We start from the raw sequence: 144179 nt of genomic DNA on the forward strand, positions 1-144179 counted from the left end.
TCACTCGCATCGCCCTCCAAGGTGTGATAGTCATATCATCTGGAAGTTGCTTCATTTCAGGAGCTAATTTATTTTTGCTACATATCAATGGCTTAGATTTTTTGACCCTCTGGTTTTTAATGCCAATGTCTTCCCACATGCTAAAAATCTAATCAATCAACTTCCAAACATTTCCAGTTCTAAATGCGAATTGGAAAATGTTATCAGCACCTCTGAATAAATCACTATTTTTGTTGCTTTTTCCACCTTTTGAATTGATTTTCTCTTCAATTTGATAGCCTATTTCCATACAACATTCCTTTCAGAAATCTTCAGTAACATTTATCCTATCCCCACCACATTTTTCTTGAAATTCACTGTGAATAAATCTAACCCTTTGGATGAAAGTCATAGACATCCTATATTCATTATCTGAATTATGATCCCAAGCCACTAACTTTTCTTCTGTTTCTAATAAACCAGCATAAATGATACATTTCATTGTTTCAAAACATGGGTTATTAGGATATTCCTCCATCAATTGCCTTTGAGCTTCTATAGAATGGTCCCCCCCAAGCACATAATAATTGTATTCAAAACATTTTGACTTATCAAATGCTTCTTTGTTGGGAACTTGAAGTGGATCAACAAGAAGCACATAACTAACCACATGAGCATATGGATTGTACCTCATCAATGTCTTCAAGTTGTGAACATGCAGATGATGTGGCTTTTTGACTTGATATTGACATTGTCCTTCACTTGCCTTATAAGTTTGTCTGACAATAAGCTGAAATGTACGACCACCATCAATTAAGTTTCTCTTTGTCAAATTCTATCGAATGGCATTTTGTTTTGTTTTGATAATGCCATCATCTAAATCAGCTCCTGGTGTAATGATTTCTCTGCTTTCTTTTGAAGTTTCACTAGGTTCTTGACTGCTGGTAATGACTACTTCAAAATCTTCAACTTTACTTTTCTTCGTCATAACATTCTCAACAGATTTATTCTTGGGCATTGTTACTTTTGGTTTTTTACGGCTCTTCTCAGTTCCAATGTCATCTTCAGTAATGGCAACATATGCTTCACTGTCAGTTTCAACTTCATTGTCCTCAAAAGTAACTTGTTTACCCTTGCTATATTTATCCACCAGAGGCCTTTTTTTCTATTCTTTGGATGTAGTTTTGTAGCATCATCAATTACTACATTTTTCTTGTTTTCCATATCTTCTTCTGACACTGAGTAAAGACTGCTGACAACTTTCATGATATCATGCTCTATGAAATGAATGCCTCCAAACCTAATTGAAGAACTTTCAACAAAATTCTTCCAAGCAAAATATCATATGTCAATAAAAACAAAGTTAAACAAATATAGCGAGACACTTTCAAGAACGCAAAATACAAATATAAATAACAATACTTACAATGTTTTGTGTCATCTCATTCACAATTTGTTTACACAACTTTGTAGATACCTCTCGTGTCATACAATGAATATGATAATCAATATTTAATCCTTTCATGTGACTTGGGAGATTTTGTAAGTATGTAAACAACTTCAGTGTCCGGTACTGAACACATATCTATGACTCTTCCCATCACCTCAAAAATTCTATTATCATTCGGTATATCAATATATAGATATATATTCACATTTGTTCTTTCTCTTTCTTTCACATACTAGATTCTTCATGCAAATTTCACCTCTTTTGAATTCTTCCAGTCTGAAATCATCTTCTTATCACTTGATGCACTTGAAAGATTTGTAGCCATGAGCTCAGCTGGAGTTCATTCACCAATGTTTCTTGAAGATGCACCTTAAAGAGTCTTTGGTCCAGAAAGATTCACAGAAATTTTCTTTGATGCCATTTTCTTGAAAAATAGAAACACATAAATCAGTAAATAACAAAAACATATTAACTTAAATTAACAACAAAAATATATCAGAAATTTTTTATTTTTATAATCAAAATTGCCCAGCCACCGCTAACGGGCGGGCGGGCGGGTCGGTGGGCGGGCGGGAGGTCGGGTGAGGGACGGCGGGGTGGGTGTGGGCAGCCGGGCGGGTGAGGGCGGCTGGGAGGGGTGGGTCGGCCCCCAACCTCCCCATCCTCACCCGCACCCAGCTCCCTTGACCCACCAACCTCCCGATCGCCACCTGCACCCAGCCCCTTTCCACCCCCACGTGCCCACACCGACCCTCTTCCTCACACTCACCTGCCTTTCCCCAACCCCTCTCACCCCCCTCACACACTCCCTCGCCCCCTCACAGCTACCCACCTCTCCCCCACCCCTCTCGCCCCCCCACCTACTCAACCCCTCCCACACCCCCTCACACCTCCCACCCCCTCACACACTAGGCACTCCCGCACACCCCTGCCCACTCGACATCCCCACACAGCCCCACCCACGGCCTCCCTCTCCCTGCCCACCCTTGCACCCGCCCTCGCCCTCCCCTTCTTTGCCCGCCCCCTCACCCGCATGCCCTCCTCGCCCACGCCCGCCAACGCCAACCCCCTCAACCACACACCCTCCGCTCACCCTTCTGCCCACCCATGCCCTCCCCCTCAGCCGCACGCCACCCCCCCTCAACCTCTGCCCCCTCATCCACCCTCCTCCACCCACGTCCGCCCCGCCCACCCCAACCCCACACTCACCCGCTCACACACCCACACGCGCCTCCTCACTCGCCCTTCCCAACCCATGCCCACGCCTGCCCCCTCTCCCACACACCCTCTGCACCCCTCACCCACCCTCCTTGCCCACTCCTGCCCCCCCCCCGCCATGCTCGCCCTCCCCGGGCACCCCCACCCGCCCCCCTTCGACCACCCTGCATGCCACGCCCTCCCCACCCGTCCTCGCCCACACCCACGCCCACCCCGCATGTTGTGCCCTCCCCACCCATCCTCGCTCATGCCCACGCCCACTCCCATGACCATCCCACCCCCTCACCCACACCCACGCCCGCTCCACCCCCTCACCCGACCCCTCACTCGCCCACCCGCCCTCACCCACACCTGCCCACCCGCCTTGCCCACGCCCACCCCACCCCCTCACCTAGCCCCTCACCCAGCCACCCGACCTCACCCATGCCCACACCCGCCCCACTCGCTCACTCAGCCCCTCACCCGCCTTCCCGGCCGGTGCGACCCTGGCGGCTCGCTCCCCCGCCCGACCAATGGCCAGGTGATTCCCGAAATCGCCCTCGGTCAGGCGGGGAGGCTGACTGCTAGGCTGGTGTAGCCGCGCCACCCTGGCGGCCTGCCCCCCTGGCCCGACTGGTGGCTGAGCGATTCCCGGAATCGCCTAGCCACTGGTCGAGGGGGGGGGGGGCGGGCCTGGACGAGGGCGGGCCACAGGTAGGGAGGGAGGGTGGGCGGGGGAGGCCGTGGGTGGGAGGGAGGGTGGGAAGGGGAGGTCGTGGGCGGGGGTGGGGATGGGGAGAGCGTGGGTGAGGGGAAGGGTGCGGGGGGGAGGGTGGAGGGAGGGTGGGTGAGGGTGAGGGCGGGCGTGAGGGGGTGGGGAAGGTGGGCGAGGGGGAGGGCGTGTGAGGAGGAGGGAATGAGGGGGTGGGGAGGGTGGGTTAGGGGGAGGGCGTGTGGGTGGGAAGGGTGTGCGAAGGGCATGCGGAGGGGGAGAGTGAGGGGAGAGGGCATGCGGAGGGCGGGTGAGGGGGAGGGTGTGCAAGTCAGGTTGTGGGGAGAGCGTGGGTGGGGAGGGTCGATGAGTGGGAGGGCATACCGATGAGGGGGTGTGGGTGGGGGGTCGATGTGGGGTGTGGGGGGATGAGGGTGAGGGGGTAGGTGAGTGGGTGTGGGTTAGGGGATAGGGGCGGCATGGGCGCATGGAGGTGGAAGGGGGGTAGGTGTGGGTGGGGATGGGAGGGTTGGCGAGTCATGTGGGGATGTGGGGGTGAGGGGTCTGGGGGGTTGGTGGTAGGGGATGAGGGTGGCGTTGAGGGAGCGGAATGTGGAGGGGGGGGTAAGGGGGCAGGGGCACGGAGTGTGGGTGAAGGGGGTGAGGGTGTTGGGAGGGGGGGTGGATGGTAGGGGGCGATTTGAGCTACGGCACCCACCCCGGCAGCTCGCCCACCTGCCGCTGGGGTTGGGCGATTCTCAGAATCGTCCAACCCCCGTGATAGGTGGGCGAGCAACTGGGCCGCTCCCACAGCCCCTACTGCCCCCCCGCGCCCTCACACCCTGCCCGCTCTCCCGACCTCCCCACTCACCCCGTGACACCACGGCAGCCCACCCACGGCTATTGGGTGATGAGATTGATTGGGCCCACCATGCTCATGATGGACGTAATTGTTATTTTGGCTCAGAAAAATTATTAATTTAAAAAGAAAATTCTTTTTCATTAAACTAATTTAATATGAAAATTTTCAAGGAAAAAAAATTAACTTACCTTTTAATTGCGAGAGTTCTTCATTGAATATGTTGTTGGCAGCAATGTAGCTGCTCCACAAATTCATGAATCTTTCAAAGAACTTCAAAAAACCTAGATGTGATGTGAGCAATAGTGATAATGAAATTTAATATATAAGTGAAATTACAGAGATGTTTTACTGTACAGTTAATGTGGTATAATTTGTTTTAAAATATTTAAAGCGAATATTGTAGAATTGTTTTACAATGGGTTGAATGTGGGATTAATTTGTTTTAGAATATATTATAAAAAAAAAAAAATTCAATTGTTTAGTAAATATTATATACTTTAACTATTAAAATAATTAATGTAGAAGTTGTAGTTTACACTTTTAATTTTAATGATTTATTTCATAAAAAAAAAATTAGTTTACATTTTTCAATAAGTTGTAGAATAAAATAATGAAGGTAAATAAATCTAACAAACTTTTTGGAGGGAAATATTTTCGCGAAAATTTTTGGAGGGAAATATTTTCACGAAAATTTTTGGAGGGAAATATTTTCGCGAAACGTTTTGGAGGGAAAATTTCGTTCTTTAAGCTATATAATATCTTTAGGAGACTCTCCATTTGTATCATTCAATATCTTCTATTTGAAAGGGATGGATTGTTCTGATAGTGAAGTTTCGATTTATACACCATCAACATCTTCGTCATGTAACAACTCTATTCATATTGATGAATATAGCAGGAATTCTTCCACTATGAATAGAAAGTCAATTCTTCCACTTAGTCCTAATTCTAATGACTATGAGAGTAGCACAGATGAAAGAGGGGATGGAGAATTTCAAATAAATAAAGAATCACAGATTCCACTTAGTCCTACTTCTAAGGACTATGAAAGCAGCAGTGATGAAGAGCATGATGGTGAAGTTAAAAAGAATGGAGTGTCACGATGTCCACTTAGTCCTAATTCTGAGGACTATGAGAGCAGTAGTTTTGAAGAGCATGATGGTGAAGTTCAAAAGAATGGAGTGTCACGGTATCCACTTAGTCTTAATTCCGAGGACTATGAGAGCAGAGGTTTTGAAGAGCATGATGGCGAATTTCAAAATAATGGAGTGTCACGGTGTCCACTTAGTCCTAATTCTAACGACTATGAGAGCAGCAGTGATGAAGAGCATGATAACGAATTTCAAAAGAATGGAGTGTCAAAGTGTCCACTTAGTCCTAATTCTAAGGACTATGAGAGCAGTAGTGATGAAGAGCACGATGATGAATTTCAAAAGTATGGAGTGTCACAGTGTCCAGTTAGTCCTAATTCTAAGGACTATGAGAGCAGCAGTGATGAAAAGCGGGATGATGAATTTCAAAAGATTGGAGTGTCACGGTGTCCACTTAGTCCTAATTCTAAGGACTATGAGAGCAACAGTTATGAAGAGCGTGATGATGAATTTCAAAAGAATGGAGTGTCACAGTGTCCTCTTAGTCCTAATTCTAAGGACTATGAGAGTAGCAGTGATGAAGGACAGGATGATGCACTTAGTCCTAATTCTAATGAGTATAAAGGTAGCGGTGACAAAGGACAAGATGTAGCATCTTCAATAAGTAAACAGTCACATTTTCGACGTAGTCCTAATTCTATGGACCATGAGAGTAGCACTGACAATGCACATGAGGAAGAATATCCATGAAACATTGAGTCAAATTTTCCATTTAGTCTGAATTCTAAGGATTATGATAGTAGCACTGAAGAAGGGGAAGATGAAGAATATCCTCCAAGTCAATATTTGAAAAGCAGAGATGATCATAGTGTGGATAACATTCCTCTTAATGATGATGAAAATCCTTATACAAATGATGATCCAATGATGGAGATGTTGCCAAGAAATATTGTATCGAGGAGTAGAAGCAACCTTTTCATATCAATGCAAGCTATTCTAGTTATACAAGGGGTAGAGCAGAATATCTGACGAGAAGAAGTTCTATCAGCACTCTCATTTCAAGTGAATGTTGCCAAAAAAATTGCTTGAAACATATGGATTTCACATTTGCATTAGAAAGCAAGAAGAGATATTTGTCAATGAATAAAAGCATGCAAAATTCATATTTAGTTGGTTCCATGCAATCTACATTCTCATTTTATGATTATCATATTAGGACTTTATTTATGTGTAGAAAAGCTTTCAAAATTTTTCATTCGATTGAGAATTTTCGTCTCTCGAGAATTCAAGAAAATTTGGAAAAGGATCCCACATTTTATTCAGAAGTACATCATAAAAGACAGTTTGGGCCATTATCAAACACTGCAATGTCATGGATAAAAGATTTCTTTTCAAAGCATGGAGAGTGTATGCCAAATAGAGAGACAACACATATTCCAAATAATTTTTCAAGATGAGAAATATACAATTTATACAAAGAATATGCAGAAGGCGCTGAGGGACATGGCCGGTTTATTACATATCAATATTTTGTGAAGGTATGGAAGAAAGAATTCAACAATGTCCGTATTCCTAAGAAGACAAAGATGGGGATTTGCAGTACATGTGCTTCTCTTAATAAAAAGGAACAAATGTGAAGGGTCAAGAATAGGTAAGCATTCATAACTTTAACTTTTAAAATTGTATAGTCATCAACTATGAAAACATATTTCTTAATGAATTTCTTTTATGTTGTGTAGATTTAATTGTCAAAAAATTTCAGGAGAATCGCGAGCAACAAAAAAACAGAAGGAAGAAGTTGTACAAACATCAAAAGAAGTGTTATGATAATCTGAATGAATATTTGGGTTTGATAATTGATGGTATGGACAAGAAGAAAACACTTTTACCACATTTTGTTCGCGCACCCAAAAATTTATAGGAGGAAAATTTTATTCAGTTTCACTTGGTCAGTTGTATGGTCTTCAATGGGAAAATGTTGCCAAGGGTGTACTTCACAGCTCCAAATATTCATAATGATGCAAATCTGACCATAACCATAATTCATGATGTGATTTCTCATTGGTCTAGTAATCTTCCTGAAGTTTTGTATCTACAATTCGACAACACTTGCCGTGAAAACAAAAATCAGGTTGTTTTTGGATATCTAAACATGCTTGTTGAATTGAGAATTTTTCAAAAGTTTAAGGTTGGTTTCCTTCTTGTTGGGCACACTCATGACCATATTGATCAGATGTTCAGTCGTTTTTCAGTCACATTGAGGAGGAAGGAAGTTGGGAGCTTGCCATCACTAATTGAATGTATTAAGAAATCATACATGCCAAAGCCTACATGTGTTGGAAGAAACTGTTGACATGTGAAGGTTTATTCTGGGATCATATGGTGAGGGGAAATGCATTGAACAAATTAATGACATTAGCTTCCAACATCAATTTCGTATCAAAAAAATTGATGGGAAAACACTAATATGGGGCAATAAGTATTCAACTACTGTAGAATGGGCACCATCATCAGGTTTGCAATTTTTGAAGTTCATTCTAGACCATCCAATATTTGCATCAAAAATATTGTTATTACAATCAGTTGGTGAAGTTCAGAATGCAGGCAGACAGAATAGAGATATAAATTATTCTGATTGCCTAGAAGAAATTAAAAAATGTATTAGATATACATATGAGTACTTTGACATTGCTGATTTAGTTTGGTGGGAGTCATTTTTGAATAATCAAAGTGATATCATTTCAACAACAAAAAATGAAGATTTACCTTTGAAAAATCCATTTATTTGGCCACAAAATGTGTCGAATGAACATGAGGAAATAAACATTGTTGAACAGCAATAATCTCAAGGTATTATTAATTCTTCACAGGTAGTGGAAAGAGAGATGTATATTGGTTCCAGAAGATCTCGTGCACAACATGAAGCCATGGAAGACCTTTACAGGGGTTCAGTACAAGATATTAAGGAGGGTTGCATGATTGCAGTGCTAGCAGATGGAGATCCCAATGGCTATCCATTCTAGGTTGCTAAAGTTATAAAGGTATTTATAGAAAATGAGGATGTTACAAGTGTTGAAGTACATTGGTATTCCACAAATACACACCCATTCAATGGTGTGTATAAGCCAGAGACGGTAGTTGACAAAAAAAATGGCGGAAAGAGAAAAAGAAAGGGTACAAATATAAATCGCTGCCGCACAGACATATTAAAATTGGAGGATGTTGACATACTTTTTTATGACTTCAATTTAACAAAGAGAGGAACTCTTCGCTTCAAGATGATAGAGATTCTGAAAAGGTTGTTACCAGAAGGAACAGTGTTGAGATGGGAGTCTGCTGAAACCAGTCGTAGATCTAGAAGAATTTTGAAACCGGAAATGTTGGGCATGCATGTGGACTCATATGGGGCACTAGTTGATGAAAGAAAAGAATATGGAACATCTTCATCAACATCCAGTTACTCATCTGAAGATGTGAATTCTGATGGTGTGCAAGAAAATATGAGTGATTTTGAATAATTATTTAAGACAGTTTATATAACTGATGTATGCATCGTATCTTCAAATAAAATTAATGATTTCCATATGGTGTTAAATGAGAAGTTATGAGGCATTCTTATGTTGTTGGATTATATGTCTTAATTATGATAAATTTTATTGTTTAAAATATCTATAATGCAATATTAAATTAGAGATATAATATATGTTTTATTCAATATACAAATAATGACTTTTGAATTCATTTAGTGATGTAATTTGTTCATAATGTCATGGTTTTTTATTTTTATGGTTGAGAAAATTTCAATTTCTTTTGTATCTAGCATGTTATGGTTGAAAACATGTTGAATTTATACTTAGGAAAGAAAAATGATATTCTACCAAAAACATTAATGTGTTTTTTTCTCATAAACAACTTTGTTTGGCACATAAAAATTTGGTTTTACTAGCATTTTTTTAAAATTTTTGAAAATTGTTCCTAAAAAAAAAATCATTGTTCCAGTATCATCACTTTTGTTTTGAAGCTCTATTTTGCACAAAAATTTCATAGTAAATTTCGTAGTCACTTCCATTTTTAAAACATGTTCAAAATTGATGCCTAAAAAATAAAAACATCGTTCCAATCTACACACTTTTTGTTTTTAGCACAATTTTTGAGTTTTTTCAGGGTTTTTTGGACATAGTTCTCGTTTTGAGTTTATAGTTCCCGTTTCAAAGTTTACATTGTTGTAGCTCCATGTGATAGTGATTACGTAATTCTTAGTGATAGTGTAAGGGAATTCTCTACAGATAGTGATTGTGCACTTCTTGTTGAGAGTGTACTTCTTCAAGTCAGTGCTACCACACCTCATAGTGGCAGCCAATTCACTCTTGGCTCCTAGTTTCCCGAAATGCGATGAGAAAACTCACAAACTTTAACCCTAATTGCATGTATACTCTCCCTATATAAAGCATCCAATCCATAGCTCAATTTCATATTCATTAATTTATTTGGAGCTTTGTGTGTTGTCAGAGCATAAGGAGCATTCTTGGTTCCAAATGTGCCATTTCCGGGTGAGTTTCTCAATTGTTGCTTTTTCTTTTGCAAGTGTTGATTTTTCTTTATTTTTCTCTTGCATGCGTTGTTTTAACTCACTCCATATTTTCCAAGTATTTATTTTTCTTTCTTTCATTCTTGCATGTGTTTCTTGTGTTTTCTTTCGTTTTTTCATGTGCCACTTTCACTCTCGCATGTGTTACTTTCGCTTTCTTTCAAATATTCTAAGTGCACCTTAGTACACCTTCTAGAGGAAACTCTGGCACACTCTCTTGCACTAGTTGATTTTATTTATCATTAGAACATGTGATGGTCACATTCCCATCGCATAGTGCACCTTTTGGTTATGATCGACACTTGTCTCGTAAAGATATGCACCCTAAATGTCATACTTGGAGATAAGAGTCGCTTTATTGTCATTTCACTGTATGCATGTTGTTTTTGGGTACTATGCATATTATTTTCATATTTGTGATTATGTATGTGTGTGATATAATGTTTAGGACCTATTATGCATTCTCTTGCTCTCCTCTTTGTTACACTAATCTCACACTTATTCAATTTTGGGATTATTCCTTGTCCTCACATCGTGCACAAGTTAAGGACAACTTTAAATTGCACCGAAGTGATGAGTGCATTGTGCACTTCGAAGCCTTAGTCATGAGCGTATTTTTTCTCCTGTCACATTATGTATTGTGCATCCCTAGAGCATAGTCACTAAACCCTTGCCGCTTCCACTTGCTCACTATGAAAAGCCTTGATCATCCCTACCTTGTATTGTGCATTGAGCACTCCAAATTAATAGTGAGGTCTCCTTTATCTCCTTGCAATGGAAACTTGCACAATACCAATCCCTCTCTCCCTTCATTGTGCACTGAGCATTCCTAGGAAATAGTGACTCAACTTCTTGTTGCTTGCACTTTCCCTCTATGTAATGACTTAATCATCTTTGCCTCCATTCCCCATTGCACACTCCTAGTAGATATTAGGGCCATCGCTTGACCCCTATAGTGGAAACCTATGCAATGCCTAAAGTCCCCTCCTCAATCATTGTACATTGCGTAGTCATAGTGCCCCAGCTTGTCACCCTTGTCTCCTAGACTTAACATCTGCCCCCAAGTCTCTTCTCTTCCTCTTTACATTACACAATGTGCATTTCTATTGCCTTGACCTTCACTTCTTTCCTCCTAAATCTATAATTTGTGCCAAATAAGGCCTCTCCCTCTGTCCTTGCACACCATCCCATCATAGCCAACATCTTACATGAACAAACAAGATAGAATAGGTGATTTTGGGATTAATATTGTATTTTCATCAGTGAACTTCATTTTCAGATGTTATCATCCTAACATTGCAAGATGATGTTCAAGGAAGTAATTAATAAGAGGTTTCAAGAAGACACGTGTGGATATGAAAGAAAAAAGGTGCTATAATGCAAGAATAAAGGAATCTTGGACTATGATAGAGAGATGGAAATGCATGTTGGCTTAGAAGGCTATAACACTACATCCAAATCCTGTATAGGGTGAAGATGAATCACAAATGAGATCTATCATGAAGCTTTGAAGACATAGCATAAAGAGATAACTTAGCATTAATACATTACAATGACGTCTCATGTAACAATCACCAAATTGTAGCTCTTCAAAGTCTCAACACAAGAATTTTTTTTTTCCCATGTATTTTTGCCAAATTATTGGTGAAATGAAATTATGTAATTTCGAAAATTAGAAAATGTAAAATGTGTGGAAGCTCAAGGGTCACACATGGAATGTGAAGAGTCACTAGGAAGTCCAAGAGTCATGTAGGAGCTCAAAAGTAATATGGGATCCCAAGAGTCATGAGGGAGGTCAAGAGTCACATGGCAGGTGAATGGTAAGCTCATTTGTTATAAATAAACCCTCATGACTCAAGAAAAGTAATTTGACCTTGTCTTCTCAAGCTTAGCACAAGAGATATCATTCTTTGGAGGAGAAAGTAGCAGCTCAATGTTCCACAATTGGGGCTAGTGATCCATCATTGTAATTATATATCTTGTAACTTTCACTTAATATTTGAAGCTCTCAGAACCTGCGCACTTTCATGCATGTATCGTGGATGTTGTAAGACTATTATTTTAATGTTTATTGTATATGTTTGTGTTCATACACATTAAATAAAATGAACTATTTCATTGGATTTGGTATATATTTTTTCGAATGTGCATTGTTACTTGCATTCACGATCATTGTTACTTTATGAACTATTTTGTAGATTAACTACTTATTCTTTCTATCCTCTTGTTTGTCTTTACTAGAATGGTACTATTACCTTTCTCTTAAAGACTTTCTACTCTGCCTATGGAAGAACCTCATATACATTGAAATTGTATGTTTCACATGGTATACTTGCTTATCTCAAAGTATATGTATGCCCTATTATGTGTTAACTACAGCCAAGGAAAATATCTTAAGTGTAAACAATGGTTGAGCCTTTATTTTGGATGGGGCTCTTATCCCATACAGTGTGAGGTCTAATTTGAATTTCATACTGGGGAGACCCCTATGTTGGTGGACTTCTAGCACCATAAATAGGATCAAAGGAATTTTATTTCCATACATGTTAATTTTCTATGGATAAGGTATGATTGGATTCTCTTTGGACACATAAGAGTCACTGGGTGATGAACATGATCATATTAATAGTGTTGGAAGAACACGATGTGTTAGGAGGAGTCAGGGAAAAAGGTTCCCATCAATGAACAATATTGCAACATCCCTGCTTTGATTGTTTCAATAGTATAAGGGGAGTCTCCTATAAATAGGATTGACTGACTATCTTGGAAATTCAAGTTAGGTTTGCAAAAGTTCAACTGGTCGATAATGACTATTTACCATGATGGGGGGACATCACAACATGGAAGATACATGAGACAACAATGGTCATGGAATAGAACTATATTTTCCCAAGAATGATTCATATTGGATCATTATATTTTTTTCATCAATCTAGTTTCTTTTAGAATGGAAAAGTGGAGGAATTAGCTCAAAGGACCATTTTTACCAGCAAGACCCAGTTTTGCAAATCGGGGTCTAAAACCTTCCATGAGCATTATGATGCATCAAATGACATTTTTGGGGGAAAAAATTTCCACTTTATTGTAGCCCATTATATTTCCTATTCTACAAACAAAGGGATTTCCAACAACACAAGAATCACCTCAATAGGAGTCTGTATGCAAAAGTTATGCCACTCATATGTTGACATTCCTATTTTCACCACCATAATTCGAGAGGATGACACATAAACCCCCATTATTCATTGGAAAGAGATTTTCCACGTGATTATGATGAAGAACACTAGAATATTCAATATTGTAACTCTATTTAAGCATTGAGGAAGTCAAACTTAACCACTAGTAGGTTATCGGGCTATGTTATAACTAGGCCACCAGGAGGAATAGGGGTTCCATTCTTTTGAGTGCATTTGTTCCGTAGATGAGAAAATATAACCAAGAGGATAGAAGATAGAGCACATAGAGAGGATTTTTTTCACTATAGCATCTCATGGGCCATAGACCATACTTCTTTGTACTTGCAACCATTTTGCTATTCAGAGAAAGAGAGCAGAGTGACCTCACCTTCTAGCTGGGTTTTATCCTAAAAGGGTTTCCCAGGTCGTATCTTGTGTCAAATCGTGGTTTCTAATCTTTTATCTCATTATTCTCTATTTTATTGATAATTTTTAATTGCATGAATAAAAAATCAACAATAATCTAGAAATCTAGAAATTTAAAGAGAAATAAATCCCTAATAGTGTGATTTCAATTTTTCAAATTATAGCTTTTATCATATATGTTGTGATGAGCTGCATGATGGAATATCCACAGTAGTCTATGGACCATATCAGTATTAGAGTTAGGTTTCTTTGGATATATTATGGATATTTATAGGTGATCTAAATCAGATAGGCCAAAAGTCGTAAATCCCTAATTATGGTTGATGAATATGTGAATGACCCTCATGATCCTGCAGAGGAGAGGTTTTCTCGGATGCAAGCACAAGTTGCAAATATAAGGCATAATATGAATATCCTCATGTAGGCCATAAGCGATAAGCTTGTGATATTTAGAGAAGATGGGGGTTCTAATGCGAAAGACAACTTAGAGGTAGATCGGGAGATCAGGAGGAAACATAGAATCAACTGAAGAAAGGACCCAAAAATGATCAACCTAGTTTGAGTGTCATGAATCATTCATATTCCCTATTCAAAATGGAAGTGAATGTTGATATCAAGCCATACCAAGGTGATATTGATGCTCTGAAGTTAAATCATTGGTTTCATCAATTAGAAGTGTAATCAATGCCCATCATATTGAGGAAGAACAAAATATTTCATTTCCATAACTGGAATTAGAGGTACATGCCCTGGCTTGGTGGGAAAACCATATAGAGACCTTTAGGTTGGAGGGAGATCCTCTATTCATGAAGTGGGAGGACTCAAAACCCTCATAAATATATAATTTTACCCTATTGGGTATGTATAGGACTAGTGGACCTAGTGGCACTACTTCATGAAAAATCAGGGGCAGTATATAGGAGTACACCACAAAATACAAAAAGATGGACATAATGTTGGGTATATCCCAAAAGAACCTATATGTACAGTTCAAGTATCTAGGGGTCTACACATCCATCTAGGAAAGAAAGTGATGTTGTTCAATCCCAAATCGGTGGACTAGCCTTGTGTACATGGAAGGTACCTAGAGAACATAGGCCTAAATAAAGGGAAATCAGTTGGATACAAGTAGAAGGAAAAACATGATGCTTCTAAGGAGGGGAAGAAGAAGTCAAAACGGGGAAAGGTAAAAGGACAATAGCCACATCACACTAGTGCAAAGATCCCAGTAAACACTGCAACCACTGTAACATTCAAGGCCATAAAAAGGAGAAGTTCTAGAAGTTGCATCTAGAGCTTAACCCGACGAAAAAAATAAATACAATAAGAAGAAGAATCTCGTGGCCACTAATTTGAGTAACCAAATTGAAAGAAACTTGGACATGAATAAGAATATCGTATGTATGTCAGTGTAGAAGGAGGTGAATTTGAGTAGTCTTCAACAACAAGAAGAGAATTAAATGACTAAAATCTTCCACCTAAAGGTACAAGTCAAGAAGACAAAGATTAATGTTTTGTTTAACTCAGGATTGAAGGAGAATCTCACTGGAGTATAGATGGTAAAAAAAATTGATTGGAAGTTTGTGATCATCTGAGCCCATATCCATTAGGATGGGTAAATAAGGATGCATAGTTGAAGGTAACAAAATAGTGCAAAATTATATTTTCCATCTGTGTTGATTTTATTGATGAAGTAGAATTAGATGTAGTTATCCATGATCTAGTGGAGTCATTTTTGGAAGTCCCTACATGTAAATGTCAGTTACAATATTCATGTGGAGATCCAACCAGTACTGGCTCATCAAGGATGTATAAATTGTTCACCACCAATGCACACAAAGACAAGTCAAAAATTTTGCTAGTAAGTTCCAACCAAGCCAAGAAATTGATCGATTCTAGCAAGAAGTATGTTTTACTATTTTTAATAGAAAATCAGTTTGTAGAAGAGTTTGTAAGAAGAAAGGCATCCCTAGAGGAATGTATTAAGAAACAAAAACAACAACTAGAAGAGTTGTTACATGCATATAGGGATGTGTTTTAGTAGCCTAAAGTGTTACCACCCAATAGGGAAGTGGAGTACGAGATCAAACTATTTTCAGAATTCCCATTACCAAATATTGGGTTGTATAAGTAGTCTATTATAGAAGCGAGGTGAAGAAACGATTGCAACGACTACTATAACTGGGTGTCATTTGATTGAGTACATCGCCATGTGGGTTGCCCATCATCATTATGCCAAAGAACAATGGGACTTCGTGGATGTGTATTGATTACAAGGCATTGAACAAAATCATGCTCAATAATAGGTACCCCCTATCCAGGATAGACGATCTACTAGATTAGTCACAACAAACCAAGTACTTCACCAATCTGGACTTAAATTCTAGATATGACTAGGTTCATGTCAAAGAAGAAGATACCTGGAAATTTTCCTTCAAAACTAAGAAAGGTTTGTATGAGTGGTTAGTCGTATCATTCGACCTATATAATAAATCAACTACATTTATGAGGTTAATCAATGATATATTGTACTCTTCTATATATTCATTTGTTATTTTATATTTGGATTATATATTGGTAAAAGTTTCTACCCACAAGGAGCTCATTTCACATTTGATGCAGGTCTTGGAGACATTAAATAAACACCAACTGCTAGAAAATCTCAAGAAATGTGAGTTTTCATAGTAGTCTTTGGTGTATCTGGGGTATGTGGTAGGTGGAGGATAGCTAAAGGTACATCCTACCAAGATGGAGACCATCATGAAATGGCTTGTGCCTACTAATGTTTCTAATGTTAGAAGTTTCTTTAGGATAACACACTACCTAAGGAAAGTCATAGCCTCATTTTCAATGGTAGCAGTGTCACTCCATGCCATAATAGCATGTGCAAAGAGTTTCTTGTGGGGAAAGGTTTAGTAGAGGGACTTTGAGGAGTTAAAGAAGAAGATTAGTCAAGCATTAATTATGGAATTACCAAACATGTAGAAACCCTTTGAAGTGGAGACATATACGAGTTGCTATGTTATGGGAGCAATCTTGATGTAGGGAGGAAGTACTATATTCTACCATTCTAAAATATTTCATGGGATAATTCTTAACTATCCTACTTACAACAAAGAGTTATATGCACTCGTGAAAGTTTTGAAGAAGTGGAATCACTATCTAATGGGAAATGATATAGTAATCCACAAAGAATACCAACCACTATAGTACATATAGGCCTAGACTAAACTACTATAGACTATGCATTACAAGTGGATTGGGTTTCTACAATAGTTTCATTTAGTAATCAAGTACATGAAGGGAAACACAAACAATTTGGATGACATTCTTTTAAGGCCAAACACATCAAAGATCATATATTTCGGAACTTTTATGCACATGGAGCCATTCACCCATGATGCATATAGAGAGGCATATTCAGAGGATGGGGACTTCAAGGAGGTGTTTCAATAGTTTTAGAGTCAAAATCATGTGCATGAAGTGACAAAACCATTTACTACCATCTCTAGGATGGGTTACTCTATAGGTTGGATAAGTTATGTGTTCTTAAAGGTTAGCGGTTGCAGCTAATTATAGAGGTTCACACCTCCAATTTTGTAGGTCACTTTGGTGTAGGGAAGACAATGACCAACTTACAAAGGTATGTGTATTACCTAAGATGCAAGAATAGGTAGCTAGGTTCATAAGAGGGTGCATGCTTTATGTTGAAAACTTGACTAAATTGAGGAGTGGGGTGATTCAGTTTAGTGCATTCATGGACATCAAATTTTCTATTTAATTTTACCTTAAACATTTGTATAAACCATTAAATGAGAATCATAACACCCTATGAATAGCATATTTAAAATCAAAATAACATAACATGTAAACCACAATATAAAAATCAACACATGTGGGCACCAAATATAAGTGGAAACCCATAAAGGGAGAAAACCAAAAATTAACTTTTGTTATGATTCAAAGGCAACCTCCTATTTCCTCTATTACATTAGCTTTTTGGCAGCTCCAACCTCTCTACTATTTTTCAAGCTACAACTTACTGAGAAGCTTCTATTCCCACTCACATAAATTTTCCTTAGGCTACAACCCACAGGAGGTTCCTATCTCAACAAACTCCAATCTATTATTTTTCATGCTACATGTAACTCAACATGTTCTCCAATATTTTAATCTTATCGTATAAGATTCGATTAAGTAGGTTATTCACCTTTAGAGGATATGCTTAGTCGACAAGTTTAATCCCTTTGACTTTATTGAATGGTTATAGTTTTATGTTCTTTTCATTTTATTTGTCATATTTCTTTAATTTCCTTATATTGTAATTAATACAAAGTATCTAATTTTATTTATTATATTTAATAATTAACAATAATTAATATAATAGTATGCTAAAGTTCTTATTTGGTTAATATAATTCATAATATTATAATTAATTTCTATTTTGTATACCACTTTGTATTTACTTTTATTATAGATAATATGTTAATGGTAGTTTTCATAGTAAGTAACCCATCTTAATATATATACATTATATTCCACTGAGTTTGGTATTTACTCAATGTCTCAATAAATCATTTATTGGACTTTTCATAATTAATTAATACGTATACTAGTGTAGTGGATAAAGATTTTACGGTATGTACTAATGCATCCAAGCAAGGATTAGGTGTAGTATTAATGTAGGATAGAAGAGTAATAGTGTATGCCTCAAGCAAGTCAAAGCCTCATGAAGAACTCTATGCCACACAATATTTAGAGTCAGTCATTGTAGTGCTAGCTTTAAAGATATGGAGACACTATCTAATAGGAAGAAGATTTATGCCCAAAAGCGACCATCAAAGTCTACAATATTTGTTTACTCAAAGAGTCTTGAATGTTAGGTAAAGATGATGGAGTGAATTCCTAAGTGAGTATGAATTTGGAATTTCATACATTAAAGGAAAAGAGAACCTAGTGGCAGATGCTTTAAGCATAAGACCGCAGATACTCTCCCTCATACTTATCAAGGTAGAATTAAGGTAGCGAGCACTAGAAAATCTCGTGTGAGATAGTTGGTATTTAAAAGGGAGATCTAGCCTTGATAGTGAAAATTCAAAAGAACCTAAGTTTCATGGATATGAACTAGAAGATGATGGAATTTTGTGATTCCATGGAAGGATGTACATCCCTGATAATGGATATCTCTGAGACACCATCCTCAAGGAAGCCCATAGAGCATTTTATTGTGCACATCTTGGTGTAAAGAAAATGTATGTTGATACAAAGGAACTCTTCTTTTGGGTAGGCATGAAACGCAATATCATCCAATTCATTGAAAAATGTCTTGAATGTCAACAAGTGAAAGTTGATCATTATCACCCAACAGTTCTCCTGCAACCTCATGACATCCCTATGACCAAATTGGAGATAATTTCTATGCATTTTATTGTCAAACTACCTCTTACTCCACAAAAGCATAATGTCATTCTGGTTATGGTGGATAAATTAGAAAAAGGTGCCCATTTCATTCCTGTAAGAGATACTTATGAAGTTGCTGGTGTAGCTCGAGTATTCATAAATGAAATTATTAGATTTCATGGAGTACCAAAGAAGATTATATCAGATAGAGATTCACTATTCACTTCAAGATTTTGGACTTGTATGCAATCAACCTTAGGAACTCAACTAAATTTAAGTATAGCTTATCATCTTGAAACTAATGGGCAAACAAAAAGGGTAAACCAAGTACTAGAAGATATGTTGAGGATGTACGTTATGGATCAACAATCACACTGGGAAAAGTACTTACTCTTAGTTGAATTTGCATATAATAACAGTTACCACAACTCTATCAGAATGCCTCCATTTGAAGCATTGTACAACAAACCTTGCTGTTAAGTTGGGACGGGTTAGAATATCGAGTGATAGTAGGGCCAAAATTAATTCAAGAAATGGAGGAACATGTCAAACAAATTATACATTGGTTAAAGGAGGCACAGGATAAACAAAAGAGTTATGTCAGTGCTGACAGGACAAATAGGAATTATGAAGTAGGGGATCAGGTTTTCTTCTACATCAGACCAAATAAAAATACTATTCGATTCAAAAAAGGGATAAAGTTGTCACCCCAATTTATTGGGCCATTCAAAGTTCTAGAAAACGTTGGACCTGTCGCCTGTCATCTTGAACTACCATCCCACTTGCGTAAAGTTCATAATATATTTCATGTATTTGTATTAACACATTACATAGCTAACAAATCTCATAACCTTCAATGCAAGGAACTGTAGGTATCAGAAGAGGGAACCATTTCGGTCAACCACTATGTATACTAGAACGTAGGGTTCAACAGCTCAGGAATCATCTAGTAGGCCAAGTTAAGGTCCAGTGGGACAAGTATAGCCCTGGTTTGACTACTTGGGAAGATACAAAGATCATATGTCAAATATACCCCAACTTGTGTTAATTTTGAAAAACATAAAGTTGTATTTGTATATATTTACTTTACTTTAAATCAGGTACTTAAAACTATTTTGAGATGATCACATGTAAATATGAAGATTTTATGTTACCATAATAGGGTATATGTTAGTTACTTAATTCTACTAGTACATGGATACCAATCTGAAATATGTTATTTAAATTAATATTTCTGAATTATGAATGCCAATATAAAGTTTAGTATTTGATTAACCTTGCGATTAAAGTTAAATTATTAATTATGTTATGGATGAGAGAGCTATAATTTTATTTCAATTCTGCATACCGATATGATTGATGAGGTAGAAATACAAGAATGAGTACATTTTAAATATGAAAACTAATAGCATGTAACCAAATACGTTATACTAGAGATAGTAACATATATGAATTATACAGAAACTATTATTTAATACAAATTGTTTTGAAAATATTGATGCATATGTTATAATGTATGGAAAAGTGTTTCCATTGCATATAGCATCATTACCAAATGACCACGTGATGACAAAAGCTTCAAGAATAATTGAAAATCAATAAGATTCCATGATAGGTTGTTAACCTTGGTTGCACTAGGAGGGGTGGAGGTATTACCCACCATTTATCCTCAAAAAAATAAAAAATAAAAATTGGAGTCATGGGAGGACTATGCGAGTCACGCTCCCTAGACGTGTGATGATGATTTCCAGATACCTACTGGGAAATCAGGTCAATATAGTCGACGCTAACACCCTTAAGAGCCTATGAATGGTTAGATTAGTATAGTTGATGCCATCGCATACACCAGTAGAGAATGGATAGGATGGGATCAGAAGAGATTAGGAAGGATAGGATGGTCTGAGAATAACTTCGAAACTTGGTTGGGGCAGGGCATGACTACTATAGTTGTAAAATTATAAATATTCAGAACATAAATTTTAAGTGCCCTCACAATAAAACACAATTATTACGTAATTACATTAATCACTAGATAATTATTGATATACTATATAAATCATAACTTCGGGACGAAGTTTTCTAAAGGGGGGTGTATGTAATGACCCACCTATAATGTGAATATTAGCATGCATACGAGGCATGCATATGATAGCTACATATGCATGCATCGTATGCACTGCACCAATATACATATTAATTAACTATGAACAATCCAAGAAATGCATTACTGAGACACTGAGTGAATACCAAACTTGACAGAATATAATGTATATATATTAATATGGCTTACTTACTATGAAAACTACCATTAACATATTATCCAGAATAAAAAAAAATACAAAGTGTTATACAAAATAGAAAGTAATTATAATATTATGAATTATATTAACCAAATAAGAACTTTAACATAATATTATATTAATTATTTTTAATTATTAAATATAATAAATAAAATTATATACTTTGTATTAATTGCAATATAAGGAAATTAAAGAAATACGATAAATAAAATTAAAATATCATAAAACTGTAACCATTCAATAAAGTCATAGGGATTAAACCTGTCGACTAAGCATATCCTCTAAAGGTGAATAACCTAATTAATTGAATCTTATAAGATAAGAATAAAAGATTGGAGAACATGTTGAGTTACACATAACATAACACTAAAACTATGAAAAGGGAGTAAGACGATGATTTAGAGATATAAGGAGGAGGAGTGCAGATTAGATAGGTGGTTGGTCTTGGTAGGGAGTACAAGGAGGAATTTATGGGAAGAGGAATATGGGAAGGAGAACACGAGATTTGAATTAGAGCAGGGGATTTGATTATTCTTGAGGCTTTTGGGTATGAGGGACTGAAATACTCCAATTGGGAAGTATTTTGGAGCTGAGTAGCAAGGCTATGCTCAACATGGTTGGGAGGTTTGGTCTTTTGGTAACAAGAGGTGGAGAAAATTAGGAACGTCTTCAAGCTAATTTCCAGGTATTCCTCTGTACTTAATTATTCAAATTATATATCTGTTAATGATAAATTCAAGGTAAATTAAGGATTTGGCATAATTATTAGGATAGATGTATCTATATTATGTACATAAATGAGGACCTTGAATCCGCTAATACATAAAAGTATAATTTTTTAGTCTACCTAGACAATAATTTTGCATACCTCCATCTTTGTCTCTGCCTCTTCTCATCCTCAAATCTGGCTCACATATGTTTCACATGTGTCAAGTAACTCACGAACAACTCAACTCATTCACATACACTCTCTAACCTCTCTAACCATTCAAATTTCCAAAAACATTTATTTTTATAAAGACATATTTTTAGCTGTTAGATTCCACACAAGAATATAAAGTGAATGATATTGCAACTTTGCTTTCCACCAATTGTTTCACACCTTTTCATATTGAATATTAAAACAAAAATAAATGCTCAAATTAATATTATTTTCATTCACCTATAATGATTAAATACACCAACATAATTTTGTAACTTTATAGGGAGAACATAAGACCATGTAACTGAACATTCATACTCCACCCACCAAGCATCAAAAATATTTTCCATCACCATTTTCACAACTTCTTCATGCACCTAGCATCACAACAATAGCAATCAACATCTCCATCCATAAGAAATATATATGTTATGATTCAACCTCAACAACCTCTGCAACATAACATCACAATCACACCATATGAAAGCAGCCTCTAACAAGCAACATATACTCAACAACACAAGCATCACAAGCATGCCATCAATACAAACATATCAAGCAGACACAATAAGCATATCATCAACTAAAATTGTGGGTTTCATACATCAACTGACACCCTTTTCCATCAATGAAAACTATTCCAACAATATCCCCCTTTGACATTGATGGCAACAAGTGTGAACCTCCTCCTTTTGTCTTGAGAAGAATTTCTCCTTACCTCTACTTACCTCCCCCTTTAACATTAATGGAAAGGGGGTCTGGTCTACAATGAAAACCAACAAGAAGGGGTGTAGCTTGACATTCATTGTTTCTACAAGTTTCAAATACAAACATGTTTCTCCAAGACAAACTTGATGTGTCTTTAGGAAAATTAACCTGGTCAACATTCCTTGAGGACTAATAGCGCTCCTAAGTCTCTCAACCAAAAAAAAATCACATCAATTTTTTGACTCATTCTATTTCATCGAGCATTGCCAAGGCAAATTCTACTTCTTTGATACTAACTTCTCTTGTTGGGTGCTTACTTTATATTCTTCTCTTTTTGTAATCACTGTCAAATAACACTTTCATTCTTTGTGATGATGTGTATTGTCACACGGAATGAGTCGATCTTGCAGACAAGATAGACCTTCCTAGAATCTAACGATATCTAGTGACATGCAAGCCAATCAAAAACTATCTTTCTCTAAATATGCATTTATAAACAAAGGCAAACAAGTGTTTTAGGCCTACCTTAGGTCCAATGCAATTTCGTGGAAGCCTCACTCCTTTGATCCAAATGAGCTCCTTTGTTGCGAATCTGCAAACAAAAACAAGCAAACAAATTAAATAGCACCTGAAAAGCCAATATCATAAAGCATACTTAACATGATGATCAAGGAATTCATGAAACAAATGACATAAGACAATTTGTTGAGAAAAATGAATCTGATTGTATTAATTCAAATCAAAGAAGAACTTTACAACCTGTGCCTTGATGCTGTACAAGCTCCTCCCAGGGTCCAACAAGAAGTCTCCTCTACTTTGACAAGTTTCACTCTCTTCCCAATGAAGCCAAAACGGTATGTGATCTCTCCTCTCAAGCTTAACTAGGAAGTCTCAATTCCACCAGCATTTACCCTCAAAAATGTTCAGCTTCTAACCTCCCTAGCAACCAGCCCAATGCCTTAATTTATAGTGCAATGGAGGGAAGTTACTAGGTCCTCCTTCAAAGGGATAAAGCCCTCCTTCAAAGGGATAGCTCCTCTCATCAAGGGATTAGCTCCTTCTCTTTTGAGATGCATGAACCACCTAAGAGCGACCAATCCACGTCAAAATTCCTTCTAGAATCATCTAGAATTAACCCAAAGTGAGTTTTTTAGAATAAACTTGCGCCTTTTTTACTTTCACAGGGGTCCGCACCCACTCCTTTAGGGACAGAGCGGGCAGGTCCGTAGTTTTTGTGAACAGGGGGTGCGGGACCGCAGGCAACAGTGAGAGAAAGTGCGGAACCAGAGCTTTGTTGATTTTCAATGTCTTTCTCTCATTTTCAAAGCTTGACTTGAAGAGCTGAGGTCTGAGACTTGCTTAGGAGGTCAGTACAAGTGATGATAGACCCATACTGACTGCAAATAATCATGGTGACGATATTTTTGTGTAATAGATTTCCCCCTAAAGTGCGAAGTCTGTAGTAGATGAGGATTTCATTTATCATTTAGGAAGAGTGAAGTACTTTATCATTTCGAGGATCATCTTGTGGAGAGCCCGGTCGAAACCTGTAAAAACATTCAATGCAAGATATATATATGAGATCATATCATCGCTGGGGTAGGCATTCCCATACTTAGATCAAAACTGACTTAGAAACTAACTACTGCTCTGATATAGGAATGATCTTGTAATACATCACAAGTATAGACACTTGTAGACACAGTATGGACGCAGCCATCTGTTTATGAATAGTCCATCATATAATGAATACAAAATTCCTCACAGCCTGGATTGCGGAAACTAGATCCAGGGTCTTCATTTCTACTTCCCGACACAGTACGATTCTATCCATGTGAATGAATGTGTTGAAGTCGAACATGGTAGAAACCACTTGATTACCAGTCAATGATGTAAACTGTTAACAAGTGTGAGAGAAACCACCAGTGATGTCAATGGTTCTCAAAGTACCCAGTACAATCCATGAGATGTGAATAGATGTGTTGATGTCGAACATGTCACGGAATCCTTTGATCGAAGGTCAATGATGCAACCTGTCGTCAAAGGCGAGAAACTTGCCATTGAGGCATGCAGATCCCAAGGTATTGACGATTTCTAGATCATCTTTCTAGATAATGAGCTGAAGTCGATAGAAAGCGATCCGTCGTAGGCAAGCCCACAACACGAAATCATAGATCAAGTTGAAGAAATTTAGTTGCAAGGACTGACTCAGGGATGGTCAAGATGGATGACAGATATTTTGCAGATGAATGGCTTATTGGCACTGACCTCTTGAACACATAACGACACAACAGATGGTTTGGTGACAATTGACCCAAAGTTAATACCCAGAAACCGGCTGAAGACTTTCAAATGTGGTTTGATCAACTGTTAGGCAAAGGATTTCCCAACCCAGGTGAATAAAAGTGTCGTGTTCAAGAGTGGTTACAAAGTATGACAAACAGGCTCATTTTTCTCTCTTTTCCCCCACCATTTCTGGCAAGTACCTCTTTATTTTTGACAAGCTTGAGGAGGATAACATTTGCTTGATTATAAGCTCATCCTTCGGATGAGTCCAACTTAGTTTAAATTCAAACCCTAAGAAGGAGTGGTTCGTTCCTGTTTGTAATTGAACAGGTCCTTTACTGTGAAATTTTAACGAGTCCAGTATAGGAGAAACTCGGCATTTTTCAATTTTAGAGAGTCTGAAAAAACTTAAGAAGACTCCAGGGTTGAACTTTTCGTAAATTTGTGTCTCCCAAGCCCGAAAAAGTATAAAATAATACTTGAGAGAATCGCTTGATCTTTACGACCAAGGAGTACTTTTCGTAATTAGTGCCCCTGATCCAAAAAAGTAAAAAAGCGATCAACGACACGTCGTTTTATAACCAATATCGAATTTGAAACGACAAAAATCCGGCAATCTTTTCATGTTTTTACGGTCAGAAAAGAGCTGTAAGTGGACCGTCTTTTTAGTTCTGTTTTAACGAGTTTAAAAAGAAAAATTCGGCGATCTTTTCATGTTTTAGGAGTCAGAAAAGAGCTTAAAGGTGACTCTAAATGTTTTTTCATCGAAAATGATAGATTTCGCCTGAATAATCCGTTATCCTGAACAAAAATTGCAAACATTACTCATACCTATTTGAAATGGATAAAAATGCTGCAAAAATTACCTTTCTAGAGTGAAACATAAACAAATTTGCAATTCATTTATTCAAAAAACTTATAAAAAGGGCTTTCGTCAATTCATTTTTACCGTTTGAGATTTGGGTGAGAAAATAGTGCTTTTGTTCAGAAACTTCCCGTGAAGATTGCGGAAAATCCAACCGTACGTCTTCTCCAGGTAATCCACATCATCCTACTCTTCAATTTCAATCGTTCGCTTTAATTTTTTAGAGCGCGCGTCCCGCAGGCATAACACTGGCTCCAGGTCAGACCTTCCATGAAGGCATCCCACGCACTGTCTCTACTGCGGTTTTTTAACAAAATTCTCAAAATTGACCCAAACAATTAATTTCTTGCGTTGGATGTAGAGTGTACATCATGCAGATTGAGAACGAGAGCATGAGGATCTTGCCGTTTGAATCACCAACCTTCGATTGATGCATTGAAGGCATGCGGCTTGTACAAATTCTGGGCCATACCTGGCATGAGGGCCCAGGTGGATTTCTTACAGTGGCTGGTAGACAGGTGGAGCATACAGGACCAGTGCTTCTTCATTGGTGGCCACCAGCTCGAAATCGAGCCGGCAGACATATACTTTTTGACCGGTTTGCCTAAGAGAGGCGAAGACTTGACTCTATTCGGGACTAGGCCAGGTGGCCAGTCTGTCGATAGCCTCCGGCTAGAGTTCTGCAACAACCAGGCTAGAGACAAAGGGATAGACATTAAAACCATATCCCGTCCTGAACTCATGGTGATCGCGTTTACTGTCACCAGACTTTGCGGGAGTGCCACACTACATATTGCCACCAGATCCCAGATGCGGATGGCAGTTGACTGCTTTCGAGGCACCATCTTCAACTGGTGCGATGGTGTGTTGGCCAATGTAAAAGGCCAACTGACCAGAGCCAAGAATGGACAACTGAAGACCTTTGGTTATGGGGCTTTGGTTGTGAGCTTTGGTTTGGAGAGGGTCCCAATGTTGGTCCCGCAGCACCTTACTGTTGGAGGTGGGCTTCCTCGAGAGCCCAAACTGATGCGATGGGTTGCAGTTATGGCCCGTCATCCGGACGAGGGGACAGAGGTTGTTCGATTCAAACATGAGTATTTCCAATGGTTGGAAAACCAGGTTTTTTCTATTCAGGACTTCCTTTACATTGGGGTAGATTTTCGTGGTGACAGACATGGCTCTTCCACCAGGAGAGCAATGGGATAACTCAGGTAAAATCATTTCAACATTTTCCTATTTTAATATTTTTTGTTTTGTTTTTTATATCGTCCCAAAACTGATAGTAAAAGTTTCAATGAAGATGTGGGTCCACAATGACCAGCCGCTCTCTGGCCTTACGAGAGGAAACAACCAGCTGCAGCCGTGCCAGCCCCACAGGACGAATCAGCAGAGACCTTGGCCGAGTTGGAGAGTCATCTAGAGCGCTTGACAGGAGACATTCCGGAGACCAGCATAGATGACATTCCTCGTCGACTTCAGCGCTATGTGATTGGGGTCCCAGGACCTTTTAGGAGGTTCCTTTGTAAAGTGGCCCGTGCAGTGGTTTCTTATCGAGATCATCACCAGTGATAGGATGATCGCCTATTGTAGGCACATATGACATTTTTGCTTTTTGTACTTATCATTTTTGCCGATCATAAGGTGTTTTTCAACCTATGATCGAGGACGATGTATTTTTTGACACACTCCTATATATATATCACTATTACCGGCTTATCTTGTAAATCATGTTATGGAATGCTTTTAAATTTACATGTATGATTATTGAAAATGTCTACTTAACATTCGAGAAGCAATTGCATCTGCTAATGTATTTAAAGATCTTGGAATATGCTGATATTCAATATAATCAAATTCACGTTCCAAGAGACGCACTCTCAAAAATAATCTCAATAACACTGGATTTCTAATGGTATACACTCTATTAAGCTGTAATACAACGAGTTTAGAATCTAACCTCACTATCAAACTCCGAATCCCAAATGAAATAGATTCAGATAATAACTCAATCACTGCACTATACTCGACAATGTTGTTTGTTGTTTGACCGAGGCTTACCCCATGCATAGATACCAACTCGTCAGAGGGCGAATAGATAACCCAAGCTGCGGAAGAAATGTTCCGTGTATTACGACAAGCACCATCAGCAAAACCAATGTATGTTTGGAGAGGCATCGACATCTGCAATATCAAGAGTAAAACCAAGATAAGCAGGAATAATGACGAAAAACACTCTCTAAGCTAAGCACACTTTTTAAACTAAAACACACCAGCTAGAAAGAAAACTATCCTAACTAAAAATCTCCATACCCATTCTTTAAGCATAATACCTCTTCAGGTAAAGACCATTTCTGGGTTTACCTAAAGAGTCCCCGTCAAAGTCTACCAATTCATAGGCCCCTTTTGCTAGCTTTCGCTTGACAACATAGGGACCATGCCACATAGGAACGAATTTTCCAGCGCCTAATTTATCATTAGCTTGATCGTACAATAAGACTAGATCTCCTTCCGAAAAATTTCGAGGGGTCACATTTCGATCATACTGAGCTTTCATACGTTTTGCGTGAGTTTCGATTGCCAATGCAGCATCACGTTGATTCTCATCTAATTGAGCCAAGTATAATAAACGTTTTTCCTCTTCGGAAGTGGCTGGAAGTAACTCGATGGCCATTTGCAATGACGGGATTTCGCATTCAATGGGTAACACAGCTTCCAGACCATAAACTAGTTGGAAAGGAGTGAACCCTATTGACGTTTTTACTGAGGTTCGATACGCCCAAAGCGCTGAAAATAGCATGTTATGCCAATTCGACCGATGAATCCCAATGATTCGTCGGATCATGATGACTAAAACTTTGTTGATGGATTCAACCAGACCATTAGCTTGTGGATAATAAGGAGTTGAACTATCGTGATGCAAGCCAAGCTGGCCTGTAAGTTCAGTCATCATAACGTTTCGAAAATGACGCCCATGATCAGTGATGATCGCTTGTGGAACACCAAACCTAGCAATTATATGATTGAACACAAAAATTGCAGCTGTTTTGCCGTCTGCCTCAAATGTAGGCATCGCCTCGGCCCACTTGGTAAAATAATCTACCGCAAGGATGATATACGCATGCCCCCCAACCGAGTGAGGGTTACATGTAATAAAATCGATACCCCATTTGGCAAAAGGACCAACGGCAATTATAGGGTGGAGAGGAGCAGGTGGAGCGCGCATCTTTCGATAAAAAATTTGGCGGTTGTGGCATTTTCGGACCGCGTTAATACAATCTTTAAACAAAGACGGCTAGAAGTAGCCTGCGCGCAATATCTTTTGGGCTGTGGCATACCCAGACATATGACCGCCACACACTCCAGAGTGACAGTCATTTAGAACCCTTTCAGCTTCCTCGTGAGTTAAACAACGTCGAAAAATAGAGTCCGCCCCACGGCGATAAAGAGTATCTCCAATAATCCTGAATTGTTGGGACTGGAATCATATTTTCCGACGTTCTGACCTTGAAATTTCTGGCCGAAAGGATTGGGTCTGGAGATAAACGATGATATCCCCATACCACGGATCTAAAGTGCTGATTAGAAGCAAGCATTCGTCCGCAATGGGCTCCTCCGCCACAGTTTCCGTGTCAGCACGCGGGAAGTCACACATTAACTCCGCAAAAACTAAAGATTTCTTAGACTTAGATTTTTCAAATTCCAAGTCAAACTCCTGCAGGATGACAATCCATTTAGAGTACTTGCCCCCTAGCAATTGCTTGGTCAAAATTTAGATCATAGGGTTGCAATCAGAAATTACTGTAGTTTTACGTAGTAAAATGTAGTGACGAAAACGTTGGACAACTTGAATAGCTGCCAATGCCAATTTCTCCACATGTGAGTATTTTAGCTCAGTTGGATTTAAAGTTCGACTAAGGTAATATATCACATGTTCAGTACCAAATTCATCTTCCTGAACTAAGACCATTCCAATGGTGGAATGAGAGGCAGTGAGATACAAGAAGTAGTCCTGGTTGTAGTTGGGAGGATGCAATAATGGTGCATGGGTCAACGCGTGTTTTAGTGCATCAAAAGATTTCTGAGCTATCTCATCCCAATAGAATGGAGTATTCTGTTTCAACAACCGGGTAAAACCCTTTGTAACCTCGGCGTAGTTAGGAATGAATCGTCGTAAAAAGTTTGCTTTCCCTTGCAAACTTTGGAGTTGGCGAAGACTCGAAGGAGGAGGCAATTTGACAATAGCTTCAACCTTTGAGGGATCGACGCGAATGCCGGCTTTCGAAACAACAAACCCCAGCAATCGACCTGTTTCTATACAGAAAACACACTTGTGTGGATTCAACCTAATCCGATAATGCCTACACCTCATAAAGATTGCTCGTAAATGGATGAGATGATCAGCTCGATGTAATGAATGAGCAGGCAAATCATCGAGATAGGGTTGCACAATGTGCTTGATGTCATGAAACGCATAAGACATGGCCCTTTGAAAAGTTGCCCCGAATTCTTGAGCCCAAAAGGTAATTTGCAATAATCAAATGTCCCCCATGGACAAATGAAAGTCGTTTTTGGTTGATCGGCAGGTAGAATATTGATTTGATTGTATCCGGAAAAACCATCCATGAAGGAGAATATTTCGCTGCCGACACAATCATCAATGATTTGATCGATATAGGGAGTTGGGTAATTGTCCTTTGGACAGGCTCGATTAATGTCCCTATAATCGATACATATTCTTATTATCCCTTGCTTTTTGTTAACCGGAACAATATTCGATACCCAATCCGTTAACGGGATCGAATAAATGAAACCTGCTTTGAGTAATTTTTCAACTTCTGCTTTAATAGCAGCAGCTTTTCTTGGGTGAATCTGACGCAAACGTTGCCAGACGGGTTTAGCGTCCGGGTAAGTCTTGATTTCATGAACAACAATTGCGGGGTCAATTCCTGGCATTTCCTCATAGGACCAGGCAAACACGTCGCGGAATTCTTGAAATAGGGCCTTATATATTTGAATTTCATCGTCTGTACACGAGGCACCTATATGAATGTTTTCAACAATTCCAGGCTTAACCGAAATGTCAATAGGAATAGTTCGAGAAATGTTTCCCAAATTTAACTCTGAATCAGGATTTTTCATTGGATTCTGAGGTTCCTTGACATATTCAGTCGTAAAAATTGATGAAAAATCATTTTCAAAATGATCATTCTCGGGTAAGAACGAAGATCTGTGATGGAGATCTTCCCATGGTAAATCATCTACACATAGGATTTCACGAATTTTCTCATCAGAGTGAACAAGTTCGGAAAACGTTGTTGAATCCGAGTTTGATGTGAAAAGTGATTCCTCATGGACCACATTCATTAAGTCAATTTTGGTTGAAGATGGGTCGGTAAACGATTGCACAACCTCATATGCAATTTCATATGGACTCAAAGGCATAACATCACCAAATGAGTCTATCTCAGATTCAGAAGGTACGATCCAAGGATCATCATAAACAATGGTGTCTGACGAAATCATATGAATGGTTGCAAAAGAAGACGATGCGTTGATCGGAGGAAAAGGAAAAGTTCCCAGTAAACTGGCATCTTTAACTAGTCCTACTCCAACATCCTTATACGGGATAGTCGTTTTACCGACATGCTGAATACTTTCAGAAGAGGCTGGGTCGGATGAAAAGTAAGCCAGCTGGTCTATTGTTACGATCTTTCCATTATGAGGAAACTTTATAACCCGAAAGACCGATGAAACGACAGCTGTCATAGCGTAAGACCAACTACGACCCAAGAGAAGGTTGTAATCTAGAGGGGCATCAACCACCTCCACGTCTAGATTAACAGTTTTTCCTTCAACCCCTATAGGTAGATCCTGTAGAATGCCAAAAGGATGAAACCCATGACCATCAAAGGCCTTAAGAATCATCGGGGATTGATTTAGTGAAGGAGAACCAAGCGATCTCCAACACTGTATCGACATAATACACGTTGAGGCTCCCTCATCAATCACAGTCCTATGAATAGGCCTGTTTTTTACTATCACTAGGATCTGGAAAGCCATTTGATGAGGTAAGCGCGGTGTACTATTTTCTAGATCGAAAATTATTAGGTTCGAGTCCTGAACGTCAACAGCTCCTATAGCCAACAAAAGTAATTTACGTTGTGCTGGACATGATTGCAGCACTTCCAAAGCCGACATTGCTGAAGGTGAAACAGCTAAATCCTCAACAATGTTATAGTTCTGAGCCGCTCTCGCATGTGGATTGAAAGCTGACTTTCGAAGTATACCCTTGGCGGGCGGTTTGATTACTAAGTCTGGATTAGGTTTCTCGATCTGTAGTGGATCGGAACCGGGAGCTGAGGTTGATGGGTTAGAATGAGAAGATTCTGCTTCTTTACCATCAACAGGACTTTTACTACCATAATCATGCGATCGAGTCGCAATCCTAACATGGGACATCATCAGTATGGGTTCTTCATTGGCATTTGAGGAAGAACCTATCATCTTACTGTCTTGACTTGGAAAAGGATCCTTCAAAACAGCAGGCGTTTGGGAACCTTTGACAATCTTCGCAACCTCTGCACGATGAGGGCAGTCTCTTATAAAATGCTCTTCATCACAAATGAGACAAGGATAACGAGGTTTGCGTTTTTCATCATTGGATTCTGCTTTTTCAGGTTTCTCTTTTGAATTTTTATCCATTTTATTTTTCTTCTTCCCTTTCTTCTTACCACCGGATTTTGATTTGGCTGTAGATGACTCTACAACGTGAATATCGGCGGAAATCTCCATGGAAGAATCTCCTGTCGGGGAATCTGGCAAGGTTATGATAGGAGAAGAATTCTTGGAAGACTTCTTCTTACTTTTGGTGTTAACCGTACCAATCATACCATCAGCGGCATGAGACCCTGAAGGAGCTGTAGCGATTTGATTTTCTTAGGAAGATCGGGGATTTTCTCGTGTAACGTACCTGACTGAGTATAAACCAAGTCAAGGTACTGTGCTTGAGCAATTACTTGCTCCTCAGTAACAACTCCGGCCTTAGCTACATCCTCAGTGATCTTTGGCAACAAAGATTTTACAAACCATTCAGCTAAGATCTGATCCGGAATAAAAACCTTCACTAAACGCCGTCGACATCTCCATTCATGAATGTGATCTGAAATGTAAGTGGACGTCGACTTCTTTAATGAAGTTAGTAATTCCGTGCCATTGTCATATCTGACTGGCAAATGAAAATGAGTTAAAAACGAGGTAGCTAACTGACTAAAGTTATAAAAAGTGCCTCGCGGTAACTCAATGTACCACTTGGCCGCGAGACCAATTAGAGTGCGCTGGAAAAGCCTTAGATGGATTGAATCATCTGAAATGGAGTTAGACGCACACCAAAGGTGATAAGTCATCACATGGTTCGACGGGTCCTCTCCTGATTTGCCTTCAAACTTAGGAATATCACTAGGCAACTTATTCAGCATTGGCGGCCAAAACGGAAGATAATTAATGGGATCGTTCGTTAGGTGTGACAAGTCAGGCAAGTCCAAAGTTGCGATAAATGGTAACTGACGATTAGGGTCCCTAAAACTCTGGGTCATGAGACGAGCCCCAGGAGGAGGATATCCAGGATAACTAGGAATAGGAATTGCATTTGGGATATTGTATCCTCCCAGAAAACCAGGATTAACCGAACTACTGGGGTTGTTGAGGTTGTTGATATGTGTACCCAGGGTACGGTTGATACTGATAGACTGGCTGCTGTACAGCAGGACTGAATTGGTACTGTCCCTGGTACGGTTGATAAGTAAATTGTGGTTGACTTGTGACAACCGTACTTGAACCAGGTTGTCCTACAGGCATCTGAACCGAAGTTTGAATTGTGGATCCAGACTGAGGTAAAGATGTCTGAGGAGTAGATACAGGAACAGTAGAAACCGGAGCTGTCGATACTCCAGAAGTAGGTGGGGTAGATTGAACAGATGTTGCAGCAGTTGCAGCAGTCGTTTGGGGCGGAGTACGAGGTGTACTAGGCCCAGGCTGAGAAACTACCGAAGGTACATAAGTTTGAATAGTAGACTGGACAGGTTGCTGGGGTGAACCAGAAACTAAGGGTTGTCCAGTTTGAGATGACAACTGTACATTTGGTTGCAAGACCTGTTGAGTTTGCGATGGATCCCACACTAAATTCATTCTGGGGTACGGACCCATAACAGGTTGAGGATATTGAGGACCATAACCGGGTTGAGGGTAGGGTTGATAATTCAAAGGTACATTTCCTGTTCCTTGAACATATGATTGACCGGAGGGTGGTTGGAAACCTTGGTTCGAGTACTGACCTTGGGGTTGATACACTTGAGGCACGTACTGATACTGGGGTTGACCTTGAGGTACATATTGATACTGGGGTTGACCTTGAGGTACATATTGAGTCTGGGGTTGACCTTGAGGAACGTACCATCCCGTAGGTATGTACTGTCCTTGAGGTTGTCCCCCAAGCGCAAATTGGGTACCTTGAGGTTGCCCCCAAGGCGATAATTGAGGATTTTGAGGCTGCCCCCCAGGCGGTAACTGACCACCTTGAGGTTGAGGATTAGGAATAGTACCTGACATCATGAGAATATCTTCTACACTCAACAGCTTAGTACCATTGTTTCAAGTTAATAACCCTTGTTCAATGGGTTGAGGAGATGCTCCCGAAAAAGTACCAGAAAGTGACTGATACCCAGAGGGAACAGAAGGACCGCCGTACAAAAAGGATTCTGGTGATTGAGTAAACATGGACGACTGTCTTGACATATTTAACGGAGGATAGTAACCTCTAGGTGTTGGGTGATAAGGAACACGAGGTGGTGAAAAACTTAGCCCTGGGTTTTCCAAGAAATTAGTCAAAGAAAGATACCAAGCACTGCTCCTAGGTGGACTGTAAAAAATTGATTCACGCTCCCTTAGTTCAATAGCAGGTTGATTTTCAGGGATAGGGATGCCTACTTCTTCTTCCGGAGTAGCAAGTTCTTCGATAGCTATAAGTCCAGAAGGAAGATTTTGGGTAATTATTCTTTCTACCCTAAGTGAACCGGGACCACTAGAAGCTGGAGAAATAAACCCCGATGTTGGAGTAGCAGCAAATTCACTTTCAGGTTCGGATATTTCAGGTTCCTCACCTATATCACTAGTAGATGAAAAGCTACCAGTAACTTCGGAAACAGACACCGATTGCGGATTATAATCTGCTACTAAAGCTTGAAAATCAGGATGTACCACCAAAGAAGACTCTCCTTCTTCAGGTGACCCAACTCTACTGTCTCTAGGAGTTACAAGGGCTCTTAACCCTTCAGGCTGGCTCGGTGAAAACTCAGGAGGTTGGCCCCGAAGTCTACGGGACTTCCTCGGTAATTCAGCCACGATTAAAAAATTTTAACTACTTCACACGTAAACAAAGTAAAATCTCAATGAAAACCACCTAAAGCCTCTAAAGAACCAAACAAATTTGAATCACACGCCTAAAGAATCTAGGAGATCAAACACACAAAAATAGTAACTTTCCATACTGAAAACACTAGTTGGTGATGAAGCCCAACGTCGCAGAGTTCAATACAGAAATGGCGGTTGGAACAGTTACCCCGACAACCTGCTTAATGAATAGACTGGCACAAGTTCCTCCACTAAATATCTCGAGTGAAGAGAACCCCCCAGAAAATCCAAGTGAGTCTAGCTGACGTCTGCTCCAGGTACAGTGGGATCTTCCCACCACTGTCACCTTAGGAAGAATCCTAAAGAATATGGTCACTAAGGTTACCAACGGAAACAAATATACCTGGGGGAACAGTCTATGATCCGATACGCACGCAAGGGCAGAGTAACAAGCTCAATCCCCTTGAAGGCTCCTTAACATAATCCAAGGTTTACCAACAAGTGACCCCAGGCTCCTCGACAATGGTTAATCCGAGGTTTACCGTTTTTAATACGTGAATATCTGGCGTCGTTCCCAATGAGGAAGGATTGATTCCCACACTGGTTCGGACACGATCTCGTGCTTCTCCTTTAAGAGGAGCTTTCCCAGAGCATAAATGCAACAATTGGATTTCTCTCCTACCGCAAGATACATCTACTTGTTTGTTTTACTGTCTTGGAGAGTTAATTACTCCCTGCTCCAAGACACTAGCCTAAGCTATATTGGTGTATCAGAGCCCTAGAAATAAAAATATTACTAGATAGATTTTACTTTAAGCGTTATTTTTATTGGTTTTTGTTTAAGTCAAGAGGTGTGGAGATGAAACTCGTGATGTGAAGACTCGACTCGAAATCACTAAAAAATGCACTTAAGATGATTAAGCAATCTTTTCCCTTCAATGAACTTCTAGCTAGGAAAGAGTTTGAGAATGCAAATACTCGTAAACACAAATCTTTCTTAACAAACAAATTAAAAGAAGAGATTTTTGTCTTTTCCAATGCACTCAAAAAGAGACAACTAGTAATTTTCACAAAAATTTCCCTTTTCTTTCAAAACACTCAACCACTACAAAAAAAAACTTTTTCCAAAAGAGATTTTTTTATTTTTTATAAAACACTCAAAACTATGGAAATGACTAATCTTGAGATCTATAAACTATAAAAACCTATTTGAAGTCAAAGCTTACAAGATGTCTTTTTCAAGGATGTTTTACTTAGCTAGATGTAAACTAAGGACCAATTTATGCAGAATCACAAATCAGTCAAAAAACAACCAATTTTGTTTTCTTTTCTAAAAATGAAATCCAAACTTTTAACACAAGCTTTTTCGAAGTTTCGTAAAGAGAAAACACAAGGTGGATTCCTCAACAAAGGTAGATTTTGCAAATGGTCAGACTCATAAGAAGGCTGGTAAAAACCAAGGTGATCTGAGGTTTCTACAGCTTCTAAGCTCAGAGCTACTACAAGACCAAAATGAAAACCAAACCCAACAACCAAAACTTCTAGGAATTTCACCTAAAACCCTAACACCAATGAAATTAACCTAAGGAAAGCTTCTGACAAGTTATATGCAGGTCTGGGCAGGGGATAATAACATCTAAACAAAAACTAAGCTGACTAACAGAGAAAATCTTAGGTTTTCCAAAATTTTGACAGGGTCCGCAGGCCCACAGTTAACACAGGTGCGGTACGTTCTGTGCTAAAAGCAAAAGTGCGGATAGGTCCACACTGTGTCACAAGTCGAGGGTGCGGTCCTCTCCCAAAGTTATGAAAAACAAAAAATAATCCTAGATCTACTAAATCTACCCAATTCCACACACAACAAGCCAAAAACAGAAACAAAAACATCGTTTCTCAAGTCAAAGTAAAAACAAGGAAAAAATCAAGTCCCCAGTGGAGTCGCCATTTTGTCACACAGAATGAGTCGATCTTGCGGACAAGATAGACCTTCCTAGAATCTAATAATATCTAGTGACAAGCAAGCCAATAAAAAACTATCTTTCTCTAAATATGCATTTATAAACAAAGGCAAACAAGTGTTTTAGGCCTACCTTAGGTCCAATGCAAGTTCGTGGAAGCCTCGCTCCTTTGATCCAAATGAGCTCCCTTGTTGCGAATCTGCAAACACAAACAAGCAAACAAATTAAATAGCACCTGAAAAGCCAATATCATAAAGCATACTTAACATGATGATCAAGGAATTCATGAAACAAATGACATAAGACAATTTGTTGAGAAAAATGAATTTGATTGTATTAATTCAAATCAAAGAAGAAATTTACAACCTGTGCCTTGATGCTGTACAAGCTCCTCCCAGGGTCCAACAAGAAGTCTCCTCTACTTTGACAAGTTTCACTCTCTTCCCAATGAAGCCAAAAAGGTATGTGATCTCTCCTCTCAAGCTTAACTAGGAAGTCTCAATTCCACCAGCATTTACCCTAAAAAATGTTCAGCTTCTAACCTCCCTAGCAACCAGCCCAATGCCTTAATTTATAGTGCAATGGAGGGAAGTTACTAGGTCCTCCTTCAAAGGGATAGCTCCTCTCATCAAGGGATTAGCTCCTTCTCTTTTGGGATGCATGAACCACCTAAGAGCGACCAATCCACGTCAAAATTCCTTCTAGAATCATCTAGAATTAACCCAAAGTGAGTTTTTTAGAATAAACTTGCGCCTTTTTGACTTTCACAGGGGTCCGCACCCACTCCTTTAGGGACAGAGTGGGCAAGTCCACAGTTTTTGTGAACAGGGGGTGTGGGACCGCAGGCAACAGTGAGAGAAAGTGTGGAACCAAAGCTTTGTTGATTTTCAATGTCTTTCTCTCATTTTCAAAGCTTGACTTGAAGAGCTGAGGTTTGAGACTTGCTTAGGAGGTCAGTACAAGTGATGATAGACCCATACTAACTGCAAATAATCATGGTGACGATATTTTTGTGTAACATGTATAACCATGATCCTATAATAAGATTATCATAACCCAATAATGGGTTCACTGAAAGGAATTAAATAAATTGATTGTATCTTTAAGTCCCTTAATGAAATCATCCACTTCATCTTTTGTATTGTAAAAATAGAGACTTTCTCTACAACTTGCATTTTCTCCCAAGTAATGGTGAAGTGGATGAGCACAATGTGTTTGGAGGGAACTTCAACACCATGTTGTTGATAAGAAAATATACATTGTCAATTTGATGAACATTTTCCATAGTAAAAGAACAAAGTGAAACACACCCACTAGTTGTGTTTGGAGCAGGTCTATAAATAATTTTCCAAAAATAGACACTTGACAAGCTCTGATAAATATAATTTTCCAACTCCAACTCATATTCATGATGTTAGGTAAAACTGACTTGGGGATAGAATCAAAATTGACCAAATTAAATAGTGGTGGTTTTGGGCACATGGTATAGTGTACCCATGGTATTTATTCACATGGTATTGCATGTAATGGAGCCTTTAAATGGATAGGAAGACTTCATTTTATGGTAGGATAGGGAGGTGAGTGGTGAAGGCTCACTTGGTTGAGTTGGCCAGGATTTTGGATTTATTGCATTCCAATGCCCAAAACATAGTCTATTTCTCTCCCAAGTCTTATGGCCTCACCAATAGTTGGAGTGCCTATCTAAAATATAGAAATAAGCTCCGCATATATATAATGGTCCATAAATACATCAATAATCATTTCATCTCTATATGACTCACTATTAATGAAATATCTCCCATATAATCCACTCAACTCAATGCAAAACTTTCCCTAGTGGCACCCATTAGACATAAAGATAATTTTTTCACCACTTGTCACAAAATTCAGACACATTTAATGTGATTGCGAATGAGAAAATGGATGTGCATGGTTTTTTTCATCGATATTCCAATGTATCACTGATATAGCACATCAAATATTGTAAATATTATTTCAAATAATTTATGTTTAGTTTTGTTGGGTCCATATTTTCTCTGTTATTAATTACAATAATATTTCCTTTATCTTATTCGTATCTATAATGATATAAATCTATGTGGAACAATTATATGTTATCAAACCCCAAAAATAATATGTAGTGGAACATTAATTAGGGAATAAAACCTAAAATATATATATTCGTGTAACATGAAATGAAAGGTGAAATACACATAACAATCATCCTCACTGCGATTGTGGATCCAAACTTATGGCTAGCAACTCAATAGTTTGTCGTGAAGCCTATACCAGGACCAAATGTAAATCTTGTACAAGAAATGAATGTAAGTTGAATGGTATGTTCAAATCCTTCTCATATTGTTGGGCATGGAATCCCCCCAAGGCATGTTTTGGGGCTCAAAGCCCAAGTGTTGACCGAATTTTGTTGTAAAGCTTCGCGAATTGCGGGCATGGGGCACAAAAGTATAATAGAGTCACAGGGTTGTCCACCCTATTTTTGTAATGTAATGTCAGCTGGATAGACCTACCCATGGGTGACGGACCATGTGATTGTATAAATAGAGCGAGGCTCTATGTGTAAAAGATAGAAAAAGATAGAGACGAGTAACAAGTCTAAGTGATTGAGTCACAAGTGTAAAGTGTGTCTTTGCAGCCTTCCACCAGTGATAAAACATGCTCTCACAAAGTGGTCTTAAGGTGTCAGAGTCAATTTTTTTCATTTCAGTGAATCTTCAAGTAAAAATTTGGTCATTGGGTATTACGTCTAGGATTTGTTTTCACTCCTTGCGAAGTTTTCCAATTATTAGTTCATGTCACCATTTAGATGAGTATACCATCATTCAAAGAGTTGTCATCATTATTTCAGGTTCCAATGGGTCATTTTACAGCTTGTTTGTGCTTCAGTTGTGCTTAGGGAAGGCTCATTTCCCTCTCCTAGGGTTTTGAAGGTAATTTTTCTTGGATGGTAAAATCATAAACAAAAATTGTATCCTAATGCTCATACACCTTCCCCTATCCTTAATATACATTCTTAAACACTTCCCATCACTGATATCCCTCAAATTCATCATTTTCCCACAAACCCTAGCATATTGCTACAATTTGACACTTTTCTAGGTTAGGCCTATGTTTTGCCCTTTTGGACCCCTTCCCCTCACTCAATCCTTGAAATTACACTTTCCCATGCTTCCTAACATCACTCCCTACTTCAAAAAATTTTCTCAAGAAATTATAAGCCCATCCCCTTCATTTCCCTTCATTTCTACAAATCCCCTGTTCCACACATTGGGATAGGTTTTATTCAAATGATGTTTTTGATCTAGAAAAGATGGATTTGACAAAATTGAGAGAGGTTTTTGTCCACCATAAACCTAAGAATAAAAACATCCTTCCATTTTTACACAGGTCTCATGGTTTGGGAGCAATGTCCAAAACATCATTTGCCTCAAGAGAGTTGATGCACTTCTGGAGTGACCTTGGGAAAATCACCCTTTCTCCTAGCTGGAGTGACAAAATGACTTTTTTGATGACTCAAATGATAACTAGACACAAAGATATTTACAATGATATATCATGATCTCAATTTGGAGTTGAGGAAGACCTCCAAAAGTTGACTGAAACAATACTCTACATTTTGGTAGCCTCATTCTGCACATTTTGACTAGTCTTGGGAGGTTGAGCTTTTGACAAGGAAAATGAGCTCCAAATTGAAAAATTCAAGATTTCTTGGAAAGTAGACTTGATAAGCATACCAAAATGATATCCCACACTCAATTTGGACATCGTGAAGGTAGTCAAAAGTTGTATTGAAGTGGTGTTGGGCATTCAGGAGGTGACACTGCACGTCTAAGCTGGGTGTTGCGCATAGGGAGGTTTCAACAGTGCAAAATTACACTGCGCTACATGTTGAGAAGTGGCACTACACATTGAGAAGAAAAGACCAAAAAGCCTCCAAACTTCATAAAAACTTCCAAAGAACCCTCTCACCTCTCAAGCAAGTGCACTCCCTCTACCTCATCATTGAAGTTGCAATTGAAGTGTTTGAAGGAATTTACCATGACAAATGTGAAACCCTAGTTTATTCCTCAATTATACCCTAGAAACCCTAACCCCTATTATTTCTCCCATTACCTATAACTAAAGCCCTGAACCCCTCCCCTATATCACTCCATAACACTCCATATCCCTTTTTTCCTTCATTCCCAAAGAAACACCCTAAAACCCTAGCCCCTCTCCCTCATTTTCATAGTTCATACCCTCCCACTCATTTTCATGTTTACCTAGTCCACCAAATACCTCACAAGACCACCTCCCCTTCCCTTATTCCTAATCACTCTTGCTCACTCCCTCGATCCCTTTACTAGGAATGCACAGCCTCAAAACTTGCAAACATGGACAAGGGAGACATTTATTGCTCATGACATCTTCAAGGGTCCTCAAATTCTTCCAGCAGTGTCTCAAGAATGAGGAGGACCTTCTAGCAGTGCTCAGGTAAAGAAATATGAGAAGGCCAAAGAGACTAAATCCATTAAGGTGCCCGGGACCTACATGACATATCAGAGGGGAACAAGGATATTGTTTGCAGCTAATAGGCAAGTGTTTGCTCCACGGGATGTGGAAGGGACCTTGCCTTCTTCATCAACTCATAGGAAAATGCTTGCTCCACAGGATGTGGAAGGGGCTTTGCCTTCTTCATCAACACAGCAGGAACAGGTGCAGAAGCCACACAAAGGGAAGGAAAAGATGTCGAAGGAAAGTTTTGATGATGAGGAGAAAGAGAGAGACTTTGATTTGACAGAGCATGATGAGCCGGAGCAGCATTATACTCATCATGGCATGGAAATAATTGACTTAGAGGCTCAGGATGAAGAAACAATAAAGGACATCATCATATAGGAAAAGAAGGCTCAAGTGCAAGCATTGATGGACAATTTGGAGAGAGCCAAGTATGTCATCACATATTTGGAACAAGAGAACAAGCAGTTGAGTGACAAGCAGGTCCTCATGGAGCTAGAACTTCTCAAGTTAAAATGACAAGGTGACAAGGAGGCATCGGTCACTTTGTCTCCTATTGAGAAGGAAATTGAGGATGATAAAAATACTTGGCTTGAGAGAGTTAATTTGCACCTAGATAAGTTGTTGCAAAAGGCCAATAGGGACAACCAAATGATCATGCACATGGCCTACCATTATAGGACCCAAAACAAAATTTGCAACATGAGAGTCAAAAAGATGAAAGCTAGGCTAATGCGGGATCTAAAGGGAAAAAAAAGAGGATAGGCTTAAGTTTCTTTTGAATCCTCCTTGGATCATCAAGATGCTTGATGGTGGTGCTGCTCACCAATTTTGGTTAGGTTTGGAGAAGATTTCGTTTTTTGCAAATTTTGGAAATTGCACACATAGAAAATCTAGCTCAACGCTCTTCCTAGGGGCACCCAATACACAAATGGCTCATATTTTTGGATTAATAGTGATGAGTACATGCACCCTATGGATTTTCTAAGTTTTTGGGTAGAACTGGTCCACCAAAAGGTCAAAAAACACCCTAAAAATGACCTTTCTGCCACTTTTTGGACACACAGAAGCAGTCTTGGGAGAATCAACCTTTTAAGGGACAAATGAGCTTCAAATGAATAAATTCTAGGTTTTTTGGAAAGTTGACTTGAAGACATTTCCAATGAGATATAATGAACTCAATTTGGATGCCGAGAAGGCTTTCAAAAAGGACCTGAAAGTGGCGCTGCATGTAGGGCAAATTTTGCACAGGATGGCTAGTTTTCTATGTTTTGACTGTGTTCTTGGATTTTCTCTCATGGAGGATGTTTTACTAATGTAAATGATGACTTGGATTGTAAATATGATGGATAATTAGTAGTAGAGGGTAGATTCATTAGATTAAAAGTCAGTTTGAGCTTAAATGAATCAATTTTTTCACTTTTAGAGGCAAGTCGTTAAGATGCCTATATTCCAGTTTCTTGTTCAAAGTTGGTTAGATTAGCTCCTCATCTTAGGGATTCGACCCCTAAGGATGGGAGGAGGTTGAAACAAAGCCTATATATTCTTCTTCTTTCTCATTGTAAAGGGTTGGACTCAGCTGGATGCTTATGCCTTGATTGTATATCATTTTGTAGCTGTTTAGGAGGAGATTAATAAGAATTGCAGCTATTTTTTTGGGATCCATGTGGTATGGAGTTTAAGTACAGTTTCTTCCCTTGTGATCATATGTTAGTATGTTTTTTGTATTTCGTTAATCATTTCATTGCTTCTAAGTGAATGTTTTCAAGTTGATAGGCAGAATTCATTACATCACTACTCTGCTTTGGGGAAATATTCACCATTATATGTTTTCTACAGTTTGGGAAGGATCCATGGTAATCACATGCTCTTCCTAGCCTCTCACTAGTCTTAAAACACCTCACCCATCAAGCCCTAGAGTGCTAAAACTTATTCCTACCTTGCCCCATTGAACACCCTGCAATTTTGACTTAATTCCCTAGCCCTAAACTATCCAGCTCCTCCTGATCCAGCAAAACCCCTTCAAAATCCAATCAAAACTTTGTGCTACTATACCTAGCCTAAAATCCTTTCCCTGATCCAATCATCTTGGCTGAGATCCTTACAGAGAGAGCCCTCTCCCAGCCTAGTAGGGCTAGCTACTTGGCTAAGTGTGGTTTATGGTTACCCTGACATTGCCTTCCTTCAGCCTAAGGTTCAATCCAAGTGATAACATAGTGGCGACCATACTAGGGAATGTAGTTTTATGTTCCTCACCAAAATGTATCAAGTTCAAATCTGATTGTTGATGGTGGACAACGATCAGACACCGAAAGGATGAAATCATTCACCTGGCGACTCTAAATCAGTTTCGAGATCAGATCCAAGGAGTCCACTAGAGGATGAACCTAACCAGCAGAAACATGAAAGGAAAATATGGAAAGATCAGGTATTCATGTTGGAATTTCATCCAAGACATTATGTTCTTTGTTATAAATTATTTCTTCTCTTTTCCCGAGAATGTCAAGAAGGCTTTACAAATTATACTGTATTTGAGAAAATATCCTAGACCTACATGTGATTCCTTCCATTTGAATATTGTGAATACAAATATTCACATGCCTTTGATCTTGATCAAGACCCTTCTTCTGAATCTTATGATGATCATCTTCAAACTGATGAGCCTCAAGAGATCAAGAATAATTCTATAGCTTTTGTATATACTCCTATACCTTGTAAAATTTCGGATAGACACAAACCTCTAATTTTACCTCCTATATCTCATGATTTCCCTAAAAATCATTACCTATATCTACCAAGATTTGATGGTGAATGTCACAACATCACTGCTAATGAAATGTATTGAATTTTGAGTCTTTACTTGACCTTTTTGAAGTTGATGAAGAGGATGTCAGTATTAGGCTTTTTCTCTTTCTTTGCAAGGCAAAGTCAAGAGTTGGTTCAAAACCTTGCCTGATGCGAGCATCTCAGATTTCCAGCAATTCGTCAAAGTTTTTGTCAATAAGTGGGTGGTTAGACAGAACCCTTTCTTGATTCTAGAAGAGTATAACCAGCTGAAAAGATAGCCAGGGGAGATAGTAAAACAATTTTCTGCCAGATTTAACCAAGCTTATTGTTCGATGCCTCTTAATATAAGACCTCGTCCTGATTCATCTCTCTTGCACTATTCAGAAGCCTTTGATCTGAAAATGGAGTTTTAGCTGAGAGAAAGGAACCTTGCAACACTTGAAGAGATGCAGAACAGTGCAGTAGATGTAGAGGCTAATCTGCTGATCAGAAGGGAAAATTTGAAGGAAGGAGAGAGGAAGAACATAGATCCAAAGGAATCGACATCTATAGAGGTAAAGCTTGACATTTTGGTAAGTGTAGTGGAAGAGATGTTGCAAAATATCGCCACAAGGAATGAATATGATGTTCAAGACCATGGTTTGCTAATTGAAGAAAAACAAGTGGCTGATCCAAAACATTTCCTTTCTTATCCCAGTTGTCATAGATCTGATAATGATTGTTTTATAGATCAGCTTGCAGAAGAGAGATCTGTTGATCTGACATGTATGCTTGATGATGTGTTTTATACTGATGATTTGCCTAAGTTTGATCAGTATGATGATGATTATGTTCTCCAAACAGAAGCTAGTCTTGCAAACAAAACAACAGCTGGTTTGTGGAAGGAGGAAGTTCACTTTCAGCAGCTTGGTGATCAGCCAATGCATATCAACTATGGAAGTGAGGAGGAAAGTGCAAAAAATTTTCAAGTAAGTGAAGGATATTTGCCTCTTTGTTTTACTTCGTTTCAGTTCATCAGAGACAACTTTCGTGCAATCATAAATCAATCGTCAATAAGTTTTGATCTGGACCATCTAGAGGGCAATGAAATCCTTGTTCAAGACTTCTCATATCTAGATTTGCAGCGCCCGAATGCCATTGAATGTTAGGTTGCAGATGAAGACTTGGAAGCAGGAACATATGATCAAATGATGCAAGATGATTTTGTACCATTATGTTTTGAACCATTTCAGGTTTTGAAGGGAAATTTGCATACTATATCTTCAATAAAGGATGAGAATCCTGTAGAAAATCATGCAATCTCATTGGAACCAATAGAAAATGGGTTGCAACAGTCTTTTCAAGTTTTTCATGATCCAATAGCTGATGTGTTGGATGATATCTGCAGTCAAATTCCTTCTCCATTAACTAACTTTGAGCTTGAAAAATGTATTGATACAAACTTGATCTGGCAGCCAGTTTCTTTGTCATTTTCAGCAGGAGTCTCATCACAAAACTCAGATGAAAGTTTGCATTCATGGTATGAGGAAAAGCAAAGTAATCCATTGGATGAGCTAAGTCCCAATGCACATGAATTTCAAGATCCTCATGCAATATTTTTGAAGTCTGATAGAGAATCCATATTATTCAATCTGGGAAAATTTGGATCTGTTTACAAGTTTTCATGGGAGTTGCATTTCAGTAGTTCTTTCTTCTTTCTCATAAACAAACACTTGTCGAGAATTCAAACAGCAGCAAGAATGCTTACTTGGCCGCATTGGTTGTTTCATTTCACTTGATCAGGTGATGAATGGAACAGTTAGAGTAGGTTTTATTGAATAAGCTCCATTTTGCGAATCTTTTCCAGTTTGTTAGTTGTGTTTTAGTATCAAGTCAGTTTTTAGTTGAGTAAAAGTCAATTTTTGTGTTTGATTCATCAACATTTAGTCATGTATTTTAGATTGATTTTTTTTTTACTCCATGCCTAATGGATAAGGCTACTTGGTCTACGATGTTCTTAGCACCTCCAAGGAGCTACCATCCCCATTGGATCCAATGTTAGTGCCAGTCTTTGCAGCCTTCCACCATTGGTCAAACATGCTCTTACAAAGTGGTATTAGGGTGTCAAAGTCAATTTTTTTCATTTCAGTGATTCTTCAAGTAAGAATTTGGTCACTAGGTATTAGTTCTGGGATTTGTTTTCACTCCTTGCAAAGTTTTCCAAGTATTGGTTCATGTCACCATTAGGATGAGTGTACCATAATTCAAAGAGTTGTCATCATTATTTCAGGATCAAATGGATCATTTTACACCTTGTTTTTGCTTCAGTTGTGCTTAGGTAAGGCTCATTTCCCTCTCCTACGGTTTTGAAGGCAATTTTTCTTGGATGGTCAAATCATAAACAAAACTTGTATCCTGATGCTCATACACCTTCCCCTATCCTTAATATACCTTCTTAAACACTTCCCATCACTGATATCCCTCAAATTCATCATTTTCCCACAAACCCTAGCCTATTGCTACAATTTGACACTTTTCTAGGTTAGGCTTGTGTTTTTCCCTTTTGGACCCCTTCCCCTCACTCAATCCTTGAAATTACACTTTCCCCTGCTTCCTAACATCCCTCCCTACTTCCCAAAATTTTCTCAAGAAATTAGAAGCCCCTCATCCCCTTCATTTCCCTTCATTTCTACAAATCCCCTGTTCCACACATTGGGATAGGTTTTATTCAAATGATGTTTCTGAGAAAGAAAAGATGAATTTGACAAAAATGAGAGATTTGTTTGTTCACCATAGACCCAAGAATAAAAACCTCCTTCCGTTTTTACACAGGTCTCATGGTTTGGGAGAAATTTCCAAAACATCATTTGCCACAGGAGAGTTGATGCACTTCTGGAGTGACCTTGGGAAAATCACTCTTTCTCCTAGCTAGAGAGACCAAATGACTTTTTTGATGAGTCAAATGATAACGAGACACAAATATCTTTCTAATAAGCTATCCTGAGCTCAATTTGGAGTTGAAGAAGACCTCCAAAATTTGGCTGAAACAACACTCTGCATTTTGGCAGCCTCATTCTACACATTTTGACCAGTCTTGGGAGATTGAGCTTTTTATAGGGAAAATGAGCCCCAAATTGAAAAATTCAAGATGTTCTAGAAATTAAACTCGACAAGATTTCCAATGAGCTATCCCACACTCAATTTGGACATCAGGAAGGTAGTCAAAACTTGGATTGAAGTAGTGTTGTGCATTCTGGAGGTGGCGTTGTGCGTCTGAGCTGGGCGCTACACGTACGAAGGTTTCAGCAATGCAAAATTACACTACACTGCGCGTTGAGAAGTGGCACTGCGCATCCATAGTTGGCGCTACGCATTGAATAGAAAAGACCAAAAAGCCTCCAAACTTCATAAAAACTTCCAAAGAACCCTCTCATCTCTCAAACAAGTAAGTGCACTCCCTCTACCTCATCATTGAAGTTGCAATTGAATTGTTTGAAGGAATTTACCATGATAAATGTGAAACCCTATTTTCTTCCACAATTATACCCTAGAAACCCTAACCCCTATTATTTCTCCCATCACCTATCACTAAAGCCCTGAACCCCTCCCCTATATCACTCCATAATACTCGATATCCCTTTTTTCCTTCATTCCCAAAGCAAAACCCTAAAACCCTAGCCCCTCTCCCTCATTTTCATAGTTCATAGCTTCCCACTCATTTTCATGTTTACCTAGTCCAACAAATACCTCACAAGACCACCTCCCCTTCCCTAATTCCTAATCACTCTTGATCACTCCCTCCATCCCCTTTCTAGGAGCGCACAACCTCAAAACTTGCAAACATGGACAGGGGAGACATTTATTGCTCATGACATCTTCAAGGGTCCTCAAATTCCTCCACCAACATCTCAAGAATCAAGAGGACCTTATAGCAGTGCTCAAGTAAAGAAAGATGAGAAGGCTAAAGAGACTAAATCCATTGAGGTGCTCGGGATCTACATGACATATCAGAGGGGCACAAGGATATTGTTTGCAGCTGATAAACAAGTGTTTGTTCCACAAGATGTGGAAGGGACCTTGCCTTCTTAATCAACTCATAGGAAAATGCTTGCTCTGTAGGATGTGGAAGGGGATTTTCCTTCTTCATCAACATAGCAGGAATAGGTGCAGCAGCTGCACAAAGGGAAGGAAAAGATGTCGGAGGAAAGTTTTGATGATGAGGAGAAAGAGAGAGACTTTGATTTGATAGAGCATGATGAACCAGAGCAACATTATACTCATCATGGAAGGGAAATAGTTGACTTAGAGGCTCAGATGAAGAAACAATAAAGGACATCATTGTACAAGAAAAGGAGGCTCAATTCCAAGAATTGATGGAAAATTTGGAGAGAGCCAAGTATGTCATCACATATTTGGAACAAGAGAACAAGCATTTGAGTGACAAGCAGGTCCTCATGGAGCTAGAACTTCTCAAGGTAAAACGACAAGGTGACAAGGAGGCATCTGTCACTTTGTCTCCTATTGAGAAGGAAATTGAGGATGATAGAGAGGCTTGGCTTGAGAGAGTCAATTTTCACCTAGAGGAGTTGTTGCAAAAGGCCAATAGGGACAACCAAAATTTGCAACATGAGGGTCAAAAAGATGAAAGTTAGGCTAAGGCGGGCTCTAAAGGGAAAAAAAGAGGAGCATATGCTTAGGTTTCTCGCTGAAGCTTCCTTGGCTCATCAAGATGCTTGATGGTGGTGCTGCCCACCAATTTTGGTTAGGTTTGGAGAAGATTTTGTTTTTTGCAAATTTTGGAAATTGCACACACAGATAATCTGGCTCAACGTGCAGCGCCGCTGGCATTGTACTTTTCCTAGGGGCACCCAATGCGCAAGTGGCTTATATTTTTGGATTCAGAGTTATGATTACATGCACCCTATGGATTTTCTAAGTTTTTGGGGCAGAACTGGTCCACCAAAAGGTCAAAAAACACCCTAAAAATGACCTTTCTACCACTTTTTGGACACACAAAAGTAGTCTTGGGAGAATCAACTTTTGAGGAATCAAATGAGCTTCAAATGAATAAATTCTAGGTGTTTTGGAAAGTAGACTTGAATACCTTTCCAATGAGCTATCATGAGCTCAATTTGGATGTTGGGAAGGCTTCCAAAGAGGATTGGAAAGTGGCATTAGGCATTGGGCCAATGGCACTGCACGTAGGGCAAAGTTTGCACAGGATGGCTATTTTTCTATGTTTTGACTGTGTTCATGGATTTTCTCTCATGTAGGATGTTTTAATAATGTAAATGATGACTTGGCTTGTAAATATGATGGATAATTAGTAGTAGAGGGTAGATTCATTACATTAAAAGTCAATTTGAGCTTAAATGAATCAGTTTTTTCACTTTTAGAGGCAAGTTGTTAAGATGCCTATATTCCAGTTTCTTGTTCAGATTTGGTTATAATAGCTCCTCATCTTAGGGATTCAACCCCTGAGGATGGGAGGAGGTTGAAACAAAGCCTATATCTTCTTCTTCTTTCTCAATGTAAAGGGTTGGACTCAATTGGATGCTTATGCCTTGATTATACATCACTTTGTAGCAGTTTAGCAGGAGATTAATAAGAATTGCAGTTATTTTTCTGGGATCCATGTGGCTTGGAGTTTTAGTAAAGTTTATTCTCTTTTGATCATATTTAGTATGTTTTGTGCATTTCTTTAATCATTTCATTGCTTCTCAGTGATTTTTTTAAAATTGATAGGCATAATTCATTGCATCACTGCTCTGCTTTGGGGACATATTCACCATTGTATGTTTTCTATAGTTTGGGAAGGATCCTTGGTAATCACATGCTCTTCCTAGCCTCTCACCAATCTTAAAACACCTCACCCATCAAGCCCTAGATTGCTAAAAGTTATGCCTACCTTGCCCCATTGAACACCCTACAATTTTGACTTAATTCCCTATCCCTAAACGTCCAGCTCCTCCAGATCCAGCAAAACCCCTTCAAAATCCAATCAAAACTTTGTGATACTATACCTAGCCTAAAATCCTTTCCCTGATCTAGTCATCCTGGCTGAGATCTTTACGGAGAGAGCCCTCTCCCAGCCTAGTAGGGTTAGCTACTTGGCTAAGCGTGGTTTGTGGTTACCCTGGCATTGCCTTCCTTCAGCCTGAGGTTCAATCCAAGTGATAACAGGTCGTAGAATAGGAGAAGGCTTTGCAGCTGAGTGCGCAGAGGCCAGTAGTCCGCAGCTAAGTACGCGGACCCTTGCAGTTGAGTGCACAGGGTGGAGTTGAGTCTGTAACTGAGGAAGGAATTAATAAAGAGAAGTTTTATCATAATTCTATGTATCTGTTCTTGGGTTAATGCATGTTTGGTATGATCTGAAAATATACTATTTATTTACTAGCACACCTGTATGAATGGTTTATATTGTTAAGTATACTTAAAGCACTCAGGTAGGAAAAGTTAATTAACTAACGTTGGAACACCATTGAGGTCTTAGGTAATAACGCAGAGCGCAACATTAAGCCCCTTACTAGGGTTGCTTGAAGGAAGTATATCAGGCTGCGAGGTACGGGAAAGTGCACGTAGCAACTTGCACACAAGGTCAAACTACGGAGCACTTGAACTCTTCAAACATCTCCAGGGTGTGGAAACCTAGTTCTAGCACCCTCCCATACTACTTCAGGTGAGACCTCAGTCCCTGCTCCATAGACTATTTCTGAAAGGGCTAGTAGTACAGGGATTTGTTTAGCTAAATTAACTTTGAACCTGGGTGAGGCCCCAGTAAGCCAACAAATGGTTCCGTTGTTGGGATCGAGATCTGCATAAAGATGTTTGATGTCATATCACTGGAATCTCACAAAGAAAGGAATTGAAGAGTGGTGGGACAGAAATATTCACGAGTTTGCAGTGCAGGAGAACAAGAATCCACGATTATCAAATGAAGAGTGGTTCGAGTGCTACTTATACACAAAAATCCATGAAATTTTCTTTGCATCCTTCCCCTCTGAGTTGTATGAGTGGATCGCGAAGCTAGAAGAAAGTTAACGAAGGTGTAGGGTTGTCAAACCTATTATGTGGACTCTAGAGTTGGTGCACAGACTGGAAGCATCAGAAGATAAGATTACACGCATTCTGGATCACTGGCTGAATTGAATTATAGGAGGGTTTATCACCAAGTTCATGGTAGATACTTCAGTCAGCTATAGCAAGGTAGAACGGCGCTTCCTCAAAGGATCAGGAGGTAAGTACGTTAAATCTTTGAACACTTGGATTAAAATGCTACTATGTGAAAAGTAGGGTATGCAAATAAATTGATGTTTGGGGCTATGCAAAGTGGGAGGATCTACAGAAACAAAGGTAGCACAGAACTAAAAACTAGGCCCTTGATTTCACCTCCGTGAGAAAGCAAGGAAGAGCTTGCGAAGGTCTCACCAAGAAGTGCAATCAGTTTGATAAAGAAGTGAATTTTGCGCATACCACTTCCACCTACACCACCACCAATTTCACCATCTTCATCGCCATCTTCACCCACACCACCTCCGCCACCACCACAGTTCAATATGGCAAGCACGATAAAATTTCCAGTGTCCAAAAGAGTAGGGAATGAAGACCCAGACCTGTTTTGGTTCATGGTAAGGGTTGTACGGGAAGCACAGGGAGTCACGGATGACAATATAAAGAAGGCAACACTGGTTAGTGTTTTACAGGATCGTGCACTGATTTGGTACATTAAGCACTCCAATGAAAATTTGAACACAGGAATTTCGGATATCCAAGTTGCGCTAAACAAGGAATTTAGTAGGCAAAAGTCAGAGACACATTCGATCATTGGATTTAAGGAAATCGCGATGCTTCCACGCGAGACCCCCTGGGAGCTGGATCAGAGACTGAAGGGTATGATTTGTGAAGCCAACATGACCTTGATGGATGGGCAACACCACTCATGGTTTTTAGCATCGCTAATGCCACATATAATGCACTATCACAACAGAAGCTATCCACTCAGGCCAGGTTCTTGGAGATTGCAATGAGACTACATGACACCCTGATACAAGATCCTAACCTAGGAGTTCAATAGATCCACGTGCAATTGAAAAACTTGTGCCTTGAGATGTAGAGTTTGAAACAAGACAGGACAGCTTGCCCAAAAGCACACGAGGAGTTATGGTGAGTAATGTGCAAAGGCCAGGGACATGACAAGGACCATTGTCTAGTCTTCGTGAACTACCTAGCAGGAGGAGGGCCAATGTCGTTGAGACCGCAGGCACAAGTAGGACTGAGCACGGTGCTTTCATTATGGTGCATGATTTTTTAGATAGGAGGGAAGCATGCTACAGATAACTGCCATCTATTACAGAAGCATATGAAAAATTCCCAGTAGTTGTTCTGTAATTTCTGTAGGTCAGTAGGCCACGATGAGCGCACATGTAGAAGTTATGAATTGATGATGGATTAGACTCCTACCTACAGAGTTCAGACAAAAGCATGGACCCTCGATCAAAATGAAGGGATGGAATGCACTAGATTTCAGGGGCGAAGACGAGGTCAAGGTAGAATGGGACCAAGAAGAGGTAGCAGACAACTAATATGTTACAATTGCATAGGACCGGGGCATTATGCCCATGATTGTACAAATCCAATGAGATAATCATGCTTATATTGTACCCAGTTTGATCATGAGACACAGGATTGCCCCACATTGATAGCGAGATTGCATGATAAAGGAGCACTCCAACCTCCCCTGACTCAGCACCTGCAAATGATGAGGTTTGAGCCATGCGAGGAAGACCCGAATGTAAATATCATGCTCCAAAGTGGTATCATGACAGGAGATGAAAAGTAGCCCAAAGATACTTCCCGGGTTCGCAAGGCTCCAACAAAGGAACCATAATTTAATTTAGAGCATGTGAAGGAGACATTCATGGAAGCTAAGAAGAGCTTTGTGGAGGCCTCCACTTTAGGAAGTAAAGAAAAACTGGAACCAAAAATGGGCCCATCAATGCTCACTACATTTTTGGAGACATGCATGAAGCTATTGCGTGACAGCACAACTATGAACGGACTGCAAGAACTCATCACTAGATGTTCTAGGACCGCACTAGGGGAATCGTGCGTACTCCAGAAGCTTTGGAAGCACACAATGCAAATAGGAAGAAAGATGAGAATGACCACGTAGATCGGGGAATATGAAATGGATCAAGTAATTTTGGATCTAGGATTAGATGTGAACATCCTACCAAAGCGGACATGGGAGCGAATGGGTAGGCTTGCATTGCAATGGTCTCCTATTAAATTTCGAATGGCAAATCAACAAAAGATCCTACCTATGGGAAGATTGCAAGAAATAATGGTAGATATCGAAGGTGCAAGTGCGCTTGCAAATTCCAAAGTGATAGAGATTGTTGATGACAAAAATCCCTATCCCACGCTACTAGGAATAGATTGGGCCATTGACATGAATGGAGTGATAAATCTAAAGAAACGGAAGATGATTTTTGAGAAAAAGTCACTACATGTAGTGGTACCTTTAGACCCTACGGAAGGATTGTGCTACACAGAGCCGGTGCTCGACTACGATTCAATGATGATCTAAACTATATTTACAAGATAAGCACGTGGGAGCAGGACTGGGTGAATCCAACAGCGGATGGCAGACTCTCGTGGGAGTGTGAAATCTCATGTACCTCAGATTCGGACGAGGAAATAGAACAATGGCAGAACCGGTTACACGAGGTAACCATGCTCAACTATAACATGATGACAAGGTCACTGCACTGCGTGGCAACAGAGGTAAGATATTTGCCTATGTATGATAGGTTGAGCGAGGTGGATGATTCCTTGAACAAATTTGAAAGAGAAGTACCGGAACAACAACGTTTCCATGCTCTGAAATGGGTACTGCATGCCACGCCGACAAGATGGTGGGATACACATAAAAGAAGTTTTGAGGACTGGCACGAATGCCGAAGGATGATGTGCATGCAGTTTGGGATGCCTCAGATCTTTCTAACAGACAAGTATGACAGACAGGATGATCCACGTGCACACCTCACAAAATGGACCAAGGTCTATGGGGAAGAGCCACAACCTGAGTGGGTGCACTTGTTTTGTCATACCCTGGATATCATACCCATGAATTGGTATATTGAGACAGAGCTCCGCCATGGCATGAGTGAATGGGATATCTTGCATGAAGGATTCCTGTTAACCTTCACGTTTGAGGATCGTTGCTAAGATACTATTGATGATGTGCTACAAGCAGTAAAAGTAGCTATCTTCAGAATACACCAGGAAACAAGAGAGACACAGATATACGTGGTTCACCCAATTTGGGCTACGTCCACCCCGAAAAGTTAGTCCTTCCTTTCTATTATCCAACAAAATGAAGAGACACAACCTACAGTAGATCCGCTGTAATATCCTCTATTTTCTCTCACAGTCTCACCTCTCTGTTTCTCGCTCACAGAATACACATCTATATTACACAGCCTCAAATACAATGCCCTCATACAAAGAGAGGGGTTTCCTTCTAGGGCAAAAAACCCTAAACTAAACATAAGTTCTACCGTCAGATCATTCGCTTAATGAACGGCTCAGATTGACTAGAAATTACTATACTTTTACAAGGAAATTTTACATCTGTTTTTAGCTTCGGGGGCGCTGCCCCTGAGCCCCCGCCGAGGGACTGTTGGCCCCCAGACCCCCCAGCCAGGGGGGATCAGCCCCCCCGGACCCCCGCGGGGGGGACAAGTCCCCCCTGCATGGAGGGGTGTACAAAATTTCTGGGGTATACATCCGGCTGAAAAAAAGACCTCTGAACAATCATGCTCCACACACAACAATCTCCCACTTGGAGAATGATTGTAGCAACTCCATTGCTTCTTCATTTGCTGGACAATGACTCCTCTTTGGACCTGGCTATTTCTCATCTTCATCGTCATCCTTGAAGACCAATTGAAACTGATCATATTCTTAGTTTCTCCCTGGTTACAACTTTTGTTAGCATATCTGCAGGATTCTGGCTAGTGCGTATCTTTTCCAGCTTCAACTCTCCATCTTCCAACACTGATCATATGAAATGGTACTTGAGCTGTATGTGTTTAGTCCTAGAATGAAATGCCAAGTTCTTTGCAAGATGAATGGCACTTTGGCTATCATTGTATAACGTGCCCATATCATGCTCCTTACCCATTCACCCATAAACCTTTGTAACCAAATCATTTCTTTACTGGCCTCTATAGCAGCAACATACTCTGCTTCTGTTGTTGAAAGTGGAACAACACTTTGGACTTTTGAAACCCAACTAACAGCTCTTCCACCAACAGTAAATACATATCCTGTAGTGCTCCTCCTGTTATCTCTGTCACCTGCAAAATCTGCATCAACATATCCCTGTAGAGAAATGTTTGCACCACCAAAGCATAGTGCTTGATTTGTGGTACCTTTCAAATATCTAAGAATCCATTTCATTGCCATCCAATGTTCCTTTCTTGGATTGTTCATGTACCTGCTTACAACTCCCGCTGCATGTGCAATATCAGGCCTTGTGCAGACCATTGCATACATTAAGCTTCCAACCGCTGATGCATATGTAACTTTAGACATATAATCCATGTCTTCTTGGGTCTTTGGGCACATTTCCTTACTAAGTTTGAAATGGCTAGCAAAAGGTGTACTAACTGGTTTTACATTGTGCATATTAAATTTTTTCAACACCTTTTGTATGTACTCATTCTGAGACAATGTTAATTTGCGATTTTTCCTGTCTCTGGTGATTCTCATACCAAGGATTTGTTTTACAGCTCCCAAATCCTTCATTGCAAAAGAATTTTCCAATTTTCTTTTGAGCACATTTATTTCCTACATGTTAGACCCTGCAACAAGCATGTCATCTACATACAATAACATTATAATATAGCTGCCATCATTTTGCTTTTTCAAATAAACACAATGATCAAAGTGATATAGTATAACCTTGTTCAGACATAAACTTGTCAAATTTTAGATACCACTTCCTTGGAGCTTGTTTTAAGCCATACAAGCTCTTCTTCAACCTGCACATTAGTTTCTCCTTCCCTTTCACCTCATATCCTTGTGGCTGCTGCATATATATCTCTTCCTCCAAATCCCCATGGAGAAAGGTTGTCTTTACATCTAACTGCTCAAGATGCAAATCTTCAGCTGCTACTAGACTTAAAATAGTTCTAATTGAAGTCATTTTAACAACAGGAGAAAATATTTCATCAAAATCAATACCTTTCTTCTGTGCAAACCCCTTCACCACAAGTCTAGCTTTATAACTCTGTTTTCCTCCATCTTCTTCCTTCAGCCTATAAACCCATTTATTGTTCAATGTAGTTTTTCCTGCAGGCAACCTGACTAAGTCCCAAGTTTGGTTATGCATTAAGGAGTCCATCTCTTCTTCCATGGCTACCTCCCACTTCTTCCTGCTTTCAACCTGCATTGCTTCTTCATAACATTCGGGTTCACCAGAATCAGTCAACAATAAATAATATAATGAAGGAGGGTATCGTTTATGGGGTCTACTTATCCTGGTAGATATTCTAACACCACTTTCAGGTGTTTGGGGTGCCTGTTGCTATTGTGGTGGTTGCTATTGTTGATTATTATTATTTTCAGGCACCTTTACTTTTTCATCGATTTCATCAAGAACTGTGTATTCCTTGTTTTCTTTTTCCTGTTTCTTTTCCTACAACTGATTTTTATACAAGACCTTTTCATTGAATATTATATCTCTGCTCCTAATGATTTTGTGATTTTCGTAATCATATAAGCGATAACCAAAATCATTAACACCGTATCCAATAAAGGTACATTTCTTTGACTTTGCCTTAAGCTTTGTTCCATTTTCTTTATCAATATGGACAAAGGCCTCACAACCAAAAGGCTTTAAAAAAGAGTAGTTTATCTTTTTTCCTGTCCATGCTTCCTCTGGAACACCACCATCCAAGGAACTTGAAGGCCCTCTGTTTATTAGATAAACATCAGTATCTACAGCATCTGGCCAAAACTGTAAAGGCAATCCTGCATGCAATCTCATGCACCTTGCATGCTCCATGATTGTTCTGTTCATCCTTTCTGACACACTATTTTCTTGTGGTGTTCTTGGAACTGTCTTCTCTCTGCGAATTCCATGCTCTGAACAGTACCTATCAAACTCTTTGTCGCAATATTCACCTCCATTGTCTGATCTAAGACACTTGAATTTATTTCCTATCTCAATCTCAACCAAAGCTTTCCATTTCTTGAAAGTATCAAATACATCAGATTTATTCTTAATACAATAAATCGAAGTTTTTCTAGTTGCATCATCAATAAAAGTAACAAATAACGAGAGCCACCGAGAGATGATACCTGAGCAGGTCCCCATACATCTGTATGCACAAGCTCTAATTTTTCGCTCTTCTTTTCTTTCCCAACTCTGAGAAATCTGACTCTCTTCTGTTTTCCATAAATGAAATTCTCACAGAAGTCCAAATCAACATTCTTCAAACCCGGCAAAAAATTCCTTGAGTGAAGAATCTTCATCCCCTTTTCACTCATGTGTCCGAGCCTATGATGCCATAATGCTGCATCTGCTCCTTTAGAAGTTAAAGCATTAACAGAGTTAGAAATACCATTGCATAAATACAATGTACCAACCTTTTTGCCTTTTTTGCTATTACGAGGGCTCCTTTGGTGACCTTCCAAGCTTTATCTGTGAAAGTTGTCACACAACCTTCACCGCCTAACTGCCCTGTTGAAATTAGAGTTTTCTTTAGATCTGGAACATGCCTTACCTCCTTTAGCAGCCATTAGTTTCCATTCTGCTATTTTACAAGAACCTTACCCATTCCAACATTGTTGCTGGTTATTTCTTATATATATTCCTTGTGGTAATTATTAATGTTATGCAGTAAATTTCTTAACAACTGGTATTAGATCCAGATATTGGTTTCAAAGCGATTGTTTGATGCCAGGGGTTTATAGTGCCTGATGAGATCAATGCAGCCTTTTTTACAGATCTGGGTCTGGAAAATAAGGGTGGAACAATTGTACCTGGAAGAACCTCGAGGAGAATGTGTGGAAGATAGTGCCATAACTTCCAGGGATCGCAGTGCATTTGCGATATTTACCGGTTTGGAACATGTTGATGAATTTTTTGGGATTCATGCAGCTATTTAAAGAAGGTCAGCAAAAGAAAATTGTTCATGCGGCTTCGAAAATTGTTCACTTTCTACTATGTGAGGCCACTAGCGCTAGAATATACGAGGTTCTCGTCGGGCTGGCAGTTGGAGCGGTTTGATAGAAGTTTTTTGAGCAAATCAAATTGAGAGAGGATGGATCAGAATCACAGCAGCAATAAACAAAAAAGAAATTAATGAAGTCAAAATTATTGCGTGTAAATCAGCATACTACTGTAAGACCTGGTAAGGCATGTGTACCCGTGGGTAATCACCGGTAAAGTCTGGGTTAGACCTAGGTGATAGGAGGTATGTCGGGTTAACAATACCCCGAGTAAAAACTCTGAGGGGGGTAAGAGCTAGAGTGATCAGGATTGTCTCACTTAGCAGGTTTGGCTGGAGTTAGTCAAGGAACCCCAAGTCAAGTTTGAGGGGGGAATTGTTAGGTAAACTTGACTCAGGATAGAGTCAAAGTTGTCCAGGTTAAACAGTGATGGTTTTGGGGCACATGGTATTGTGCACCCATAGTATTCTGCCCATGGTATTATATGTAATGGAGCTTATAAAAGGCTGGAAGGACTTCATTGTAATGCAAGACCTAGAGGTGAGCGGTGAAGGCTCACTTGGTTGAATTGGCCAGGGTTTTGGCCAATGCTAATGAGATCTTATTAGGTTGGATTTTTCCCCGAATTTGGGGTTTTCCCAGATAAACATTTGTGTTTATGTGTTTATGGTTGTTGCCGATTATTTCTTATATATATTCCTCTCAATAATTATTAATGTTATGCAGTAAATTTCTTAACATGAAATGGGTGACCCAGCTGAGCTGCATGCTGGAATGTTATAATGTAAATATTGAGGAGGATGATGAGGATCCACAAAAAATTAACATTCTAGAAATTGAAGGCTATCGTGAGGTTCAAGGACCATTGATTGAAGATCCTGATGTGACTGCACCGCTGAAAACGAAGTAGGTAAACATTGGGACGGAGGCTGAATCGAGGTATACAATGCTCGGTGACTATCGGGATGATGCCATAGTGGATAAGGTGCTGAGCTACTCCGTGAGTACCAAGACTTATTCCTGACCAAGATTATAGACTTAAAGGGGATCATTGGTGATTTAGGGATGACGAAGATCACCCTAAAACCTGATGCGAAGCCAATTAAGTAGAGGCCTTCCCGCTTGAATCCAAAGTATAAGGAAAAGGTCTGCACAGAACTAGACAAAATGCTCGCAGTCGGAATTATTGAGCCAGTGGAAGAATCTGATTGGGTGAGTCCTATGGTAGTGTAGGAGAAAAAGTAGAAGGGTGAGATAAGAATATGCATAAACCTCAGGAATTTGAATGATGCCTATGTACATGACCCATTCCCGACCTCGTTCATAGATGAAGTATTAGAAAATGTCAGTGAGCAAGAAGCATATTCTTTCACCGATGGATTCTCAGGGTACCACCAAATCAAAATCATGCCGGAAGACAGGAGAAAGACCACCTTAGCCACTGAATGGGGCTGCTTTCAATACATCATCATGTCGTTTGGGTTAAAAAACATGCCAGCCATCTTCTCGTGCATAGTTGTTGCTACCTTCAAAGAATATATCCACAAATTCCTGGAGGTCTATCTAGATGATTGGACTGTCTTTGGATTGGTTAAGCACCACGTAGCAAGCTTACGCTTGATGCTGGATACTTTCCGATGACACCAGATTGCACTGAAGCTTAAGAAGTGCACGTTCCTCATTCCCTTTGGGAACCTACTGGGACATGTGGTTTGTAAACAAGGACTAATGACAGACCCCGCGAAGATTGAAGTAATTCTAAATTTGGAAGCACCGCGAAGTGTTAAACAGTTGTGCGCTACCTTGGGACACACAGGGTACTATAGAAAGTTCATCAAAAGCTATGCCCAAATCACCGTGCCGATGGAGAAACTATTAAAAAATGATGTCACATTTTGTTGGAATGATGATTGCATGAAGAGCCTGGATGTCCTAAAGGGGAAATTGGCCTCCGCTTCAATCCTGGTCTTCCCAAAATGGGATGTGGAGTTTCATGTCCATGTTGATGCATCGTATATCACGTTGGGAGTGGTGCTCACACAAGAGGGCAGAGAGGGCTTGGATCACCCTATCACATTTGCAGGTCATAGATTGTCCAAAGCTAAAAAGAACTATTCCACAACTGAGTGCGAGGGATTGGATGGTGTATGCGCTCCAAAAATACTGGCACTATTTGCTAGGAGGACATTTCAAGATGTACATAGACCATTCCATGCTAAAGTACTTGTTAATAAGTCTGTGTTGGGGGGACGCATATGTAGGTGGCTCTTATTGTTCCAAGAATAAGACTTTGAGGTCATGGTAAAACCTAGACACCTGAACACACGATCGAATCACTTGTCGCGCATTGAGATGGGCGAGGAACCTACTAGTTTGGAGGAAGGATTACCTGACGCATAGCGCTTTGCTATGCGTGTCACAGATGGACACTTCCAAGATATAATCCACTTTCTAGCAATAGGGACTACGCTGAAGGAATACTCTATCCAACAGAAGAAGGAATTGGTGGTGCACGCAATGAATTTTTTTGTCATCGCAGGGCACCTATACAAAATGGGAAATGATGAGATATTGTGAAGATACATACCTAAATTTGAATGAAGTTAGATCCTCATGGAAGCACATGGGGGCACTGCAGGAGGACATTATGTAGGATGATCAACTGCACAAAATATTTTCCGCACAGGGTTGTGGTGGCCAACCCTTCATCAAGATTCAGAAGCACATTGTAAGGCTTGCGATATATGCCAAAGGACCAGAAAACCATTGCGAAGGGATAAAATTCCTTTGAATCCATAAATGACATTGCAGCCCTTCGAAAAGTGGGCAATCGACTTTATTGGACCTATCAAACCCCAGGGAAAAACGGGTGCATGATACATCATCACTGCGACAGAGTACCTGACGTGCTTGGTGGAAGCGTAGCCGATCAAAGACTGCATGGCCGCCATGACTGCAAAGTTTTTGTTTGAACACGTGTTGACATGATTTGGCTATCTAAAAATCTTAATGAGTGATTACGGCACACATTTCCTGAATGAAACCATCAACGCGCTCATAGAAGAGTTCCAGGTGTATCATTAGAAAAGCACACTGTATCACCCAAAAGCCAATGGGACAGTAGAAGCATTCAACAAAATACTGGAGACTGCGCTAACCAAAGTGTGCAATGTGTAGTGAAGCGATTGGGACCTGTGCGTACCAGCGGTGCTATGGGCTTCTAGGACAACGTGCAAGAAACTAACAAGACAAACACCTTTCCGATTAGTTTATGGAGTGGAAGTTTTCATGCCGATGGAGTATATTGTACCTAGTTTATGCATAGCAGCGCTCACAGGTATGATGGACCACGAAGCTCTGGAATAAAGGCTCGTGCAATTAGAAGAACTTGAGGAGGAATATTTCTTGGCTATTTTTCATCAGCAGGTATAAAAGTAGCATGAAAAGGCCTACCACAATCACCATATTAAGTTGCGCACCTTCAAGGTAAATTACTTAGTGTTGTTGCATGAAAGTAAGTTTGGAAAATTCCTGAGAAAGTTCAGAATGCATTGGCTAGGACCATACGTGGTTAAGGAGCTCACAGACAGAGGTGCAGTACAGTTAGTCAAACTAAATGGAGAGCCTTTCCCAAGAAAAGTGAATGACAGTGGCTTGAAGCCCTACACGAGTGGCTCGACTATCTGACTAACTGGTGGAAGCACAGTCTTCGCACTCCAAGGATCCAGAAAAAGGTGTGGGACTATTAAAAAATGCAAGGGATACCGGCATAGATGCATAGAAGCACTTTAGACACAGAGGTCTTAGAACAGGCATATGCAGTAGATTTAGCAAGTAGCAGCTCACTATGTTGCTGACCTCCGCGTAGTTCGAGAACAGTTGGAGGGACTCCATGCAAAGATCGTCTCGCCGACATAGTGACTCGAGGGCGAGTCACAATGTTTGTGTTGGGGGCCTGTTGGGCATGGAATCCCCCCAAGGCATGTTTTGGGGCTGAAAGCCTAAGTGTTGACCGAATTTTGTTGTAAAGCTCCACGAATTGTGGGCACGGGGCGTGAATGTACAATAGAGTCACAGGGTTGTCCACCCTAGTTTTATAATGTAATGTCAGCTAGATAGGCCTACCCATGGTTCGCGGACCATGGGATTGTATAAATAGAGTGAGGCTCTAAGTGTAAAATATAGAAGAAACTGCCGGCAAGTTACCAACAACAAGCCGGAGTCCCATCAGGGACTGCTTCGATGACATGGTTAGTTCCTATTTCTTCATCCGGATTATCATCTGGTATTTCTTATGTTGAAACTCAACAAATTGATCCAATGTGTCTTCAAAGGCTAATCTACCCTTTAAGTACTGGATTGCCACCATATGGAGGGTAGTATGCCTTTTCATTGTTCCCTACCGGAGAACAACCATATGGGAGTTTACAACAAAGTTCAGGTCAAACTGGAATTACATCCAGCGGTTGGGTACCAATACTGCCTCAGCAACCAAGGGTTGCATATTCAATGCAACCAGTCCACCCTGTCTCGAATATTCCCACTATACCTGGTATGGTGATTGCGTCGCAAGTACAAGCGCTACCTGTTGTATGTCAACCCCAAGTTTCTCAGGTTGCAATACAACAACCTCTTGTCTTGACAACTCAATCACAACCTCAGGTTAGTGCCTCCTTATCTAGAGCGACTCAGACTCAAACAAGTACTATGACTCCTCATCTTGGTCAATCATCCAGTATTGGACAACAACAAATGGTCCAACAACCAGGGCTGGTTCAATCTCAACAACCACAATTCCAGCAATCATATCAAGGACCTGAGCAACAAGTCTTTGTAAGTAATGGGCAACTGCATTTCCAAAGCAGTTATCAACAACCATACTATAATGGTTATGCCCATCAACCTTGTCAAAGTTGCCAGCATCAAATACATTATGCTGGTATGCAAAGACCCACTGCTCAGGCGATTCCATCTTATCCTGGGTATGCTTCGCCTAACCTAAATCAACAGTTGCCCTTTGTAGCAACTCTAGAATTACCAGATCTAAACCGGCTGACGAATGATCCAATTGCTTATGCCCCTTGGTGGCCAGCGATTCCGCATAAACTTCCGTCAGATATTCCTAAATTTAATGGAAATCTAGGTGAAGATCCATCGAATCACGTGATGACATTTCATCTATGGTGTTCATCAAACACCCTGAATGATGATTCGATAAGACTTCGCCTTTTTTCAGAGGACGTTAACTGGTCCGGCGGAAAAATGGTACATCGAATTGCCTAGAGCTTCATTCGACAACTTCAGTACCTTAGCCACGACTTTCTTAACCCATTTTCAATTACTGATAAGATATGAAACGGGAACGAAACTCCTAACCAACTTCAAACAGACAACGGCCACTCACATATCTGATCATATACATGAGTGGCGACGTCGTCATAGGATGGTAAAAATGTACGTTCCCGATCAGCTATTAGCTGAATGGTTTATCAAGTCGTTACTTCCTGCCATAACGGAAGATGTGGCGAAGGGGGGAGTCGTAACGGAAGAGCAAGTTATCGCTCGTGCGCAATATCTAGACTTGGTCTATACTCAGTCTGGCACGCTCTACGACAAAATACCTGACGCCCCTAGACCGGAATTCTCAATTCCTCCTCCTCCTAAATCAAACAATGACTCTCATGCCGGTGATGGCGTGATTGGCACGACAAACGCGAAATCCACAAAGGCCAACTCCAAGAAGGCCCGTAAGATTTCAGATCAAAATGCAAAAGACGAAATTCTTGCTTCAGAAGTAAATGTTCTATCAACAGATAAAGGCAAAGAAACCAAACAACCAGGAAGCAAGAAAAAGCAAAGCAAAGGGAAGAAGAAGAAACAGGGTGAGTCATCTCCTGAAAAAACTTCTTCAAACCCTCCTCGAAATAGGAAACCACCCCCCTCAACGGGATGTCACATATGTGATGAGGATCATTGGACCTCACAATGTCCATACAAAGCTGAGCTTAAAAGATTCTTTAAAAGTTCGCAAACCTCAGCCGTGTTAACTGATCCGTTTCCAAATCCAGGCACAAATCTGGTTGATAGTGGAAATGCTTCCCCGTCGCAAGTGCTAATGTTGTCAATTTCGAAGCAGCAAAATGATGCTTTGATTTCAACAAGGAACAAAGATTACGGGAATCCGCAGCTGTCGAATGGCAAGGATAAAGATCAACCAAGTAGTTCAACGACAACTTCGACAGAAGTTGTACCACCCATCATTCCTGAATTAACAATAAAACCGCCAAAGGGGGTAGTACACAAGTCGACATTTAATCCTCGCGCCAGAGCAGCGCAACATTATAATATAGTAGAGGACTTGGCCCAATCGCCATCCGCTATGTCGACACTTGAGGTACCGCAAAATTGCCCCTCCCAAAAGCAAGCTTTATTATCAGCAATAGGTGGGATTGGCCCAATGGATTCCAATCTTGTGGCCTTTGATCATAAAGGATATGACCCTCAATTACCAGCTCAACTAGCTTTCCTTATTCAAGTGAAAGCCCTCAATAAAACTGTTCATCGAACAATTATTGATGAGGGGGCATCCACATGTATTATGTCGATGAGTTGCTGGAAAAATTTAGGCTCACCACCCTTGTCGCGATCTTCAACAATGATAAAAGCATTTGATGGACGATCATACACTCCATACGGGATTTTAAGTAACTTGAAAGTTGAACTAGGGGGAAAAACAGTAGAAGTTGATGTTGAAGTAATCGACGGAAACCTCGATTACAACATCCTACTGGGAAGGCCCTAGATATATGCCATGGCCGCAGTTGTGTCGACCTACTTCAGGAAGATTGCATTTCCCTTTCAAGGAAGAATTACAATCATCGACCAACAAACATTTCTCCCCAACAATTCACAAGTTACGAGAAGCATTCCAATGATCCATGGAAGCGATCATCCGCTTCAAAATATTGGAATAGGCCTCCTAAAAGACCCTGCCTTAATGGGTACTTTTGCCCTACCGCCTCCAAGTAATCTGGCGAAAGTGGCCACAGTGGAAACCTACAATATGAAATCTTCTATATCTAATGGATTCGGAAGATTCCTAAACATTTTGTCAGCATGGATCATCGCCCTAATAGAAATATTGTAGCAATCAATTTTCTTGGCCTGAGGGGCAAACCAAAATCAACACTCATCGAGTGTTTGGATAGATAGGTCTAAGGGAAATGGCAGCTCTTCAAATCCTTTGTCACTTGTACATTCTACAAACGGAGGAATCATTCAATCAATGGTAATTGACAGGGCACCATGGAATGATTCCCACCATCGTTCCCTTCTCCCGGATTGTGGAGAAGATACTAAAGATGACCTTTATCATCCTTCATTTTTCGATTTTCTATCAAATACTGTAAATACAGTGGGCTCCGAGGATGGTTCTTATCTCATGTCGACCTCGTTAAAAAATGAAACAAGGAGTCTTGAGGATGGTTCTTTTACTGTGTCAACCTCGTTAAAAAATGAAACAAATCCCCTTTCCAAATCTCAAGGTAAACCTTCATTCCAATCACCGAGTTGAATGCAATGAAGCTTGGGGGGCATGCACCTTGATTTGCGTTATTATGCTGGGGGCATACAAACTTATTATCGAGCAGTTTTAGCACATAGTTCATGCTCGTTAAAAAATAAACATAAGATCGAGCAGTTTTAGCACATAGTTCATGCTCGTTAAAAAATAAACATAAGATCGAGCAAGTGTTTCAACCCGCATTTAAGCTCGTTAAAAAATGAACTATCCTCCGGTAAATAACAACCGTGAATGTAACATTATCAGCCATTAAAGCCTTGGTCGTGTTTGCACCGTCACCTCCACTTTTCCATTGGCCGATCATTCACCTCCATATGATTGTTTACCCATTTTGAGGAACAGCTGCGAAGAGTGATTTCACTAGCCATCCTTGTGACACTGCCGTGCTTGGAAAATTCCAACCCTTACCTGGAATCAGTTGCTAACCCGTTTTATCACTCGTTCCTCAAAAGAGGAGTCTTCTTTAAGCTCTTTTCATCTGACTCGTAAAACATGAAAAGATTGCCGAGTTTTGGCCTTCTAGCTCGTTAAAGTGACCATAAGTGCTATCCCTCCTCTAGATTTTAATCTTTTTGGACCTGAGGGATTATTGCACAAAAAGATCGAGCGCTTGTTTTGTTCGGCTCGTTAAAACTATCGAAAATTCATCCCCTCTGTATTGTTTTATACTTTTTCGGACTTAAGGGATTAGATGACGAAAAAGGACTTTCGGAGTTGACTTTACGTACCTTTTCAGACTCTCTAAAAATGAAAAGGACCGAGTTATCTTTGTCGTTAGACTCGTTAAAAACATTAAATAGCAACAAACTTGTCTTTAGACGAGAACGAGTTTCACTATCGCTAGGCTCGTTAAAACATAGCGATGGGTTTGCCCGAAGGGCAAATTATAGAACAAGCATATGTTATCCTCCTCAAGCTTGACAAAAATAAAGAGGTACTGGTCAGCAATGACTTGGGAAAAATTGGGAAGAAACTCAAAGAACTTTATTGGTAGCAAGTCGCTCTTGAACATGACACTTCCACTCCGTGCCTGAGTCGGGTTGGGTTGTTTCATTCACCGGTCACATCGCCATGGTCTCGCCATACCATCCGCCTTTGGGGTAAATGCTACCAATCCATCACATAAGTGTCGCTGGTATGTTCAAGAGAAGTCATCCAGAGAAGTCAACCGTGTCCCATCCACTACCATACGTTATCCTTCATTCTTTCATGACCGCCACCCTGAACCATATATCATCAGATCGTTTTCACCTCCATCAAAATCATTTGCTCTGTTCCGTGTCACTGATGTGGGATACATCGAGGCCCTCCTTTGACGGATCGCTTCTTGTCGACATCAGCTCATTATCCAAGAAGTTGATCTAGGAACAACCCCTTCAGTACTTTGAAGCTTGCATGCCTCAATGGCAAGTTTCTCACTTCCGGCGACAGGTATACATGAATGAACTTCGACCGAAAGATTTTGTGTGGTGTTCGACGCCAAGTCCTTTATTCACACCACGTGAATTGTACTGCAGTACCTTAAGGGTCATTATCATTATCGGTGATTCCTCTCGCGCTTGTTAACGGTTTACATCATTGACCGGTAATCAAGCGATGTCTTTCCATGTTCGACTTCAGAACATTTCTCACATGGATCGACTTGTACTTAGAGTGAAGATCGAATGAGTTTGAAGACCCCAGATCTAGTTTCATCCATCCGGGCTGCGATATATATTCAGGAAAAATAAAGACATTGACATGTACAGCATTGCAGCACAGACAATCATCCTACCAAAGGATGATGATTTCAGCAGGATCATCAGTCTATCATCAGAAAATTGTCTGCCCTATGTACATAAAAATGAATTTATAAAGCTGAGCATGGGAATGCCCGCCTCAGCTAGATCATGAAAACAGTATGAAAAATAATGTATTGTATTGTATCTTATTACAGGTCTCCTCCCAGCATTGAATGAACTTCGGATCCTCCTAATAAAGCATTTCACCCGATAAATGGCCTCATACTTTAGGGGGCAACTGTTATAGACATTTTTGTGCCTTACAGCTATAAGCATAAAATGTCCATAATTCAAGGGATCCAAAGTCCCTAAAGATGTTGTTACAGCTCCTAAAGGAACAAGGGCAACCAATGACAGCTTCTCCCAGAAGTTATCCACCAAAAACCACTCAGAAATAGTCAATTCAGGATCAATTCAGAGGCTCCACTAGCTGCCTGCGTTGAAATGCGGAGACTACACTGGCTAGGTGCACTGCAACGCAGGTGGAAGCACTACCAGGTGCGCTGAGCGGGAAATGACAAATGGCAAGCTCATTCAACGAGGTGGAAAGACCCTGGAAGCTTCCAGAATCTTCTCCAATGACACTTGCCTCAATGGATTCGACTAGTGATGAGTAATAGGTTCTCAACCTCCAAGTGGAAGCAAGAACTGACAGAGAGATGCCACAAGTCAAAACATAAGCTGACTCATCCTCTCTGCTTACATCTATATATGGATCTCTCACCCAGAGGTTCAGGAGGTTGGAATTTTGTACTTTGCAGAGAATTGCTGTTGGTTTGAGATTGAGATTAGTACATTAGGTGATTTATGCTTTGTTGGAGGAGAGGAAGGGATTCCTTTGTTGGGAGGTAGATGCTGGATCGGAACTCACTTGGTTGTATCTCCTCTTGGACTTTATTATCATATCAATAAACTATTTGAGTTTCTCCTACATGCTGTGTACCAATGATGTTTTGTTATGCTTACATGTTTAGCTTAATATGATCTTGAGCTTTTTATGAATGTATATCTGTATCTTCGTGTAGTTTCTCTCTCTTGTGATCTTGCAGGAATTCGGTGAAGCTGGGCCGGTGAAGGAGCAGGAAGCTGGGAGCTACTGAAGAGAGGAGTGATTTGGATCGACAAACTAGCGAAAGACACAGGTTAGTTAGATCCTTCTTCCTCATTTACATTTCATAAAGAAGAGTACTCAATTAGTTTACCTCGTTTGTTGCTAAGGCACTATCACCTCTTAGAGTGGGATAGGGGCATTCCGAATTGGATACTTTTCCCAACAACAGTACCAAGATTTTTTTGGCTAAATTAACTCTAAACCTGGGTCAGGCCCTAATAAGCCAACACATATGATTTTCTCATTAGAAAAAATAAGGGTTGTTTTAACCCAAAAACCACTAGTCTTAGCACACCAATCCAATGCTTACATCATGGATTTTTTTCCACGACAATCCACAAATCAAAAGTGGAATGTAAGCTAGAATGTATTTGTTTGGATTTAGGGCACAAAATTCTCTCTCTCTCTCTCTCTCTCTCTCTCTCTCTCTCTATATATATATATATATATATATATATATATTCCTTTAAATCATACACACTTACACAATCTACGCAAATTTCATTTATCCATTCATCCTCACTTTGTAAAATCATTCAACATTCATCCTTCAATTTTATACAAAGCCTGTGTGCTAATTTGCTTCACATTTCAACTTTTAGGTTCAACTCGTATACATCACACCATTTTTTTCTTCTACATTTATTTTTGTTCTTATTTGACAACTTAATCTCATGTTGACATTAATAAGACTGATGGGATAATTCCACAACTCTTTGAAAGAGATTCGTGTTTGAGTCATTGAAAGAAAACGTTTATTCACTAATAAGTTCATTGCTTGTGTGATAGAGCATAGTATTGTTTTCTCATGGTCTGCACACTTTTGATGCATAAGGAAAGCGTTCAAGTCTATACACCTTGGAAAACATTCATGCACATGTTAAGTCTGCTTAGTATTCCTCTTCTTGAGTGACTCTTGTAACATTCCCTTGACTAGTACACAAGCCTATCTTTGGCATCCTCTAACATTGTAATTGTAAGTAACATTCCTATAGCTAACTGTGTATTCCTTTTTATTTAAATTCTCTCTATAGTTATATCCATTTTATCTAAGTATTATGCCACAAATTCACACTAGATGCATTTTTTTACTAGTAACACATAGAAAGAGATCAATGGGCACCAGACTATGTAACAATCCATAAATATGCTCAACAAACCCGCAAATACAACTAAAAGTTCAATACTATGTTGTAACACTTCATAATACACTAATTCTTGACCCTAGTTGCTCATTCATGCTACACTTCTGCCAGCATTGATTTCATAACACTAACACTGCTACTCCTGTGCCATTGCATCAATCCTATCATTGGCTGTTAATCATGCTTTTATATTATGTAATAGTGCTAAGAACAATTTCAGATTCCTACCAACCTTGTAACCTTAAAAACATAATATTATTTTCCACCCTAAATCAAGATTCGGTTAAAATGGACCAGAAGAGAATTTAGATATGAATTTTGGAAAAGATTTCTTACTAGATTTCTATTGCAATTGCAACAAAACAGACCATGATATCTCTCCCAAGCACTCTGGCACCATCAATCCATTCAAGGGATTCCTTAGAATCATATTCATCCATGTAAAAAACAAATGCAAACCCTTGGTAATATCTTTTCATCATGTCTCTTGCCACATAGATTTCCAACTCCTCGATGAATTGACTGAATACATCATATAGTTCATATTTGATTACATGGAAGTCAATATTTTTCACATATAAGAGGGAATAATATATGTCATTTTACATGTCCTCAAATTTGAGATTGTCAACCCCTCCTCTTAATCAATGAAAGTGTAATAAAAAAGTAGAGTCAGACAGAGAGGAAAAAACATAGAAAGGAATGAAAAACTACACTTTTCCTTTAGAGAACATTATCATCCTTATCCATGAGAAGCACATGGTATCCAAGAGAGACCTTTGGTGGACCGGGTTCAGTCACTAATAGTTATTGTAAAGAATCTTCAAATGATGTTTCATTAACATCCCTATATTATTCTCCAAATAGAATTTGCAAACAAGGGGACATATCATTATTTTCTTTAAGATAGGGCCTTCTCAATGGGGTATTATATTATAGTCCAAATAAGGTGTACAAGCAAGGAGATATATCAATGGCCCTTAGTATCTTCAATTGTTTTCAAAGGTGTATCTGGGGATTCTACACTTTGCTTGAATATATTTAATGACAAGTTCTATAGGGCATATCGTTTACTCATTACCTTTGCATACCTTTGCTTTAGTTGAGAATGTAAGAAAATAGAATGAAGGTCCTATCTAATTTTCTGGAATACGATTTTTCCATAGACATAAAGAAGTCATGCATGCCCTTTATATTCATGAATTGGATATTGTAAAACCTTTACGTTGTTATCATTACACTGATTTATTCATTTGTAATGGTGAGTGCCAACACTTTGTTGCACCAACAAGCCTACTAAAGGGAAACAAGTTCTATATCATCCCTTACCTATGCCTACTTGTCCTTGGGTAAGCATTCCCATGGAGTTTATGGGATGTTTACCAACAACCAAAAAGGGACATGACTACCTATTCATGGTAGTTGACAAGTTCATCAAGATGTGTGTTTTAATGCCCTGTAAAAAGACCATCAATGGGAAACAATCAAAAAACATGTTATTTGGATAGGTCTAGGTGCACTTTTCTATACCAACGAGCACCATTTTAAATTGGGACACAATATTTCTCAGTGCATTTTGGACTACATTGTGGGAGAATATGGAATTGAAGTTAAAGAGGTATGCATCATTCCATCCTCACAAATGAGCAAACAAAAGTAGTCAACAGGATTTTGGTGTAGCTTTTGACTGATTATAACTAAAAGCATCTAAAGGCCTAGGATGAAAATGAAGTATATATACAACACTCTTATAATAGAGAAATCCACACTTCTACTAGTAAGTCCCCATTTGAAACACGTTTTGGATATTTTCCACCTTCACATTTGGATATTACATATGGGCAGCACAGAGGAGTAATGGGGTATATTACAGGAAATTCCTTGAGGGCTAAAAAATTTGTTAAGAATATTAAATAGATCGATATATAGGTACAAGAGACACTACAAAAGTAGCAATGAAAATATAAGGCCATGCATGATCAACAGAGGACAAAGAATTCATTCAAGGTGGGAGACAGAGTATGGCTACAGTTGAAAAGGGAGAGGCTACAAGGTCCTCGAAAGAAAATCAATGCTTTGTCGTATGGTCCCTTTGAGATATTAGAAAAGGTGGGTGATAATTCCTATTAACTTAGTCTAAAACCATGGATATGCATTTACTTAGTTGTGAATGTAGAAAATCTAAAACTCTATGATACTTCCACTCTAGAATAGGAAGAGGAACATGTCCTACCTTCTATGGAGGATTTATAACTAGATACTAAGGTAGAGTTGATAGAAGATATAGTTTTGTAGAAGAAATCCAAAATTACAAGACAAAGGAAATAGGACCTTTGGTAGGTTGGGTTGAAAGGACAATTTCTTGGCAAAGCTAAATTCTACACTTGAGAGAAAGTGGAGGAAAAGTTTCCTCACCTCATTTAGTAGAATATTTTTGGGACCAAAAGCTTCCCAAAATGGGGAGGTGTGATCCACAATGAATCATTATATTATTTTCATTCATCTCAATGCTTTTAGAGTGCAAAAACTGGAGGAATTAGCTTACAAGACCATTTTTATTGGCGGGACCCATTTTGGCAAATCGGGGTCTAAAGCCTTCCGAGAGCATTTTTGAGGCATCAAATGATATTTTTTTGGGGGTAAAATTTTATTGCTTTAGCATAAAACCATATTTTTCATATGCTATACACATAAATTTCCAACGATGCAAGAATTTCCTTAATCAAAGTTTGTATGAAAAATTTATGACACTCAGAAGTTAACCTTCCCATTTTCACCACCATAATTCAAGAGGATGCCATGTTAGCCACCATTATTAATGGGAAAGGGGCTAGCCATGTGATTATAATGAATAATGATTAAGAAGATTCCATATTGTAGCTCTTGTTAAAATTTAAGGAAGTCAAACCTAACCATTTGTTACACAACATTTTGTCACTATCCCTGTACTCCCCGTTCCTTGATCCTAGAGGACCTCTACAGTGAACCCTACATGCTTTCCCTTCAAGAAGAAACTGCCATTGTGTCCCTCTTCATGAGCAAAACAATTCCCTTTTGCACCATTTCTCACAAATCTTATGTTTTTCTTAGTTTACAAGACCGGTGCTAATGACCCTTGTCCTCCTCACGCTGATATGCAGGGATTAACACTGTCCCTAGCGCCGACTGGAGTGACTAAGCTTTGTTTCAGTCGTGCCAATCCTCTTTTAGAAATTTTTTAAATAAGGAGTTTAGGCTTCTAGATCTAGAAGCTTCCTAATGAAAGTTTGGTAGATGGTTCGGCCGGATGGAGTCGAGGATGTTAGTTTGGGCTCCTTTCCCCTATAAGGATGGAACTACCTCAAGAGATAAGACCTTCTCCCATGAGAAGAGGAACCATCTCCCATCCATTCATGCTATATAAACCTCCATTTTTCCCAAGCACAAGCTAGTGTTGAAGTGTTAATGTTGGTGTGCTAGTGCTAATTAAGTTTGGAGTAAACAACAAGCTATTCATAGTTGTAGCTCTCTAGTTGTGTGTGAGGGAGAAGTGTGAATTTGGTTTAGTGTGAAGCCTAAAGGGAAAAGCCTTAAAACCATTATTGTTGAGGCCATCATGGAATGCTAATGGAAGTGTGTGGGAACCTGGTCTTGTCAGAGGAGAACAACAATGTCAAGACAATGGTTTTAATCTTTTCTTGATTCAATATATATGAAACTATCGATTGATTTCCTACATAACGTGTCATCTTACACATTTATGGCTTAATGTTTCTTGACTTGATAAGTAGGTTGAATTACAATTTGTCTATTATCACGGTTGTTGTTTGTTATTGTTTACTTGCTTCAGGCATTTGAAGACGGAAATGAGAGATATATGGAGCAAGAAAGCAAGCAAGGTCATCACCAAACAGGATAAGCGTGCTAAGAGGTAGGCCCTCTTAATTGGTTCTAACCTAAGGAAATCTTGCATAGAATGTATCAGTTGTGGCTAGACCCATTATTAGGCTAGAGGAATTTTTTGTGTCCGCACTCATAATTTTACTTCACCACAAATTGGTGACTCCACTAGGGAACCAATCCTTCTGTTTGTTTGCTTGGAATTTCATGGTTTTGTGTGAACTTTTCTAGTTTCACCATTTCCCTTTAGTTCTATTTGCTTTGCTTTGCTTACTACTCTAGGTTTGAAATTCATAGTAGCAATTTGGTCCCAACTTTTTAAATCTTTTTTTCTTTTCATTCTCGCTTAGTGCACTTATTTCGCTGACAGTCATGCCAATCATTGCGTTATGTTGAGAAACAGTCGCGTCGAACCCCTTCTGGCACTTGTTGCCAGTTAGGCAGTCGCACCGATGCCTATAAGTGAAGATTAGCATTCACCCCAGATCTCAAACAGTGTGTCTTTCTCTCTTGATTTCTGCCTTGTAGATTGTTTAGGTTGTGTTCTCCCTAACTAGAAAGCTTCATTTAGCTTGGTTTGTGTGCTTGCTTGGTTTAGCCCACTCTCTAATGTGTTAAGTCTAGCCCTGTGTGAAATTCTTTTTTATTTTTTCTTTGAATCCCTCGATCAACGTTATTTGTTAGTTAGGCAGTCACTCTGGTCTCTGAGTTACAAAAAAATCATAATTTCTCCCATTTCAGTGGAGTGTGTCTTGACCCTCAGACTCTCTTCCTCCTCCCAGAAGTTACAAGCATTCTTTGTTTGTTGGTTTTGATCGATTGATTGGCTTGAAGTTTCATTACTTGATTTGTTTTGAGTTTTTTTTATGGTTTTTATGACCCTAAAGTATCTAGGTTAATTACCATTCATTTGTTTGTTTACTCATTATGTCAAGTTGTTGATTTGATGCTTCATTTAATCCATATTTCAGTCGCAACATCTTCATTGATTCATTTTCAATTGAATGAGTGAAAGAGTCTCGTTTGTTCTCTTATTTCGAGTGTCTCTTTTCGCTTTCCAAGCATAGATTACATTGCTTAGTTTGTCAATTGAAGCATTTATGTGTTTGGTTTGTTCGATTCAGGGAAGAAGTTGCTTTTAGTTTCATTTATCATGCTTTGGGTTTGATCGATTCTTGTTTGTTCAAAATTGGGAAAATTTTCATTAAAGTGCTTTATGTGAAAGATTCATTTTGCATTTTATGAAAAGAAGAACATCATTCTAGTTTACTTAAGCGAAAATATTGCATTAGTAGAATTATTGAGAAGCTAGAATTGCATCATCATAGGCATGGAAATGAAATGAAACTTATTTTATTGTTAAGGGAAGATTAAGTGAATTTAGGACATATATTAGTGAAAGATTTCACTCTTTGATTGTTGCATTGATTGTATGCTCTCTATCCCTCAATTAGTATTGATTTTCATCAAAGACAAAGATCTCTTTTCTAATATAGCTGCATGTAAGAGTTTTTTCAGATGACAGTGGTAGGGCCTTGTAAATGAAGCCTAATTCAAGATCAACCGTTAAAATTTATTGAATTAACCTAAGGAAGTATTGAAACTTAACACTCACATTTAGTGGTCTAGGCTAGAGACGTGTTCTAATGTCTTTAAACCTAGCAGCTATCGTTCTCTTTGGCACTAGACAATGCTAGTACAGATTTGTGCTCCCCATACCATCATGTATATGAGTGGAGACCCCACTAGGTCTGCAATCCTTTATCCATAGGAAGTCGAGTCTGCCGCCTTGTAAATGTGATACACCGAACACAACATTCAGGGAGATTGTCTGCCCATACTTCTCGGTTCGCGGGAGGTATTCTGTAGTTCACAGTTACTTGGTAATCCTTTTACCTAGATTATCCAGAGCAGTGATTTTTATCTTTTTGACTCGTTAAATTTAAAAGATCATCGAACACTTGTCCTTTCAAGATCATTAACTTCGAAAGCGACTAGATTCAGCTTTTGCCCTTTTCTTAACTCTTAAAACATAAAAAAGAAAAATTTTGTTTCAGTGTCTTAAAATTAACTGCCCACGAAATATTTCTGGTTAAAGTTATCTTCCTTAGTGTTTCTTTAAAACTCGATTCCAATTGCAACATTCCTAGAGTCTACCAATCAAGCGTTCCCCTCGGATGGGAATCCTGGTCTTTTTCCTTCTTTTGGAAATGCTTGTGCTGCTTATATGGCAATGTTTTCCCTCCCTAGGTTAACCATTGGATTACCTGTCTGGTTATTTTTGACCTCAGTGATCTCGAGTGTCCCAACTCCTGCCCCACCATCTCCTTCATTTGAATCACATCACATTGATTCTAAGGTTGACCTCTCCCCTTCTTCCCATGTTTCTTCCTCTTCCTCTTCTACTTTGCCTGATGAAAGTTTTAAATCCAGTAACCAGGAGGCTAAGAAGAAAAAGAAGAAGATGATGAAGAAGAAGTCAGGTAAGAGAGAGCCCAACTGTGCGGCTGTTGCTCCAAATGCACCTCCTATAGACAAACCTTCTGATCCTCCACGGAAGGTCAAATTTCCTTGCAAGCTATGTAAGGGTGACCATCTCCTTCGAGACTATCGTAGCATTCCCAGAGTCTTAGAGATATGGTCTCAAGACTTGAACTGACCATCCCCATTGACCTCTGAAGATCATGTCGATGCTATGCCTTTAGCTAATGATGGTAAGAAGAATGGAAATATAAAATTCCCCTATAGGTTATGTGAAGGAAAGCATCTTCTTCACCTTTATCCTCTTATGGATAAAGCTTCCAAATTTTTCGAAAACCTTACAGCTCCTCAACCCAAACTTCCTGTTGGTTATCAGAGGCTTTCTTTTAAACCTCTCCTAGTTGGTACGAATATTGACTTGGATTCATCTCTTGCCCATCCTGCTCTTCCTGAGCATGAATCTCTTGTGTCTATTCCCGACCAACCATTGGTAGAAAATAGTGTCGACTTCGATTCACCTTGATTTGTTCACTCTGTTCCCGAAGAGCATAGTGATCATATTGCTCATGTTCTTCTCGTCTCCTCAAATTCTCATCAATCGAAGAGTGACCCTCCCTTCCTGGTTGCTTAGGAGAGTCCTTCTACTATTACTGCAAAGCACGGGGAAAATCATATTACACCCCTCTTAGAGCCTACTGGGGAAGAAAATGGTTTGCTTGTTGATGTCATTTGTTTTATAAGCTACAGACGGAGCCTAAAGTTAGCCAGGTAGCCTTCGAAATTCTCTTGCTTTGCATCAGCGAAAGTAGATAAACGCTGCTTTAGTCAATCTCTGGTCTAGCTTGTGAATGTGACACTTGACTTGTGAATTACCCCCCAGTACATCAAATCATTCTAGACTTTGGGTGATGAGTCTAGAATTCGATAGGTTGAAATCATTCACCTGGCAACTTCATTCACTGAAAAATCCAGAAATCAATGCTTCATGGTGACTCCACTGCAGAGAGATCAGTAGCTTTGAGATTTTCAAGATGGAACGAGTTTCAAGAAGATACGCTCCTATGAGCCGAGATCACATTCCAAGCTTTCCAAATAAAATTCTGAAGGTAGATTGGTCAAGGAATTTGCCTACGTCTAAAGATGATGGTAGGAAGGATGCTGCCTTACATATGGTTAGATTTCACATACATATTTGCAAGTTGAAGGTTGATTTTCCTGAAGATTGCTTGATGAAGATATTCCTGGCCACTCTGGAAGGTGAAGCCCAATCTTGGTATGAAATTTTTCCGCCTTCTTGTATTTACTGTTTAAAGGATTTTCATGCTATGTTCTTTGAGAGGTATAAAGACTCTTATCCATTATTAAATTTGGTTCATAATTGTTACAAACATGTTTATAGTTTTATTGAACATCTTCAGAAAGTATATGAAGATGATAATTTCATGGATGATGAGATCATGGAGGCTCTGTACAAGAATCCATTTCATCAACATGAAGAGAACCTAGAGAATACCCATCAAGTTGCTCAAGAAACTTTGCAGTAGGATCAAGATCTTAGTACGGTGGAAGATGAAGGAATTTTGAATCTTGACAGTCAACAGGAATTACATGAAATGGATCAGCAGTATGAGGAAAATTTGTACACTCCTTCACTTGAAATTAATGAAGACAATCACTGTTTGAGCAGAAGAAAATAGAAAGTTTTATCTCCTCTGTCTAAAGATGAGATAGATCAACTCTTGCATGGTCATGTTCCAACTCTAGTTAACGTAGATCTGCAGTGTGCACATGGTCATGAAGGTGATGGTGGAACTTCTTCCTCTTCTGAAAAGGATGACAGTCCGTAAGCAGCTTTATAGATCAACAGGTTGAAGATGTCCATATGGCTGAAAGTGATGAAAGAAAAAGTGTCATTTCAGATCTATCCATAGAAGAAGACAGCATGCAGGGTAGTCCAGTTCTAATTTCAGAATGTGATAATGTCAAGACAGCTATTTCAGATCCAGATTCAAATTGTGATGACCAAGAAAACCTTGTACTGAATCCCATGAAATAGAATTCTGTTGTTAAAATCATTGGAATGAAGAAAATAGAGCTATGGATCCGAGTGTTCTCATGTCATCAGAACAAAGCCTTCATGAAGAGGTAATCCTCTCAGTTCAACAAGATGAGACCTTTATTCAAGCAAGTAAAAAAGTTTCTCTGGATGAATTTATGGTTGATGATAACAATGATAGTGTTGGGTTTCAAGAAACATCTAAAGTTTCCTTTCTCTTGATTGATGAATGTGATGAGAATCTGGCTATAATATCATATGAAGATAACCTAAAATATATTCAGACTACAAAAGATCAAACCATTCAGGATCCATTTCAAATTCTTCCTCATATGTCTCATGTTTTGAAGTGTTATTTGAAGAGGAAATCTGCTCATCTACTTGTTCAGAATTTTTTGAGGACCAGGAACATACTGAAGTACATTATGAAGCAAGAGAAAAAGACACCTTGTTTCTTCACAGGAGGTAAATCCTCATGTTTTTCAAGATCCTCTGGCCAATCTGTTGCACTCAGTAGTGAAGGTGATTATCGCAGTATTCAGTGATGAAGGAGATCATGGTCAATTATGTTTTTGGATGCCTAGTTACCAGTATCTGTTGTTGACCAGGAGATCTGATCAGGAAAATCAATCAAGAAGGAATTTGCTTGATTGGTTACATTGGCATTTTGATATAGTTTGATCATATCTTGCCTTGTAAGAAACACAGGTGGTTATGTACTGCCACCAAGCTTTAAATTTTAAGTTCGAGTCTTAGTCATTTTGAGTTAGTTTGTTAAAGTCAAGTTTTTTCAGTCATTTTAGCAGTCATTTCAGTTAACGTTGAGTTAGTTTGAGTCAATTTTCAGTCAATAAATTAGTTAACAGTTTGGTTTTGATTTGGACTCCATAGCCCAATGGATGAAGGAACTGTCTAGCTCTCCTAGAGATCTGTCATTCTTGGCACCTCCAAGGAGCTACCATCCCCATTGGAGCCAATGTTAGAGTCGGTCTTGTCAGTCCTCCATCAGAGATCAAAACTCTTTTTGCATTTCATGTTTAGGTGTCCCATTCTGCTCGATCACCTACATTCCATTTAGGAGCATGCCATAATCTAACGGAAGGGCTTTGTCATTCATTCCCCTCATGTCTTGTGCCTGTTGGCTTAGGTCTTTTCATCAATGTTTATTAAAGTCCATGATAGTCAATGTTTGATCTTTAATGGGAAAAGAGTCATGTCAATCATAGGTCTAGGTTTTCACAAATTGAGTCATTAAAGTGTCCAAATGCTAGCAGGCCAGAGGGAGGTTCTACACATGTTTCTTATTTCGTTAAATTTCATCGTCTATGACTATTCTTCAAAACTCTGTTTTGAAGAAAAGTCAACCTTTTGTCTTTTGTAACATTTTCAAAGGTTCTTCAGTTATTGAATTCTCCAGGTGCAGCCCTGGTCTTCCTTGGTCAAAATATGCCACTGTCGCTGCAAAAAATGCCAAAAAGATTAATCATTTAAAGCAAACATCAAAAAGGAAATTTAAAAACAGAGTTGTATTAAAAAGGAAAAAGTTCCAATGCCAAGCATTACAAAGATGGGTTTTGGAGAGTCAAAAATTAAATCCATGTATTTATAAAGATATTTTCATGAGGATCAATGTCATTTGTATGTCAAGACCAAAGAGAAGAAATTCAAAGCAAATTGGTTGAGCAAGTGCGCAATTTGGGTGAAATTGAATGAAACTTGGCCACGTGGCGCAGAGGGTGACTGGTGTGGCGCACATGGGCTGCGTGGCGCACTGGGCACAACCATCCAGTGTAAAATTACACGGGTGTGACACATCCAAGAGGCACGCGCACTGGGCCTCCCGCGCGGCGCATATAGCCAGAGGCCTTAAAAAGGGTCCAAACTCGTCCAAATCGCCCAGAAATCGCACGGAATTGACAGGTCGAGCCTCCATCAATGCTCTTTGTCCAGATTTGATCCTTCACACTCTTGAGCCTGAGAAAGAAACAATTCTTGCCAAAACAACATTCCTCGGTCCTGGAAGTAGTTGGTACTGATAAAAAGAAATGTGGTAATGAAACGAAACAGTCCAGACTACATGTTCCTGGTTTGCAAAAGATTATTTGGATTAAGGTTTTCTCCCAAAAGGAAGCCGAAATCGTGTTGACGATAGGTCGTGGCGCACTGGGCTTGTGTGCGGCGCACAGAGCCTCCAAAACGAAAAATCATCACTGCTTCGATAAAACTCAGATCGATTCAACTCATTAGTGTTAGTGGACGTTGGCATTGCTTTAAACCATGGTTATATGCATGAAGATCGAGGCACGTATCGCTGGATGGCACCCGAGCATGCTAGGCCCATATTTCCAGAACATTGTCCGCTTGCAGAATGTCGGTTTCAAAATCCAGAAAAGAGGCCAGAATTCTGGGAGATTGTCAGTATTCTAGAGCAATTCGAAGCTTCTCACATGTCAGAGTGTATAGACGGATCAATTGCTGTAATAATTATTGATGCCCTGCTGCTACGTGTTTCCACAAGCTTTTCCAAATGCCTAAATACAAAGCGAATATATCTACAACAGCAGGAAGATAGGTTGGATTGCCTATGTTTTTCTTCAGTTACGAGATCTACGCTATAGGTGTTGCCTCCTCGTGGGTTATCAAACAGATTTCAAGTGTAACGCAGCTCTTCCTTTTGAAGATTATTTGGCTTTTGTTCTCTATCTTTAGTTTTCAGTTCTTGAGCTGTTGTAATAGCTCCTCTGTCTGTCAATTTGTTTTCCCACAGATTGAGTCTATTTATTGTATTGAAAATCATTTGTAAAAGGGGGGGAATTTCTGGTAAAGGTGTGGAGAAAAAACCAATGCTTTCATTATACAGTTTTTGGCAGAGGATTAATGAAAAGATGCAGCTCTGATTTATGAGATTCATGTGGTGTGAGTTTTCCATAAGTGTTTTCTTACTGTTTCATATGTGTCTTGTGATGTTTTACATTTCGTTCACAATCATTTCCAGCGGAATGCTTTTAAGTAAGAAAGGAAGAATTCAATTTACTGCTCTGCCTTGGGAAAGCATTCATGTTCTGTGTGGCTTCTTCTGTCTGAAAAGGATTCATCATACATGCCCTTTTCAGCCTCTCAACTGTCTTTCCATTCCATATTATTCAAATTTGATTGCTAAACTTCCTGCCTATCTTTCCTCATGAAACAATCTGTGTCTTTGATTTAATTTCCCAAGCTCATGTTGTTCTTTGTCCCATACAGCGCTAAAAACTCAGTCATTTATTAAACTACCTCTTTCATATCTATTTACTAGCCTAAAATCAGTTTCCCATTTCAAGTCATCTCAAGCCTCATTGAAATACTTTTTTCTGAAATTGACCCAGAGAGAGCCCTCTCCTGTCCTCATAGGGCTAGCTACGAGGCTGAGCGTGGTTTGATGTTGAACCTAGAAGCTTGCCTTTTCAGCCTGAGGCAAATCTAGGTTCTACATATTATAGGCTTGTACTATGATCTGGAAAGTCACATAAGATGGGAGACAAAAAGCAGTCAAGTGACTCCAATCGAAAGAGACGACATAACTACTTGGTGGGGGTATAATATGATTTCCCCCATGCTCTGCAGTAATAGTAGAAGGACTCTCCTAAGCAACCGGGATTGGAGGGTCACTCTTCAATTGATGAGAATCTGAGGAGATGAGAAGAATATGAGCAATATGATCACTATGCTCATCGGGAACAGAGTGAACAAATGAAGGTGAATCGAAGTTGACAGAACTAACCTTCCCCATTGACCTCTGAAGATCATGTCGATGCTATGCCTTTAGCTAATGATGGTAAGAAGAATGGAAATATTAAATTCCCCTATAGGTTATGTGAAGGAAAGCATCTTCTTCACCTTTATCCTCTTATGGACAAAGCTTCCAAAGTTTTGGAAAACCTTACAGCTCCTCAACCCTAACTTCTCATTGGTTATCAGAGGCTTTCTTTTAAATCTCTCCTAGTTGGTACAAATATTGACTTGGATTCATCTCTAGCCCATCTTGCTCTTCCTGAGCATGAATCTCTTGTGTCTGTTCCCGACCACCATTGGTAGAAAAGAGTGTCGACTTCGATTCACCTTCATTTGTTCACTCTATTCCGAAAGAGCATAGTGATCATATTGCTCATGTTCTTCTCGTCTCCTCAGATTCTCATCAATCAAGGAGTGACCCTCCCATCCCGGTTGCTTAGGAGAGTCCTTCTACTATTATTGTAGAGCACGGGGTAAATCATATTATACCCCAACCAAGTAGTTATGTCGTCTCTTTCGATTGGAGTCACTTGACTACTTTTTGCCTCCCATCTTATGTGACTTTCCAGATCATAGTACAAGCCTATAATATGCTTGTACATGACACTATATTGGACGAAGGTGCATCTGTCAGCATCATGTCTTCTACTACTAGGCAAGCTTTGGGTTCCTCACAACTTGTGCCTGTCACTCAGAATCTCTTGGCTTTCAACAGAGGAACCAGTCAACCCTTAGGGGTCCTTCCGAAATTTCCTATTACTTTGGGAGGAAAGACCATCTATATCGACATAATGGTAGTTTAAGATCCCTTAGACTTCACTATTCTCCTTAGACGTGACTATGTTTATTTCATGGGAGCTCTTGTTTCTTCACTTTTCCGTGTGGTTTGTTTTCCGCACAAAGGGAGAATTGTGACTATTGATCAATTGTCATTCATTGGTCACCAGGTACCTCCTTTGAAACCATCATCCCCTATCGGCTCTTGTCTGCAAGCAGTACATTCCCCACCATAGGTCAATTATGTGGCTACCTGTTCCATCTCCACATCTGCTGATGTTCACACAGATGGTATAGTACATTATGTATTGGGGCCATTGGAACCTGATATATCTTTGGTACCAAATGACATGTATTCCTCCCAGAGCATGGTTCTTCCATCTAGTGAAGAGCTATTGGGAGCCATGTTCTCTTATGGGCCTGTTGATGCCTCGAAAATCACTACATCGACATCGAGGAAAACCACCTGGTCCGGACCTTAAAGGCAACTCCTTTTCCATTTGGTGTGGTGGCTCCGACTAGATATAATGGGACCAGTTTCCCAATGATTTGTAAATAGGATGGATAAGTGATTGATTTTCTAATTTCTAATGGGAATGATAGATGATTTATTCTAAAAGTACAACAATATAAATAACTTATATATCCGGGAAATCTATGTTTTAGTGCAATTCTTAATGGTTCTTATTGAAAAGTAGGCATGTAGATGACTCTACTTTTAAACAAAAATATTCATTCATATGATAATTACTTTGTTCAAGTAGTTGAAAAAAGTAATAATTAAAACATTATTACACTATTCTTTATATACCATTGACATAAATATGAATGAAAAAGTAACAACCCTTAAACATTCAATAGTGATAAGCCAAAGGACTACTGTGAAAGCACATACATATATCAATGATAGCAAAATGAATAAACGTTGATTCATATAAAAGAATGAAGCAAAAACATAGATAGTAGTACCATATGTAATCTGAATCCCCTCTGATATCAATCGCATTCAGATTCCGCCTTTCAACTTGGAAATACTCTTACGAAAAGCAATAGTACATATCCCATAAAAGTACTCCATTAAAACTTAGAATTCAGATCCAGTTTTCATAAAAAAATATATATCGAAAGCACAGTAGTGCAACTCCCGATCCAAGTCTTAATACAAAATTTGAGGACCCTTTCTAAAAACATGAAAGGGTCTATAAATACTTTCTAAACTAACTAACTATGAAATAAAAATTTTGTGAGCTAGTATAACCAAATCATAAATATATGAAAATCTCCCTGAAATAGACATGCTTGCAGTCGCTAAGAATGGTTCATTGTTTCGACTGACTATCCTTTGGCTTTAGTTGGCATATGGCGAGCATCGGTTGCAATTCTGGAGGGTGACTCATACGTGAATGTAGTTGGACAGTATATGTGGCATCAGTAATTTCAGGAATCATGTAACTGATTGCATTGGTTAGACATTTCATCGTTGTCTTTTGACTATGTGGTTTAACAAGGAAGAACCAAAAGGTATCCCATGTTAAAGTTTGAATTCCTGTAATCAATCTCTCCCTCTTTTCCAGTTCCTATTTCCATGTCTGCTCCAATGCTTTGGTTGATGGCAGTTTCCCTGGAGTGCATTCTGAAATTAAATTTGAAAAATAAAGAGTATCATTAATTAATTCAATCAGATTACTAGTCATTGATCTGCATCTTGAAGTCACTCTCTCCGCTTTCATCAGTTGAGATTGCCATTCTAGGAACAGGATTTCCTTATGTGATTCCAGAATTTGGGGCAGATTTGCAGCTTGTCCTTCCTTGGTTTCTTGCCAAGAGAGAAACTCTGTTAGTGTTTCATCTACTTGCTCCAATTTCTGTCTTGCATCAACTGACTTATCAATCATAGATGAGGAAATTTCACATAGGGGTAGAGCAAGAGAGATATTATGACACAACAAGTTCAATTGATTAGATAATGCCTTAGTAATCTGTAGATCTTCTTATTTGAATTCTCCTATTTGATGAAATTCTTTGAACCTTTCTATTTGCAGTGACAATTGAGCGATTTGTTCATCTTTTGTTTTTCTCAACTGTTCATTCATTGTTTTCAGCTTGTTCAATGCTTTAGATAGTTCCTTTTGCTTCTGAACTGCATGTTGATCTATTCTCTGTTTCTCTTTGAGCAATTGCTTGTTTAATTCGTTGTTTGACTGCTGCTGTGCTGCCAACTACTATTCTAACTGCTCTATCCTCTGTTGTTTTTCATGTACCTGTGTCTCCAGTGAAACAATTGTTTGATCCTTTTCTTTAAGCAAATTGCTGACTTCCAATGCCTTGTCCATAGTAGCTGTTGTGTATGCTCTAGCATACTGAGAGAATTTAGTAAGGTCTTTGAAAGGGTTGACTTCCTCTCTCCATACCACATTAGTTATTTCCATCTATGCAGGCAAAAGAGAAGATTGATCAAGTTTTCTCTTTTTCCTTTGTCTCTTTATTACAACCCTATGCTTAGGGCTGTAGAAGACATCCAAAGGTGGTATTTCTTCTACATGTAGAACAATTTCATCGGATGGGTTTTCTAGAATCATCTCTATATCCTTTTGAGTCATGGGTGGGCCGCTGGTTCCTTCAGTCGAAACCGTATTAGTTGTTGTCTTTTGACCAGTTGTTACTTCAGGAGTGCTAAATCCTTATAGGCTTTCAGTATTGCTTATGATTAAGTTGAACTGTTGCCATTCTTTGAGTAGTTTGGGATCAATATGAATGTCTATATCAATGAGTTCACTACCTTTTCCATATTCCTATTCCTGATCTGGCGTTTTTTCTTTCTCGGAGATCTTTTCCACACCAGGAGTCTTATCAGTAGCTATTTGTTTAATTTGACTGGATGGCTGAACTGTAGGGATTGTGGCTAATAGGCCTAAAGGTAGAGTTTGCAACCTCTGCTCTCTAAGCCTATTAAATGTTTCTAGTTCTTCATCTTGATAGCTGATTCTAACCAATCCTTTAACTTGAAATAATGATTCAGTTGATTCAAATAGATCATCGAAGTCATCCGCTTCATGATCAAATTTAGAAAGTTTGGCTTGAGATGTGACATTGTAAGAAACCTGTCTTGGATCATATTGCCTGTTAGGAATTGTGGCAAGATTCAGCATTAGCATCTTTTTTGTCTCCTTCTCTGCATGCTTGTAATCATGAAGAGTGAAAATGCCGCATCGTAAAGGGAAGATTGGCCACATGTGTTTTTTTGAATCCTTAAGGGTTCTAGATATCCCTTCCACTGTTATTTGATAAGTCAATTCTCGAGCTAACAATTTATCACACACATACAGGGGGAGAACATGGGATTTAGTGAGGCTACCAAAAAGCCTTACATAGGTAAATTTTTCCTCCCCAAACCAACTACCTACTGTTGTCAAGTCTATCTCTACTTCGTGGGATATCTTAAGAGCAGGCTTATTCAAAATAGAATAATATACAGGTAAAATAAAACCATTGAAAATTTTATACAGATGATTTTGTAGTGAGCCTTCCATAATTGTTGATGATAAATATGGATTGGATTAGGGTCTTGGGGAGTCCATCTCCATCTCGAGTAACCGAAATTCATAATTGAAACAAATAGTATCCATAATGTATGCACTGTAATAGAATGGGGGAATTGTCTTGGTAGTTTTATGTGCATTTGTTCTATACTCTAGAATTGTTGTGGCTAGTTTATCGGACAAAATATTTTCCCAATCCATCACATAACCATTGATTGCAGCTTCCATTAGAGGGACCATTTCTATAGTGAATTTAGCAAAATCATGTATTCCCCATATCCTAAACATCATAGCTCCAGCATAGCAATAAGGGGAAGCCAATGAGTCAACAAAGTACTTACCTGATGACTCGTGCTTGTGTTTTTCTGGGAAATGCCTCCACTGCTTTATCGGGGCTGACTCTGAGTTGTTTTCCTTTGCAAACGCTTCTAGAATGCCTTGTTGTATCGCTTCTCAGGTTGAGGTAAGTGATACATTTTCTTGAGATCCTCAAGCTGAAATGAGCCGAATATCCTCCCATCAGCTGTGCAAAAGGTTCTGTCCGAAACTGGAATCTTCTCTACCACCCATCTTACCACATCAGTGTATGGCAGGATTTTAGCTCGCACTGCTATCCTGTGAAGATAAGAACAAGCCAATTCTTTAAGAGTTCCTTCTGATTTGTTAGTTGAATCGATTGTGGCCTCCTTTGATAATTCTTTGGGCTCCTCTGCTTCTATCAGATTATAAATGCTCTCCCAACTAGTGTTTCCTAGACCAAGACATGTCGTATCTGAGATTAATCCTTTTTTTCTTGGTCCTGGATCTTTGACTGCAGGAGCTGCTGTTGTGGGCTTCTCTGATTTCTTCCCCATTTTCTCCAGATTTCTAGTTTCATAGGAATTTTGCACAAATAGTTGCAAACTGTGATACAGAGAAAGTGTTGCTGCAAGCAAATATGATAATGAATATAATTACGTCGATTGGCATATGATAAATGAAATATAGTTAAGGATTACCATGGATAAAATCTTTTTAAAAGATCTACCCTTAGCTGCATTATTGAATAGTTGTTTAAACTATCAATCATGGTAAATAACATCATAAATTCCCATCATGTCGTTCATATACCGAATGATTATTTTCAAGCGTGCTTTAGATTTCATTGATCGGTGATGAGAGTGTCGAAGGGAAGGGCTTTAACACTTGCTGTAAATATCTCTGATTACTTAAAGGTGATATAATATAATGCATGCAAAATTTTTAAATGTATTTTTACTTTTCGAGATGCGCGCCTAATTAATAGATTGCAGTCGGGACTTGGCTTGAGCTTTATCGCTTTTTCATGCAACTCTGCTGATTTACGATTGCAACTTGCTTTATCGCATCATGGGATTTTGAGTAGGCCTTTTCATATGTTCATTTATCATTGACACGACCGATTGCCAATTGCATTTGATTTATTGTATCGGAGGAGTTTAGGGGATTTGTTTTATTATACCTTTGGCATTTGCTTCCCCGGATTTACCGATTGTGATTACCTTTTCGGATTGGAGAATTGGGTGAGGTTTCGCTTTTGTGTGTGTTTCCTTTAATATTGTGATATGCGATCTCCGATTGTTTTATCGCAATATAGAATGGTTTTATAATATTTACTAAAGGAACACTTTATTTTTATTTAAAAGGCTTTATAAAATGATTCATTTACACTGGGCCTTTTAATAAGGATTTTTTCTTATGATGAGGTAAATACTGTTTTATTCACACATATAAGTTTATTTTAAAGGGACCCATTTCTATTAAGATCTTGTGTAAAGTTTTTCAATGAAATGGGGGGATCGTTGTACCGCACAACAATTGTTGATTCACTGGAAGAAACAGTCATCTCTGAGAAAATAATATAATACTTTAACTTTCTCAATCTGAAATCCTTAATAGATAGAGAAAATCTAATATAACTAGGTAATCATAAATCCTGAATATAATAAAAACTATTTTTGTTATCTCTTTCTCATCTTAAAATTAAATACATCCTAAGTTTTAAGTAAACCTTACTTGGTTGATAATGATGAAATGAAAGACTTTTCCAACTTAGCTTGTATAATGACTCCTTTGTCATAGGTAGAGCCATTGCTGCTAGCAAACGTCCATAGTCTCGACAAGGTTACCTTTTAACCATTTAATTATTCATTGTTCCATCCATTTCAGAGTATAATTTAAAAGAATGGATCTACAAAGATATGTTTCCACATTTTTTGTATTTCATTTTCTTTTCTTCTTACTTCTTTATTATGTAAGATAAAGAGCCATTGTCCTGGTTTGGTGGCCAGCTGTTGATAATGCCATTCACTGGTTGTAATTTAACTGAACAAGCTGGCTTGTGATGAGACCCCTTGTCTTATAATAATAAGCCATTACCCTGTTTTGGTATGCAGTGTTGGTAATGTCAGTTGAACTAGTCCCCTATAAACATTGTAAGACCTCTTATCTTTTATATCAAATATATTCTAAAATTACACTCTGAAAAATTATAAACTTTGATGGTTGGGGTGAATAATTTTCTCCTTAAGAGTACATAGATGACATTTTTTAGAGTTGAATATGCTAAGATCGAATCAGTCTTTGTTTTGTATTGATAATCGTTTTTAGGCTTCTAAAACTTTAGAATGATTTACAGTAGCTTCAAGTTTTGAGAAGATTTCACAAAAATAAAAAGGGTCTTCAAATCTAATTATACTTAATTTCCTAGAACTTTCCTTTTCCTTAAAGGCTTCCATCTATCAAAAGTAAATATTAAGACTATTTTCTTTTGAGTAACTTTTCAATGTAGTAAAGACCAATAGAAGGCTATTTACAATGTTATTTCCTAAGAGAAAAATAACTAATTATTCACACAAATATAGATGAAAATTGAATATTTACAAAGTGAGAAAGGGTTACCTCTTCAATTGAAGAATTTTTTCAAAATAAGGCCATTGACAGGAAGAGAATCTCTCGTTCCTGATAGATCTTTCAATATGAATGTAGAAGGGCCTATCTTTTCATTGATTTGGAATGGTCCAAGCCACATTTTCTGAAACTTAGTGTGTTTTCCTTTATCCTCATGGGCTTTGTCCCAATTCAAAACTAGATCACCAAATTGTAAATGTTTTGAGCCGGTTGAAGTTGTATCAAAAGAAGACTTAATAATTTGTTGATACTTTACATGTGTAATTCAGGCTTTCTCTCTTTCTTCCTCTAGTTTCAGGATCTGATCATGTCTCAATTTGAATAGAAGATGATGGATTTTCTTCAAGAAACTGCACTAAGGTTAGTGATGGAAGTACTAAGTTTGCTGGTATGATAGCTTCCTTTCCATACACTAGATTAAATGGAGAAGTGCCTATTGAGGCCTTCTGTGTTATACGGTCTTCCCATAGTGCAAATATCAAAGACTTATGCCAGTTTTTATGATTCTGCTCAATAGTTCTCTTAATGATTTTGATATGATTTTTATTGGTAGATTCTACTAAACCATTACCTTGAGGGTAGTAGTTTGTAGAATATTTCAATTTGAATCCTCTTTTGATAACAAATTCAAGTATAGAATTATCAGAGAAGTAATATGCATTATCAAAAATAAAAGCGTTTGGGACACCAAACCTGGGAATGATGAACTGATCTATGAATTCAATTATTGCCTCAGAATTTTTTGTCTTCAAAGGAATTGCTTCCACCCACTTAGTAAAGTAATTGGTAGCTGTGAGGATATACCTATGTTATTTGGATGAATGTGGAGTGATTTCTCCAATGATATCCAGTCCCCATTGTTTAAAGGGTTGTTCAATGTTGACTGGTTGCAAAGGAAAAGCTGGCTTCCTTTGTCTTCCACTGGTAGTTTAACATATTTGGAATTTCCTTACATATTTATGAGTATCTCTGAACAAGGTGGGCCAATAATACCTAGCATGAATGATTTTGTGGGCTGTTCTATCAGCTCCAAAATTTCCTCCTACCGGACCGTCATGTAGCTCCTGTAAGACCTTTTACGCTCCAGGTTTTTCTAAGCATCTTAACAAAATTGAATCATAATTTCGTCTAAACAACACATCATAAAAAATCATGAAGTTTTTTTCTTTCAGTCTTATGGCATGCTTGTTTTTATAGGAAAGATTAGAAGGAGCATACCCATTTTTCAAATAGAGTATCAAATCTGCATATTAGGATTCAGGATTAATGGTACTTATTTGATTGATTTATTCAGTACCATTTGTACCTTCATGTTCTTGAATATTAGAAGCTCCTGCTAACAACTTGCAAAAACCTTGGCCTTTGACAATCTTTGCTGGTTTAATTTCCAAGTCATATTCTTGTAATGTTGTGACCCAATTTGCCCTTTTTTCTCCCAATTCCCTTTGAACTAGTAATTGTCTTACTACTGAAAAAGGGACTATAACTTTTGTGTGAGCCTTTAAGAGAAAGGGTCTAAAGTGTTTAATGGCTTTGTATACAGCAAAGGCTTGTTTTTCAACTTCAGAGTAATTAATTTCAGCAACTTGAAGGTTTGAACTATAAAATAAAATTGGTGCTTCCAAGTTTTGATCATTGATTTGTGTCAGCACTGCTGCATAAGATGAATCAAATGCAAAAGTGTATAGAATGAAATGATTTAAAAAATCAGGAGTGTTTATTGAAGGAGAATTTATGATTGCTTGTTTTATTGTATCAAAATATTTCTTTTCTATATGTCCTCATTTAAACACTGAGTTCTTCTTAATCATGGTTTGTAATGGTAAAACAATCTGTGAAAAATATGGAACAAATCTTTTTACAAAATTAATTTGACCTAAAAATGATTGCATGGTTTTTTTATTATGTGGAAATGGAATCTCAGAAATCTCTTTGATTCTATCTGGATCAATATAAATACCATCCTTTGAAATAATGAAGCCCAAGAGTTTCCCTTGGTCAAGAGCGAAAAAGGACTTCTTAGGATTGAGTGAAATGCCATAACTTTTACAGCGCTCAAAGATTTGTTTCAGATCATGTAAGTGATTTGATATTTTCTTAGAGAAAACAGTAATTTCATCCAAATAGAAAACTACTGATTTATTGATTAGACCTTTGAATGCTATGTCCATCGCTCTTTGGAATGTGGCTCCAGCATTGATTAACCCGAAAGGCATTTTTTGATAGGCATAAGTTCCCCACTTGGTTCTGAAAGTAGTCTTAAGTCTGTCATCAGGGGTGCACCAAAATTTGGTTATACTCTGAAAAACCATCTAAGAAGGACATTAATTCAGAGTCGGCTATTGAATGGAGAGTTTGCTCCATTGTTGGTAGAGGGAAGTTATCCTTTTGACTTGCTTTATTAAGATTTCTGAAATCAATACAAATTCTAATGTCACCATTTTTCTTCCTTACTGGCACCATGTTAGACACCCAATTTGAATGTCTAACAGGAAAAATTATCTTAGCTTTCAAGAGTTTGTTTAATTCAGCTTTTATTTGACTCTCTAAGTTAGGATGAATCTTCCTTAATTTCTGTTGTACTGGTTTTTCTTCAGAAAGCATTGGAATTGTATGTTGTATGATAGATGTATCATACGTTTTCAAATCATCATATTTCCAAGCGAAGACATTTTTATATTTATGCAATAATCTAATAAATGCAATTCTTTCTTCTGAAGAAAGTCCTAATCCCAAATTGATATTTTGTGGATTCTCCTCAATACCAAGGTTTATTAATTCAAATCTCAAAGTAGAACTTTGGAGCTTTGAATTAGTAACATGTTTAAACCTATCTTTGATGTCATAAAGATCTTCAAGTTTGACCACTAGTTTGGGTATTGAGTTTTCTTCAAGATTTTCTTTCATTTGAAGATCATGCTCACTTTCATCAATAATTTGATCATCATAGGACTTATCAGAAGTTAAGAAATTTAAAATGTCATCATCATGATTGAACACTCGTCAATTAGTGACATTATCAGGAATCGATGGTCTAAAAATTAACTCTATTGAAAATCTATCGGGACTGTAATCTTCGAATGGAAGGAGCTTAGAAACAACATTGGCTAGTAAATCTGCTACTGCATTTTGGGATCTAGGGATGGGAGAAATATTGAATGCTAAAAAATGAGATATAAGGTCTTGTACCAAGGATTGATAATGTTTAAGATGACTAGAAAGGAAATGTGTAGTATTTCTGACTTGTCTTATAACATTTTCAGAGTCACTGAACACTTTCAAATATTGAACTTTAAGACCAATTGCTTTATAAAGTCCTTGAATCAAGGCTTCGTATTTAGCAGTATTATTTTTGCACTCAAATTCTAATCTGCATGATAACATGGTCTTTTCTCCCTCAGGACTAACTAAAATACATCCTGCTCCTGCACCTTCATTAGATTTAGACCCATCAAAATATAATGACCAAAACAATGATTTATCTACAGTTTTATTTACAGTTTCCTCAACAATTTTAACACACCTTGATGTATCTGTTTGAGAAAAAAATTCAATTTGAGATGTGAAATTATTAACTGAGAAGGGTGATGATTGAGCAGTAAAATTGCCAAAGAATGATTCAGATGAGTAATTACCCAAAATATTGTTTTTGAATGCTATCGGTTGGTTTTCTTGTTCAAACTCAGTAACAATATGAGTCATATGTTTCTCCCGATCAATATTTATCTAATTTGGGTTTCCTTTATAAGGTATCCACATATGAGACCAATCGGTGGAAATATAACCATGAAGTTTCTTAGACCAGTCTCTACTCAAAATAAAACCATATAATTCAAGAATATCAGCGATTAAAATATCAATTCTCTGAACCACTCTTGGATCAGCTGATAACCTAATGGTAACTGAGTTGATTTCTCCTAATAGCTGGACCTTAGTTCTATCCAACTAGACAATATGGATTGTAGACTTTTGGGGTTCAATGTTTAGTTTGGAACAAATTGAAGCTGGAATTATATTTGAGGAAGCCCCTGAGTCAATCAAGCAGTCGTGTAGATTTCTATTATAGATCTCGTAGTTCAAGAGAAAAGGAGTATGGAAATTTGATCTATCTCCGATTAGGATAGCATCAGTAGCTTCTACTCTACCAGGAGGTGGTTTACCTATTTCATTAGCAGCTTTGGACAATACAACATTAGGAAGAGGGGAAGAAGGTACTGCATCTAACTCCTTAAGCAGAAAATTTTGTTGATGTTTGAGTTTACTAAGTTCAAACATAGTGATATTTGCCTTTGTTTTCTTCATGTCTTCAATAATGTTGTAGTCCATAGAGTCTGTAACTACTAATGTTTTAACTGTTGGAGGTGGATTTGAAGTTGATGGCTGATTTTGAGAAGGTGCGGTTGTAGACTTCTTTATGGGAGTTTTCTCTTTTGTAGCGGTGCCTATGTTCCTTTGTTTTTTATTTACTTGAATAGGTTCAGGAGTGCCTTTACTCCTGGTAGTTACAGGGAAAGCTTCCTGTTCATTTTCTGTATCAGAAATAGGCAAAATGAAGTCCCACATCCCATGACATTCTACAGTTACCTCTTATTCAGTTTCTTCAGATGATAAGACTATCTCTTCTTCTTCATCTTCTTCAGGGTCTAAGTCTGCATTGGATATAACATTTGGTGGTTTTGATTCAGGTTTCTTAAAGTTTCTAAATGGACTTTTTGTTGAAGTTTCAGCTACTTGCTTCTTGATTTCTATCATTTCGTTTGACATAGTCTTGAGAACTTTTTGGATACCTTCCATATCATATGGATCTTTAGCCATTTTCTTTTTCGAATCATCTTTGAAGGATACTTTTTTATATTTTTTGTCCTAAAGAGCGGCTTTCTTTTCTAAGGCAATGATACATTTTTCCACAGCAATTGCCTCTTTCATATTTTCAGCTAGGGTGGTTTTTGTAGCTCTATCTACAAAGATAGCTATGTTTGAAGGTAAATTTGTTATATACCATTCACTCCTAACTTGTTCACTAGGTTTAGAGGCAGTCGGGATCTTATTCAAGAATTTATTAAACCTTGAATTGAATTCTTTTATAGGGTCTTTAGACTCTGTCCTAATATTTGAAAGATCATTAATTAATGTTGCTACAGATTTGTCATCACTGTATTTAGTCAAGAACTGTTCTTGAAAAATATTCCAATTGGTAATGGATCTTGATGGTAAAGAAAAGTACCAAGACCCAACTGATCCTTCTAGGGTATAAGGGAAAATACTAACAACCACATCTTCCTCTGTAACTGTTTTTAAGTTAACTGACAACATAAAGTTGTTAATGTGTTCATCTACCGGTATGCCTGCATCTGGATTAAATTTTGGCAACCATTTTTCAAGATGTGTTGGCAATGGGTGCAAAGGTGCAGGCATAGTGACTGCACCAGGACTATTCCATGGATTCTGTGCCATTATTAAGCTACTAATACATGATAATGCCGATGAAGTTCCAGATGGTTGGGAAGGAGCCGATATTGAGGTTCCAGAAGGTTGAAAAGCCGATGTTGAAGTTCCAATTCCCTGTTGAACGACAATTTGGAGTGGAGGAGTGGATGATTGACTTTGCAATGGAGAAGATGAAATGGAGGATGATGATGAGAAAGTTTCATTGTTAGATACTTCAGTTTTTTTCCTTGCCCTTTTCCTTTTAGGCAAAGGTAACTCAGTAGGTTCAATACCAAGCTTGTCATTCTGAAGTCTAGTGAGGGGGTGAGAAGGAATGAATTGCGAAGTCACACTGCCTTGAGATACCTCAGATTTATGTGGTGATATTGAGAATCCTTGAAGTTTGTGGATGAGAGGTTGTACTTCAAGAGATTCAGGACTTAATTTATCTGGGATATTTTGAGGTTGAGCAGTGGTAGTTGTCTCCTCTACTTCTCACTTGAAAACTAGAGTTCCAACATGCGAGGGAGAAGTCGAAGGTGAGGTGGAGGGAGATTTACTCTCAGAATGGATTGTAGGTTTGGATTTTCTCACCATTCACAATTCATTCCCTCCTTCTAGCGCCAAAAATGTTGATGCCTTGAAAATCATTGCATCGACATCGGGAAAAACCATCCGGTCCAGACCTTAAAGGCAACTCCTTTTCCATTTGGTGTGGTGGCTCTGACTGGATATAATGGGACCAATTTCCCAATGATTTGTAAATAGATGGATAAGTGATTAGTTTTCTAATTTCTAATGGGAATGATAGATGATTTATTCTAAAAGTAAAACAATATAAATAACTAATATATCACGGGAAATCTCTGTTTTAATGCAATTCTTAATGGTTCTTATTGAAAAGTAGGCATGTAGATGACTCTACTTTTAAACAAAAATATTCATTCATATGATAATTACTTTGTTCAAGTAGTTGAACAAAGTAATAATTAAAACATTATTACACTTTTCTCTATATACCATTGACATAAAAATGAATGAAAAAGTAACAACCCTTAAACATTCAATAGTGATAAGCCAAAGGACTGCTGTGAAAGCACATACATATATCAATGATAGAAAAATGAATAAACGTTGATTCATATAAAAGAATGAAGCAAAAACATAGATAGTAGTACCATATGTAATTTGAATCCCCTTCGATGTCAATCGCATTTAGATTCTGCCTTTCAACTTGGAAATACTCTTACAAAAATCAATAGTGCATATCCCATAAAAGTACTCTTCATTAAAACTTAGAATTCAGGTCAAATTTTCATAAAAAATATATATATCGGAAGCATAGTAGTGCAACTCCCGATCCAAGTATTAATACAAAATTTGAGGACCCTTTCTAAAAACATGAAAGGGTCTATAAATATTTTCTAAACTAACTAACTATGAAATAAAAATGTTGTGAGCTAGTATAACCAAATCATAAATATATGAAAATCTCCCTGAAATAGACATGCTTGCAGTTGGTAAGAATGGTTCATTGTTTCGGCTGACTATCCTTTGGCTTGAACTGGCATATGGCGAGCATCGGTTGCAGTTCTAGAGGGTGACTCATACGTGAATGTAGTTGGGCGATATATGTGGCATCAGCAATTTCAGGAATCATGTAAATGATTGCATCTGTTAGACATTTCATTGCTATCTTTTGACTATATGGTTTAACAAGGAAGAACTAAAAGGTCTCCCATGTTAAACTTTGAATGCCTGCGATCGATCTCTCCCTCTTTTCCAGTTCATGTTTCCATGTCTGCTCCAATGCTTTGGTTGATGGCAGTTTCCCTGGAGTGTATTCTGCAATTAAATTTGACAAATAAAGATTAATTAATTTAATCAGATTACTAGTCATCGATATGCATCTTGAAGTTGTTGTCTCCACTTTCATCAGTTGAGATTTCCATTCTAGGAACAGGATTTCCTTATGTGATTCCAGAATTTGGGACAGATTTGCAGCTTGTCCTTGGTTTCTTGCCAAGGGAGAAACTTTGTTAGTGTTTCATCTGCTTGCTCCAATTTCTATCTTGCATCAACTGACTTATCAATCATAGATGAGGAAATTTCACATAGGGGTAGAACAAGAGAGATATTATGATACAACAAGTTCAATTGATTAGATAATGCCTTAGTAATCTGTAGAGCTTCTGGTTTGAATTCGCCTACTTGAGGAAATTCTTTGAACCTTTCTATTTGTAGTACAGTTAAGTGATTTGTTCATCTTTTGTTTTGCTCAACTGTTCATTCATTGTTTTCAGCTTGTTCAATGCTTGAGATAGTTCCTTTTTCTTCTGAACTACATGTTGATCTATTCTCTATTTCTTTTTGAGAAATTGCTCATTTAATTGGCTGTTTGACTGCTGTTGTGTTGCCAACTGCTGTTCTAACTGCTCTATCCTCTATTGTTGAATTGAGGCTTCTGTGATCCATATCAGGTTTATGAGAAATTCTTCGGCGTAAATCACAGGATAAATCATTTGTCGACGTGTTTCGAACCAACAAGTGTGGTTCATTTGTCGACGCGTTTCCTCTATTGTTTTTCATATACCTGTGTCTCCAGTGAAACAATTGTTTGATCCTTTTCTTTAAGAAAATTGCTGACTTCTGATGCCTTGTCCATAGTAGTTGTTGTGTATGCTCCAGCATACTGAGAGTAGTTTAGTAAGGTCTTCGAAAGGGTTGACTTCCTCTCTCCATATCACATTAGTTATTTCCATCTGTGCAGGCAAAAGAAAAGATTGATCAAGTTTTCTCTTTTTCCTTTGTCTCTTTATTACAGCCCTATGTTTAGGGCTGTAGAAGACATCCAAATGTGGTATTTCTTCTACATGTAGAATGATTTCATTGGATGGGTTTTATGGAATCATCTCTATATCCTTTTGAGTCATGGGTGGGCCACTGGTTCCTTCAATTAGAACCATATTAGTTGTTGTCTTTTTACCAATTGTTACTTCAGGCATGCTAAATCCATGTAGGCTCTCAATATTGCTTATGATTGAGTCGAACTATTACCATTCTTTGAGTAGTTTGGGATCAATATGAATGTTTGTATCAATGAGTTCACTACCTTTTCCCTGTTCCTGTTCCTGATTTGGAGTTTTTTCTTTCTCGGAGATCTTTTCCACACTAGGAGTCTTATCAGTAGTTGTTTGTTTAGTTTGACTGGATGGCTAAACTATAGGGATTGTGGCTAATAGGTCTAAAGGCAGAGTTTGCAACCTCTGTTCTCTAAGCCTATTAAACGTTTCTAGCCCTTCATCTTGATACCTGATTCTAGCCAATCCTTTAACTTGAAATAATGATTTAGTTGAGGCAACTAGATAATCGAAGTCATCCACTTCATGATCAAATTTAGCATGTTTGGCTTGAGATGTGACATTGTAAGCAACCTGTCTTGGATCATAATGCCTGTTAGGAATTGTGGCAAGATTTAGCATTATCATCTTTTCTGTCTCCTTCTCGGCATGCTTGTAATCATGAAGAGTGAAAATGTTGCATCGTAAAGGGAAGATTTTCCACATGTGTTTCTTTGAATCCTTAAGGGTTCTAGATGTCCCTTCCACTTTTATTTGATAAGCCAATTTCCGAGCTAACGATTTATCAGGAACATACAGGGGGAGAACATGGGGTTTAGTGAGGCTACCAAAAAGCCTTACATAGGTAAATTTTTCCTCCCCGAACCAACTACCCACTACTGTCAAGTCTATCTCTGCTTCCTAGGATATCCTAGGAGCAGGCTTATTAAAAATAGAATAATATATAGGTAAAATAAAACCATTGCAAATTTTATACAGATGAGTTTTGTAGTGAGCCTTCCATAACTGCTGATGATAAATATGGATTGGATTAGGGTCTTGGGGAGTCCATCTCCATCTGAGTAACGGAAATTCAGAATTGAAACAAATAGTATCCATAATGTATGCACTGTAATAGAATGGGGGAATGGTCCTGGTAGTTTTATGTGCATTTGTCCTGTACTCTAGAATTGTTGTGGCTAGTTTATTGGACAAAATATTTTCCCAATCCATCACATAACCATTGATTGTAGCTTCTATTATAGGTACCATTTCTATAGTGAATTTAGCAGAATCATGTATTCCCCACATCCTACACATCATAGCTCCAGCATAGCAGTAAGGGGAAGCGAATGAGTTAACAAAGTACTTACCCGATGACTCGTGCTTGTGCTTTTCCGGGAAATTCCTCCACTGCTTTATCGGGGCTGACTCTGAGTCATTTTACTTTGCAAATGCTTCTAGGAACACCTTGTTGTATCGCTTATCAGGTCAAGGTAAGTGATACATTTTCCTGAGATCCTCAGGCTGAAATGAGCCGAATATCCTCCCATTAGCTATAAAAAAGGTTTTGTCTGAAACTGGAATCTTCTCTACCACCCATCTTACCACATTAGTGTATGGCAGGATTTTAGCTCGCGCTGTTATCTTGTGAAGATAAGAACATGCCAATTTTTTAAGAGTTCCTTCTGATTTGTTAGTTGAATTGGCTTTGGCCTCCTCTGATAATTCTTAGAGCTCCTGTACTTCTATCAGATTATAAATGATCTCCTAGCTAGTGCTTCCCAGACCAAGACACGTCATATCTGAGATTAATCCTTTTTTGCTTGGTCCTAGGTCTTTGACTGCAGGAGCTGCTATTGTGGGCTTCTTTGATTTCTTCCCCATTTTCTCTGAATTTCTGGTTTCGGAGGAATTCTGCACAAATAGTTGTAAACCGTGATACAAAGAAAGTGTTGTTGCAAGCCAATATGATAATGAATATAATTACGTCGATTGGCATATGATAAATGAAATATAGTTAGGGATTACCACGGATAAAAACTTTTTAAAGGATCTACCCTTAACTACATTATTGAATAGCCGTTTAAACTGTCAATCGTGGTAAATAACATCATAAATGCCCATCACGTTGCTCATATGCTGAATGATTATTTCAAGCGTGCTTTAGATTTCATTGATCGACGATCGGTGATAAATCGCAAATCTGTGATTGATTACCGAAAGGTGATATAATATAATGCATGCAAACTTTTTAAATGTATTTTTACTTTTCTAGATGCGCGCCTAATTAATAGATTGCAGTCAGGACTTGGCTTGAGCTTTATTGCTTTGTCATGTGACTCTGCCAATTGCCAATTGCGACTTGCTTTATCGCATCAGGGGTTTCGATTATGCCTTTTCTTATGTTCCTTTATCATTGACACAGCCGATTGCCGATTGCGATTTGCTTTATCGCATCAAAGGAGTTGAGGGGCTTTGTTTTATTATACCTTTGGCATTTGCTTCCCCTGATTTATTGATTGCGATTACCTTTTAGATCGGAGAATTGGGTGAGGTTTTGCTTTTGAGTGTGTTTCCTTTAATATTGCGATATGCGATCTCCAATCGCTTTATCGCAATATAGAATGGTTTTATAATATTTACTAAACGAACACTTTATTTTTATTTAAAAGTATTTTTAAAATGATTCATTTACAGTGGGTCTTTTAATAAGGATTTTTTATTATGATGAGGTAAATACTATTTTATTCACACATCTAAGTTTATTTTAAAAGGGGCCCATTTCTATTAAGATATTGTGTAATGTTTTTCAATGAAACGGGGGGTTTTTGTACAGCACAACAGGGCCATGAACAGATGTCAGAGCATAGTTCCTAGTCTTGTGTCAAGCTCATTAAAAAACGAAACAAGGAGTCATGAGGATGGTTCCTTGTCTTGTGACATCCTCGTTAAAAAAAGAATCAAGGAGTGCGAAGCATGGTTCCTGGTCTTGTGTCAAGCTCCTTAAAAAATGAAACAAGGAGTCATGAACATAGTTCCTTGTCTTTTGTCAAGCTCGTTAAAAAATGAAACAAAGGGATTAGGATAGTTCTTTTACAGTGTCAACTTCATTAAAAAAAATGAAACAAATCCCTAAGTCCAAATCAAGTGTTTGATTAAGATCTCGTAAGATCCCAGTAGAGTCTTTCCTGGATCTCGAAAATGAACCTTCATTCCATCCACCTAGTTGACTAAAATGAAGCTCGGGGGGCATGTACCTTGATTGAGTCATTATGTTGGGGGCATGCAAACTTATAGCAAGCATAGTTTTTCGTTTCAAGCTTGTGTAAGCATGAAACCAAATCCAAGCAGAGTTCTCCATGGTTCAAGCTTGTGTAAAAATGAACCCATGCCCAATTTACATCTCGTGATTTCCGTTTTAATGAGATAATTTCTACTAGATGAGCCTTAGTTGTTTTATTCTATCACCACCATCTCTTTGGCCGATCATATGCTTTCACTTGGTTGTTTTTTCCTTTCCTGAGGAACCGCAGCAATGAGTGGTTTTATTAGCTAGCCTCTTGACCATTACATATTTTGAGCAGTTCCTCCATTTCCAGAACCAATTGTTACCCTTTGTACCACTCGTTCCTCTAGGATGAGTCACCTTTAAGCTCTTTTCTGACTCACAAAAGGTGAAAAGATTGCCGAGTATTTTTTCCTTTTTTTGACTCGTTAAAGAGAATAAAAACAGGAGGTCTGCTTTCAACTCTTTCTCGACTCTTTAAACACGAAAAGATTGCCAATCTCTTGTCATTTTGAACTCGTTAAAGGTTGCGAAATGTCATTCACCCAGTATACATTTACCCCATTTTTGGGCTAGAATGAACTATTTATGAAAAAGCTACTCCTTGAATAAAATGGTCAAGCGATTCTCTCAAGTATCGTTTTCTACCTTTTCGGGCTTAAGAGACACAAATGTACAAAAAGGGACTATGTGGAGTTTTATTTTCCGTGTATTTTTCAAACTCTCTAAACACTAAAAAGATACTGAGTTACACCTTTGTCGGACTCGTTAAAACATACAACGACATCGAATTCGTCATCATGACAAACATGAGCTTCTCATTCCTAGGGATCATTAAACTTACTAGGTTGGATTCATCCGAAGGATGAACTTACAGTGCAAGCATATGATATCCCCTTCAAGCTTGCAATTAAAAACTAATTGGGGTACCTGCCAGAAATGGTGGGAGAAATTTTGGAAATATAATCAGTTGTGTTGGCAGGTCACTCTTGAACATGACACTTTTTGCTTCGTGTCGGGATGGGATATCCTCCTTTGTATCATTGACCTCCTTGGGTTGGGCCATTATTTTTACCTTCCATTTGATCTCTGCCACATCATCATGACCACAAATCCTATGGATCAAAATCTGTCAAACTTCAAGTCATGTCACCGATATGTTCAAGAGTTGTCCTTCTATAGTTATAGTTACACCTAATTCTCTGTATCACCCAAATCATTTTGCATCCCTTTGTATTGTGTCAATGATGTCGGATACATTATGGCCCTTCTTTGACATGGTCACTTCCTATCGACTTCAGCTCATTATCTGGGAAGTTGACCGAGAGACTCCCTTCCAGTACCTTAGAGCTTGCATGCCCAAATGGAAAGTTCTTCACACTCAATGACCAGTTCACATCATTGGCTTTCGATTGGGTGATTTCACGGGTGTTCGAATTCAGTTCCTCTATTCACATTCCATGGATTATGCTGATACTACCTTGAGGACCATTGTCATTATTGGTGGTTTCTCTCGCGCTTGTTAACAATTCACATCATTGACTGCTAATCAAGCAATTTTCTAGCATGTTGGACGTCAACACATCTATTCACATGTTAGAATTTGTAATTTGATTGGGTCATGTTGGAGAGCAAGACCCTGGGCTCAGATTACAAGAGTCCAGGTTGCAAAGAGGTGTGACATGATTATGTTGATATACATGTCTCTTTTAGATGGATGGTTGCGACCATACCTTGGTTTCGATATGATCCTCTTGTTGGCTTATAGGGGCCTGACCCAGGTTTAGAGGTGATTTAGCTAAAAAAATCCTGGTACTACTGGCCCTTTTGGCAAAATTCTGTGAAGCGTGGACTGATGTCTCACCCGAAGTAGTATGGGAGGGTGCTAGAACTAGGTTTCCACACCCTAGAGATGTCTAATGATTTTTAGTGGTCCACATATTTACCCTGCGTGCACATCGCTATGCGCATCTATCCATACCTCGCAACCTGTGATGTTGCCTTTGCGCAGCCTTGCTCGAGGTGCAATCCTTGTTATTACCCAATTCCTTACTATTAACCCGATAACTATTGATCAATTAGCTTATCAGTATGTGTCTAGTTATATTTAACAGTGTTCAGTATTCATATAAGTGCGCACGATAAAGAAAACAATGTTCTTAAGCAGGAAATAGCACAAGAACAGATACACAAGATTTGGAATCAAACTTCTCTTTATTACTCTTCTTCTTTGATTACAGACTCGACTCTGCCCTGCGCACTCAGCTGCAGGGGTCTGCACACTCAGCTATGGACTCTACTAGGCCTCTGTGCACTCAGCTGCTGAGCCTCTTCCTACTATTATGACCCAAGACACTTAAACCTTTACTCTATGCTCGCTATCTTCTAGACTCCATCTATTTTTATCTATCTCTTATTATCTTTACAACTTAGAGCTTTGCTCTATTTACACAATCCCATGGTCTGCAAACCATGGGTAGGCCAACATTACACTACCAAGCTTAGGGCGGACAACCCTATGACTCAACATACATTTTGTGCTCTGTGCCCATAATTCGCGGAGTCTTACAACATTATTTGAACAAAAAATTGGCTTTGAGCCCCAAAACATGTTGTGGGGTGGTTCCAAGCCCAACAAGCCCCCAACATAAACATTGTGACTCGCCCTCGAGTCACGATGTTGGCACGGCAATCTTGGTGCAGAGTCCCTCCAGCTGGTCCCGAACGGTCTGAATGTCGGCAGTGCACTGTGTTGCTGCCTTTTGAACCTGCTACATTCTTGCTTCTGAACCCACTATTTTTGGCGTGTTGTGCTGCATTTGTGCATGCATTCCTTGAATATGTGCAAGCTTTCCTTCAATAGTCGCTATGATTGTGAAGGCTTCATCAATCCATGGCTGGACACGCACTTTTAGAATTGCTTCTTTGTGGTGTGCCGCGTCCACCTGCTCTTTTAAGGCCTTGGCCTGCTACATCCTTGCAAGCTGCTGAGTAAGGACTACCATCTACACAGTCCCTCTAATGTTGTCATATTGTTTCTCGAGTTCATATGCCTCGGTCTCCAGATGCTGAATGTTGGGGTCCTCCTGCAATGTAGTGAGGACCTCCAGTGCCTGCTCCAACATGTTGGTACAGTCGTGGACTACACCTCCAATCTCTTCCATCCCTACTGCAACAACGCTAGTGTGATGTTCTCTGACCTCGGGGGGAGTGGAAGGCTACGCCTTCAGCTATATCTCGGTAACCTGGAGATTCAAATCTAGCTGCACTTTTGTTATTTCTTTGTGCACGTTATGGACTCCACTTTCCAAACAGTGGATCCGCACTTCTGTTGGTAGGTCCGCTGCAATGGACAACTCTGGGATGCGCTGGCAAGCGTTGTCAACTATCTGTACCAACTGCCGGTTCTGTGACACCAACTCATCGTGCTGCAAGATAAGTTGTTATATATTAATCTTCTGCTCGCTCAAAACCTGGATTGCGCGGCTCTCTCTGGCGCAGAGTTCTGTTGCTATCCCATCTTGTAGCTGATAAAGTGTGTCATGGGGAAGGGCAACCAAGTTAAGGCCAATGCCTTTCATTGTATTAAGCATCACCCGCTCCATTGTGTTTTCTGAGACTAACACTCCATCTGGCAATGTTATCGTATTGGCCATTTTCATGCGTAGCATTTGTTCTGCTGCCGACATGCCTGCTGTGATGTGGGCAGACAAGGTACCCTCCTGTGGGGGCCACACCTATAACTCCTACAGCTGCGCCCTTAGGCCCCCAATATAGTCTGTTGATCCGTCATGAAGTCTTGGAGTGCTTCACTAATGACATCGCGAATCGTCCCGCCGATGTCATGGAGATCACCTTCAGTTAGGGTGATCAGGTTGATAGCTAGCTTTGAGGCCTTGACCTTCTTTCTTGAGCCTGATCTTTCTGTGATGCATGACCGCTTGAGCTGTGTAGAGGCAGTCCCTGGGTCCACGCTCTCTTCTGTAAGTTCTATGTCCTCTGCCTTCTACCCTGCAGACACTGCTTTGCCTTCCTTTGCCTACACTATGGCGGCCTCTGCTTTCTGCACTGTTGCTGCTGCTTCAGCGACCTTCTTCTACTCCACAGTTTCCTGTGCTGCTTTGTAGACTACCCTAACCTCGGCTACTGCTTTTTTGTTCTGCCTTCTGTCGGCCAGTTGGGTGATGCTCTATTTGGCATCATCCTTCCTTTTCTGCACTTTTGTCTTCTCCAACTCTGCCAAATCTTGGGCGTGCCATTCAGGAGGCCATGTCTCTAACACTGTAAAGATCGCATCGTCAGTGGCTATGAATGGGAGCTTTGTCCACTGCTACGACGGATCTTTTCGTGCCTGGATGTAGATGTTGTGCATGTCCGCCTTGAAGTCTGCAAAAATCTACAGACTGTTGTGCACTGTGGGGGATAGGTGTGGCCTCCTATTAATCCTCATTTGGATGCTCACCTCCATGAGTACCCAGAAAATATTGTTATCATGAATCTGTTTCGCGTCCTTGGTGGCCCGGAGTGAAGCATAGTTCGCGGCCTCTAGTAAGTCTCGGTCGATTCTCGGGAACTGGCTATCCTCCAGCAGTTCCCCCGCTATCAGTAAGATGGATAAGAGAAACCATGCATAGTGGAAGGTCTTACCCTACTCCTGGGCCTCCTGGCAATTGAGAAAAAATTCTTGGCAGAGGAACTCAGCCCAATTGAACTAGACCCATTCCGCACACTATTCAGCCAGCACAACTACCGGTGCTGGTACTTCATCGCCACAACATTTTCTCATTACTTTACCAGACAGGAGTTGGGTGGCTACGCGCACCCCTTTATCCTTGATACTGGTGATAGCGTAACCCCTCTTTTTCTTCTCGAGCTTATATTTTTTCTTCATGGCCTCTGCGAGAGCCAAGTCACTGCTTTTCCTTGCTATTGTCGCGAGGTCCTTTCCCTTACAAGGAAGCCGAGAAATTTGGTGGATGAGATTTGTCGTGATGGGAATAGGCTCCTCCAGCCATAAGTACCCATCATGCACTAGGCAAAGCAGTTGCCTGATGATGAAAATGGTGATGGACGCACAGTGAAAATGTGGTATCCATAGTAGATGAAGCAAACCAGCCCTTTCCACACCGCGCAACCATTTTTGCGGCTCCAATGTTATCACTGGCCCCTTTGTATTCTGTTTCATTAGGCTCATTGTCTATAAGTGTGGGAAATTCTCGTTATCCGCGAGGTCCCAGTCTTCTGATTTCAGGGTGGGTACGTGACCTAGGGGCGGACCCTTAAAGGTAATTCCATCGAGGAGGAGCGGAGTCTGGAGTGCACCCTTTGTTGCATCCAAATCCTTTGGCACTTTTGCTTTCCCTTTCCACAGGGGGACATAATCGGGCAATTTTTCTATGGAGCGCATTGGTTGGATGTCTTCCTCCACGTCTTCTTCTTCCTCTACCATGGCAATCAAAGCCTGCAAGTCCTCTTCCTCTTCATCTGTTTCAATGGTGATTGCCTTGCCTTTTTCTTCCATTGATAACTTGTGTCATGGATTCTTTGGGGACATGCGTATTGGTCCCATTTCCTACTTATCTATTTTGGTCTCGGTGTCCAGGGTGATTTAGGGATTTCTGGCGTAGCCGCAGTTCCTTCAGTAACATTGTGGATATGCGTGGCCTCGATAGTAGTTCCTTCTTCAATGCCCAACCCATTCTTAGTGGTCGTCATCATTCTTGCACTGTATGTGGTTTTTTTTGAACTTAAAGGATCTATTACCACTCGACTCTCAACACTCTGCACTCTGTTCAACCGCTCAAATATCAATTGACCAAGTGTTGTCTGCTAGCTAGCCATTACAGTTTTATAGTGCCTTTTGAATTCGAATTTGACCGTTCACCCCCAATTCCTGGCCATCAATGCTTTCTTAGCGACATATTTTCCGAAATCATGCCCATAACTCGTGTCTTAAATGCCCACCACCCGCTCCATTTGGCTTAAATCGGACATCTCGTCATGAACAGTGATGCCAACGGTCACTTCCCAACCTCCCCACATAGCAGCACATTCCCCCCTGCGTGAGCGCGAACCTTGTGACCGTTTATTCCTATGCACACCCATCAGAGTGTGCAGCTGCCAGGCAGAATAATTTATATTCCCGCACTCTCTTCCAGCTGCCTAGAGTGCTAAGAATGTTCTTCCTATGGCTAGTCAGGTGGTCACACCACCTATGTGAGGCTCCATCTCACCCTCCAGTATAGTCCATTGAAAATCCCCAGTTGTGGTAGTCGACACCATGCACTCTACTGTACGTACTACGCTCCCCTAGTTACTGCATTTGGTGATATGCGGTCTTAGCCATGGTAGCAAACTAATTAATTCTTGGTGATAGTCTTATAATTCATTAGTATGATCATCCACACCTTCCCTTGCCATCCTTGGTCTATCGACAAGACATGCTTGCTTGATCTCATTTTCCAGCCTCTTGTCTTTTGCATCTATCAAAATGATTTTCTTCCTTAGTCATACCTAGTCCTCTTCAAGTTCATGAAGTCTAAGGTTCTCTTGCCGAATGGCTTCCTGAAGCCTTATGTGTTCTACCTCACGTAGTTGTGTGATTTCTTCGTCCTGGGCTCCCCGCACTATCACACCTATGAGTGCTATTATGTGTGGATTCATCTTTGCATGCCCCTCAAATATTACGATCCCTACTTCATTCCACCACCTTGGAATTGTTTTCGCGGTGAGGGTTTTGCACATGGTCCTATAGGCCTATTGAACTGCTGGAATGCACAAGTCCCAATCAGTGCATCTCACCTGGTGAGCCCTGTTCAACACTTCGCACAACCTGTCAAATGCTTCACCGTGGATAATCCCTAGTGCTTTTCACCTTTCCTGCTGCTGTGTTTTGTTCTGATTCCCTATTCTGGGAGTGGTGTGTGCCTATGCAAGTTGCATGTCATATGTTTGTATCCAATGGGAAATGTGGGCGCGCAAGTTGTTTGGCCCCTGGTAACCGGCTCTCATCCTTAGTTTGGGTTTTCCAAATCATAAGCGCATCATCCTCTTGGATCCACACCAGTCCTCAAAACTTCTCTGATGTGTACCCCACCACATTACGGGCGTCGTGCGTAGTTCCCATTTAAGAGAATCAAACTTCTGCTGTTCTGGTACTACGCTTTCAAATTTGTTCAGGAATTCATCCACCACTGTCAACTCATCATACATAGTCAGATCTCTTACCTATGTTGTCACGCAGTTCAGTGATCTAACCATCATGTTGCAATTAAGTGTTGTTACTTCATGCAACCGATTCTGCCATCGCTCTATTTCTTCGTCTAAATCTGAAGTGCGGGAGCTTTCACGCTCCCAAGAAATCCTACTGTTTTCAGTCAGTTTCACCCAACCCTATTCTCGTGTATCACGCTCCTTCGGCTGGATCTAGTGGTACTACTACGCGTAGGGACTTTTTCTCAAAAATCATTTTGCGCTTCTTTAGATTTATGACTCCATTCATATCGATGACCCAGTCTATTCCTAGTAGTGCAGGATAGGGATTGTTGTCATCAACAATCTCTATCACTTCAAAATCTGCCTACGCGCTCACACCTTCAATATCCACCGTTACCCCTTACAATCTTCCCATGGGCAAGATCTTCTGTTGGTTCGCCATTCAAAATTGAATAAGGGACCATTGTAGTGTAGGTCTGCCCATGCGTTCCCATGTTTGTTTCAGCAGTACATTCGCGTCTGATCCAAGATCCAAGATTATCTTATCCATTTCATATTCGTTGATTTGTGTAGTCAACCTCATTTCCATTCCTATGCGCAATGCACGCTTTCCAAGTTTTTAGACCACGCGCAGTTCTCCTAACCCTGCACACCTAGTTATAAGTTCCTGTAGTCCTTTTACTGCTTTACCGTCACATATTAGTTTGATGCATGTCTCCATAAAGGTAGTGAACATTGAAGGATCCATCCTTGGTTCTAGTTGATCCTTACTACCTGAAGTGGAGGCCTCCGTGAAGCTCTTCTTAGCTTCCATGAATGTCTCCTTCACACATTCTAAATCAAATTTAGGTTCCTTTGTAGGAGCCTTGTGAACCCACACACTTTCTTCTAACTGCTTACCTTTATCATCGCCAATGGTGATACCGCTTCTAAGCACTATGTTTACATTTGGGTCTTCTTCGCATGACCCAAACCTCATTATTTGCAAATTCTGAGTCAGAGGAGGCTGGAGTACCCCTTTTTCGTGTAGCCTCCCTATCAATGTAGGGCAGTCTTCTACCTCATGATCAAACTAACTACAGTAAAAACATGATGTCTTCGTCAGATTTGTACAATCACGTGCATAGTGTCCTGACCCTCCGCAATTGTAACAAATTAGTTGTCTGTGACCCCTTCCTAGTCCCATTCCACCTCGACCTCATCCGCGCCCCTGAAATACAGTGTGCGCCATTCCTACATTTGGGTTGACGACTCACTTTTCGGTCTATACCCTGTAGGCAGGAGTCTGATCCATCATTAGTTCGTAGCTTCTACAGGTGCGTTCATCATGCCCTACCATCCTGCATAAATTACAAAACAATTGTTGGGACGTCTGCGTATACTTCTGCAATAGATGACAATTATATGTAGTGTGTTTTCCTCCTATCTGACAGATCATGCACCATAGTGTAGGCACCGTGCCTGGTCCTACTTGTGCCTCATGTCTTAACAGCATTGACCCTCCTCCCGCCAAGTAATTTGCAAGTATTGGACAGTGGTCATTGTCATGCCCCTGCCCTTTACATTTTATGCACCATACCTCCTCACATGCCTTTGTCCAAGGTATCCTATCTTATTTCAAACTCTGCATTTCCAGACACAGATTTTGTAGTTGCGCGTGGATTTGTTGGAATCCCAAACCAGGATCTTGTATAGGGGTCTCATGCAATCTTGTTGCCGTCTCCAAAGCTTCTGCCTGGGTGGAAAGCTTTTTTTGTGACAATGTCGTACTTAAATGCGGTGTTAGTGACACTACAAACCATGCTTAGTGATGTCCATCCGTAAAAGTCATGTTGGCTTCATGAATCATACTCTTCAATCTTTGGTCCAGATCCCAGGGGGTCTCACTTAGGAGCATCGCAATCTCCTTAAACTCGATAATTGATTGGGTCTCCGACTTTGGCCTGCTAAATTCTCTGTTCAGCGCGATCTGGATTTCTGTGATTCCTGCATTTGGATGGTCATTAGAATGCTTAATGTACCATGGTAAGGCATGATCCTGCAACGTGCTTACCAGCGTAGCCTTCTTTATACTATCATCCATGACACCTTGTGCTTCCCATACCACCCTTACCACGAACCAGAATTGGTCCGGATCTTCATTCGCTTCTCCTCTGAATACTGACAGTTTGATCACACTCGCCATACTAAACTATGGTGGTGGTGGAGGTTGGGTGAGTGGAGATGGAGGGGAAGAGGGTGAGATGGGTGGTGGTGTAGGTGGAGGTGGTAAGCATGGAATTCACTGCCTTATCAGACTAATCGCCCTTCTTGGAGAAACTTTCGCGAGTTCTTGCTTTCCCGTGAGGGTGAAATTAACAGACTAGTTTCTAATTCTTCACTACCTCTACTTCTGTAGATCTTCCCACTTTGCATAGTCCCAAACATTAATTTATTCACATAACCTGCTTTTCACACAATAACATCTTAATCCAAGTGTTCAACGATTTAATATACTTACCTCGCGGTCCTTTGGGGAAGCGTCATTCCACCTCACTATAGCTGACGGTCGTATCTACTGTGAACTCAGTGATAAATCCTCCTATAATTCAATCGAGCCAATGGTCCACAGATCACATGATCTTATCTCCTGACACTTCTAGTCTTCGCACTAATTCCGAAGTCCACACAATTGGTTTGTCGAACCTACACCTTCCCTGACTATCTGCTAGCTTCGTGATCCACTCATACAGCTCAGAAGAAAAGGATGCAAAGAAAATTTCCTGGATTTCCATATACAAGTAGCACTCCAACCACTATTGTCACACAGAATAAGTCGATCTTGCGGACAAGATAGAGCTTCCTAGAATCTAAAGAAGACCTAATGACAAGCAAACCAATCACACACTATCTTTCTCTAAATACACTTTTATAAACAAAGGCAAACAAGTGTTTTTAGGGCCTACCTTAGGTCCAACGCAAGTTTGTGGATGCCCTCACTCCTTCGATCCAAATGAGATACTTTGTTGCGAATCTGCAAACACAAACAAACAAACCAATTAAATAGCACCTGAAAAGCCAATATCATAAAACATATTCAACATGAAAGTCAAGGAGTTCACGAAACAAATAACATGAGATACTTGTTGAGAAAAATAAGTTTGATTGTATTAATTTAAAAGAAGAAGAACTTTACAACCTATGCCTTGACGTTGTACATGCTCCTCCCAGGGTCCAACAAGAAGTCTCCTCTACTTTGACAAGTTTCACTCACTTCCCAATGAAGCCAAAAAGGTATGTGATCTCTCCTCTTAAGGCTCAACTAGGAAGTCTTAATTTCACCATCATTTACCCTAAAAAATGTTCAGCTTCTAACCTCTCTAGCAACCAGCCCAATGCCTGAATTTATAGTGCAATGGAGGGAAGTTACTAGGTCCTCCTTCAAAGGGATAAAGCCCTCCTTCAAAGGGATAGCTCCTCTCATCAAGGGATTAGCTCCTTCTCTTTTGGAATGCATGAACCACCTAAGAACGGCAAATCCACGTCAAAATTCCTTCTAGAATCATCTAGAATTAACCCAAAGTGAGTTTTTAGAATAAACTTGCGCCTTTTTGACTTTCACAGGGGTCCGCACCCACACCTTTAGGGACAGAGCGGGCAGGTCCGCAGTTTTTGTAAAAAGAAGGTGTGGGACCGCAGGTAACAGTGAGAGAAAGTGCGGAACCAGAGTTTCATTGATTTTTAATGTCTTTCTCTTATTTTCAAAGCTTGACTTGAAGAGCTAAGGTCTGAGACTTGCTTAGGAGGACAGTACAAGTGATGATAGACCCGTACTGACTGCAAATAATCATGGTGACGATATTTTTGTGTAACAGATTGCCCCCTAAAGTGCAAAGTCTGTAGTAGATGAGGATTTCATTTATCATTTAGGAAGAGTGAAGTACTTTATCATTTCGAGGATCATCTTGTGGAGAGCCCGGTTGGAACCTGTAAAAACATTCAATGCAAGATATATATATGAGATCATATCATCGCTGAGGTAGGCATTCCCATACTCAGATCAAAACTGACTTAGAAAACTAACTACTGCTCTGATACAGGAATGATCTTATAAAACATCACAAGTATAGACTCATGTGGACACAGTCATCTGTTTATGAATAGTCCATTATATAATGAATACAAAATTCCTCGCAGCCTGGATTGTGGAAACTAGATCTAGGGTCTTCATTTCTACTTCCCGAAACAGTACGATTCTATCCATGCGAATGAATGTGTTGATGTCGAACATGGTAGAAACCACTTGATTACCAGTCAATGATGTAAATTGTTAACAAGTGTGAGAGAAACCACCAGTGATGTCAATGGCTCTCAAAGTACCCAGTACAATCCATGAGATGTGAATAAATGTGTTGATGTCGAACATGTCACGGAATCCTTTGATCGAAGGTAAATGATGCAAACTGTCGTCAAAGGCGAGAAACATGCCATTGAGGCATGCAGAACTCAAGGTACTGACGATTTCTAGATCATCTTTCTAGATAATGAGCTGAAGTCGATAGAAAGCGATCCGTCGCAGGCAAGCCCACAACACGAAATCATAGATCAAGTTGAGGAAATTTAGTTGCAAGGACTGACTCAGGGATGGTCAAGATGGATGACAAATATTTTGCAGATGAATGGCTTATTGGCAGTGACCTCTTGAACACATAATGACATGACAGATGGCTTGGTGACAATTGACCCAAAGTTAATACCCAGAAACCGGCTGAAGGCTTTCAATGTGGTTTGATCAACTATTAGGCAAAGGATTTCCCAACCCAGGTGAATAAAAGTTTCATGTTCAAGAGTGGTTACAAAGTATGACAAACAGGCTCATTTTTCTCTCTTTTCCCCCACCATTTCTGGCAAGTACCTCTTTATTTTTGACAAGCCTGAGGAGGATAACATTTGCTTGATTATAAGCTCATCCTTTGGATGAGTCCAACTTAGTTTAAATTCGAACCCTAACAAGGACTGGTTCGTTCCTGTTTGTAATTGAACAGGTCCTTTACTGTGAAATTTTAACGAGTCCAGTATAGGAGAAACTCAGCGTTTTTCAATTTTAGAGAGTCTAAAAAAACTTAAGAAAATTCCAGGGTTGACCTTTTTCGTAGATTTTTGTCTCCCAAGCCCGAAAAAGTATAAAATAATACTTGAGAGAACCGCTTGATCTTTTACGACCAAGGAGTACTTTTCGTCATTAGTGCCCTTGACCCGAAAAAGTAAAAAAGCGATCAATGACACGTCGTTTTATAACCAATATCGAATTTGAAACAACAAAAATCCGACAATCTTTTCATGTTTTTTACAGTCGGAAAAGAGCTATAAGTGGACCGTCTTTTAATTCCGTTTTAACGAGTTTAAAAGAAAAACTCAGCGATCTTTTCATGTTTTAGGAGTCAGAAAAGAGCTTAAAGATGACTCTAAGTGTTTTTGCGTCGAAAATGATAGATTTTTCCTGAATAATCCATTATCCTGAAAAAAAACGCAAACATTACTCATACCTATTTGAAATGGATAAAAATGTTGCAAAAATACCTTTCCAAAGTGAAACATAAACAAATTTGCAATTTATTTACTCAAAAAACTTATAAAAAGGGGCTTCATCAATTCATTTTTACCGTTTGAGTTTTGGGTGAGAAAATAGTGCTTTTGTTCAGAAAACTTCCCGTGAAGATTGTGGAAAATCCAACCGTCGGAATCGAATGCTGTCTTCTCCAAGTAATCCACATCATCCTACTCTTCATTTTTAACCGTTTCATTTTTTGTTTTAGGCATTCATTTCATTTTTTGGAGGGTTTTTAGGCTTAAAACCCGCGCGCGCGGGCTCGAAGGTGTACCACTGCTAGCCTGCGGACCCCGACTTTTTCTCCATTGGGAAAAAGTCAGGGGTCCACACCTTCCATGTAGACAATGTGCAGTCCCACGCACTATGTCTAACCCAGAGGGTGCGGTCCCCACCGCAAGGGTTTTTAACCCAAAATTTCTCAAAATTGGACCAAACAAAATAATTTCTAGCATTCTAATTTATCTTTTTACTTGATGCAGAGAGTACATCATGCTAGATTGGCGTGAACGAGAGCATGAGGACGTGGATGCTGCCGCATGGAATCATCAACCTTCGCTTGATGCTTTGAAGGCGTGCGGCTTGTACAAATTCTGGGCCATTCCTGGCATGAGGGCTCAGGTGGATTTCTTACAGTGGCTGGTTGACAGATGGAGCATACAGGACCAGTGCTTCTTCATTGGTGGCCACCAGCTCGAAATCGAGCTGACGGACATATATTTCTTGACTGGTTTGCCTAAGAGAGGCAAAGACTTGACTCTGTTTGGGGCTAGGCCAGGTGGCCAGTCTGTCAATAGCATCCGGCTAGAGTTCTGCAATAGCCAGGCTAGAGACAAAGGGATAGACATAAAAACCATATTTCGTCCTGAACTCATGGTGATCGCGTTTACTATCACCAGACTTTGCAGGAGTGTCACATTACATATTGCCACCGGATCTCAGATGCGTATGGCAGTTGATTGCTTTCGAGGCACCATCTTCAACTGGTGCGATGCTGTGTTGGCCAATGTGAAAGGCCAACTGACCAGGGCCAAGAACGGAAAACTAAAGACCTTTGGTTATGGGGCTTTGGTTGTGAGCTTTGGTCTGAAGAGGGTTCCCATGTTGATCCCGCAACACCTTACTATTGGAGCTGGGCTTCCTCGAGAGCCCAAACTGATGCGATGGGTCGCATTCATGGCCCGTCACCCGGACGAGAGGATAGAGGTTGCTCGATTCAAACCTAAGTATTTCCAATGGTTGGAAAACCAGGTCTTTTCTATTCAGGACTTCCCTTAAGCTGGGGTAGATTTTCGTGGTGACCCAGACATGGCTCTTCCACCAGGAGAGCAGTGGGATGACTCAGGTAAAATCATTTTCAACATTTTTCTTATTTTAATCTTTTTATTATATTTCCATCGTCTCAAAACTGATAGCAAAAGTTTCAAATGCAGATGTGGGTCCACAACGACCAGCCGCTCTCCGGCCTTACGAGAGGAAACAACCAGTTGCAGTTGCGCCGGCCCCACAGGACGAATCAGCAAAGGTTTTGGCCGAGTTGGAGGGTCATCTTGAGCGCTTGACAGGAGATATTCCTGAGACCACTATAGATGACATTCCTCGTCGACTTCAGCGTTATGTGATTGGGGTCTCGGGACCTTTTAGGAGGTTCCTTTGCAAGGTGGCCCGTGCAGTGGTTTCCTATAGAGATCATCACCAGTGATAGGATGATCGCCTATTGTGGGCACATATGACATTTTTGTTTTTTGTACTTATCATTTTTGCTAATCATAAGGTGTTTTTCAACCTATGATCGAGGACGATGTATTTTTTGACACACTCCTATATATATATCACTGTTACCGGCTTATCTTGTAAATCATGTTATGGAATGGTTTTAAATTTACATGTATGATTATTGCAAATGTCTATTTAACATTCGAGAAGCAATTGCATCTACTAATGTACTTTAAGACCTTGGAATATGCTGATATTCAATATAATCAAATTCACATTCCAAGAGACGCACTCTCAAAAATAATCTTAATAACACCGGATTTCTAATGGCATACACTCTATTAAGCTGTAATACAACGAGTTCAGAATTTAACCTCACTATCAAACTCCGAATCCCAAATGAAATAGATTAAGATAATAACTCAATCACTGCACTATACTCGGCAATGTTGTTCGTTGTTTGACCGAGGCTTACCCCATGCATAGATACTAACTCGTCAAAGGGCGAATAGATAACCCAAGCTGTGGAAGAGATGTTCCATGTATTACGACAAGCACCATCAGCGAAACCAATGTATGTTTGGAGAGGCATCGACATCTGAAATATCAAGAGTAAAACCAAGATAAGCAGGAATAATGACGAAAAAACACTCTCTAAGCTAAGCACACTGCTTAAACTAAAACACACCAGCTAGAAAGAAAAAACTATCCTAACTAAAAATCTCCATACCCATTCTTTTAAGCATAATACCTCTTCAAGTAAAGGCCATTTCTGGGTTTACCCAAAGAGTCCCCATCAAATTCTACCAATTCATAAGCCCCTTTGGCTAGCTTTCGCTTGACAACATAGGGACCATGCCACATAGGAACTAATTTTCCAGTGCCTAATTTATCATTAGCTTGATCGTAAAATAAGACTAGATCTCCTTCCGAAAAATTTAGAGGGGTCACATTTCGATCATACTGAGCTTTCATACGTTTTGCGTGAGTCTCGATCGCCAATGCAGCATCACGTTGATTTTCATCTAATTGCACCAAGTACAACAAACGCTTTTCCTCTTCAGAAGTGGCTGGAAGTAACTCGATGGCCATTTGCAGTGACGGGATTTCGCATTCAATGGGTAACACAGCTTCTAGACCATAGACTAGTTGGAAAGGAATGAACCCTGTTGATGTTTTTACTGAAGCTCGGTACGCCCAAAGCGCTGAAAATAGCATGTTATGCCAACTCGACCGATGAATCCTAATGATTCGTCGGATCATGATGACTAAAACTTTGTTGATGGATTCAACCAAACCATTAGCTTGTGGATAATAAGGGGTTGAACTATCGTGACACAAACCAAGCTGGCCTGTAAGTTCAGTCATCATAACGTTTCGAAAATGACGCCCATGATCAGTGATTATCACTTGTGGGACACCAAACCTAGCAATTATATGATTGAACACAAAAATTGCAGCTTTCTTGTCATCTGCCTCAAATGTAGGCATCGCCTCGGCCCACTTGGTAAAATAATCTACCACAAGGATGATATACGCATGTCCCCCGGCCGAGTGAGGGTTACATGTAATAAAATCGATATCCCATTTGGCAAAAGGACCAACGGAAATTATAGGGTGGAGAGGAGCAGGTGGAGCGTGCATCTTTCGATCAAATATTTGGCAGTTGTGGCATTTTCGGACTGCAGTAATACAGTTTTTAAACAAAGACGGCTAGAAGTAGCCAGCGTGCAATATCTTTTGGGCTGTGGCATACCTAGACATATGACCGCCACACGCGCTAGAGTGATAGTCATTTAGAACCCTTTCAGCTTCCTCGTGAGTTAAGCAACGTCGAAAAACAGAGTCCGCCCCACGGTGATAAAGAGTATCTTCAATAATCTTGTATTGTTGGGACTAGAATCGTATTTTCCGACGTTCTGACCTTGATATTTCTTGCCGAAAGGATTGGGTCTGGAGATAAAAGATGATATCCCCATACCTCGGATCTAAAGTACTGATTAGAAACAAGGATTCGTCCGCAATGGGCTCCTCCGCCACAGTTTCCATATCAGTACGCGGGAAATCACACATTAACTCCGCAAAGACTAAAGATTTCTTAGACTTAGATTTCTCAAATTCCAAGTCGAACTCCTGCAGGATAACAATCCATTTAGAGTACTTGCCCCCTAGCAATTGCTTGGTCAAAATGTAGATCATAGGGTTGCAATATGAAATTATTGTAGTTTTACGTAGTAAAATGTAGTGACGAAAACGTTGGACAGCTTGAACAGCTGCCAATGCCAATTTCTCCACATGTGAGTATTTTAGCTCAGTTGGATTTAAAGTTTGACTAAGGTAATATATCACATGCTCAGTTCCAAATTCATCTTCCTGAACTAAGACCATTCCAATGGTGGAATGAGAGGCGGCGAGATACAAGAAGTAATCCTGGTTGTAGTTGGGAGGATGCAATAATGGTGCATGGGTCAACGCGTGTTTGAGTGCATCAAAAGATCTCTGAGCTATCTCATCCCAATAGAATGGAGCATTCTGTTTCAACAAGCGGGTAAAACCCTTTGTAACCTCAGCGTAGTTAGGAATGAATCATCATAAAAAGTTTGCTTTCCCTTGCAAACTTTGGAGTTGGCGAAGACTCAAAGGAGGAGGCAATTTGACAATAGCTTCGACCTTGGAGGGATCGATGCAAATGCAGGCTTTCGAAACTACAAACCCTAGCAATCGACCCGTTTCTATACAGAAGACACATTTGTGTGGGTTCAACCGAATCTAATAATGCCTACACCTCATAAAGATTGCTCGTAAATGGACGAGGTGATCAGTTCGATGTAATGAATGAGCAGGCAAGTCATCGAGATAGGGTTGCACAATGTGCTTGATGTCATGAAATGCATAAGACATGGCCCTTAGAAAAGTTGCTCTGGCATTCTTGAGCCCAAAAGGTAACTTGCAATAAGCAAATGTCCCCCATGGACAAATGAAAGCCATTTTTGGTTGATCGGCAGGTAGAATATTGATTTGATTGTATCCGGAAAAACCATCCATGAAGGAGAATATTTCGCTGCTGGCACAATCATCGATGATTTGATCGATATAGGGAGTTGGGTAATTGCCCTTTGGACAGGCTCGATTAATGTCCCTATAATCGATGCATATTCTTATTGTTCCCTGCTTTTTGTTAACCGGAACAATATTCGATACCCAATTCGTTAACGGGATCGAATAAATGAAACCTGCTTTGAGTAATTTTTCAACTTCTGCCTTGATTGCAGCAGCTTTTCTTGGGTGAATCTGATGCAAACATTGCCGGACGGGTTTAGCGTCTGGGTAAGTCTTGATCTCATGAATAACAATCGCGGGATCAATTCCTGGCATTTCCTCAAAGGACCAGGCAAACACGTCGCGGAATTCTTGAAATAGGGCCTTATATATTTGAATTTCGTCATCTGTACACGAGGCACCTATATGAATGTTCTCAAAAATTCCAGGCTTAACCGAAATGTCAATAGGAATAGTTTGAGAGATGTTTCCCAAATTTAACTCAGAATCGGGATGTTTCATTGGATTCTGAGGTTCCTTGACATATTCAGTCGTAAAAATTGATGAAAAATCATTTTCAAAATGATCGTTGTCGGGTAAAAATGAAGATCTGTGATGGAGATCTTCCCATGGTAAATCATCTACACATAGGGTTTCACGAATTTGCTCATCAGAGTGAACAAGTTCAGAAAACGTGATTAAATCTGAGCTTGATGTGAAAAGTGATTCCTCACGGACCACATTCATGAAGTCATTTTCGATTGAAGATGGGTCGGTAAATGATTGCACGGCCTCATACGCAATCTCATATGGACTCAAAGGCATGACATCACCAAATGAGTCTATCTCAGATTCAGAAGGAATGATCCATGGATCATCATAAACAATGGTGTCTGACGTAATCATATGAATGGTTTCAAATGGAGATGATGTGTTGATCGAAGGAAAAGGAAAAGTTCTCAGTAAACCGGCATCTTTAATTAGTCCTACTCCAACATCCTTATATGGGATAGTCGTTTTACCGACATGCTGAATACTTTCAGAAGAGGCTGGGTCGGATGAAAAGTAAGCCAGCTGGTCTATTGTTACTACCTTTCCATTATGAGGAAACTTTATAACCCGAAAGATCGATGAAACGACCACTGTCATAGCGTAAGACCAGCTTCGACCCAAGAGAAGGTTGTAATCTAGAGGGGCATCAACCACCTCCACATCTAGATTAATGGTTTTTCCTTCAACCCCTATAGGCAAATCCTGTAGAATGCCAAAAGGATGAAACCCACGGCCATCAAAGGCCTTTAGAATCATCGGGGATTGATTTAGCGAAGGAGAACCAAGCGATCTCCAACACTGTATCGACATAATACACGTTGAGGCTTCGTCATCAATTACAGTCCGATGAATAGGCCTATTTTTGACTATCACTGGAATTTGGAAAGCCATTTGATGAGGTAAACGCGGTGTACTATTTTCTAGATTGAAAATTATTAGGTTCGAGTCCTGAATGTCAACAGCTCCTATAGCCGACAAAAGTAATTTACGCTGCGCTGGGCATGATTGCAGCAATTCCAAAGCCGACATTGCTGAGGGTGAAACAGCTAAATCCTCAACAATGTTATAGTTCTGAGCCACTCTCGCATGTGGATTGAAAGTTGACTTTCGAAGTATACCCTTGGCGGGTAGTTTGATTACCAAGTCTGGATTAGGTTTCTCGATCTGTAATGGATCGGAACCGGGAGCTGAGGTTGATGGATTAGAATGAGAAGATTCTGCTTCTTTACCATCAACAGGACTTTTACTACCATAATCTTGCGATCGAGTCGCAATCCTAACATGGGACATCATCAGTATGGGTTCTTCATTGGCATTCGAGGAAGAACCTATCATCTTACTGTCTTGAGCTGGAAAAGGATCCTTCAAAACAGCAGGCGTTTGGGAACCTTTGACAATCTTCACAACCTCTGCACAATGAGGGAAATCTCTTGTAAAATGTTCATCGTCACAAATGAGACAAGGATAATGAGGTTTGCGCTTTTCATCATTCGATTTCGATTTTTCAGGTTTCTCCTTTGAATTTTTGTCTGTTTTATTCTTCTTCTTTCCTTTCTTCTTTCCACCAGATTTTGATTTGGCTGCAGATGACTCTACAACGTGAATATCGGCGGAAATCTCTGCAGAAGAATCTCCTATCGGGGAATCAGGCAAGGTTATGATAGGAGAAGAATTCTTTGAAGACTTCTTCTTACTTTTAGTGTTAATTGTACCAATCATACCATCGGCGGCATGAGATCCCGAAGGAGCTGCAATGATTTGATTTTGCTTGGGAAGATCGGGGATTTTGTTGTGTAACGTACCTGATTGAGTATAGACCAAGTCAAGGTACTGTGATTGAGCAATTACTTGCTCCTCAGTAACAACTCCGGCTTTAGCTACATCTTCAGTGATCTTTGGCAACAAAGATTTTACAAACCACTCATCGAAGATCTGATCCGGAATAAAAACCTTCACTAAATGCCATCAACGTCTCCACTCATGAATATGATCTAAAATATAAGTGGACTTTGATTGTTTTAACGAAGTTAACAATTCCGTGCCATTGTCATATCGGACTGGCAACTGAAAATGAGTTAAAAACGAGGTATCTAACTGACTAAAATTATAAAAAGTGCCTCGTGGTAACTCAATGTACCACTTGGCCACGAGACCAATTAGAGTGCGCTAGAAAAGTCTTAGACGGATTGAATCATCTGAGATGGAGTTAGACGCACACCAGAGGTGGTAAGTCATCACATGGTTCGACGGGTCCTCTCCTGATTTACCTTCGAACTTAGGAATGTCACTAAGCAACTTATTCGGCATTGGCGGCCAAAATGGAAGATAATTAATGGGATCATTCGTTAGGCGCAACAAGTTAGGCAAGTCCAAAGTTGCGATAAACGGTAACTGACAATTAGGGTCCCTAAAACTCTGGGTCATGAGACCAGCCCCAGGAGGAGGATATCCAGGATAACTAGGAATAGGGATTGCATTTGGGATATTGTATCCTCCCGGAAAACCAGGATTAACCAGACCGTACTGGGGTTGTTGAGGTTGTTGATAAGTGTACCCAGGGTACGGTTGATACTGATAGAATGGATGTTGCATAGTAGGACCGAATTGGTACTGTCCCTGGTACGGTTGATAAGTAAATTGTGGTTGACTTGTGACAACCGTACTTGAACCTGGTTGTCCTACAGGCATCTAAACCGAAGTTTGAATCGTAGATCCAGATGGTGGTAAAGATGTCTAAGGAGTAGATACAAAAATAGTAGAAACCAAAGCTGTCAATACTCCGGAAGTAGGTGGGGTAGATTGAACAGATGTTGCAACAGTTGTAGCAGTCGTTTGAGGCGGAGTACGGGGCGTACTAGGCCCAGGCTAAGAAACTACCGAAGGTACAGAAGTTTGAATGTTAGACTGGACTGGTTGCTGGGGTGTATCAGAAACTAAGGGTTTTCCAGTTTTATGATGACAACTGTAAATTTTGCTGCAACACCAGTTGAGTTTGCGATGGATCCCACACTATATCCATTCCGGGGTACGGACCCATAACAGGTCGAGAATATTGAGGACCATAACCGGGTTGAGGATAGGATTGATAATTTAAAGGTACATTTCATGTTCCTTGAACATACATTTGACTGGAGGGTGGTTGGAAACCTTGGTTCGAGTACTCACCTTGGGGTTGATACCCTTGAGGCACGTACTGATACTGGGGTTGACCTTGAGGTATAAATTGATACTGGAGTTGACCTTGGGTACATATTGAGTCTGGGGTTGACCTTAAGGAACGTATTGTCCCATAGGTATGTATTGTCCTTGAGGTTGCCCCCAGACGCAAATTGGGTACCTTGAGGTTACCCCCCAGGCGATAATTGAGGCTGTCCCCCAGGCGGTAACTGGCCACCTTGAGGTTGAGGATTGGGAATAAAACCTGACATCATGAGAATGTCTTCTACGCTCAATGGTTTAGTACCATTGCTTCCAGTTAATAACCCTTGCTCAATGGGTTGAGGAAATGCTCCCGAAAAAGTACCAGAAATTGACTGATACCCAGAGGGAACAGAAGGACCGCCGTACAAAAAATATTCGGGCGATTGAGTAAACATGGATGACTGTCTTGACATATTTAACGGAGGATAATAGCCTCTAGGTGTTGGGTGATAAGGAACATGAGGTGGTGAAAAACTTAACCCTGGGTTTTCTAAGAAATTAGTCAAAGAAAGATACCAAGTACTGCTCCTAGGTGGACTTTAAAAAATTGATTCACACTCCCTTAACTCAATAACAGGTTGATTTTCAGGGATAGGGATGCTTACTTCTTCTTCCAGAGTAGCAAGTTCTTCAATAGCTATAAGTCCAGAAGGAAGATCTTGGGTGATTACTCTTTCTACCCTAGGTGAACCAGGACCACTAGAAGCTGGAGAAGCAAACCCCGATGTCGAAGTAGCAGCAAATTCACTTTCAGGTTCAGATATTTCAGGTTCCTCACCTATATCACTAGTAGATGAAAAGCTACCAGTAACTTCGGAAACAGACACTGACTGCGGATTGTAATCTGCTACTAATGCTTGAAAATCAAGATGTACCACCAAAGAAGACTCTCCTTCTTCAGGTGATCCAACTCTACTGTCTCTAGGAGTTACAAGGACTTTCAAGCCTTCAAGCTGGCTCGGTGAAAACTGAGGAGGTTGGCCCTGAAGTCTACAGGACTTCCTCGGTAATTCAGCCATGGTTAAAAACTTTTAACTACTTCACACACAAACAAAGTAAAATCTCAATGAAAATCACCTAAAGGCTCTAAAGAACCAAACAAATTTGAATCACACGCCTAAAGAATCTAGGAGATCAAACACACACAAACAGTTGCTTTCCATACTGAAAACACTAGTTGGTGATGAAATCCAACGTCGCAGAGTTCAATACAGAAATGGCAGTTGGAACAGTTACCCCGGCAACCTGCTTAATGAATAGACTGGCATAAGTTCCTCCACTTAACCGTCTCGAGTGAAGAGAACCCCCCATAAAATCCAAGTGAGTCTAGCCAATGTCTGCTCCAGGTACAGTGGGATCTTCCCACCACTGTCACCTCAGGAAGAATCCTAAAGAATATGGCCACTAAGGTTACCAACTGAAACAAATATACCTGGGGGAACAGTCTACGATCCGATACACACGCAAGGGCAGAGTAGCAAGCTCAATCCCCTTGAAGGCTCCTTGACATAATCCAAGGTTTACCAACAAGTGACCCCAGGCTCCTCGACAATGGTTAATCCAAGGTTTACCATTTTTAATACGTGAATATCTAGCGTCGTTCTCAATGAGGAAGGATTGATTCCCACACTGGTTCAGACACGATCTCGTGCTTCTACTTTAAGAGGAGCTTTCCCAGAGCATAAATGCAACAATTGGATTTCTTCCCTACCACAAGATACAGCTACTTGTTTGTTTTTACTGTCTTGGAGAGTTAATTACTCTCCTACTCCAAGACACTAGCCTAAGCTAAGTTGGTGTATCAGAGCCCTAGAAATAAAAATGTTGCTAGATGAATTTTACTTTAAGCGTTATTTTTTATTGGTTTTTGTTTAAGTCAAAAGGTGCGGAGATGAAACTCGTGGTATGAAGACCCGACTCAAAATCACTAAAAATGCACCTAAGATGATTTAAACAATCTTTTCTCTTTGATGAACTTCTAAACTAAGAAAGAGTTTGAGAATTCAAATACTTTGTAAACACAAATCTTTCTTAATCAAACAAATTAAAAGAAGAGCTTTTGTCCTTTCCAATGCACTCAAAACGAGACAACTAGTTATTTCACAAAAATTTCCCTTGTTCGGCTCAAAGCACTCAACCACTACAAAAACAAACTTTTTTCAAAAGAGATTTTTATTTTTTATAAAACACTCAAAACTATGGAAATGACTAACTTTGAGATCTATAAACTATAAAAACCTATTTGAAGTCAAAGCCTACAAGATGTATTTTTTAAGGATGTTTTACTTAGCTAGATGTAAGCTAAGGACCAATTTATGCAGAATCACAAATCAGTCAAGAACAGCCAATTTTGTTTTCTTTTTGAAAATGAAAATCCAAACTTTTAAACACAAGCTTTTCGAAGTTTTGTAAAGAGAAAACACAAAGCGGATTCCTCAACAAGGGGAGATTTCATAAATGGTCAGACTCATAAGAAGGCTAGTAGACACCAAGGTGATCTGAGGTCCCTACAGCTTCTAAGCTCAGAGCTACTACAAGACCAAAATGAAAAACAAGCCCAACAAGCAAAACTCCTAGGAATTTCACCTAAAACCCTAACACTAATGAAATCAACCGAAGGAAAGCTTCTGACAGGTTATATGCAGGTCTGGGAAGTGGATAATAACTTCTAAACAAAAACTAAGCTAACTAACAGAGGAAATCTTAGGGTTTTCAAAATTTTGACAGGGTCCGCAGTCCCAAAGTTAACACAGGTGCGGTCCCGCTCTTTGCTAAAAGCAAAGGTGCAGATAGGTACGCACTGTGTCAAAAGGCTAGGGTGCAGTCCTCTCCCAAAGCTATGAAAAACGAAAAATAACCCTGAATCTACAAACTCTACCCAATTTTACACACAACAAGCCAAAAACAGAAACAAAAACACAGTTTCTCAGGTCAAAGTAAAAACAAGGAAAAAATCAAGTCCCCACCGGAGTCGCCATTTTGTCACACGGAATAAGTCAATCTTGTGGACAAGATAGTCCTTCCTAGAATCTAAAGAAGACCTAATGACAAGCAAACCAATCACACACTATCTTTCTCTAAATATGCTTTTATAAACAAAGGCAAACAAAGGTTTTTAGGGCCTACCTTAGGTCCAACGCAAGTTTGTGGATGCCCTCGCTCCTTCGATCCAAATGAGCTCCTTTGTCGCGAATCTGCAAACAAAAACAAGCAAACAAATTAAATAGCACCTGAAAAGCCAATATCATAAAACATATTCAACATGAACGTCAAGGAGTTCATGAAACAAATAACATGAGATACTTGTTGAGAAAAATGAGTTTGATTGTATTAATTTAAAAGAAGAAGAACTTTACAACCTGTGCCTTGACGTTGTACAAGCTCCTCCCAGGGTCCAGCAAGAAGTCTCCTCTACTTTGACAAGTTTCACTCACTTCCCAATGAATCCAAAAAGGTACGTGATCTCTCCTCTTAAGCTCAACTAGGAAGTCTTAATTTCACCAGCATTTACCCTCAAAAATGTTCAGCTTCTAACCTCTCTAGCAACCAGCCCAATTCCTGAATTTATAGTGCAATGGAGGGAATTTACTAGGTCCTCCTTCAAAGGGATAAAGCCCTCCTTCAAAGGGATAGCTCCTCTCATCAAGGGATTAGCTCCTTCTCTTTTGGGATGCATGAACCACCTAAGAGCGGCAAATCCACGTCAAAATTCCTTCTAGAATCATCTAGAATTAACCAAAAGTGAGTTTTTAGAATAAACTTGTGCCTTTTTGACTTTCAAAGGGGTCCGCACCCACACCTTTAGGGACAGAGCGGGCAGGTCCACAGTTTTTGTAAACAGAAGGTGCGGGACCGCAGGTAACAGTGAGAGAAAGTGCAGAACGATAGTTTCATTGATTTTTAATGTCTTTCTCTTATTTTCAAAGCTTGACTTGAAGAGCTGAGGTCTGAGACTTGCTTAGGAGGACAGTAAAAGTGATGATAGACCCATACTGACTGCAAATAATCATGGTGACGATATTTTTGTGTAACAACTATTCCTTAGATACTCGCAGATTCCTATTTTCCTGCGCCACGAACTCATGAATCTACTTGTCCAACCACCCTTCAATTTATTTCTTTATTGGATTCCAGTGACATGACATCAGACATCCCTTATGCAGATCCTGGTCTTGGCAATGGAACCATTTGTTGGCTTATAGGGGCCTAACCCAGGTTCAGAGGTGATTTAGCCAAACAAATCCCGGTACTACTGACCCTTTCGGCAACAGCTCACGGAGCATAGACTGGGGTCTCACCCGAAGTAGTATGGGAGGGTGGTAGAACCAGGTTTCCACACCCTAGAGATTTCTGTTGATTTTCAGTGGTCCACAGATTTTCCCTACAAGCACGTCGCTACGCGCATCTATCCATACCTCGTAGCCTGCGATGCTACCTTCGCGCAGCCCTGCTCAAGGTGTGATCTATGTTATTACCCAATTCCTTATTATTAACCTGATAACTGTCGATCACTTAGCTTATCAGTATGTGTCTAGTTATATTTAATAGTGTTCAGTATTCATATAAGTGCGCGCGATAAAGAAAATAATAAACTTAGGCAGGAAATAGCACAAGAACATATACTCAAGATTTAGAATCAAACTTCTCTTTATTATTCTTCTTCCTTGATTACAAACTCGACTTTTCCCTGTGCACTGAGCTGCAGGGGTCCGTGCACTAAGTTGCGGACTCTACTAGGCCTCTAAGCACTCAGTTGCAGATCCTCTTCCTACTACTATGACCCAATACACATAGACCTTTACTCTATGCTTGCTATCTTCTAGACTCCATCTATTTTTATCTATCTCTTATTATCTTTACAACTTAGAGCCTTGCTCTATTTATACAATCCCATGGTCCGCGGACCATGGGTAGGCCGACATTACATTACCAAGCTTAGAGCAGACAACCCTATGACTCAACATACATTCCGCGCTCCGCGCGCACAATTCGTGGAGTCTTATAACATTATTTGACCAAAACTTGGGCTTTGAGCCCCAAAACATGCTGTGGGGGGATTCCATGCCCAACACATCTTTATCAGATATCTACGCCCATGCCTAGATCCATTTACATGATCGTTCTCTGGATGACTGCGTCCATACCATGATTCATGCATCATTCGATAAATTTTTCAGTTATGTATATGTATTTGCACTTGCTTGTAGGTTTTCCAATGACAGACTCTAATTCTCCGCACTGATTCATACAGAATTTCATCCCTCATTCTAGTTTTTCCTTCATGCTTTAGGGGGCATCTATTACATAACATTTTGTCACTATCCCTATACTCCCCATTCCTTGATCCTGGAGGACCTCTACAGTAAACCCTACATGCTTTCCCTTCATGAAGAAACTCCCATTGTGTCCCTCTTCATGAGTAGAACAATTCCTTTTGGCACCATTTCCCACAAATCTTCTATTTTTCCCAGTTTACAAGACCGATGCTAATGACCCTTGTCCTCCTTGTGCCAATATGTAGGGATTAACATTGTCCCTAGTGACACCGAAGCGACTGAGCTTTGTTTTAGTCGCGTCGAACCTCTTTTGGAAAGTTTTTTAAATAAGGAGTTGAAGCTTCTAGCTCTAGAAGCTTCATAACGGAAGTCTAGTAGATGGTTGGGCCGAATGGAGTCGAGGATGTCAGTTTGGGATCCTTTCCCCTATAAGGAAAGAACTACCTCAAGAGATAATACCTTCTCCCATGAGAAGAGGAACCATTTCCCATCCATTCATGTTATATAAACCTCCATTTTTCCCAAGCACAAGCTAGTTTTGAAGTGTTAATGTTGGTGTGCTAGTGCTAATTAAGTTTGGAGTAAACGACAAGTTATTCATAGTTGTAGCTCTCCAGTTGTGTGTGGGGGATAAGTGTGAATTTGGTTTAGTGTGAAGCCTAAAGGGAAAAGCCTTAAAACTATCATTGTTGAGGCCATCATGGAATGCTAACGGAAGTGTGTGGGAACCTAGTTTTGTCGAAGGAGAATGACAACGTCAAGACAATGGTTGTAATCTCTTCTTGATTCAATATATATGAAACTATCGATTGATTTCCTACATAATGTGTCATCTTACATGTTTATGGCTTAATGTTTCTTGACTTTTTAAGTAGGTTGAATTACAATTTGTCTATTATCACGGTTGTTGTTTGCTATTGTTTAATTGTTTCAGGTATTTGAAGAAGGAAACGGGAGATAGCTGGAGTGAGCAAGCAAGTTCATCACCAAACGGGATAAGTGTACTAAGAGTTAGGCTCTCTTAATTGGTTATAACCTAAGGAAATCTTCCATAGAATGTATCGGTTGTGGCTAGACCCATTATCGGGCTAAAGGAATTGTTTGTGTCTAAACTCATATTTTTACTTCAACAGACCATTAGCAGGCTGTCATGTTGTGTTATAATTGAGCCACTAGGAGGAAAAGGGGTTTCATTCTTTCAGGTGCATTTGTTCCATAGATGAGTAAAAATATCCAAGAGGGATAGGAGATAGAATACACACAAAGTATTTATGCACTATAGTAGCCCATGGGCCACATGCCATACTTCTTTATACTCATAGCTACTTTGTATTAAGAGAAAGAGAGAAGAGAAACCTCACCAACCAGCTATGTTTTCTTCCAAAAGGATTTCCTAGGTCATATCTTGTGCCAAATCATGATTTATGAGTTTCTATTTCATTATTCTCTATTTTTTGTATAAATTTTAATTTGCATGCATATGAAATTAATAGTAACCTATAGATATATAAATATAAAGAGAAATAAAAAACTAATTGTGTAGATTTTATATTTTTAAATATAGTTTTATCAGATTTGTTGTGACAAACTATCCATTGGAATATCCATGACAGTCTACATATTAAAGCAAGATATTGTAATATAATGGGGCATCGATGAATTCAACTTCAGTTTATATATTTTTACCCTCGAGCTCAATAAGAAAAAATAGGAAAAAACCATTGTGGTTTCAAGGTATGCCCAAACAAATTTAATGCAAACTTAGGTGGTGATAAGGGATCCAAGACCTTTCTAACACTTTGATGACATAATACAGTTAGATTCCCCTTTGTCTCAGAGTTTCTAATGAACATGTTGTATAAAAATGTGAACCATTATTTGGAAAGCTAGATGATGCGGAATATGTGGTTTCCATGGTGTGGGATTGCTGGCTTGTATGGTCCTGACCCAGGTTCAGAGGTGATTTAGCCAAACAAATCCTGGTACTACTGGCCCTTTCGGCAATAGTACATGGAGTGCAAACTAAGGTCTCACCTAAAGTAGTACGGGAGGGTGCTAGAACCAGGTTTCTGCACCCTGGGGATGTCTGATGAGCTTCTGGCAGTCCATGGTTTGACCGTATGTGCACGTCGCTACGCACATATATTAGCCCCTCGCAACCTGTGATGTTGCCTTTGCGCAGCCCTAATCGGGGCGCGATCCATGTTATGAACCAAGTTCCTCACTATTAACCTGTTATTACCCTATTACTTAACTTATCTGTGTAAGTCTAATGATAATTAACAATATATCCAACAATCATATAAGTACGTACAATAAACAAAATAGTATAAATGTATAGAATGCAATATCCAAGCAGATGCACAGAAATTGGAATCAAGTTCTCTTTATTATTCTTCGTTCAAGGTTACAGACTCGACACTGCCCTACGCACTCAACTGCAGGGGTCCACGCACTCAGCTGTAGACTCTACTAGGCCTCTGCGCACTCAGCTGTAGAACCTCTTCCTACTACTATGACCCAATACACTTAGACTCTTACTCTATGCTTGAACCATTTGTATTCATCTATCTCTTTCTTCCCTAGTTAAATATCTTTGCAACTTATAGCCTCTCTCTATTTATACAATCCCATGGTCTATGGACCATGGGTATGCCAACATGACATTACATTACATTACAATACTTAGGGCAGAAAACCCTATGATTCAACCTATACTTCACGCTCCACGCCCGCAATTCGCAGAGTCTTACAATACATTTGACCAAAACTTGGGCTTTGAGCCCCAAAACCTATTGTGGGGGGATCCAATGCCCAATAGGGAATAAAGGTTTTGAGATTCAAATCTGAGTTTCCTACTCCACCAATGGTGGTTAGGAGTTCTTTGTGTTGCGTGGGAAAAATTAAAAAACCTTGAGTTCAAACATAACAATGGGTGCTTGGGCCATATCCTTGATAATGTTGTAGTTATGAGTGTCCTTTCCATTGGGGTTATGCATAGTTATACGAATTCACCTTTAGTAGGTCATGGAACAGTGTTAAATGATGGTTTTTAAAATTGAAAAGGACCATCAATTTGACTATGGATCATGGGTTTTGAATTGGAACTACCACTCTTAGGATTCTCATAATTGTGCAATTTAGTATTGATGTGGATTAGTTGTTTCACCATAAAGATATATTTCATGGATGAGGAAATTAATAGGACCCCCCCTATTGAGGAGATGGAGGGTTCACAACCATATGTTGTTTCTAGGCTGAATATGGATTCATCATGATAGCAGGTTGATGAGAAATATTTTTTTACAATAAGTAACAATGGATCTCATCCATTTGGGGACACTCATGAGTAATATGGTCTTCCCCACAAAAATTGCAATAAAAAAAATTCTTCTTCTTTTTCTCTTTCATGTGACCCCTGATAGTTTCTTGAGTTTGAGGTGTTCCTTATTCAGTGTTAGAAGGTTTACTAGAATTATTTTCTTTTTTTACCTATATTTTTATAAGGATTCTTTAAAGATATGGATTCCACGAAATTTATCTCAGAGGTTGGAACAAGAACATTAGGAGTTTGCATGTTAGGCTAAATTGTGTTACTAGAAGATATGTTCATTTGACCCATCTAATTGGCTAAATGGCCTATGTTTCCTGAGGATACAGACCGCACTACAACATTGACATTAGATTTGGGATTTGGTTTCAAAACTCCATTCAATAACCAAAGGAGAATTAGGGATGATTTCATGTATATTACCCGCTTGAGAATAGATCAATTCTGACTTGTGGTAATGCATGATTACTTGTTCCTTAGTTTGGGCTCTTACCTTTTCTATGTCTTCAACTATCCTAAGCAAGAGTGACTTGGTGAACCACTCATAAACTAACTCATCAAGGAACTTGGTTTTGAAAAAAATTCTTCTCCACCTTCATTCATGGATATGGTTAGAGATGAAGGTAGAGGTATCCTAACATAAGTTAATGGATATGTCCATTTTTGTTTCATACCTAACAAGAAATTGATAGTGGTTTAAAAAAGCCTATGCTAAAGACATAAAGTTATTGTAGATGGTGCTTTCAAGATCAATGTAGCATTTGGTGGCACTTTTGGTAAGGATCAACTAGAAAATATGTAGTTGGATGTTATCATCCATAAAAGAGGTGGATGAGCACCATAAGTGATAAATCATTATATGTGCTACAGGGTCCTCTCTAGGCTTACCATTGAATTTCAAGATGTTAGAAAACAGCTTAGGTGGGATCACATGTCTTGTGAGGTTATGCTTGATGGGATCATCCATTAACTTCGAGAGATCAAGCATACAAGGGTTACCAAGAAAGGTGAGTTGAATGATGCCTAGGGAGGGGGTGATGCCCCCTGGGTACTAGATGGATGTTTTGATCTTCCCCATAGCATGGTCACTAGAAGTGAAAGGGGTACTTGAGGAAGTATGGTTATTAGTTGGGTTATCTCTAGCACCCATGGTATTATCATAAGGGTTACCACCTCAAGGGGGTGGCCACCCAGTAGAAAAGGGACTCTCGAAAGGTTATAGAACTTCAAGACTAAAGGGTGCACCAAGGGGAAAACCTCTACACCAAAAAGTTGACCAAAGCAGTTTGTACCCCAAGGATAAAATGAATCACTAGGGAAAGCGTCCCTAACTCTTTGTACATTCCAAGAAAATGGAATATTCCCTTGAAAATTTGACACCCCAATGATTGACTTCCCCAGCAAAATGTGAACCCACCAAAAATGTGTATACCCCTAACTATGATAGGGAACAATATGAACCTAGTATAGTTATTCCAACCAAAAGGAAATCCAATATTAGGTGTGAATGAGCTACCTAAAAATACAGTAGGATCAAGATATTTCCTCGTAGGGATAGATGTAGACACAAGGTTTGAAGCTCCTACAATTGACATGGATATGTTACTCGTTATGGGACTACAACCTCTATTAAATGTGAACTGAGGGACCATAGTTGATGATGTGGAGGAATCTGCATTGGATGTACCAAATGGAGGGAGATCGGATCCATGGATGTTATGCCAAAAGAAGAAGGTAGTTTCAGTGGATGTGTTATCACTAGGACCAATGTTAGTGGTAGAAGGTATGGAGGTTATCTTGGGGATAACTCCAATTAACCTAGGCGTGGACACAATAGGCTCTACCACTGAAGTGATGCCAGCCACAAAAAACTCTTGGTAAAGACTATTTAAATGGAAATATCTAGTTTAGTATACACCCCCACCTAGGAAAGTGGGTGAAAAGATCTAGGTCACATAGGAATGAGAATGAGGCAATGTAATTTCATTAACCACTTGGTGGAATTTCATCAACCACTTTGTGAACTACAAATTTGGTCCCTTGAGAATCACCCAAAGTGGTCCCTAAAGTAGGTATGTGTATAGTAATAGTATCCTATGTATATCGGAAGGTGGACCCTCCTCATAAACAAAAAGTCCCACTAGATAATGGTAAATATGTGGACTAATCCCAACCATGGTGGATATGAAAGATGTACACAAAAATGAGAAATATTTGACACCTAAGTTCAAATAGACTAGACAAAATAGCTTACACTTATCAAATCTAAGGATAAAGTAGTTAACCATTAGATTAAATGGATCTTGCCATGAATGGAGTCTGGTTAATTAGAGATGAAGTTAGATATGAATATATGGTTGGGATAGTTACTCTGGCATTTTTCTTAATGGTTATGCACCTACTACAAGTACCCTTAATTATGTGTGAGAACAATCCATGGGATCCAGGTGAGTATTGACCAATGCTTGTCCTAGGTACAACAAATATAACCTACTCATCATCACATGGGTAAGGTCCCTAATATTATGGCCACTATGGTTACCACCTAAAACCAACCAACCAAGAGGAACAATCATGGGAAAACCACCAAGACTAAATGAAGGATGGTCATCATTCCACCAATCCCATTGTGCTTGATCATTGTGTTAGAAGGGCTTTTGGTGTAATGTCCAATTGTAACTGAATTTACACTCCCTAACTCAAGGTTCTAGTGTGTTTCTTTTATGGCCTTAGAGAGTGTCCTCACCAACCTATTCCAAGTTCCTAAAATCTTAAGTTAATGTTTATGTGCTACCAAAGACATGAAAAATGTTTGATTAGTTTTATTAAGCAGTGATTTTAGTGGTTGTTTTAAAGTTAGGGGTATATGGCATGAAACTCAATGGTGTTTTGACTTGCTTCAAGGAAAGAGATGAAAAATATGCAAGTGCAATATTTTCTTTCAATATAAAATATATATAGGAGAGTTAGATATTTCTAATGAATAATGAATACAATCCTCACAATACCCTCCTTTATCACTTTGACATGCACTGAGGGACTCGAATAAAAAATCTCAAGAAAATATATAAAAAAACAAAGGAAGATTTTGTTAATGGTGCTGGAAAAAAAAAGTTCGTGCTCAAGTATCTGGAAATGTAGAGGGAAGCCCAGCCCAAAGTGGATGAATGGTACAATGCATTGGCTGATCTCTGCAAGCGCAAGCTATGGCACCAACTCACTCTCAAGATTGAAAACTTCCTATCCCTCGCAATGTTTTAGAGGATCATGGATAGCACGCTTGGTGTTGCCAAAGAAGATAGGGTTTCTCCACTCGACAATGGGGTTTGGGGCATCGATGCCATTTTCCAACCAGTGGATATCCTGTTGGGTTGTAAGGTAGCTAAAGCATAGGGTCTACGGTAGTTCCAGGTTCCGGGATGGGATTCAGCTGAGAAACGGTTTCGAGGGGAACAAATAGGGTTGTTTTTTGCACAGGGGTTGTATATCTTACCAGACACAAAGCAATTGATTGTCGCTAGACCGCTAGAATGCTCTCTAGATGTGGCATGTCCTTGACTGGGGGCATTGCTTGGGGGCATTTTACAACCGAAGGTACGAAACGATGGATGGAACTCTGGGAGTGAGGTGCAAAGGTGGAGGCAGGACCATGCGGATCGCTGATCTCTACAATCATTGCCTACAATGATTTCCCACCCTATTTATGATTCTAGATCATGGGTACTCCTGTGCCCTGGTCGGATCTGGCAAAAACAATCCTCCCCATCAACTCACGAACAACTAGGACTTCAACGTTGTATAGGATGCCTATTTCTGGGTGGTCTACTAATCATGGAAGGGAGACCGGCCAGTGGGAACAGGGTAACAAAACCCTGAAGGAGAACACATAAACCTTAATCCAGTGCAACGCTTCTAATGCTCCTCGGCCTAGACACCTTCAGATGGAAAAAAAACTCATACCTTTGGTAAATCCTTTTCGATTTCAAATATTTATTAAAACCCCTTCCAGGACTTCATTATTGTTTTGGGTACATGCAATAGATTGTGTGTTGCATTTGAAGAATCTCATCTCCCATCATGTTGGATATCCTGTCGGATTACAACATCTGATTTTTTAGGGCAGAGGACTACAGGACCCCAGGCCCCTCATGGACTACAATATTTTACCTGTGTCTACCATAATACTCAATCTGAGGCTGAGAGATGGTGTGACAGACTACTATAAAAGAAATTATATAGGAGGAGGTATTGGGAGCAGTTCAACAAGAAATATAGAAACACATCAAAAGCACAAAAATGGGGGACTTTCTTTAAAGAACATCCTCCAAAGGAAAAGTACTCCTACAGTGACACCAAAGCAAGCTAGAATTGAACCCAACCCATATATTGTGGAGCAGATAAATTATACGCCAGAATTAAACATAGATATTCCAGAAACAGATGAGCATTATAATACTTTTGAAAAACAAGTTATAATCTGTCGATTCAATTGTTTCTGGCCAAAACCTGTTGAGCTCTTTCACTAGATTTTCACCAACTGATCTACACGCTATGAGATTCACCTCTATTCCAAGGGTTTCTTCATTGTAAATTTCCCTACAACAAAGGCTAGAGATGTTATATTATGGGAGGGACCATGGTTCTGGGGATCCACGGGTCTCTTCACAACACCATGGTTTCTAGAATTTGATGCCAATACAATGGTTGTTTCTAGGATTCCAGTTTGGGTTCATTTGCACAATATCCCATTACATCTCTTGAACCAACAAGTATTTGCAAGTATTGGTCACACCATTGGGTAGTATATTAAAATGGACACACAAAGACTGGAGGAAATATTTTTCACATTTGCACGAATTTGTGTGGAAGTAGATCTCAGCAAAGGCTTGTCAGACCGAATCCAACTAAAGCAAAAACAGTGGAGCTTGACATAGATACTAGACTATGAAAATACATCATTTAGATGTAGAATCTGTCAGAAAATAGGACATCTACAAAATACATGCCCTGAAGCCAAAAAAGATACGTAAAGAAAGAAGAAAACAAGAAAACCATCCAAGGGATAGAAATTCCCCCCCACCAGTCTCTGATGAGGAGGAGGATGTTGATATGGAACAGCCCATACCCAACGAGAACAATCAGATGAACAAAGAACCAGAAGCTCAAGAATTAAACCCACAAGATCCAATGGACTTGCAACTGACAAATATACCAGAAACAATGGATATCAGTGGATCCAAACGACTACATACATTAGACAACTTGAATTCAGATAAAGACAACCCTCATCTTGAGGCTGACACTTCACATGCACTTATATCTACAATGTCGACTCAAGGGGAGTGGCATAAGGTTGAGAAGAAAAAGGGAGAAAAGCATGATTTTTCGCCCCATATGTACATTACTTTTTGCTTACATTGAACTTTGATCAGCAGTCATTGACTGGCCGATGAAATGTGTCATAGCATCTACAACATGTGATTTTGTTTTCATTAATAAAATTACGATTTTTCTTCGGAAAAACAAAACAAAAAACAAAGGAAACAAAAGAAATACACTCAAAACCTTAGACCCTACCTACAAGAAACCATGCATTAGAGAAATGGATTCAAAGATCATGGCATACTCACGACATAAGGAAGAAAAAAAATAGGGTTATAGGACAATGGTGATAGAAAAATACCCATCGTCCAATGCCATTTTTGGGAATCAAACCCAAGATTATTCAAAATCCTTATACAAGGTTGCAAACCCATCTATCTAAAGTGGAACTGAAAGGATTTAGATTATGAATAGGACTTAAAGAACTAGATCTAAAGTTGGTCTAACCCTATGCCCAAATAGACACAAGAAAAACTAAGAAAATTCAAAGAAAAACCCATAAAATCCCACTTTGAGTGTTTCAATTCTTTGTCACCAAGTAAATAGATAGTCGTGAATCTCTATCATAGGCCTAATAGAGTGTTGAATAAGCCAAAAATGCTCTATTGAGACTGCAGAGGAGATTTGAATGATTTTCAACCTTATTTTGATGGTTTCCTAGCTTAATCATTTCAGAGAAAAATATTTTAAGACACCTAATGATGACTCAGAAGCGAGAATTTTTTTTAATGAGAAATCAAATACCACCACAAAAATATCCATTCAGAGTCTCCAGCTGGATTGCAAGTTCTTTTTATATGGAATTTCCTCAGCAGTGACTAAGTACTTTTGACACATAATCTTTCCTGGTGCCTATGATAGATAGTGTGTGTGGTATATACTTAACTCAAAAAACATATGACACCAACATGCATAAAAAAGTAAATAGAGAGGAAGAAATAAGTGCACCGTATCATGGAAGTTTTGCGTTCAGTGCTTCTGGTGATGAAACTCATATAGACCTTGGCTACTTGTAACCTTACACCTAGAACTTGCACACAAACAATAGAAAACCACCACATATATATCCTTGTAAACTAAGTTAGCATTAGCATTATAATAACACATAAACACGCATTAACAATACAATAGAAAAAACATGTTGTTACGGGGGAAGCATGATCTCTTTATTATACCATAAGTAGTTACAATGTTTCTCCCATTGTGGTCCTTTCCCTTGGCTCCTTCTCTCACCAAAACTTGCAAACAAGCTCCTTATGTTATGCATCTTACTTCAAAGAGACTCGAGTTATCAATTTGGCAACATTTCATTATCTTCAACCTTTATCCCTTTGCTACATGAAAAACATTACTTATGTTAGTGTCAGTCTTTGAAGCCTTCCACCAGTGATCAAACATGCTCTTACAAAGTGGTCTTAGGGTGTCAAAGTCAAATTTTGTCATTTCAGTGAGTGTTCAAGTAAAATTTGGTCACTAAGTATTAGGTCTAGGATTTGTCTTCACTCCTTTCAAAGTTTTCCAAGTGTTGGTCCATGTCACCACTCGGCTGAGTGTACCATCATTCAAAAAGTTGTCATCATCATTTCAGGTTCCAATGGATCATTTTACACCTTGTTCGTGCTTCAGTTGTATTTGGATAAGGCTCATTTCCCTCTCCTAGGGTTTTGAAGGTAATTTTTCTTGGATGGTCAAATCATCAACAAAAATTGTATCCTGATGCTCATACACCTTCCTGTTGGCATTATGATTCTAGTATGGCTCTATGATACAGATGTTGTACTTGATGGCAACACTCTCAAGTGGCAATGCTCTGATCAGGCCCTCAAAATGTTGGAAATTAAGAGGTACGCAGGAGTATAGTTCAAAAGGTGCGTACCCGCAGGTACGCCGTGAAGGGACTGCGGTCATACACGCAGGTCACCCATGCATGAGGTGCGTACCCCCAGTGCACTTACTTCAAGGCAGAGAAGCGTGCTCACGTGGGGTTTCTTATGTTTGGCCCGTGGTATTTAGCCCGCCGTTCTTGATTCTATGGTTTTGGCCCATGGAATTGTTTTATATTATTATTATTATTGAGCCCCATGTTTTTGGGCCCCTTGTATTGGTTATCTATGGTATTGATCCATGATTTTAGGAAGAGCTTGCCTATATAAAGCAAAGGAGATCACTTAGCTAAGCATATTTTTGAAAATTGAATATCTTAAGATCTGAAATATTGGGTTATTGTTTTAAAATCTTGATCTATATAAAAGTGAAGTTGAAAGCGAATCTATGAAGGGTGATCTCTCGAGCGCATGATCAGATCTGGGCATCTGACGATCTGTAGCACACTGGTGGACTGCCAATTCGGCCCTAACCAGAGGTACGCAGGTGATTAACAGTTCAAGTGCGTGGGTACACAGAGCAGAAGAAGGTGCACTGCGTGGGTACGCAGAACAGAAGAAGGCGAACTGCGTGGGTATGCAGCGCGACAGAGGATCAGGTGCGTAGGCACAGGGAAAGTACGCGGCGCTTCAGAAGCCGCAGGTGCGTAGGTACGCGACGCGATAGCATCTGTGGGTGCGTGGCTACAGTAGCAGTACGTGGTGCGATAGTATCTTTGGGTGCGTGCCTACAGTAACAGTACGCAGCGCGATTGAAGAAACAGTGTGTGGGTACGCGGTGCAGCAGAAGGGTCTCTGCGTGTATACGCAAGGGAGTAGAAGGTGAAGTGCGGAGCCACGCTGGCCAGATAAAGAAAAACTACGTATCTGTCTTAAGATCTTTTGTTGGCTGACTTTTCTCTGTTGATAAGGTGTTCTGGGTTTAGTTTACTGTTATTGTTGATCTGGTTACTGCAGTTGACTGGGTGATTTACTTGTACTTGATGATCTCTTGATGTTTATGGATCCAGTTTGAAAATTTATGAAAAGTGGTCCTTGAAAGAAAAGAAGTAGGGGGTTGTAGCTCCCTTCTAGGAGAGACTGGAAAATGAGAGAGAGTTGTAGCTCTCTGCAGGTTGCAGCCTGCGTACTGGTAAAGGACTGCACCAGTACAAAACCATTGTAAAAGGAGTTTCTAATTTGAAAGAAGATAGAGACATATTGCAGCAAGTGGTTTTCACCCACATTGGGTTTCCACCTTACATCTGGTGTTCTTTGGTGTGACTATCTATTTTCTTTGTTCATGCTCATTATTTTATGGTACTGACATGCAAAAATAATTCAAAGTATAAATAAGGAAGATTTATTAAAAGAACTTGATAATACTGATTCACCCCCCCTCTCAGTATTATTTCCAACAATTGGTATCAGAGAAGGTCCTTCAGAGAAGCTTGATCGCTTGGAGGAAGATCATTCATCATGAGCAACTACGAGAGGGAAGCATCAATCAGGCCACCAATCTTTGATGGGACAAACTTCAATTATTGGAAGTTAAGAGTTACTGCCTATCTTCAATCTCTTGGTACAGAGGTTTGGGATATCATAGATACAGGCTACACTTTTCCTTCAGCTACTCCTACAGATTCAGCCGAGAAGAAGAAATATGAAACAAATGCTAAAGTAGTCAATACTCTGCTAGGATGCTTATCTCAAACAGAATTCGTAAAGGTTATGCAATATAAATCCGCAAAGGAAATATGGGACAAGATTGTCTTGAGCTATGAAGGAGATGAACAGGTAAAGCGTGCTAAACTTCAAACCCTCACGATTCAGTATGAGAATCTCAGAATGTATAACGATGAAAGTGTGGCTAACTATTTTCTTCGGGTAGATGAGATTGTTAATTGCATGAAAAACTTGGGTGAAGAAATAAAAGAGGCTATTGTGGTTGAAAAAGTTCTAAGATCATTGTCCCCCAAGTTTGAATCTAAAGTGTCTGCAATAGAAGAAAAGGAAAATCTACGAATTCTTACTATGTCTCAGCTACACGGAATTCTAACTGCTTATGAAACGAGACAGGGAGGTCCATCAGACAGAAGAGAAGCTGCTTTCAAGGCTTCAGGCAAAGGAGACTATTATGAAGCAAGTCACGTGCCAGAAGAAGAAGAAGAAGAATCAAATTTTGTCAGAAATCTTCAAAGGGGTACTGGAAGGTTCAGAGGTAAGTTACCTTTTAAATGCTTTGCTTGTGGAAGAGTAGGTCATTATGCTGCGAAATGTCCTTATAAGGATAAAGGAAAGGAACCTGCTAGATGGAACAAGAAACAGATTGCAAATAAGAAAAGCTACTACACTCATGAAGATAGTGATGGTCTATCAAATAGTGATGAAGATGAATGAGCTAATGACTATAAACTTTTAATGGCATTTTAAGATGATGATTACATGGATGCTATAGATGTGGATAGCTTTTATGAAGAAATTTCTAGGCTCAAGACATGTATAGAAGAAAAGAATAGGATCATTGATACTCTACAACTTCAAATTCATGAAAAAGAAAAATATCTTGAAAAGTTAGAAGGTGAAATTGTTGGTCTTAGAAAAGAGATTGAGAAAACAAAGGCTATTAATCTCAAGTTTGTCAAAGGATCTAAAACTCTAGATGAGATCATCAATGTACAGCGTTCTCCTCTAAACAAGACAGGTCTGGGCTATAATGGAGAAACTTCTCAAGCATCCACCTCAAAGAGTTATCTTGATGCAGCAAGAAGGAATGAGCAAAAGCACAATGGAGATCACCAGGTAAAGCAGGGACCAATTACAAACAAAGACTATCAGGCAAATCAGGGGCAATCCGTCTTAAGGATGAACAAAAGCTACAACCAGCCACAGGTAAAATCCTCTCAATTTGCTTCAAGAATGAATGACAATATAAATTACAATCGTTTGGCCAGAAGATTGGATAACCGCAGAAGTTTCTTCAATGGAAAATGCTTTTCTTGCCATAACTTTGGTCACAAAGCAGCTCAATGTGTTGCATATAAAACGATCATGACTAGAGAAGCTCAAAAACAAAGAAGTATGACCGGGACTACAAAAAGGACCTATAACAACTTTTCGGTTCTTGAAAATGAAGTTGAATGTTCTATTTGCAATAACTTTGGTCATGAAGATTTTGAATGCAGGAGCAGGTTTCAACAGACAAAGGAACAAGCCTCAAGCACCAAAACATGGAGAATAAAGGAACCACAAATAGAAAGATGTGGAATAGCATTTTATGCAGAGGGACAGGAAAATCTATGGTACATTAGCAGTGGATGTTCGAAGCATATGACAGGTGATAAAGAAAAACTTGAATCATATTCTGCTCAAGAAAAGGGAAAGAAAGTTTCTTTTGGAAATGATACTCCTGCAGCTATAAAAGGAAAAGGCACTGCTCAGTTAAAAGAAAAGGTCAAAGCTGGAAATGTTTTGTATGTTGATGGATTGAAACATAATCTTCTAAGTGTCAACTAGATGTGTGATCAAGGAACCGAGGTGATATTTAGAACAAATGGATGTTTTGTTCGTGATCTTGATACAGGTAAAACGGTGATCAAAGGTAAAAGAACTCCAAATAATCTATACATATTTGAAGAAGGACAACAACAATGCTATCTAAGCAAGGATGATGAACAGTGGTTATGGCACCGGAGGTTGGGGCATCTAAGCTTTTCACAGATAAGGAAAGCATGCAAATATCAGGCAGTTCGCGGTCTTCCAGATATCAAAATTCCAGACAACACCATATGCAAATCATGTCAGTTTGGAAAGCAAACCAGAACTAACTTTCCAGAGAAGGAAGGATTAGCTAGCATGCCTCTTGAGCTTGTACATACAGATGTGTTATAGACATTTTTGTGCCTTACAACTCCAAGCATGAAATGTCCATAAACCAAGGGCTCCTAAGTCCCTAAAAGTGTTGTTCTAACTCCTAAAGGAACAAGGTCAACAGATTACAACTTCTCCCAGAAGTTCTCCATGAAAAACCACTCAAAATTGGTCAAAACTGGATCAGTGCACTTGCTCCATGGCCAGGGTGCGCTGCAGCGCACCTTGTACACACGGGAAGTGCATTGCAGTGCACCTAAATACACTGTGAGGTTGCGATGGACGGGAAAAGACAAGTGGCAGAGACAGTTTGCGAGGTGGATGATCATGGAATCTTCCAGAAACTTCTCCTGGGACACTTGCCTCTCAAAATCGCCCAAGGATGAGTAAGAGATCAATGAGATCTCCAAGTGGCATCAAGAACTATTAGAGAGAAGACACTAATAAAAAACCTAGAGCTGACTCACACCTCTGCAAATATCTATATATAGATCTCTCATCCCAGAGATCCAGAGGTTAGAGAGGCTGGAATTTTGTACATTGCAGAGAATTGCTGTTGGTTTTGAAATAGATATCAGAGTATTGGGTGATTTATGCTTTGTTGGAGGTGAAGAGGGGATTCTTTGCTGGGAGGTTGATGCTGGATCAGGAATCATCGGTTGTAACTCCTCCTGGATCTTCTTGTTATATCAATAAAACTATTTGAGTTTCTCCTACATGCTTGTGTATCATTGATGTTTGTTACATTTGTATGTTTAGCTTAAATCTGATCCTAAGCTATTTATGAATATAAATCCATGTCTTTGTGTAGTTTTCTTCTTCTGTGACCTTACAAGAACTTGGTGAAGCTGGGCAAGTAAGGGAGCAGGTAGCTGGAAGCTATCAAAGAGGAGAGAGATTTGATCAAAGGACTAGCGTAAGACACAGGTTGGTTCATCCTATTTCTCTTCGTTTATAGTTCATAAAGAAGAATACGAAAGTAGTTTTCTCTGTTTGTTTCTAAGGTCACTGTCACACCTTAGTGGGATAGGGTCGTTCTGAATAGACACTTTTCCCGTTAACAAAATGGTCACTCCGCTGGGGACGATTGTCTAATTAGTTTGTTTTTGTTTCTCTTGTTGTTTGTTTCATAAACTTAGAAGTAGCAATCGAACTGCATTTGCCATTAACAAATGCAAAGTAGACATCTGCTACTTCAATCCATTCACTGGATCTGTTTATGATTTGAACAGCTGATTCACAAATGATCTGATTGCCCTTTGTGATAGCTCTTACACCTTCCTTTAAATCTACCCTCTGATTGTGCATTACTGATTGCTTTTACTCGGCCAAAAACCATAGATTAAACTGCAAACCGTGACCCAGAACCCGGATAGAATTCTCGTTTCTGCCCCAGCGTAGGCTCTGTGAAGAGGTTCTGCATTTCAATGCACTTCTCGAGAGGGCTACCTGCGCTGAAATGCATTTTCTCTGTGTAACAGGTGCGCTGATCAGCCTAGCCTTGTGCAGCTGAGGTTCTTTGCTTCATTTTTTTAGTTTTGTCTCTGATTTTTGCAGCCTGTGATCAGTGTATGTGTCTGTTTAAAAACCCCTCTTCTTTGCCGTAATTTCGCCTCCTTTGTACAAAAAGACTGTAGATGTTTTTGTGTGTTTGTTACATCATTTACAGTTTTCCATTGCAAAAGTAGAATA

This window comes from Pinus tabuliformis, chromosome 6 (genome assembly GCF_031772625.1).
Source record: "Pinus tabuliformis cultivar Carrire ecotype Pingquan chromosome 6, CPIR1, whole genome shotgun sequence".
In the NCBI taxonomy this organism is placed as follows: domain Eukaryota; kingdom Viridiplantae; phylum Streptophyta; class Pinopsida; order Pinales; family Pinaceae; genus Pinus; species Pinus tabuliformis.